This window comes from Tauraco erythrolophus, chromosome 5, assembly GCF_009769465.1.
Source record: "Tauraco erythrolophus isolate bTauEry1 chromosome 5, bTauEry1.pri, whole genome shotgun sequence".
NCBI classification, from domain to species: Eukaryota; Metazoa; Chordata; class Aves; order Musophagiformes; family Musophagidae; genus Tauraco; species Tauraco erythrolophus.
Window position 1 is genome coordinate 18,672,382 of NC_141469.1, and position 121,998 is coordinate 18,794,379.

The 121,998-nt window shown below is 44.8% G+C and overlaps 7 protein-coding genes across 10 annotated transcripts; 5 read left to right on the forward strand and 2 right to left on the reverse strand.

Moving 5' to 3' along the window:
• Nucleotides 1–6,941: 6,941 nt before the first annotated feature.
• Nucleotides 6,942–23,580, reverse strand: LOC104378444 (glycerol-3-phosphate acyltransferase 3). The gene is made up of 12 exons (XM_009985461.2): nucleotides 23,425–23,580; nucleotides 16,653–16,725; nucleotides 14,845–15,115; nucleotides 13,890–13,964; nucleotides 12,903–12,992; nucleotides 11,883–11,976; nucleotides 11,473–11,588; nucleotides 10,062–10,117; nucleotides 9,627–9,712; nucleotides 8,727–8,855; nucleotides 7,499–7,578; nucleotides 6,942–7,056 (listed from the first exon to the last, which is right to left on the reverse strand). The coding sequence occupies exons 1-12, from the start codon at nucleotides 23,578–23,580 to the stop codon at nucleotides 6,942–6,944; spliced, it is 1,341 nt and encodes a 446-aa protein (XP_009983763.2).
• An 8,543-nt stretch (nucleotides 23,581–32,123) lies between these two features.
• On the forward strand, nucleotides 32,124–38,880 carry ABRAXAS1 (abraxas 1, BRCA1 A complex subunit). 3 transcript variants are annotated; one of them, XM_086612082.1, is made up of 9 exons: nucleotides 32,124–32,213; nucleotides 32,907–32,997; nucleotides 34,395–34,431; nucleotides 35,282–35,348; nucleotides 36,047–36,240; nucleotides 36,894–37,013; nucleotides 37,336–37,420; nucleotides 37,917–38,040; nucleotides 38,181–38,880. In XM_086612082.1, the coding sequence occupies exons 1-9, from the start codon at nucleotides 32,127–32,129 to the stop codon at nucleotides 38,606–38,608; spliced, it is 1,233 nt and encodes a 410-aa protein (XP_086468208.1). In that variant the 5' UTR covers nucleotides 32,124–32,126; the 3' UTR covers nucleotides 38,609–38,880. The 3 variants fall into 3 exon arrangements, with proteins under 3 accessions (XP_086468208.1, XP_086468206.1, XP_086468209.1); XM_086612080.1 differs by having other exon boundaries at nucleotides 37,917–38,025; XM_086612083.1 differs by having other exon boundaries at nucleotides 37,917–38,025; nucleotides 38,184–38,880.
• Nucleotides 38,881–39,314: 434 nt separating this feature from the next.
• MRPS18C (mitochondrial ribosomal protein S18C) lies at nucleotides 39,315–41,556 on the reverse strand. The gene is made up of 6 exons (XM_086612084.1): nucleotides 41,505–41,556; nucleotides 41,294–41,355; nucleotides 40,224–40,307; nucleotides 39,724–39,781; nucleotides 39,503–39,562; nucleotides 39,315–39,422 (listed from the first exon to the last, which is right to left on the reverse strand). Exons 1-6 carry the CDS (start codon nucleotides 41,554–41,556, stop codon nucleotides 39,346–39,348), a joined length of 393 nt encoding a protein of 130 aa, XP_086468210.1. The 3' UTR covers nucleotides 39,315–39,345.
• Nucleotides 41,557–41,934: 378 nt separating this feature from the next.
• Nucleotides 41,935–58,950, forward strand: HELQ (helicase, POLQ like). The gene is made up of 18 exons (XM_086612063.1): nucleotides 41,935–42,075; nucleotides 42,317–43,055; nucleotides 43,397–43,575; nucleotides 44,123–44,323; nucleotides 45,396–45,468; nucleotides 45,933–46,030; nucleotides 46,625–46,723; nucleotides 47,442–47,587; nucleotides 48,497–48,736; nucleotides 49,630–49,771; nucleotides 50,057–50,161; nucleotides 50,718–50,937; nucleotides 51,736–51,893; nucleotides 52,803–52,901; nucleotides 53,170–53,343; nucleotides 54,592–54,705; nucleotides 56,924–57,058; nucleotides 58,746–58,950. The coding sequence occupies exons 1-18, from the start codon at nucleotides 41,935–41,937 to the stop codon at nucleotides 58,830–58,832; spliced, it is 3,150 nt and encodes a 1,049-aa protein (XP_086468189.1). The 3' UTR covers nucleotides 58,833–58,950.
• A 6,038-nt stretch (nucleotides 58,951–64,988) lies between these two features.
• On the forward strand, nucleotides 64,989–80,485 carry HPSE (heparanase). Its single transcript, XM_009986818.2, has 12 exons — nucleotides 64,989–65,164; nucleotides 66,867–67,012; nucleotides 68,380–68,505; nucleotides 68,890–69,063; nucleotides 69,545–69,716; nucleotides 70,290–70,337; nucleotides 72,360–72,453; nucleotides 73,066–73,172; nucleotides 75,347–75,461; nucleotides 77,343–77,461; nucleotides 77,616–77,762; nucleotides 78,459–80,485. The coding sequence occupies exons 1-12, from the start codon at nucleotides 64,989–64,991 to the stop codon at nucleotides 78,616–78,618; spliced, it is 1,584 nt and encodes a 527-aa protein (XP_009985120.1). The 3' UTR covers nucleotides 78,619–80,485.
• Nucleotides 80,486–83,459: 2,974 nt separating this feature from the next.
• COQ2 (coenzyme Q2, polyprenyltransferase) lies at nucleotides 83,460–91,158 on the forward strand. The gene is made up of 7 exons (XM_086612009.1): nucleotides 83,460–83,673; nucleotides 84,001–84,167; nucleotides 86,263–86,384; nucleotides 86,597–86,682; nucleotides 87,456–87,589; nucleotides 88,039–88,227; nucleotides 90,641–91,158. Exons 1-7 carry the CDS (start codon nucleotides 83,460–83,462, stop codon nucleotides 90,794–90,796), a joined length of 1,068 nt encoding a protein of 355 aa, XP_086468135.1. The 3' UTR covers nucleotides 90,797–91,158.
• A 12,629-nt stretch (nucleotides 91,159–103,787) lies between these two features.
• Nucleotides 103,788–107,527, forward strand: PLAC8 (placenta associated 8). 2 transcript variants are annotated; one of them, XM_086612090.1, is made up of 5 exons: nucleotides 103,823–103,846; nucleotides 105,571–105,702; nucleotides 106,054–106,178; nucleotides 107,015–107,118; nucleotides 107,377–107,527. In XM_086612090.1, coding segments are annotated over exons 2-5 (348 nt in total). In that variant the 5' UTR covers nucleotides 103,823–103,846; nucleotides 105,571–105,584; the 3' UTR covers nucleotides 107,378–107,527. The 2 variants fall into 2 exon arrangements, with proteins under 2 accessions (XP_009985739.2, XP_086468216.1); XM_009987437.2 differs by lacking the exon at nucleotides 107,377–107,527 and having other exon boundaries at nucleotides 103,788–103,846; nucleotides 107,015–107,122.
• The last annotated feature ends 14,471 nt before the right edge of the window (nucleotides 107,528–121,998 follow it).

Below are 121,998 nucleotides of genomic sequence, written 5' to 3' on the forward strand. Positions count from 1 at the left end.
AGGCAGACACCATCTCCAGAGCAAAAATGCTACAGACAACCCGGCAGACAGGTGAGAATCTGCAGCATCAGCACAAGGAGCATGCCATGAGGATGGCACCTCCTTTTACTGTCCCCCGTGACCTGAGGCCTGGCAGCCTGGCTTTCTACTGCAGTTGGAGAGGAGAAACTCTGAAGAAAAAATATATAGGTATTACTCCAGAACTTCATGCTCTCTTTAATGGCTTAAGCTGCCAATATAACAAAATTACCACTTAAAATTATACTGTAATTTTCTGTTCATGCCAGTATTTTAAGAAAGGACACAACATGCTGATGTCCAGTAAATTAACGTAACTTTTCATCTTTTTTTTTTTTTTTCTTCAGTGATGTTAAGGCTTGTACTTCTCAGAAGAGCATTAATAAAGTTCTGGTGCTCATGGCAGCGTTAGACACCAGAGTGTGCAGCTCTGCCATCTCCTGGTCCCACGGCAAGAGCCACCCGTCCCGGTTTGACACATGAAGCAGACGGTGCGGTGTAACGTACACGCCTGACGTGCCCACCAGCTTCCCGTGTCACAAGTATAACGCAAAGGGTGAGGGTGCAACGTGCAAAGAATAACGTGACAGCCCAAATGTGTAAGGCAGCATCTGGATAGAAATCAGCCTCACCTCGAATCTAACATAAATGTGGTTTTAATATAGATATCTCTCCTTGTAATCCCTTGTAGGTCTATTTTATTAAATGATATTAATAAAACGCAAGACAAATGGAGCAGTTACTTGAAGTATAATATACAGTTTATCTTATTGAATGTGTGTACATACTTACATCGTATGTAAAGTTATAAATTATATGAGTAAAAGGTACTGCCCATAGCCATGTATGGTGAGCATTTTTTAAAAAAATCTTATATTATTGATAAAAACAGTATTTAATGTATGAACAAATTAATGCTTATGACTTAGTTACAAAATAAGCTGTTTAATAGATGCCTGTATAAACTTAAAAGGTATATTTAACAGCTATACCATACAAAAATAAGAAATATACCTTTCTAAATTATCTAATACCCTATTTCTTAAAAGTCCAATATGCAAGGATGTAGTATTTTCCTCAATATTGCTCTATTTAATATCCACCATGTAGATATTAAATGTCTTTTACCACATGCGTCTTTCTTATAGTCAGATACAAATACCAAGGGATATCAGCTGATGTCAATAATCCACAACTGCACACAAATCATGACTACTGATTAGTAAAGCAATTATCATATTAAAAGAGTTCAACGGGGCTCAACATACTGTAAAATTAGAAATCAGTCAATACCACGGCCATTATATAGAACATCATTGATTGGATGTACTGAACACCAGCCTTGATGACAATTGATCACGATGAACCCTGCTCACAAAGGAGTCCGGTACACTAATTGAGAAGCCATTGTTAAATAGAATAATAAATAGAGGAGGAGGAGGAGGAGGAGGGGAAAGGAGAAACAGCTACAAAGCTAGGGTCCTTCCTGTCTGTACAGCAACAACAATAAAAAAGCAAAGTGCCAGGAAGGCTCTACTGTATGTCCACTAATTTCTAAGCCTACTTTTCCAAACCCAAACGAACTTGCGAACCCCTCCCAGGTCACCTCCACAATCTGCGCCACAACTAGGAAACATGCTCCAAAGAGCAACGGGTATTTCTCCTCAGCACGAATGTTTCCAAAAGAAAATCCCACAGAGAGTTTCGAAAACCCAGAGGTCCCTTCCATAGTGCATCCGTGACCTGTCTCCTTCAGCTTGAAATCAGGCCTCAAACTGCACACATAACCAAAATATGTTCCTTAGAGTGCCTTGAGGCTACAAACAGACCCCAGGTGAAGAGTTGCCCAGACTGCTTTCCTCGCTTTCCTGCAGGGCTGCGCAAGGAGGAGTTAAACACCGGCTCCTTGGATTCTGCGGGCTAACTGCTTGCTGTTCTCACTACAGCTCAAAGAACCACGTGCTGGTAGAAAATAAGTTTGGAACATCTCCCTTATTATTCTGAAAACACATTTTCTTCTGGAAGATCTGTGATCTGTGATCTTTCTTTCTTCCTGATCTGGTCCCAGATCAGGAGCAAACAGCATCAAGACGCTGAAGAAACTCATCACAGCAAGCGCAAGTGTTGTACTGCCTTCAGGAACATCTCATGCTTGCCACCTCTGCTGGATTTCAAAATACAAACAAAAGCTCAGGGAATAGACCCGTATCTGATTGTGAAGCGACTGAAGGACAGAAGTGTTTCTGATTTTGGTTTGTCACAGGTGGCCTGAGGAAACCCCGCACAGCACACGCGGCTGAAACTTTGAACAAGCCCAAGCTTTGCTGGTAGCCCACCACGACCAATAAAGATCCAGTGTTTAGGGTATGCAGAGTTATTTCTACGTTTTCATAGTTTCCTGGAAACGTAGAAGTACCAGGCTCATTCCTCGGAATTTAGGGCGACTCTGCATTAAAAGAAACGTGGAGAAGGCGGTGCTAGGGAGAGTTTGCTACCCCTGACCAGACGCCACTAGATGGCCACCTTGGCACAGGTCGGGTGACGCGGTCCTGTTTTCTCCTGGGACAGAGCTCGTTTTTCCTTTAGCAGCTAGAAGAGCTCAGTGTTTGTGATTTAGTCTGGGATTTGTTATGAGAAGACTGTTAATAGCACACTGATGTTGGCACCAAGACATCAAGGATCTTTCGGCTTCCCGTGTTCTTTCCAGTGTGCAGGAGCATAACAGGCTGGGGGGACCATGGCCGGGACAAAGGGCTCACAACTGCCCTTTGAACCTAGATTTGGGACCGAGGGCTGAATTGGCCAATGGAGTATTCCATGTCATGCAACATCATGCCCAGTATATAGATGAGGGTGGACCGGGAAGTTTGGGATTCTCTTCCGAGGGCTCTCTCTTGGACTCTCAGTCTGTCAGTTCTATCTGTTGCTCGTCCAGGATTGCAGTGTTGAGAATTATCCATTTTGGGATTACTTGCCAGGACGGGACAGGTGTTGGTCACCAGGTGGTGAGCAATTACCCTGTGCATCACTTGTTTGTATATATTATTATAATTTTTAATATTCATGTAATATTATTATTATTTTATCACTATTTCTTTTGGGGTTTATTATTATTATTATTAAATTGTTCTTATTTCAACCCACAAGTCTCCTTCCCTTTTCCCCTTTAATTCTCTCTCCGCTTCCCCGGGGGGTGGAGGAGGGTAAGCGAGAGACTGTGTGGCATTTAGTCGCCAGGCGGCCTAAACCACAACAAATACATGGCTGTACAATTACTGAAACACCTCTTAGAACAACAGCAAGTCAGGAAAAAGAGGTGTCTCCCAATAATGTAGAGCAGGTCAGTAGAAGTTGGAAAAAGAAGAGCTTTTCAGACGTTCCCAAAGATAAAACATAGCTGTAGAAAAAGGCATTTGAAGTCAAGAGAACGAAGGGTTCTAGCTACATCGATCCGTCTTAACATTGAGGTACATTACCGTGAATCACAGAATCACAGAATGTCAGGGACTGGAAGGGACCTCAAAGGATCATCTAGTCCAATCCCCCTGCCGGAGCAGGGCCACCTAGATCAGATCAGATCACATGAACGCATCCAGGCAGGTTTTGAATATCTCCAGAGAAGGAGACTCCACGACCTCTCTGGGCAACCTGTTCCAGTGTTCTGTTACCCTTACTGGGAAGAAGTTCTTCCTCATGTTTAAGTGGAACCTCCTATGTTCCAGCTTATATCCATTTCCCCTTGTCCTATCATTGGATGCCACTGAGAAAAGCCTGACTTCATCCTCATGACAGTCACCCTTTGCATATTTATAAATATTAATGAGGTCCCCCCTCAGTCTCCTCTTCTCCAAGCTAAAGAGACCCAGCTCCCTCAGCCTTTCCTCATAAGGGAGATGCCTACCCAGTCAATTAAAAGTGCAAGGCTCATTGGGTAAGGAGCTGAAGGGCAAATACATTAGATGGCAAACAACAGAGGAAGTCTGTGCTCTTGAGGAAGACAGAGCTGCAGGCTTCTCCCAGGTGATGATACATCTTGTCTATGTAGCTTGCACAGCTAGCAAATGAATAAAAAATATTAAAACTAAAACACAGTACTTACACTGACAGATTTTTTTTTTTTTAAGATTGGTTTTTGGGGTTTGAGTGCCTGATCCACTGAAATATTCATTCTCTTCCATCTAAGCCTATCACTTGGCACAAATTAGCACAAGACCATGCTGTATTTCATCCTGCAAAGATACAGAGTAAAAAAGGAGCTCAGACAGTTTAGAAGCCTGGTTCCTGCAAGACCAGTGGAAAATAAGAAAAGAAGAGTAGTAATGAGAGTGTGACTTCTTTGATTGTGAAAAATAAGCTGCAATTTACCAGCTTCCCACTCACGTATTATCATGAGAACATGTTCTTTTTATTGTTACCATGCTTTCCTGCCAGAGGAGGCAGACACCCTTATCTGTGGTGTCTTTTTGGAAAACAATCAATTCCTCCACAACCTCAGCACTCTAAAGGGCAGCATACAATTTCAGTTAAAAGCAATCACCAAGGCCACTGCTGATAAATGCAAATGAGAGAGAAAGGAAAGAGGGAGATGGAAGGTAGGTAAAGAAAACACCACCAAAAAGCAGAAACATGTCTTTAAAGCAGGGCAAGACAAAGTAGTGTCTATTTTAAGTCAGGCTGGCATTTTTACCAGCAGCTAACAAAGCACAATTCGCTTCTCATGGACAAGGTCTTGGATTCATTGTTTCCTTTAAGTTTCCCTACTCTATATGCAAGTACCTACTTCACAGGGTTTTAAGCTGCTTTTGTCAAGACAGCCAAAAAACGGCAGAGAAAATAGAGACAACCCCACCACTCCTCCCACAGCTCAACAGGTGACAGGTAATACTTACACATTCAGAGATCTGAGCTATAATTTTACAAGACCTGGAGTCATAACCATAATGAGGATTGTACATTCAACGGCTCTTCTCCTCTTGGTGGGCTGGGGAAGTGTTGCAGGACGGGGAAAAAAAAGGTAAATTATCTCCTAATGTCTTACAGAAGCAGAGCCCAAATGAGAAAATTTCTTTTCCAACAGTTGTTCTTTATCTCCCCATCTCTTCCTGTCTCTGGCCCCTCTTTTTGCCTGTTCCATCTTCTGTTTTACCTCTGAGCAGGAAGAAGGCACACAAGTAGCATGAGAAGGATGCTCCCAACACTTGTCTTAACCTCCTGCATACAACTGCACTCTCTGTTAGCAACTCTCAGACATCAGTCACACGGAAGGAAAAACTCACTTTTAAGTTCTGGCACACTGAAGAGATTTGTCAGTTACCAGGATACTGCCACATTTCTTCATATTTTTATACTTAGAAACTAAATTAACAGCTTCAACAGACATGGAAGCATAGCTAACTACAGTGAGGAACAAGCAGACCTCTTTCACAATCAGAGATCCTGAAGCAATTTTCTTCTGTAGACATGCTGCTAACGCTCTCCCTACCTAGGTAGCTAATGGATTTTTAAAAGGGCAGTTTCACCTACTGCACCAAAATTTGGACTGACTGAGCCACTGAGAGAATTCACATACCTGTAGCAACTAAACCCAGAGGTGATTCACCCAGCCTGGCCACAGAAGAGGAGAGGAGAGCTCAGTTCTGTACTACTTCTGTGCCACACAGCCTCAGGGCAGTTATCACCTCTCCTAGCCCTTTCCCTGAACATTCGTTTTCTAGACCCTCCAGGGTTGGGCATCGTTGTATGTGTGCACCTGTCTTTCTGCAAGGGTGTATTTGTGGTCATGAGGACCATCTCTGCTGAGTCCTCAGTCAATGGGCTGCTGTCATGTAATCCTTATTAACTGTCCTTACCAACTCACCTGTCTTAAAGCAACGTGGGCAAAAAAATGACACCTATTTGTGTGTGCCTCATAAGTGATGTTCAGATCATTAAAGGAGCCATATTCTTCCACACGGGAGCTACTTAACAGGACAGCAAATCTCTTATACAAAGAAACACTACAGGTGATGGAAATATTTCCATCTGAGATTCCTTAAGTGCACTTGCTCTGTTTATTTCTGGAGAGTGGGCTTGTCAGAGAGTAAATCAGTAGCCTTCACATTAAGTGGTAACACAAGCAGGCAGCAATACAGAAATAATTACGATGGCAGATAATGGAGGTCGTGCCATAAGTTTTTCTTTAATTTCTGTAATGCCTACAAATAGACACAGAAAGGGATATAGCAAAACCAGAAGACACAATATAATTTAAAAATACAATATATTTTTCTACATTGTCCTTGGCTGTGACTCATTTATCGCAGCATCACACACCCAGGCATCAGGGAGACGCTGCCCTGGACAGCATTCTGCTGTTTGTCAGTGGGACTCTGGAAAATCACCCACATTGTCATCCCTGGTCTTGTAACATGGAGGGGAAAGTCAGCAACTGCCTCTTTTCCTCTGACATCCAACACTTCCTCTCCAACTTGCAATTCAGAAAACATATTTTGGTGAACTGCTCAAGGTCAGGAGATCTGTTTTTACAGCACCACAGTGCCTGCGGCTCACAGGAGAACTGCTAGTCCCAGGCATTGATAGAGGCTAGGAGTACAGAGGTGTTTTATTATGAATTAAGAAGTTAGCATTTAAGTCTTCATGGTAACAAAGATTTTTAAAAAATGGTGTTTAAATGAACCTGAGTAATTTTATCGCAGATTCTTCTTGCTCAACATTGGAGAGAATTTTACTAATGTATTGTAAATCTTCCTACTTATAAAATTTTATCCTTATTTAATACAAAATACTATCTCTATGGTTTCCCTGCTGCATCATAGCAAAATATCTTGCAGGGACAGAAGGAAAATACATTGGTTTTAATATAAAAGATAGCCGATTTTCTGGTGGAGACGAGTCATGGAAAAGTGAGATAAAATAAATACCATTTAACAAACATTTCCGTTTTCCACAGATCCATTTTCTATTACTATCTGGCAATATCTTTTCTGTTGCTCCTCCTTGAAAGACTCTTTGACCTTTTTCCTTTTCAGTCCCCCATCCCTGAAAGATACAGAAAAGAAACAGCCTTGAGCTCACTTCAGGGTCAAGGCAGAAAAACGTTACAATATTTAGACTACGTAGTCCAAGCAGTTTTCACCCTAAACGTTGGCTTTTGCAGTACAACACTAAATGATCTGTACCACCAAGACTTACCACACAACACCAATAATGCCTTTTCTTTAATCTGGCGTTTAACAGGCAAATAAATTGGTTTTCACCAAATACCACCTGTTGGCTTTCTATACTATATTAGTCTGTTTATTTTAGTGGAACTGTTCAAGGAATAAAGTGATATTTTCTGACTCAGAGTCAATAAGGGTGATGGACTACAGCCCAAGCAAAGCAAATCTGGAAGAAGTTTTAAAATATTCCAGGTTAATGTTCCAGAATGCAGAACACCTAAATATGCTTTCAACTCAACCTCAAAGGTGTTGCTTCTTACCACGGAAGCACAGACATTCCTCCCTGAGCAGCAATGACAGCCTTGACTCTGTTGGCAAAGTGAACAGCATCTTCTTCTTCCTGAAAAAAATATATTAATGAGTTGCTTTGCAGCTTAAACATTTTCTCCATGCTTCACTGAGATACTTTTTGTCGGACAGCAGGCACTTGGGTTTATGCCAGGCCCATGAGCCATATGTGACCTGCAGCGCAGTTCCAGCTGGTCCTGGGAAACGCTGACTGGTTGGCCACCCTTTGGTGTTGAAAAGAACTAAGTGGGAGGCTCTGTGGTTTCTGAGGCAATCTCAAACAACACACAGCGTGAGGTCACAGGTCTGGCCAGAGCAGGGGATGATGCATCTGCTCCCAGTACTTCGGTATCAGCCTGAAGCTGGGAGCACACTGACAGGATCACCTTTGGACTACATGGGGTGCCTTGAACAAGGCTGGGGCCTCGTGCATTCAGGATCAGTGAATTATTGTGAGTCCACAGGAGTAAGTTTGCCTGAACTGCAGAGGACTGAAGATAACATGCATTACAGCAGCTTCCCTGCAAGACTAGGGCTGAGCAAAGACTGAGGTAGGCAGTACCGAACTGGGGCATTGCTGGAGCAAAGGCCTTGACCGCTTTGTCAGTGTCAGGTTGGTATCCAGGGGCAGTGGGCTGAAAGGCTGTGCCGAGTTGTGGGGTGAAGCTGCTGGGCAAAGGATTAGCTGGATATTCTGCAGGGCTGAGAAACAAGGAGGTGGGAGGAAGCTGTGCAGGTGAGGCAGAGGGAGGACACAGAAGGCAGATGCATCCCAGTGTGCAGTGAAGAGAAGGACTGAATCTATCTATCAGGTCTGGAGTGAAAAAGGAAGGTCTGTGCCAGGCTGAGAGGCGGGACTCCTGCAGCATAAAACCGTATTTTAACATCTCTTCTAGTCTCTGGAAGCAAACAAAAGCAAAGCAGCTCTACCCAAGTAAAGAAGCTTTTTGGGAGCAACAGAGACCACGGTGCAGAAATGTCTGAATATCTGCAACAGTGGTTTTTACGTTGAAGATAACTAACCCACATAAATCTGTGCTCACTTAATTTTAAGACTACGGCATTGCTTTTTGGCCTTTGACCATTAAGTTGTCAATAAAGATTCACAAACATAATGCCAACACACCATGTGTAGTAATGCAGACTTCCTCCCAGACAACATTTTAAGGCCTTTTTCAAAACATGTGAAAGTGCAAGTACCTCTTTGACCATTGGTGGCAAGTACCACACATTACAGACAATAGCCCAGCTGGTCATCAAATTAAAAGCATAGGTCATCATGGAATACTTTGTGCTGTTCCAGAACGCATCTCCAAAGCGGGGGTCATACTGGAAGGCAAGAAGAATAAGTGAAAGGGCATGATCTGCTACCTTAGTTTAAATCACTTAAGGTGCTTTCTTTTTGGCCACAAAGTCGCAGTTCAACTTGTTAAATCGGAGGCAAATCTGATCACACCTGCTAAAAGCAGCAGTAAATTCAGAGTAAAGTTCCACATTTATTACAAGTTTATAACAGTTAACCTTTACAAGCAATGCAGGACCCCAAACTATGACAGACCCATTGAAACGTACCTCAACTATAACAAGATAGACCTACTCAAAATGTAAAGATTTGTCATCTACAGATAGGCTGACCACAAAGGTTTCTTTGAGAACACTCACACCAGTTTTAGCAATTTCCATAAGGTTAGGCAATATTATGGTTCCAGAAAAAGTAACTAACATATCTAGAGCTAGGGTGACTTGGCTAGAGCTACTCAGAAAGCCTTGGAAAAGTGTTTTTATCCCCAGAGCACGCAAGAGCCAGGAGCCCTAGGACAGAAGGAACAAGCAGAACTGAACACACAGCATCGCAATTGCAACTGTGCTTTTCAGGTTGCTCCCAGCCAGCGGTACAGAGAGTTGGTGAAACATTTCCCATACTGCACTGAACTGCAAGATATTGCACACCATGAAAAGATTCCGTTTTCTCAGGGCTTATTCAGTACCTTACTCACACAGAACAACCCCCTTCTTAAGGTTTACACATGAACAGCTTCTCCGGCAAGAGAAGCTTCTGCAAATAATCCTTCCACTTTTGGAAAACTGCAGATACATTACCTTGATTGCTACAGGATGGATGGTCCCTCCTACCTCAAAGCTTCCCTTCTTAAACATCATTACTGATGTGTTGTTTATGCAGGTACCTGGCCAGAATTAAAACAGATGAAGAGTTTAATCCACTCCAAGAAAAATATCAACAAATTAAGTCTCCTTAAGACAATGTAGGATTAATTTGCTAAAGGAGAAAGTAAGCTTTAGTTCTGAAACATAATCCCAGAGCTTGTTCTCGTTTCCATTCTGCTATACACTAAAGCAAATAGACTGTCCTAAAACTATTGTAAAATACTAGAATCTGACTTCTAATATCCCACAAGAGCTAATTAATTCCACAGACTAAACACAAACACCTCACTTGCAAAGACCAGGTATAATAAACTGCACTCAGTGGCAAGAAGTGAGAAGAGTAATAAAATCAATATTGCTGTTTCCTACCTTCCGGGAAAATTAAAATAGGCAATTTGGCCTTATCTGAAATATGTTCTCTAATTCTGTGGAGAGAAAATAAGATTTCAGTGTATACTTCATATTTGTATTCAGCCAAGAATCTAACCATCCGTTACCCTCTTACAGAGGACAAGAAAAGCCCTTGCCCAGTTGCCCTTTGCCAGTCAGTAGCCTCAGCCAGGATGTGTGCTAGTTTCAGGCCTTTATCTCGGAATTTATCTCTTGCTAACTGCAAAAATAAAAGTTTTCTACAAAACTGTATGTAGCTTTATTTCATCATTTTAACCCAATTAACATGAAGCCAGAGAACGGTGGTACTTGAAGCATGTAAAAAACCACTTCCCATTTATCTTTGAGAGGTTCCAGCTCTGAGCACAGTTGAACTTTTCTTTTGACTGCAGTATATTCCATATTTCAAATTTTCATGCCTTCTAGGTTCATAACATCAGTTTTAGATGTATCTAATGATTCTCTGCATCTAGTTAAGAGATAAGCCACTATTTTACTTCATTTGCTGCATCACTTATAAACCAACATATTACCACTAAGCAGATTACTGACACACAAAATCTGCTGGTTTCTGAGACACCTGCCTTTCCTGTGACCCAAGAGCATGCAGTTCCTCACCGCTCTGCAGTAAAGAACAAAACATCAAGTATCAAAAAAGGGAGAGAATGATCCACCAGGAGGGGACCTTCTCAATTTTTCTAAGGACAAACTGTCATAGACACTTTATATTAGCTGCATTGCGTCCTGTTTCATGAAGATTTAGGATTACTAAGAACAGTCTCTGTAAACACCTGAGAATATAAGAACTGCCACACTGAATCAATCCTGTTCATGGCCTTAAAGTCCAGCATGCTGTCTCTGCCAGGAATCAATACTGCAGGCCTGGAGAGCAGTATAGGCATTAAGCAAACATCCTAAGAAACTTCTCCAGGATGCTCTTCTATAAGCATAGATCCCTTGTTTGGTTTGGGTTTTTTTTTGGCTACAGTCAGCCTCCCTTTATCCTGCACTGACAGCAGATAGAATCAGCTTCGATGCTCAGAGCTGATGAAAAATATACCAGGGCAGGTCATGATCTGGGAAGCAGATGTGGTGACAGAACTCTAATTTCTGTGCTGACATCCTGAACCATCAGCCTCCAAACTGAATGAACACACTCCTGCCTGCGGCAGGCAAGGTGACTGTGGTAATGCAGGCATTCCCAGACGTTACAGGGCAAACGATCAAAAGTTCAGTAGGTGATTGATACACCCTGCACCTTCATTGATGAAGCAGTTCCAGACTTTACACTGATGACAACCTACAGCTACCCACCAAAGAGAGATGCAGAGTGAGACTTTGCAATGACTAGACCTGACAGGACAATTAAGCAAACACCTCACTACCTTACTTTTTCCTCACCAGATGACGGTCTTTCATTTCTGAGCGTTCAAACAAAACATGCTGACTGGTTTGCATGCAAGATTTTTGAATAAGTCCCAGAAGTCCTCCGTGTGCCTGGCCAACCTGCAAGCCCAAAAGAAACTGGTTACTATGCAAACACACGCATGCTTAAATGATAAAATTCTGAACACAGATGTATTAGTTTCTAAGCTCATTCACAAGTGACACCTCTTGGTCAGAGGTGTGCACATGCCTGACTGTGTCTATTATTTTGCAGTCTTGAACATGAGTTTGAATGCTATCGGCTCCCTCTTTTTCTATCAGTAAGTTTATCTTCTTATCCAACACTACATCTACATCATCTACATCAACAGGCATCTCAACACTACCAATATTTACTGACTCTCTTGTTCATACCAAGGAATAGCATCCATCACTGGCCAGGATTAGAACATCCAATGGAGACGTGTGGTTGGCTACACAGATGCCTCCTTCCTGCGGTCTGTTTTCCCTGCAATGGCAATGGCAGACGTAATTACTTACTGTTTATTCTCCAGACTACAGGCCTCATCAGGTGACCCATCCACTAAGCATGTATCGACAATCAAGACTTTCAGTGACAAAAGCATTTCAGGCACACAGCTTATCTGCCGATCCACAGGAAGTGGAAGAACACAAAACATTTTAAAATACGAATACTACTATGATACATGTTAAAACTTCTGGCAGTACATTACAGCAGATAAGCATTTTTCCTTATACTTTCAAGAGTCCCTTCACATTTCAATAGTTTTGACATTTCACAAAGACCAGTTTCTTTTTAGATAAGAATATGATACTTCATTGGAGTGGGCGTCTTAGCTGCATACATTACCATTCATAGAGACATATAGCAATTGATATTTGGATACTAAAACTCTAAAAGCAAAGACACTAGAGCATGATTTTGGTTGTTTTCTAAAGCACAAACAAAAAATATTTCAGAAGCCTCCATTACATAAAGCTCCACCACTACGCAAGCAAGATATTACAAAAAAATTACTGAAATACCATCCATAACTTACTTTAGGGGAAGGTGCGAAGGATTAGTTACCAAACAAATTGACTAATAGAACAGGTGAACATTTTATGGCAATGTTCTTGCTTATGATTATAACATGTTCGTAGCAAACACTGAGAAAAATGTGTAAGCGTATATTTTACCAAGAACACAGTACTACTTCACCTTCGCATACCCTGCCAGTACACAACAGAAAACACAGCAGAGCATGCAAACACCTTGGCAGAGTCTAGACGACCCAAACAGCTTCTTGGATCAAACAGCACCATCATAGTATCTGTGCAGTAATGGAATAAGAATCCTGCTCTGAAACTTGAGATGTTGAGTACTGTAAGAAATCAATACCAAACCAACAGGAGCAGGGCAGCACCACTCACCTGTTGTGGAAACGAACAAGGCCCCCCAGACATCGGATACCTAACGTGGCACATATCATCTGAACCTGGTTGCTTAGCCAGCATTTAACTCTAAAAGAAATGAAGCCATACACGTACGTCCAGTTATACCTAGTCACTTACACAACAATGTGATGAAAACTCTCCAAGTTATTCCCCACAGGTGTTATTACAAAGGCCATATTAAGAGGATTCATTGCACTAACAACACCACGCAGGAGGAGCTTATTGGGTATCAGAGATATTCTAGTTCCATTCTTCTACTGTAATCTATTCTAAACCCATCACATTCAAAGCAGAGGAGATAATAGGGTTTTGTTTTATAGATTTTATCTGGAAGCAACTGCTATTGACTCATTCATTAATATTAATTTACTATTAAAATACTTAGCTGGTAAATCACATTTTAATGGCTCTAAACTGAAAGAGGGCAGATTTAGATTAGAGATAAGGAAGAAATTCTTCACTCTGAGGGTGGTGAAGCACTGGAACAGGTTGCCCAGAGAAGTTGTAGATGCCCCATCCCTGGAAGTGTTCAAGGCCAGGCTGGATGAGGCTTTGAGCAACCTGGTGTAATGGAGGGTTTCCCTGCCCATGGCAGGGGTGTTGGAACTAGATGATCTTTGAGGTCGCTTCCAACCCAAACCATTCTATGATTCTATTTGAGTTTTTTTGCACTGACAGGGCATAAAAATCTCACAGTATTAATATGGAATTTCTCAGGACAGATGATTTACATTCCCTGTTCTGACTCAAGTAGAGCATACTCTATTTTCTACTCTAAGACACACTTCTAGTGACGTCTATAGTGTCTCTCATAGTGGTCTATGAGTTTACATTAGAGAAAAAGTCACCTCACAATAGCCTACATTAATCCTCTGGACTCAAGCAGATTTATATTCCAACACACTAATTCAGATCCTTAAAGAAATAAAAAAGAAATGGAAAGAGCCCTCAGCAAACACTCACCTGCCGTTTGGAAACTGTCCTACTACCGTAGTGGCCAAGACCAGCAAGAGGATGCTGAAAACAGCCAAGCAGATGCTACAAAGTAAAATAATCTTAATTAAACACTAAGAAAAACTGGAAAAGCAAGCAAGAAAAATATTTTATTTAACGCTTGGATCCATTTTACAACACTCCCCTCCACCATTAAGAGCATCAAACTAGCAATACTAACCAAGTTAAGGCCAACAGGATAATATAAGCATGTGTTTTCACTCAATTAATCCTGCACTGACTACAAAACCTTGTGCTGCCTGGATCCTACCTTCCAAAAAGCACCACACCCTGATCTGAATCTATCATGTGGTAAAGGAGCCATTGTGTTCAAAGAGGATGGCTGGTGGTGGCAAGTGTTCTTTAATGCAGGTGAGATTTCTCAGTGTCAAAAGGGACTCACCGTTTCATTTTTGAAAGTCTTTCCAGAAATTTCTGTACATATTTTCACCCCAAGCAGTAAGCTGCTATATATATCGTGAAAATTAAATGTCATTGGTCATTAATGGCTGAGCAAAACCAACACTGAAGATGTTTCTACATAAATGTTGTCTTCTTAAGCTGCCTATCTAAATTTACACACAGGCATACGTGCTTTCCTATGTGATTGACTGATATGAAATACCTCTATGCACTGCAGCTATGTTTTAAATATACTGTCTTCCCATCAAAGGCATAAGAAATTTTAAAAGCTCCTGCTCTTTACAAGAATGCAGGAATATTTGTAACTGTTTGGCCAACATGGTAAAGGCTGGTTTTGCTTAAAAGAAAATTTTAAAAGTCTGAAAATTTAATACATTCCAGGCAGGTGTGTCTCTTTTTTTTCATCCAGCTCTGCGCTCCCTTAACATTGGCTTTGCTTCAAATCCCAAATTTTCAGCATACAGTCTCCCTGTCTCTTAGACAAAAATTACATCTGGCTCACCGAAAAGGCATCAGGAGACAATACCGAATTAGGATCCCACTGATCCACACAATGGTCAGTTGCCAGCTGACATGGTGGAAGTTGGCATTGGTTCTGCTGAGGAGATTCCAGGACACGAGCTCCTCAGAGGAGAATCGTTGGGTGACTTCGTCTTCTGCAACTGCCTCACACCCCTTCTTGGAGAAGTACATAACATCAGCAAGGTTGAAGCATCCTTGGCACTGGCCAGCAATCTCGTCTTCCATGGAGGTTTCCTCTCTTTGGATGATCCCTGCATGAGGAAATGAGTCTTCCTTCCACACAGTGGCATGGACAATATGGATTCCAAAAAGAATAAAATACACATGCTTTTAGAAACAGCTCTCCTCCTACTCCAAGCACCATGAGTGCAATGTTGTGCCTCATTTACGTACTAGCATTTAGTTCCACAAATTACTTCTCTAACCCTATGCCGTATAACGCCACTGAATTGTTGAAGAAAGGAGAAAAGCATTCAGAGCAAGCTGCAAGTAAAACCTTCAGCACAACACCTGCTTCATTGTCATTTACCAAACAACATACGTATGCACACCTAGAAATGTCAGCAGTGCCCCGCCAAGACTGCAGACCCCTCCTGGTGCCTTGACTCAAATTCAAGCGGCGTTTGTATAGTAGTTGTTCTTGCCACTGTTGATTAGTTTTACTTTTTCACAGCTGTAACAAACACCTTCCTCTGGTATTTTTTTCTCAGAGCCTTCTCTCTTCCCCCATCCCTTCTCCTTTAAGAGTGACTTCACTAGCAAGAAACCTCAAGGTGTCTAGATTTTTCCCAAGTGTAACACAGAAGCATTGTGCAGGAAGAATGACAACACATTCATGCTCCGTATCTGTGAAATTATGCCTCACAGGACGGCCACACAGCAAGTCTCAGTGATGTTTGCTGAGGTCACTCTGAGACCAGATTCTTATCTGGCTGGTTACAGTGACTAAAACTGTATTGATTCATACCAGCTAACACTTGGCTTTTTTGTTTGCCTTTCCCCCACTCCCCCTTTTGAGGGGGGGCAGATATTAGATGACATTAACTATGCATTATTCAAAATACATTTAATTTATCTTAATCACAAAACTTTCCTCCAGCTGCATGTCAGTCGAACCTTTGACATCCAGGAAATCATCAGACTTTAAATTCATTAGCTGACAAACAAAGCAGACTACGTGACTAATGACCAAACTGGCACTACAAGTAAAAGTATTCTTGTGAGAACTTAACCCAGTCTCCTTTGGTCAAAGAAGAAAGGGAAAAAAATAATAAAAATTACTCTCAGATTCTCCCCATGCCCAGAAAACAGTGCAAACCATGGGATGGTGTAGCTCCTTTACTTGAAAGACCTTGGCTTTTTGCATGCTAGGAGTTACAAGAAGCAAGAGAGAATCCATACAGAGCAACGTCAAAAGCAAAGAATATTCATTCCTCCTAATCTTGTAAAGAGACAGCTGATGGAGAGAAAGTACAAAACAGTCATAAAAACAGGGACAGCTTCCCAAATGCTTGTCTTTCTGTACCCACACTAGTCTCTAACACCTTTTATTCAGAAGACTCAATCGTTCACAGATTATCTTGCTTATAACATGCTAAGGGTCTCTTTTGTAGGTTTGTAACTTCAGCAGTTATTTGTCCCTCAAACTCCATTTTGGTCATTCCAGTTTTCTTACTCAACATCAGATGCAATTTATGTTTGTGTCTACTCTTTCCTAGGTAAGAGATTACAATAGTTGCCTTTTTACAAGACGAGTAGTGCTGTGTCACCTTCATTCAGAGATCTTACCAGTGGAGATTAAATTTTCAAGTGCCAGCGCCTTCTGCTTTTTTACTCCCTCCTCAATCTGCAGGGTGGCCCACTGTTCCCAAAACAAGAAAAGTAGATGTTGATGGTTTTCATTTCATCATTTCCAGGCATTCTGTAATCATCTTAGGTGACTTGTCTGAGCCTCTTTTACTGAAGCCAGGTCTTAAATTTTCGTTTTTCAAATTCAGTCTGAAAGCTGTCCTGCATGCCTCCTGTTTCACTTGTTACATAGATTACCTTTTGCCATTTTCAGGAAAAATTGTTTGGCTCAAACTCCTTTTCAGGACACAGGCAGTTCGTTTTTTTCCTGGGCCCCACAAATTACCAAGCTACCTAAGAGACTCTGAGGTCTACGGGTCCAAAACTCTCTCTTCCCCAGTTAGCTTCAGGCAACAGAATGATGAAAAATACTATCACTGACATTAAAGACATGCTGAAAAAAAAATAGATTTTAAAGAATAAAAGAGATTACCTCAGTTTTAGGGCATTCATGCATTTTCTGTTAACATAAAACAGAGGGAGGACCATTTCATATGCATAATATTTCTGAAGTAGTAGTTTTGGTAATGAGTTTTCACCCTTCCCTGACTTTATGTTTTTGAGCTAAACCAAGTTTCTCCTCCCAGTGCAGAGGAGCAAAAAAACTCCTCCATTAGCAAAATCAAATACACCAATATGCCTAATTTTTGAAGTTTTTGTAGTTTTGAATGTTTTCATCATACATATAGACATATAAATAGTAGCTCTCACGAGTACCAGATCTTCCCATATTTACATCAAGACAATCTGCCCCAACAAAGGACATAAGATGCTTGCATGTAGGCTGTGCTCATTATTAGGAATCAATGACCACTCAACTCATGTCCTCACCTGCTATTAAGGCTTCCCACCTACAACAGATAAGAACACACCCTTCTGCTTCAGGAAAAACTCTTGCTAAACAGTTTATTTCCCTCTTACTGACATATGCAGCCATTTAAGTTATCACCAAGCTAGATCCAAAGTAGTCTTCACCACATTACAATGTAAGTCAACAACATTGACTAGCTTTTTGCCGTCCTCTCTACCAGCTCCTTCGGTAGCTATTGAAGTTTAAGTCAATAACATAAAAGGGACACTTTACCATGGCATAAGTAGGATGGTTTAGTTACCCTTGGTTGACTTTTATCAGTCATCTTAAAAGAAAAGAAAAAAGAGAAAGCAGAATATGCAGGGATGTGATTTTTAAACTCCATGCAAACTATCTGTTATAACACAATAAAAAAAAAAAAACCACCACAAAAAAAATCAAACCAAAACCACAAAAAAACCCTTGGACCTTCACCTTGTCTGTACTTTCCAATTATTCCCTAGGAAAGGTAAACTGGTACATCATCTATCTCAATCTTTTGCAGCACATGGAGAGTCATTCAGAATTGGGGAGCCAGGGAATGTCATGAAAACAGCAGCCAACACATTGAGAATATGGCACAGGAACAAGAACATTGCCAAAGAGAGTGAAGGCAGACATGTGACGAACTTAACCACTTTATAATGTACTAGTGGTCCTTACTCCTTCCCAGTATCCTTTAAGATAGTTGTAGGGCATGAGGGAGGAAAAAAATAAAAATCACCTAGCTTGGAAAATAAAGCCCTTTACCTCACTCTCTGCTTTCCTGTCTCCTGTTTACCACCCTTACCTTGCCCATCATTGTCCTCCTACGTGAACAGGCACCTGCCAGTTGGCAAGCACTGCCAGAAATGAGCTTGCTCATACTGTCCTTAAGGATTTGGAATACCTCAAGGAGGCTGGCTTTTGAATCCCAGGAAGAAAAAGGGCAATAATCACTGACAAAGCTGACTCACAAAAATATGTTAACTAGTTCAAATGAACAAGACAAGTCAAAACCGACAAAAATTTACAAAGTTTCCTAGGAAAGTATAAAGCCCTGCCTCGTATCACAGAGAAACAGTGGGACAAAAGTGGCAGCCTGTAATTAAATAGTCAGTCAAGGCTACAAAGGCAAAGGACAAGGCACATGAGGAAGAGCTTTCAATAGGTGAAAGGTTACACAGGGCTTGTTAGCTTGGAAAAGAGCTGGCTGAGAAGGCATTTGATAGAGGTCTACAAAGTCTGGACAGGCACAGAGCAGTTACCAGTTTTCTAATAAAAGAACTGGGGAGCATCCCATGAGAGCGTTGGGCTGATTGTATGAGCAAGAAAAAAGTAATATATTCCCACAAAACATAGTTAAGTTGTGGAGTGCATTGTCCAGGACATAGCGTCAGAGATCATCTGAAACAGGAGCAGTTACATAAAGACATGGACAAAAATCATCATTGGACACAAAATTCTCCTGAATTGACACAGGAGGCTGAAGTAACAAGCAGCTGGGATGGTATTCCTGGCAACACAGCCAGCTCTTAGGCTTTTCATCAAGCAATTGAGTTGACACCTGTCAAAACCAGGCTGTCTAGGTCAAACTCTGAACTGACTCAAGAGAGTAGTTTCTATGTTGTTCTGCATTCAGCAGCATCTGTACGTTTGTTTTTAAAATATGAAATAAGGCTTTGTGATCGCCTTTGTTTTGCACGGTATTGAGACAGAGCTGTCATGCTGGTCTTTGTTGCAAAACAGTAATGAAAGGATGTTTTAAAGATGTTACAAAAACACAGATGTTGCAACTAACACAGAATTTAAGTGTTAAATGGAGCAACTTCATTCCTAAGTTTGCTGACTGAATGAGAACTCGGGTGCTGTGCTTTCCTCCCTCCCATTTCTGAAGTGATAAGGGCACAAGGAGTCCAAACATCCAGAGGGTGATCCCAGCTGGAATACCGAAGACAGCTTAATTCCAACGGCCCGCTTGTTTAAGACTTCCTATAATTGCATTTTGAACAAAATAAGGGGGCCTAATACTTCATTATATTAATTACTTTCTTCATAGCACATGACATGAAAAGCTATACATATGGAGTGTTCAGTTTTTAAAATCTCATTTATTGTGTTTTTTTCTCTCCTTTTTTCAAGTACAGTTCAGTGTGTTGTCCTGTACTCTGTTTTTCTATGCTGTGTAATAATTAGGTTTCGCCTCTCTTCCTCTACGTTCCCCTATTTTACTACCTCTTCTCCCATAGGCTTTTTCTAATCACTCATTACACTGGCTTTTTTCAATCCTCTTCTTGGCTTTGTTTTCATGTGAGACAAAGGCCTTGGGGCAATTACTCCATGTAAAGTCTTACAATATGATTACAAAGAGAAGGTCAGTAGGTTTTTAGTGCAAGCTAAAAATCACCATCTAAGATCAAGCACTTAATGACCTTTTCATCCAACAGTCCTTTCCACTTCCCTTTCCATGTCCCAAACAAGAACTCAGAGCAAATGATCTGCATATTATATAGCAGGCCTGAGAAGATGTGCCAGCAGTTACTGTCCACAATCGGATGGTGAAAAGTACTCACAGATCCTGTGGCTGCTCTAATGAAAGCAGATGAAATAGGTTGAGAAGGGTCTCAAACATTTGTTTGGGATAAAAGCACAAATATAATTTCTTTGGGGTTTGATGCAGTGGTTACCTTGGATAGCCATGTATTTGAAAGCACAGCAGTGAGCTGCTTCCACTAGCTTTAAGTGTTTGCAACACCTGCCCATAGTCTAGTGGGAGTTTACAGCATATTAGCTACCTCGATGTGCAAGTGAGCTACCAATTCGAACAATATCCGGCGATTACTAGCTGGCTGATGTCTTTCCTACAGGTGAGTACTTCTCAAGAAACAATAATACTCCAATTTCGTACAGAAGCTCAGATCTCAAAATTCCAGAAGATTCTTGGCAAACAGAGCTACAGCTAACACATTTATTTGACTCTCCACAGGACCGTGAGAGCATGGTGTGGATTTCATTCTACCAAATACATTTTCTTTTGCAGCTGCAACACTAAAGAGCTGGAATAATTTACCTAGCACAGCTTTGCTAGTATCATCATTTCCACCAAACTACAGACAAGCAAATACAAAGCTTAGAGAAAACACATTATTTCACAAATAAAAGCTTACAAGCATATGGGAAAGAATAACCACATCGGAAACCAAACCAAATTAATCTCTATAATTTCCAGAAATATTTTAAGGATAAATGAATGATAATGATAGTAATTATGGGCTAACAGTTATACAATTAAGAAATTACTGTCTGGAGATCTTTTACTATTACACTATCCATATGTCTACCCCAAAAAAATCCAAACAAACAAACACCACAAACCAAAAAAAAAAAACACCCACAAACAAAACCAATCACCTCCCAAATTCTCAAACCTGGAATCTTGCTTTTGTAAAAAGGTTTGTTTTGTTTCTGAAAAACAAGTATCTGGATTCCTTGTTGGAGAAGCAGCAAAGGATACAAATTGATTCTATACCTAGATTACATCTTGCCCATTTGTTCCAGTCACTGTTCACACTGCTAACACACTTAAGTGAAGTCAGGAAATCAAAACCACTTATCTCATCATATGCCACAAATACTTACTGCTTAGTAATAGATCTGCAAACTTGGGCTTTATCCTAAACACCTGGAGCTCCCAGCAAATTCAGTAAGGGCTACAGATATACTTTCTTTGAAAAAAAATATTTTTTTTACTTTACAAATCCTGATTTCAGTCACCACTCTCTTATTTTTCTCAAATTGACCACACATGGAGGAAAATAAAATGTTTTCCCTCTGCCTTCCAATTTGCATAGTCATTTACAGCTGTAAGAAGCAATATAAAGCATTCCCAGGTGAGAAGTGTTCTATTAATTTTGCTGGTCTACATAACAGACTAAATCAAACGCACCACAGTGGAGAATGTTCTGGTGAAGGAGCCCCAGGACTCCAAGAACAGGTCCAGTAATTGCATGCACCAGCTTTAACCCAGCATTTCCCAGCCCTACCCTTACTTCCAGAAAGCCAAGTGGGCCACAGCACAGGTAGAGGGCCTAACATTATCTCCATCCTCTCTCCCTCCCATTTCCTGCCAAGACAGCTCGTAGTTACTCTTTTGGCACAACGAGAAGCATTTGAGCAGTATTCCAAAGACAACACCTGCAATTAATCATGAGATGAAAACAGAGGAAACTCCTTTTTTGCCCACAGGACAGCTGAAGAGCAAAACAAGCCAGCCTGAGCTGCAGTACCTGGAGCTGTGCTCTTCCTTTTAGCAGCTGCTGCAGCAGTGGGGAACTAGACACACAGGGCTATGTCTGATCACGTAACAATTAACTTAATTGCCTCTTTTTTGATGAATTAATCTTCCACATGGCTAACACAAAATTCTCATACTCATAACCTGCTACAAACACTGTGGAAAGAAAAACATTTAACATGCTTTTCCAAAGAGAAGTGCTTTCCTATATAAAGCAACCACTGAGCAGGTCAAACACCCTTCAAAGCTGGAAAATGCCTAGGGGAAAAAAAAGTATGGAAACTTTAACATCTGCCAACTGCAGCAGCAAAGCTATCCAAAGACCTCCTCAGGTTTATGTTTGGTATGAGAGAGCCTGATGAAATCAGTTCCAAGTGCCACAAGCCTCTTACTCAGGCTATCAATAAGAATTTAATTAGCATACCATTGGCTAATTAAAAAAAGTATGTAAAAGACTATTACATAGAGCCACTACAGGCAGTCATTTCCCATTGACATCAGTATCTGAAAAAACACTTAACACCTAAAATTTGCAGTCATGTGTGCTATGCTAAATGATGTTCATATAGCTGAACACAGTCCCTGCCCAAGAGCTCTTAATCAGTACTAAAATAAATAAATAAATAAAAGAGACAGGAATTACAAGAGAAATACAACAGAACTGGCAAGATAAACTGGTCATGATATTAACTGTATCACATTGTTACAGACACCTTCTACTGCACAAATAGATGGCTCTAATGGCTTAATAATAGTGGTAGTAACAACACTAGTTTCTGCCACAGGTAGAAAGTACATTTCTGAAAAGCAGGTTTATGCCAGACAGACAAAGTTAATCTATTGGAAAACGGAAATGCTTCACTGTTTGATATGATGCACTCACAACACCTACTTTTGGCCACTGATGGATATGAAAAGTCAGACTTGAAAAATTAAATGCAATTCTGTCTTATTAAAAGCCCCAGAAAACTTTTACTGACATCAGCAGAATCAGGATCTTAGCCACGACCTGTTCATCTTTAGAAAAATTACACTTCTAGGAAGTTGCATGGATTCCTCAAGTCTTCTACAGCAGAACTCATGACTACTGGATCCCCCAGATTTATAACCGGAAGAAGCAAACACACACAGTCAGTATTCTTACCTAGAAACATTCTTATTAATACCACATAATTAAAATAATCCAGATAACACCACTGAAACTTATGTACACCTAAAACACACGTTCTTATTCCTTACCAACTCCCATAAGCTAATACATCTTTTTATTTATAGCTGACTTGTCACAAGTATAGAACAAAGCATTCTAACCACCTTGAACTAGCAGCCATATATCATGGAATCTCTACTTTAACCCAAGAAAACCTCAAACCAGCACCAGATTATAACCCAGCACATAACTAGATATCATTAAAGACGCCATTCAAAAGAACTATCATGTAAGTTAAAGTTGCAAACAACATATCCAAGTCCATGGAATTCTTTCTGCTGACTTTTATGGCATCTATAGCAAACGTACAGATTTTTGGTTTTTTATTAAACCTGTCCTGTAGTAAACACATACCTTTTTATCTCAATTCTCAACTTACCTCTAACAATTTTATTAGAATTTTCACATAGAAATGAGAAATCCCCAATGACACTCTAAACATCGAAGGCAACAAAACAAACACTACAAACAAAATCATCCAGATAGCCAAAATCTTGCCCTCTGCAAGGCCACGGCCCTCTCTATTATCTTCCATGCTTGCTCCTTCGAAATGCCAACCCGCTGCCTTTCTGAGACTATTTGCTCATCTGTAGCAGAGAATCCAACAAGCTTCAAGAGACAGAGGCAAAAAAAATTACACATTCTAAGAGTCAAAGCTCTCTCTAGGAGAAGGCATCTGCCCTCTGATCCTGACACCACAGACACTCTCAATGATAATGTAATTTCTACCCCTTGTCCCGCCCTAACTCCACCCACTTCCTTTTAATTGATAAGCATTTACTCACCAGATATAATACAGAGGAGAAGACAGACAAACATAAGTAACAATATATGCTAGGCAAGAAAATGCCACCATTAAGGAAACCTGTTGATATGTCAACTGGTTTTCACAAGGCATCCCACCAATAAGTGACAATACAGAACCAAGTAGGTGTGGTTTTCAGACTGCCTAAAGTCTTTTCTTCTAAAACTCGTTTAACACACATGAAGCAATTCTCCAACTGACATTTGCTCAAATTAGTGACTTATTTAGTCAGACTTTCTACTTCACAGCGACATGACTGCCTCATTTTGGTATTTGACCAAAGGAACCAAACTGAAGCTTCAGGGGCAAGGCAAGCTTTTTTGTTTTATTTTTCAATAACACCTGTGAAATTGAGATGCAAATGTCGGGAGGCAGGAATTGACACTACCATAAAACCTGCTCCCTCAACTGCTCCACAAGAAATTAGCCAAACTGTATCTCAGGGTTACAAAATGCTCTGTGGTGAAGTAACAAGTCACCTACCTATGCACCTATCTGACTGCAGAATTTAAATAGATAAGCCAGTTTCTCTTCCTATCGTATCAAATGCCAATAATCTAATTCAGTATTTTTTGGGAAAGACCCAGTTCAGCCCTTTACACAGACCCCTCTCCTGCCTTTCTGTATGCATCACAGAAGAAACAAAGGAGAATAACTGTATCTCTAGAGCCTAAGAGCCCACCAGCTGCTCATTTACAACCTTATCACAGAATAAATTAACTAACCTTGGTGGAATGAGCATTTAGGGCAGAACTTCCGAGACAGTGATATGCTGGTCCATGAAAAATCTTTCCTTTGCACATGCTTACGCTAGCATGTTTGTCTAAAGCTTAGGCCTTCCTTTTACAATATCCCCATCCCCATGTACCATTGGTTTGTGTTGTGGAGCAGCCTCGGGACTCACAAACTGCTTTCCTTAGAAATGAAAGCAGACCCAAAGATCCTCTGCAGAAAGTGCACAAAATATCTCCACTCAGTAACAGAAGCACAGAAGCCAGAGCGGGCTGCAACACCACCAAGTCCTCTCGTTTATACCATGCACTCAGGCACCAGCAAGCAGGCTCTTGACATGTTACAAGCTCACATGACACCATGACATGTTTCTTGTGCCATACAATGAGTCAAGCAGCTTTTGTATCTTCAGATTTGCTGCTGAATGACGTCCCTCAGGTCTTTGTAACTACATCGTGTCTTCTTGAGCAATCTAACTTCTCTTTTGCATCTTCTTTTCATTATTTACCTGCTTTACCTTCTCTCTCCTTGCTGACCTCTTTCTGAGTCCTGTGTATCTTCTATAAAACCTCACTGGTTTGTTTTTTCATTGTTTCTGCCTTCCCATTGCTCTTTCTCTCAATGGCAACCTCAAGCACCTCACTCTCCCATTACATTGCTGGTGCCAGGCACACCATTACCCAGTATTTCTCACCTGCCTCACCAAAAGGTTCTAGTTCCAGGCTTCTCTAGGAGCAATGTTTCATTGTGAACCAGCTTTGTTCACCCATTTCTGTTTAGCTACCATTCCTTACGTTCTCATTTCTGGTCTCTTCCTCAAGTGGCTTGCCCTGCTAACATGCATTCCCTAGGGTGACATACAGGAGAGAGCTGGATGAGCAGGCGCTGATCTTCTGGCCCAGCACATCTCTGAACAGTTGCCTTCAGCCTCAGCACAGGGGATCGGTATGCATATTGTCTGGATGCTAAAAGCTTTGTGGGCAGGAGGGTGGAGGTAGTTTCTGGGACCTGATTTCAGGCAGGAAAGGTGGGTGAAAAGAATTATTGATAGCGCACCAGGAAGTCACAAGAAGGTGTGGTGACTCTCTTAATGGAATGCCTCAGCAATAAGCCCAGGCGCACAAAAGAGAGATCATTTCTTAAAAGGAGAGAGGGAAAGACAGACTTCCCTACCCTGGGAGGAGGAAGAAGAGGTCTCCTCTCCAGAATGAGGGAGAATTGTTTTCCATCCTGCTAGACTTTATCATTTGCACTGCCTGTCTAACCCTTACAAAGTCATACTCCCGGCCGCATTGGAAGCACAGTCAGACACGGTAATTCTTCCCTGCCACCTTCTAAAAAAACAGAGAGCAAGCAAACCTCTCCCATGCTCACCCTTCCATCACGCTGAATGGATCGTCAGCTATAATTTTCCCTGGCAAACCACCCAGTCCAAGACATATGAGGTTTTCCGGGGACTGCTGACACAGCTATCGCAGGCATATCCAAAGAAAAGCAGAACAGGTTTGGAGGGGGAACAAATGAAACAGAAAGGCTTTGGCAGTCTATTGGTTTTCACCCAAGATGCTACATTTGCCACATAGCAGAAGACAATTGCTACATCCTTTCCACTCAGGTTGCTCCTGGAGGCACAGCACTGCAACAGCCCACTGCAGTGGGCTTAAATTCATCAGCTTGAATTCATGAGCCAGCCTAGGAGCACCAGCCCCTTGCAGGGTTGTGAAAGAGGAGGCCGTAGGGACAGCATTCCCACATGAGGTGAAAGAAGATGAAGAGTTGCTAGTAGCGGCTGTACTGAGGTGATCAGACTATCTAGCCTAAAGGCCCTACAAGAACCTTATGGCCAGGTCTCTTCCTATCTTTATTCTTTCCTTTATCCACTTTGTGCCTCCTGAAATCATGCAAAACATTTCAGTATAGTTACTGTTCTATTGTAAACCTCTAATGTCACATGGTTTGGAGGATAAAAAAACAACCAAACAAACAAACAAAAAAAAAAAAAACAAAACAAAAAACCCACAAAACCAAAACCACCCATACTGGGAATGACATTATAATCAAGAAAAGCTGCTACCTATTAACAGTATGGAATGAAAATTCTAATGTAATCGAAAATTGTCCCAAAAAGCACTAAAGAATGAGCTTGAGTACTGGAATGGGTCAGATCATGACCAAGGAGTTCAGCCTTGGTTAATTTTCTGCCAAAAGTGGCTGGCAAAGCTTCCAAAGCATCTTCCTTTGACCACCTGAGAGGTGGTGGTCAAAATAGATCTTAATTGCAAAGCACTCAGGATTGCTATAGAAGTAAAACTGCAATTGAATTGCTTCCCTGCCCTGTATGAAGGTGATGCACTTGCTTGTGATGTGAAGAAGAAAGGAAAATCTTTATTTCCAGGCAATTCATATAGCTTTCTATTTTCCAGTCAGAAAGTTCTCATAGCTTATTACACCCCCATCACAATCATTAACTTCTTTTATTATTTCAAAAGAACCACTGAAATGTACATGTTTGTCAAATTCCAGTATGGATAGCCACGCATCCAACACTATGAACTGAATAACTGCAGATTGTGATGGGAATACCCAAAATTCCTCAGCACAATAATTTCTTTAAGAACTCACTCCACTGTCCACTGACTAAACAGAGTTTCTGTATGTCATTCCTCTGCCCTTCTCATGTTTATCCCTCTTACTAATAGCCAGCCTGCTGCAATCATGTCCATTTTGAAGCTGGAAGAGATAATTTATCCAGAAGTGTGAAGGTATTGCAAATAATTCAAATAAACATACAGCAACAGAATGTAGTTTCACTTATTTGTAAGGTCCAGTAAATAACAGCTGATGCATTTATACCAAATAACTACAAGCACTTCTTTATGATAAAGTACGCTATATGTCAGGAAGTCGCAAGACACTTAATGTGCCAAACTCTGTTCATTTGGAAGAATGAAATCCAACTTAGAAAAAAGGAATGCTGGTGACACAGGAGGAATCCAAGAGCAAAGCTCCCTTTAATTTAACGAATCTCAAATTGACACCTGCAAGCATAAGAAATCCACTTGAAACAATGAAGATATTCCCAGTCTCCTAGGGAAATAAGAAGGAGATGGAGTGGGTGTCAGCTGCCTACTCTTGGCTCTTGATCCTTGAGGCCATTCTACTAATTTCTTATTATTGGGCAATGTTTTGCCATTGGGTAAGGGAACCAGCATTATGACGCATTTATTTTTCCACTGCAAGGAGAAGCACACACAGCACTGACCTCTGCCTACCTGTAGTGCCTTAAATGGAAGGATTAAATTGGGTACAAACAGCCTTTTCCTGCACAGGAGTGCCTGTACCACAGTCATCTGTCAAGCAGGTGCCTACACACTGTGAACAGATAAAAACTGCAACAGGACATAACAGCTTTCAAGGAGTTCCACTACGGTTTTGCTTTCCCTGGATATGTTACCTGCTGCAGACACAGACTAGAAGGAACACTCGGTATCGCCTCAGAAGAAAAGACATCACAGAGCCACGGAAATTTTTGGAACTGCTCTTTCCAGATATGCCTTCTTCCTGTTCAATACTAGCTATTCCAGTGACTCTGAAAGATGGCTGGAGGGATGTCTCTCTGCTCTCATGAGACCCCACCTGGAATACTGCGTTCAGCTCTGGAGTCCCCAGCACAAGAAGGACATGGAGCTGCTGGAGCAGGTCCAGAGGAGGGCCACGCTATGCTTCTATGTCTTCTGCTATGAAGACAGGCTGAGAGAGTTGGAGCTGTTCAGCCTGGAGAGGAGAAGGCTCCGGGCTGATCTTATTGCAGCTTTCCAGTACTTAAAGGGGGCCTACAGGAAAGTTGGAGAGGGACTTTTTACAAGGGCATGTAGTGATAGGACAAGGGGCAATGGATTTAAACTGAAAGAGAGGAGATTTAGATTAGATATAAGGAAGAAATTTTTTACATTGAGGGCGGTGAGGCACTAGAACAGGTTGCCCAGAGAAGTTGTAGATGCCCCATCCCTGGAAGTGTTCAAGGCCAGGCTGGACGAGGCCTTGGGCAACCTGGTGTAGTGAAGGGTTTCCCTGCCCATGGCAGGGGGGTTGGAACTAGATGATCTTTGAGGTCCCTTCCAACCCAAACCATTCTATGATTCTATGATTCTATGTCATAGAGGAGAGTTTGCAGCTGATACCAGCCTGCCTTTCTTGCAACGCCTTTCTTATCAGACTACCAGAACATTGTATGTCCCTCGCAGAGACTGTTCCAAAAGAGCACTGACACATCAGCTGCAGCCAGTTGGTGCTTCAGATGTTCAAGTAATACATTACCTGCAGGTTAACAAAGAGATATTTCTAACTGAGGCAAATGTCAGTACACTCCATGACTATCAGTCATGGTCAGCCTTGTAACAGCTGATCTTCTTTTTTACAGTAAATATACAGTGTATATTTACCTGTTTTCAGCTGCAACATGCTCAAAAGCTGCTTACATCTAGAAGCACACCGTAGCGTTGTCACTAGGCACACGAAGGTGTTACTATTGCTAAAATTGTTCCTCTGACTCCAGTTGCAGGGCTCCCTGGTATTTCTATGCAAGTTTTGCCATGCTACAAAGACAGCCAAGAAGACTGATCTACTTAGAAAAGCCCTGTAAGTCAATGACACAAAGTCAAGAAAGCAAACCCAGGCTGATTTCCCAGCTTCTCTTAACATCCAGGAGTACCAAGACAATGTTTTGTGGGATAAGAAAGTCTTTCAAACAGGACTGACCAGAGCATTCTGCATGCCAGTAATGCTGATGTGTGTACTCACATATGAAAACTACTATCTCTAGGATATATCTTTTTCAATTAAACTTTTACCAGTTATAACAAACAAAAAAACAAACAAACAAAAACAAACAAAAAAAAAGGCCCTGTTGGGTTTTGCTTATATCTTAATGTTTCAATCTCACGTTGAGCAAACCCCCCACCTGATTGCTACTGAAAGGTGAAATAATCTCTGGTAGTTTGCTTTCAATTTTTATCAGGAGTGAGGTTCATGCTTCACTTGTGCAAAATTCTCCAAAAGTTCAGAATAACCATAAAGATCACCTATTGCATGGCGAGCAACGTCAGGTGCAATATTTATTTACGGAAACCACACTGTCTTCATGCACTAAAATGAAAGTATCCACTCCTCTGCATTCATACTCTTCACTGATCTATCTGCTCCTCTTTAGGTCTGCACAGATCCCATCTATGCCACTACACAGATCTGTGTCTGTATCTGACCGCAGTAAGATTGTGCAATTTACAGTTTATCTTTGGCCATCAACAGTCGAATTAGGAAAATATGGAAGAAGTATATTTAAGTATTGTATCGTTCATTAGGATGACTGTAACACATTTAGCTCTGACCACACAAGCATTATTGTTTCCACAAATGCAACCATTACAGAACCTTATTTATTATATCCTGTAGCTTACAACAGGCTCGTATCACAAAAGCAGGAAGTCCATTACATGTTCTGACTACGTTTGTTTGCCTCAGCGATGTATAGATACCCACCAGATGTGTAGGCAGTACATGGCTGTCAATACATATCTCATATCTTGTCAATATGAATTTTGCATATGATTTGCATATCATCGATGCTGAATGTAATAGAATAATTTGTCAATGCCCAACATTTATTGTATTGACTAAATGCATAAAATTTGCTCACAGCTCTGGCGTAGGGGTGACTGCAATCACAGCACAGAGTCCTTTGGGGCCATTTCTGAAAGATGTCAGCATTCATGCCTGCCTTCATCATTTTCTCCACAAACAGCTACTAAAGCTGGTCATACCCAGCTGTTCTTGTTGACTCCACCGTGGCAACATGGTCCATAACAGAATCATTTGTTGCAATGTATCACTTCAGACGTGTTGTACTTACTACCCATTCACTTCATACCGCGTGGCCAGCATTGCAAGAAACACGCACTAGCTCTTTCCTATTAATCTTGCCAATCATTCTGTATCATCTGGAGACTTGTCATCCCCTTATTCAGAAATCCAGATCATTTATGAATGCGTTGAGAAACAAAAGTCTTAGCTGATGCCTCTTTCCACTGTGACAACAGGTAAGAATCACAAGAATTTTCCTTTTCTAAATATCGGCACCATTCACATATATTTTAAATAATACTTAAGGAATTTTATTTAAATGTAAATGTGTCAGAACTAACCATTCTCTTTCTAAATCTCACCAACAAATTTAAAGGGTCAGTTTTATATGCAACCTAAAAATACATGCATGAGACCCCAAAATCAGGGAAACATCTCTTGAAAGACCACAGGAGCATGTATCCTATTTCAGGAGACAGGAAATGAATGTCTAAGGCTAAGAATATGCTTACCTCTAGTCCTGGTGAGAGATGAAATCAAACATTTGCTCTCCTGAAGTGAAGGGGAAAAACTCCCACGGCCTTTAGACCAGATCTCTGATCACATTTCAAAGAACGCTGTCACTTTTAATTCTCCCTTCTTGAATTTTTTTTCTAGAGCTTTTTTCTGGCTGATATGGTCAGCAAAGCCGTCTAGGATGTGAAAAAAAAAAAAGGTACTGTAAATATTAAAAAGAAGTAAAATGTGACTACTGAAAAAAGACAAACCATTCACTCTGCAAACCGAGTCTGTATCTTAGGAAGAGGTGGTACGATTTACTGCTGTCAGGTCATTGTTTAGCATTATCATTTTATTATTTCCTTATCACAATGTATTAGGTTATTGACTACGCAGATTCTCACCACGCTCCTCAACAGTACAGCGCACCTCCAGACATACAGTCCTGTTCCAAAAGGTACAATCTTGCAATGGGCAGGAGCTCGGCCAGTGCCATGCCACTTCATACTGCAGGCTGGCACCACGCAGCCCTCCCACTCCGAAGCAGGAATACAGCCTGCTCCACCCAGACTCCCAATGGGATGATGTGGGCCAGGCAGCTCGGTTTAAAAGCTGTTTTGAAGCTTTACTAAAGCCCTTGGTGCAGAGCGATGAGGCTTTCGGCCTGGAGCGATGCCAGGTCCCGGAGCTGGCAGGCAGGTGGCTGGCGGGCACCGCCGAGGCCGGGTCCCCTCACCTTTCCCTCGGGAACAAGCCCTTGCTGCTGCACCTGCGGTCCTTCGCACCAGGAGCCACCCGGGAGACGCAGGGGTCTCAGCGGCCTTCCTAAACTGGATCATTCCTTCACTTTAGGAGTAAAAACAAAACAGGAATTTGGGTTTAAGGATTATAACGCTTCAGGCAAACCGAAAGGGCTGTCTCTGCAGCGAGCCTCGCCGGGCAGGAGGCGGGAAGCGGCGGGGAGAGCGAGGGAGGGCTGAGGCGGGCGCGGAGGAGCTGAGGGCTGAGGGAAGCCCGCGCCCCGCCGCTGCCCGAGCCCCGCACGCCTCCTCCTCTCTCCTCCGCGGCTCCCTCACGGGATGGGATGTGCCCGGCCGGGCGCGGCGCGGCCCGGCCCTGCGCTGCCCTGCCGCCGACAGCCGCTGGGGGCTCCCGCCGCCGCGGCGCGGCCCGCCATTGTCGGGGGCATGGAGGGCGAGAGCACGACAGCGCTGCTCTCGGGCTTCGTCTTCGGCGCCCTCGCGTTCCAGCACCTCAGCACCGACTCGGACACGGTGGGTGCCGCGGGCCGCGCCGCCGGGAGGGGCGGGAGAGGACGGGGCGGGGCGGGGCGGGGGGTGGGGGGACACGGCGGGCCGGGGGAGCGGATGGAAGGAGGGGCCGCCGCCGTCATGGCGGAGCTGCCGCCCGGCCGAGCGCTCCCCGCCGGGGCTGCGCTGCCGGGAGGGCCCCGCCGACATCCAGGGCCTCACTGCGCGCTGCGCTGGAACGCGGTCCTGCTGCGTGTTCCCTCCCCGCTGCACCGCAGGTTGCTTTTCGTGCTGGCTAATGCCGCGAAATTGCCTTTTTTTTTTTTTTTTTTCCCCTTTTAAAACGAGGAGGTGTGGGCCACCGAACGCTCGGTGTGGCAGCGGCAGCACATGGTGTGCCGAGGACTGACCAAAGCGCTGGTCAGCCCTTCTGGCCTGAGCCTTGGAGGTGGGCATCACCTGTACAGCCACGCGCTGTTCACTCGTGGGTGAAAACACGAGGAGCTGAAAACAGCCGAGTACACATGCCAGCTTTTTATTAAATACAGGCAGATGCTGAAAAATGAGTGAGAACCTACTCTGTTTTTTTTTAAAAATAATCATGTTGATAGCTTTTTTCCTCTCAAGAAGACAGCATTTACACGGTCAATACCAGACAGAAAGTCCTGTTCAATGCTACTCTTAATGTGGACCTTTTTTTTCTCTCCCTCTATAAAGGAAGGTTTTCTCCTCGGAGATGTGAAAGGTGAAGCCAAGAACAGTATTACCGACTCACAAATGGATGATGTCGAAGTTGTTTATACGATCGGTTAGTCCGTCCATGTTTTTAATACCATGCTTGGTTTCAGGCAAGATGCAGCTGCTTTCAGTTTTGAATGAGGGCAGCAAGATTTCAGTTTTGAATGAGGGCACCTTACAGCAAGATCAAAGCTGCTAGATCCTGGCAACCACATTGACATAAAAAAAACCCACATGGAAGGGTTATTTTGTAACATTTTAATTGTTACAAAAAAATCTACAATTTTACTGTAGAAAATACAATAATTTAACAGAAATACTACTACTTAGTTCCTTGAATAGCTCCTCTTTGCCAAATATCCTGTCGCATTAAATGTAATTTAGGGCTCAGATGACTCTTGGCCACATCACAAACTCTCCTGGACTACAGTTGCCCTGGAAAAACTTGGCCTATTTTGGCCTATTTCAGTGATGGGAACTGTAATGTGTTAGCATCTATTACCTAATTTGGAGTATCTAAAATACTGTGTCTGAAGGCCGCAAACTATTTATGTATTTCATTGAGCAGATGTGCCAGATGTATTTTTCTTTATAGCCTTCATGGGATTGGAGTGGATGTGCATTTTATACTAGCCCTTAACAAAAGCATATGTATATGCACACATGCACAGACATTTAACTCCATTCCTTTAAAATGCAGTTACACTAAAAGAAAGAGAACAAGGTAATAGAATATGTGCCTCCTTTCCAATCTTCCTGAAAATATGGGAGGGAGAAATTGCATCCCATTTCCTAGTTTTGTTCTAGGATACAGTTAAGGTGTAACACTTTTCCTCCACTGAGTCTCACAGCTGAACCAAAAATGTGAGGAATTTTTTGTGCTGGCATTGATCAGGTTACCTAGAGACTCATCATCACGTTCTCATAGGCAAAGTTATTTGCTCCAAAGTTTGAGGGATTTTTTAGTTAACTTGTGAAAATGAAAGTACTGGAGAACTTAGGAAAAGGATTTAGAATGCTCTTAGATCACCTACTGTTTTTCTAACAGTCAGTCTGCCAGTTCTCAACATCTGCCTTTTGGGTTTCTGTTCTCCAGCCTCTTCTTTCTTACTAACAGCATCCATCCATTGCGACATAGTAACTTATGTGAACTCTTTCATATTACATACTACTCCTGTACTCAACAGAAGAGAGGGAAAAAAATACAGTGCCTAGTTTTATTTTTCACTTGACAAATCAGAAAAATGTATTAAAATAGTTTATACAAGTGGTGGCCTTTACATTTGAATCTTTTTTAAAGATATTTCCTTTCTTGACCTTATTTAATTAGATGTTAATGCATTTGATTTTATACGTTTTATACAATTCTTTCTTGGTTCTTCTACCAGTTAAATTCCAATCATAGCATTCAGAAGAACATACATAATGAACTGATGAACCCAGAGTAATGTTACCTTCTCTTTCCAGATATACAGAAGCATATTCCGTGCTACCAGTTGTTCAGGTAAGAATCTTAAGTAAACAGATATGAAAAAATTAAAATTAACCCTCACTTGAACTCTTCAAGAATTAAACTTATATTACATTACTGAGAAAATCATCTAACTACAGTAGCCATATCAGCCCCTTGGAATTACAGATGCAAAATGCTTTGTTATTCCTATTTTTGTTCTTTATATCCTTTTTTTGGTGTTTGTCTATGCATATAGAAATAGAGATATGGCATACTGCACCTTCTGGTGAGCTACAGTACCATATAAACTACAGAGTAATGTCAACATACTGAAAAAAAAACCAAAACACACATTGCTTTTCTAAAAGCATACATCCCAACCTCTCAGTCTCAAAAAAAAGACAGAAATAAAAAGGTAGGATCAGCCATAGGCTTCTGTGGATCAGAAAAAAACCACTTATTAGCCCTATGGCAGGAGTAGTTTCAAGGACTAGTATTTAGAGCTCCATCATAGATGGGAACACAGCTCTGCAGGGGGAGAATCACAACACAATTTCCTTCTCAAATCTTTCTGAAAATTAATAAACCCAGATGTTATTAGAAAGGCATTTCATACCAAATTGAAGGCATCTTACTATTTTGTAGTTGAGAGAACACAGATGCTACCTTTAACTTGGTAGCATTGATGCCAGAACAGCATCTGGGCTGTACAAGAGCACCTGCATAGCTATTTCAGTTATGAAATTATGAAATTAACTGCACTGTCCTAGCAGAGAAGCTGTGTCAGCCTACCTTTATGCTTGGGGGGGGAGCTATTAAAGTTAGATGACTGCCAGACTGCTAGGGAATAATTATTTCTACAGTAGCATTTTTTCCTCTAATTGTCCTAATTTTCTTCTAGCTTTTATAATTCTGCAGGAGAACTGAATGAACTTGCCCTGAAGAAAATACTATCAGGCTGTAAAAAGGTATTTTATTTTCAAACCTAAACCATACCAAGGAGCTCACTCAGATTTTAGAGGCTGTTCTGGATACCTCTTGTATCGAGCTTTTTTTTTTTCCCTTGTCTCCTCTTTTTTAAAATCTTGTTATCTAGTCACTCACACTGCTGGTCAAGGCAGCTGCATCATCTTTTCCCCCTTGAAAGAACAGTTTAGGTTATTTTTGACTAGGGTTTGCCCATGTACACATCACAACTTTATTTTTTTCTTAATCATTTGTCAAGCAAACAGTTCAAACACCTCAAAAGAATTCTACTGATTTCTAGCTTAAGGTCAGTTGAGATCAGCTCACTCAAGTGGTTAAGCACCACTTGACCAAAAAAGTTTACAGTTTTCTCTGCAGAATAAAGTTTCAGAAGGGGAAAGTAGAAGCTGGAAAGAGACAAACAGCAAAACAGCAGAACCAAGTTTGCAGAGTTTCAGCTTGAGCACAAGCTCACAAAACAGGCCTGTTCAACACGTGGTTTTGAAGGAAAGAGAGGTTGTCTTACTGGAATTAGGCTGAGATGTTTGAAGGGTTTCAAGTTAACCAACTGCTTGAATGTGTACACACCACCAAACAATTGAGACTCATGTCTTTGTACTGAATCCTTTGACTTGCTTCAATATGACACGCAGGGCCAAGCATGATTCAACAGTAATAGTGAATTTTCTTCTGCCTGCAGAGTGTAATAGGATGGTACAAATTCAGACGTAACACAGACCAGACCATGACGTTCCGGGAAAGACTTCTTCATAAGAATTTACAGTCACACCTATCAAATCAGGGCCTTGTATTCCTTTTATTAACCTCTAGTGTGATGACAGAAAGTTGTTCTACTTACAGACTGGAACATGCCTTACATCGGCCACAAGAAGGGTAATTGGTTTGTTCTCTAGTTTTAAAAAAGCAGTAGCACAGCACATGCTATAGCCTGGAACAGTTTGGTTTCTTTGTTGCAACTAAATTGTTAACTGTTTGTTTTACCCTTGAAACTGACACATTAAATAAGGTTATTCCTTTCGTTGCTAGAGCCCAGTTGAAATCTTACCCTGGAGTTTCTGTTCAGGGATTTGCCTTTCTAACTACCTGTAACACCAGTGCCCACAGGCAGACGCTATCACTTCATTTATGCACATAAGCTGTTCTTGATCAATTTGGGTTTGTGTATTGGACTTCGCTATGCAGCATTCGTCTTCACATTATCATTGAAATATTTAAACTGGTGGTAATTTTCAGTTATCTCCAGAGACATGCTGCCCACACGTTAGGCTTAACAAAAAGTATTGCATTGTGTGACTCATAACCAGAAACAGGGGGAAAAAACAGAGGCATTGCTCGGAGTCTTGTCTTGCAGCTCTTGCGGACTGCCTTTAGCCAGTAGAAGTCATCTATGTGTGACGTGATACATTCAGCAAGAACTAGCTATACTGTAAACCTCCATCTGGGATGCTTAATGGTCAAGAACCTTTAACTATCAAAGAGGGGCCTTTGGATGTTATTAAATCACGTTCCCATACTTCTGCTTTAAGTCTTTTCCAGAAAGTTCCTTTGGTGGTTACCAACTTGGGTATGGCAGAACAGCAAGGTTACAGAACAGTGTCTGGTTCCTGTGTATCTTCTGGTTTTGTGAGAGCAGTAAGACAACACAGGTACAACATATGTATCCGTAGTTGCTGACAGCAGTAGCTTTCGCTTAAGATAAGTACAGTTATCTTTCTATAAAAGTATCTTTTCAAGTGCTGTTGCAAATTCTACAGCCATACCCTGCTCACTTGTTGACCTGTTTCCTGCAATTATTTACCTTTCCAAGGTACTTGGAAATTAGTTAAGTCCCATATTTTTGTCATGAGAGCAACTGTCTGTCTCATAAGCACCTAGTGTTGAAGCTCAAAATGCTTTTTTATTTGTTATAGCCCCTACTGAGTTAAGCACTGGCAATCATTAACTTGCAATTATATTCTTTGTCCACAGGTCAGAATTCTTTTATGAAGATGGATCCTTACAAGAGGTTCATAAGATAAATGAGATGTATGCTACCTTGCAGGAGGAACTGAAGGTAAGTCGGGCATACCTGCCAATAGAGTTACCTTTCAGCAGTACTACAAAACCAAGTCAAGCAAAGGGTACTCCATCCTGCACTAAAGGAGAACAAAGCTGTGCCTTAGAAGCACATAGTGAAAGGTCAGGGAGTTCCATTTACTGTTACTAGCTGTGCACCAAGTTTTCTAAGCTGAAGACTTAAGTTTCCATTTGATCAAAAGTAGGCTGATAAATCCTCAAGTCCACTGATAAATTAGCACTAGAGTATTATTTTGAAGGAGCACTATCTGTAGTTTGTCACAGCTCCTTTGCTTGGATGGGAACAATAAAACACCTTGCATCTCATTCAACACAAAGTTTAAGTCATCTCTGAAATCCACCTCATTACTTAAGCTTTCCAATACTTTGTGTCCAGCTTTTAAAATCATGAGCACCTTTCAGGATTTTGCAACAACATTCAAGTCAGCTTCCGTGAATACTGTTAATTCCACCAAATGCTCTTTTCCTTGCAGAAAACATGCTCTACAGTAGAAGCCAGTGAACGATCTGTAGAGAAACTCTTAGCAGAGGTGAGCCAATTAAAAGAAGAAATAAAGAGGAAAAAGCAACAAAGTTGTTCAGGTAAGTTAAATGCCAGTCTTAGTAAGACTTCCAATGTTGATTCCATTGGCAGAAGCAGAAAACGCTTTTGAACTTGAGGCAGCCAAAACAGTAGTGGTAAAAGTTCACAAAAGGGACTGCAACTCTAGCTTTTTTTTTTTTTTTTTTCTTTCCAGGAGAAGACAAAGGCTACCCAGGAGAGCCAAAGGAGAATGTTCTCCTTTGTCAGGCACTGCAAAAATTTTTCCCCAATTCTGGATTTCAGACATGTATTGTTTCCTTCAAAGGCCAACAGATATCCAAGAATGGCTGTAACACTGACCATAATATTGATGTCATGGACAAACTGACTCTTATGGTAGAGGAAAGAGACTTCAGCGAAGCTGAAACGAGACACCTAACCAAGCGTAAAGTTAGAGGGACCACAGCAGGATCAAAGTCATTCAAGAAATCCAGATCGCTGCAGCTTCACCAAAAGTTACTTCGAGACCAAGAGGACAGTGACCAGGAAAGGATGCTTATGCTGAGTAGCACTGAAACAGATGAGGATGTGTCGGAAAAAATCAGGGACACAAACGAATACCCACACTCTCCTACTTTCTGATCTGTTAATGATTTGTACAGATGACTTTGCACCAAAAGCTACTGCCAGCATATTCAAGTGACATATCAATTTACAGCACTGCAGGGATAAAAAAAATGAATTTTTGCAAGACATACAGGCTTGGTTTGTTTTTCTTTTTTCCAACGCATGAATCCTGTTTGGCACAGAGGCAAGTCCAGATGACATTCCCACATTTTACCTTCCAGAGTTATATCTGTATTCAGCCTCTCAGGGTTGAAAGACTGTGCTAACAGGATGTCAGCAGTCATACAACCATGTCACATACTGCCTCAGAGCAACACAGTTTCAAGCTGTTGTTGAAGCAGCAGTACTACCCTTCCTGCAGCAGAAGCCGAGGCAGGGAGCATCAAATGAACACAAGTAACATGCTTAACAGAATTAGCTGTCTACATAAATTGCCACAAAGACTTAAATTTACCCTTAACTATCAGCTACTTGTTTATTTTACCCCCTCTTCCAATCCAGCAAGGGAAGAACAGCCACCTGAGCTTTAGAAAACCTGTGAGCAGAGAAAGTGGTTCATGCAGTTGCCAATTTCTGCTGCTGCTTTCATCCTTGATAGCTCCTGCAGACAATTTGAGAGACTTGACACTTCACAAAAACGCAAGTGAGATCCACCCTTCAGTCAGGGAAGCGTTATGCTAGCCAGCCATGCTTCCAGCAAACAAGTACATAAACACGAGAAGTAGTTTCATTGTTTATTTCTTTATAGTAGATTACTCTGGATACTTGATATTACATATCTTGGGGTCTGTGAGAAATGATGGGTTCTTAAACATAACTGGCATAAATCCTGTAAAAAGATAAGACAGAGGGTTTTTTAATAGGAAAGTAAACTTGACTTACCAAACTCAAAAGCATAATCAGACTTACCAAGCACATGAGCTCTTTTAATGGCTTTTGTAACTTCCTTCTGCTTCTTGTTGCACAAGCCTGAAGAGAGAAATCATTTTCAGTCTCTTAAACCACCAACAACCAAGCCATCAGTTTAAAGGGTGAAAACAATCTTACTGACAAAAGATAGCCAAGATACAGTTACTTGGACTCACAAGAACATTAATATTAACCAGGAAATACTTTAATATTTCACATACCTGTTATATGCCTGCCATAAATGCAGCCAGTATACGGAGAAACAAACTGGGAAAGAAGCTATTTAAAATTAAGAAATCCAAAGTCAGTTTAAGAACTTTTCTTAAAGAGCTTTAGTTTATTTTACTACTTGCATTCTGGTTTTGATTTTTTTTTGATCTGTTTTTACAAAACTCAGTTCTACCTGGAGACAAGAATAAGTATAGCTTGGAGTTAGGTGGTATTTTATATGCCACAACATTGAAGCTATGTGACAGTGGAATCAAAATTGAGGACTCTATTTAGTAAATAACAAAGCTGTAACACCTGTACATAGGACTAGCAGATTGAACAGCTTATCACATCAACATTATTTAACCCTTACCTGCACAGTTTCACTTTTAAGTTTTAAACCCTGACACTTTTCATTTTTTCTTTATCCTTGTGGACTTCCTACACACACACACATTTAAAAATAGTGAGCCAGTTACCTTCATCTAAGGACAGGAGTTTTCAGACTCACCTGCACATTCTTATAGTCCACATTTATTCCACATAAGACACATCTTCTAGGAGGCTCTTTGTAGGGGTTCTCCATTTGTATGGGCTGAAATTAGAGAATTATTGACATCTGTAAGCTCACAAGAAAATAAAGAACGTTTGTTATTTTTATCCTTTGGGCAAAACAGGCCTTGAAACCAAAAGAGGGTTTAGTACATCACTGAAGTTTTAGAATCATATTTTTCAATAACTTTCTTAAGTCTGTTTCTCATACGCACTGCTTGGTACCTAGCAATCTTTAAAAAGACTCACAGCCACACAGCCTTTTGTATCTTAGTAATAATGACAAATAACAAGTCAATTAAAACATTAAGATCTTGCTTACACCCTTTGCTTCAAAGTACAGAAGTATCTACATACAGAACATCTACAGAAGCTAGCAGCAAAGTAGTTCTGTCTAATAAGCCAGAAGATCCTTTTTTTTTTTTTTAAATATTTTCAAAACAAACGGCCTGAGGGAGCTCTTGTCTGCTCACACACTGTAACAAAGATACTGCCAAATATCCCCCAAGCCCTGAAAGGCTCCTTAAGCTTCAGAACACACCCAGCACCAAATCCTTGCAAGACATGGGTGAAAGGTGAAATTTCAGTTTTGCAAACACAGGCAGAATTTGGGCAGAGAAAGAATATTTTGAACAGTTTTCACTGGTACCAGACAACACGTTTTTATGGCATTACAACTGTACCTAGAACATTCTCTTAAGCCTTTTTCCCACCTATACGCAGGAAGTCGGCGCTGCCAAACGCTTTGCTCCACATTGGAGTTACCGGTTAAGACATAAATCAACGGTGCCTTAACTCCCAGCGCCTGGTGACCGCCCTGAGCGCCGGGTTCCTGCTCTCAAGCACATTAAGTGGCCGAATTCCGGTTTTGTTTTGGTTTTTTTTTTTAGGAGCCCGAGCTACACAACGACCCAAGCCAAGCGTTCCCAGACACCTGCGCCGCACGACGGGAGCCCCTGCGAGACGGGAGCTGGGGGTGACGGGCTGAGGGCAGGCGGGCCAGGCGGAGCTGACCGCGGGCCGCCTCACCTGGTCGGAGCGGCCGGGCTGCTGCTCGTGCTGCCGGCGGCGCGGCCGCGCCCACAGCGCCGCTGCAAGGGAAAGAGCAACAGGGTTAGCGGCGGGACGGAGCGGGGCGGGGCGGGACGGGACGGGACGGACCGGCCACGCCGGCGCCCCGCGGCCGCCACCGCCCGAGCACGGCCGAGCGGGGGCACACAAGGAAACAGAAGGAACGCACCGGGCACCAGCCGCCGCCAAGGCCCCCACGCCACCAGCGCCCGCACCGCCATCTTGCGCGGTATAGCGCCCCGCCCACGAACAACGCCACTTCCGCCTTACCTCACTGCAATAGGCTCGCTGCCCCGCCCGCCAGCACGAATGCGGATCGCTGACCAATGGGATCGCGTCCCGCCCAACTTGGGGCAGGCGATTGGCCGCTGCCCGCTCGCGGTCCTGTAGCTGTGCGGTTCGCGGGGGGAAGTGATGTTAGCGGCGCTGCGCTCCCAGCATGGCGGGCCCGCCTCCCGCCGGCGGCTCGGCCGTCCCGCGCTGCGCCCCGCTGCAGCCCTGACGGTCCCTCTGCCGCTTCCTCGCAGCCCCGGTTGTGCGGGCGGAGGCTGACGCACACGCACACCCCTTTATCCCCCGAGCTCCACGGAGCAGCGGTGATGGCCGACCCCGGTCTGGCCGTGCGGAGGAGGAGCCGCCCCCGCTCTGTCCGCAAGCGGAGCCGGGCCCTGGTGCAGCCCAGCGCCGGCTGCTCGCCGGTAGCTCGCAAGAGGCCGAGCGCCAGTGACGAGGGGCCCCCGGTACGGCGATGGCGGGGCGCGGGCGGGGGGTGCTCCGTCCGGTAGGGCGGCTCGGCCCGGACCGAGCCTGCCTGACGGCGATCGGGGGGGCTCTGTGTGAGAGGAGGTGCGTTTTTAGCTTTAACTTAAAAGAATTAGGGAAGACTTAAATGACTTGCACCTGATGCGCGTGTTGTACAAGTTATGGTGCCGCCTTTGGTGTTGCTTTGGAGTATTAATGCTCGTTGTTATGTTTTTACAGTGCAGCAATGACAGCGAAGAAGACATGTTTGGCGACTATGACAGCTTTTATGGAAATGACTCTTTGCTAGCCCAAGTTGAGGACATAGAGCACAAACACCTGCAGGATAAAATTACAGATATTAATGCATCTGGAGAAATCGTGCTTGGGAATCTTCAGTCAGGAATTCACCAGAAGAAACAAGATGATTTTTCTACTTCAGAAAACGTTGTTGTCCTTAAAGCTGACAAAGGGGATGCTTTCCAAATGAATGAAAATGACCCGGCAAATAGCAATCAAGAACCGACTGAATCTATTTTAGATGACTTACCATCATCGCAACTTTTGTATTTTGAGAAAATGGGTGAACTTTCTTCTGGTTCTAGAATATCTCCAGTCTCAGAAACAAGAAATAAGTGTGTGAATTCTTGCTCGGACAAAATCACTAGTCCATTATCTTTTTGTCTGGATGCTGAAGACAGGAACAGACCGGCTGACTTTTCCTCAGACTCAAAGGGTGACTTACTGAAAACTGGGAGTCTTAAAGACCATCTGAAAAGTGCTATGACTGGGAATGCCAAAGCCCAGACTCTGCAGGTCTCTAAGACCAAGCAGCTTAAGGCAGCTGTTTTATCTGAAGAGATTTGTGTTGCTAGGAAAGCTATCGAATCTTCTTCTGTTGATATAGGCCCTTTTTATGGGTTACCTAGTAAAGTCAAAGATCTATTCAGACAATTTCGAGGGATCGAAACTCTTTATGGTAATGTAACTAATGGTTTGTTGAAAAAAAATTATAATCAAGTGTTGCCTGTTTTACCCATTACACTGTAAACTTATTTAAGTTAAGGTAATACTTAATGTAAACAATGTTGGAAAGTAGTTGATTTGTTTTATTAAGTGATTATTTTGGGTTTTTAGATGGATGGGAAAGATTGATGTGTCTCATAGAATCTTTCAGAAGACACAATCACTGAAAGCTTTTAGCAATTTATTGAAAAACTCTCAAACACTAGGTTTAAAATATTGTATATTAAACAGAGGCATTTTGATATTGATTAAGACACCCCTGGGGGTTGCTAATAATTCTTTTTGATTTTGCAGACTGGCAACACGATTGCTTAACGTTAGACTCTCTACAGCAAAGAAAGAATTTAATATACTCCTTGCCGACCAGTGGTGGAAAAACACTTGTAGCTGAAATAATAATTCTCCAAGAATTGCTCTGCAGGCAGAAGGATGTTCTGATGATCCTGCCATATGTTGCCATTGTCCAAGAAAAGGTCTGGATATGGTGGTTCTGATACTACTTATCTTTTCTGATATGCCTTGTTACTTGGCTGTTTTTAACACTAATTTTAGCAAACTCCATGATTTTCATAAATATATGGTGGAAAGTGAGTGACTGCTCTCTTAAATGCTGCTTGAGGGTCAGTAATTTCATAATAAACCAGGCTTAAATTGTGAGATGAAGGTGCTGAGTTATAAAGTGTGCTGAATTTTGAAATAATTGCTTTTTGCAATTTTAGTTATAGTTCTGCAGTCTTAGTCTTATGCTTATTTATAGTACTGCCCAACTTGCTAAAGAAATGGTATTCAAATAAAAACTACTATTTTTTTATATAAAGGAAAAGTTATTTTTAGAGATGTAACCCAAGTTTAATAATGTTTGTAAACACTTCAGATTTGCAATTGGAAAAGGTAATCATAGCTAGTATGTTTTCACTAATTCAAACAGCTGATTGTGGTGTGTGTGAATTCTTAAGGCAGCTCTGAAATCCAAAATGAGCAGCATGAGTTTGTTCTTTAATTGATTTTTTTTTTTAATAGGTTAGAGGCTTATCGAGCTTTGGGATAGAATTGGGTTTCCTGGTTGAAGAATACGCAGGAAGTAAAGGAAGATTTCCACCGATCAAGAGGAGAATAAAAAAGTCTCTTTATATTGCTACTATAGAAAAAGGACATGCCCTAGTGAATTCCTTGATTGAGACAGGAAGAATTGATGATCTTGGTCTGGTTGTAGTAGATGAGGTATGCTACTAGATTTACTCAGACTTATAATACGCATTTCTTGTATTTATAATAGGCAATTATTAGCAAATAATTTGCAGGTTTTTGATTACTTGGTTTTGCTTTGAGTGTTTATCACAAGATTATTACTACTTAACTTTATTTTCTACATTGGTACATGATCCTGTAACATTGAAAGTTATTTTTCTTCAACTGAAACATTTGTTGCTGTATCAGGAAAATAGATTCTATGTTGAGAGATCTTCTGTGTTAGTGGTTGATGGTGAATTACTTAGCAACTACTTGTCAGTCAGACATCTCTAATGGATTAGGAGAGCATAAATCATTTTAATCACATGGAATGTATTTTATGAACCTGAGAAATGAACTCATAAATGTGAAACCATGAGACTTTGTCTGGTATTGATAATGACTAAATGAAATGCTAAAAAAAAAAAAAAAATTCAAGTAACATTTGACTGTGAGACTTGTCCTTATTCTGTTTTTTAGTGGCGTGGCTGAGTTGTGCTACTAAGGGTTGATTGTGGACTTGAATCACATGTGTAACATTTAACAGGGATGTTTGATTCATGGAATGCCTCAGGCTGACCGACCTTAGTTTTACACAGTAGCTTCCAAACAGAAGGCGGCTTAAGAATTAACTTCTACTTTTTCTGGAAGTAGCTGGCTGCTAAAAAATTTTTAATATTAACTTCCACTGTAAGTGTTGTTTAAAACACGGTTTGTTTAAAATCAGTTTAGGCTGATGAATACCAAGATCTCCACACTGAGCATTTACTGACAGGAGTTAACTGTTTGTGCTAATTATGGTCTAGTTAAATGGAAGATAAATCTTGTTACATATGTTTGCTCTTGGGTCTGTCTTACCGTGATTCTTAAATGTTTAAGGGGGACTGTACTTCTGGAAGGATCTTAGCAGTCAAAATTTACCGGAGGGATATCATGAGGAAGTCCAACAAAGACATTCTTGTAGTGTTTGTTTAGGACTACATGATCTGTGCGATGTTTTTTTTGAAGAAATACTCTTAACTCAGTTATTTTCTTGCATTTTCTTTTTGCCTTCTGTGAACAGTTGCATATGCTTGGTGAGGGAAGTCGTGGAGCAACACTGGAAATTACTCTTGCAAAAATTCTTTATACTAGTGGTAAGTCATGGCTGCAGTTATTGTCATTAAAATCTTGTAGTGGTGGCGTCTTTAGAAAGAAGTCGTACTTTTGCTTTCGGGATTTGTGGTGCTTTTGAAAAACATGGCATGACTCCATGCAGTGTTTACTCATTTAAGAATTAGTCAGTTGACCCTGTAATGATGGGCTGAGTGTTTTTGAAGCTTTTTTGATACTTCTTTCTGAGAAATCCTGAGTATTTTCAAATGTCTTCCATTTCTTCGTAGGAGCCCCTTAGCCATTCCAATTAAATGCTTCTATAGAGAAGGATTCCTTTTTTATGTGTATGCCTCAGGTAATATTTCTTAGCTATATACTCCTTCCAACATGCTACTTTGGCATTTAGAAAGACTAACCATGAAGCAGGCTTAAGAATAAAATACTGAGCAGAAGTGTTAAAAATTGTGAAGATGGCAATAAATTCATCTCAACTTCTGTTTTACAGAAAACACGCAAATCATTGGAATGAGTGCAACTTTAAACAATGTTGGAGACCTGCAGAAGTTCCTGCAAGCGGAGTACTATACTAATAATTTTAGACCGGTCTGTATACAAAATACCACAAATGAGTAAAGAAAATATTTGGCTTTAAAATTATAGCAAATCTGTTGAGGATTGTAAAACAGCTTTTTAAAAAAAAAAAAAAAAATCTTGGTATAATGTAATATAATGCCTGCTATTGCTTGCAGTTGTACCAATACAATAAATACTTGCACTTGTAAAGGCACAAATGCAAGTACCTTTATATTGTTAAGCCATTTGTGTCATTTTAACTAAACCAATTTCTAAATTACAGCTACTGTGACAAATCATTACAGTCCATTTGGTAGAACTAGAATCTGTACTACTGGTGCTTGAATGCTGTCGTGACTGACAATGGCTTGAATAGTTCATGGGATACAACATTTATATTCCTCATTAAAAATAGACACTTTCTTAAGGCAGATAATTAAAACAATTAGCTTTTTAAAAAAAATATTGATGAGACGGAGTGTGTGCTTGTGTGTATACAAGTATGTGTATATATTAATTGTGATGCTTGGAAAAAACATTAGCTGTACATCAGTAATAGCTTACTCTTTAGAGAAGAATTAGTGATTTAAGTAAAGTTTCTATTTATGGCTTATATCTCCCTAGGTGGAATTGAAGGAATATGTAAAGATACGAGACACCATTTATGCAGTTGACAGCAAAACAGAAAATGGCTTTACTTTTTCACGTCTCCTTAATTTCAAGGTAAAACTGAAGTGGTTATAGTTTCTTTGAACTATAGTTGTGAAATGTATTCCTTTACACTGATTCGTTTACAGAGCTCTTACCAAAGAAATTACTTAAACATGGTAATTCGTTTGTAAAACCTATGAGAAAGAAAACAATAGGCTTTAGGGAGGAAAAAAGCCTTTAAAACACTGAACGCTTAACTTGTATTTCATTTCTTTACTACTCTTTAAGGTAGAGGTTTCTTCAGTATTTTGACATGTCAAGAGCAATGGGTTTGAGTATTCCAGATACCAAATGCTTTTTGGTTTTGGGTGGATTTTCTCAACAGTTGATCACTCATAAACAATACTGAAAGAAGACATGTTTTTTTGTTGTTGTTTTGTTGGCTTATTACTGTCTTGTAGGGATTTGTTTCAACCTTTAAAAAGAAAAACGCGTGTTACTGTAGACTACCAGTTGCACAAAAAAACATCACTTTGGTGTCATTAAGAGAAATGGAAGTAGTAAGGGGAAAAGGCAAAGCGTTCAATCCTTACATCCATGTATCCCTCAGTTCAAGCTAGGTGTGTTAATAAACTCTTTCAAGTGAGGACTGGGAGAAACGCTTCTCGTGCTATTATGTCACGTTAAAGGAAATGGCAGTATTCTAGCAAACGCTAAGAACAGGTATCGAATACTTCATTTATGACTTAACTTCTAAGTTTAAATGTTTCTCAATCCATGTTTGTGATAGTATTCTAGTAATCTGGAGAAAGCAGATCCTGACCACATCGTTGCACTGGTTACTGAAGTTATTCCTAAATATTCCTGCCTAATCTTTTGTCCCACTAAAAAGAACTGTGAAAATGTGGCTTCAATGGTGTGCAAGTACCTCAAGAAGTAAGTTTCTGTCATGATTTTTTAAATATATATGGAATAATTGATCAGAACTCAGGATTTGTCTTCACTAGCTTGCAAGTGACTTTCCCTGGTGATCAGAAGTAAGTATATGGAATCATGTAAAGTTGCTGACTGTGTAAATGATAACAAACTGCACAAGGCTCATTAAAAAAGTGTTTTGCCAAAAAAAATCTTATTTTTTAAACAAACCAGTGGAAAAAACAGACAAATAAAAAAGGAAGAGCATACTAAATGAATCTGACCTTGAGTCCCTTTCGCACTGGTCTGTGCGAGCTTAGAAAACAAACGTTTTCTCTATAGCCTGGTATTTGTTCATGTATGTTACTAGTCAATTGAGTATCTCTGTTCCATGCCTACTTTGTGAATGTAAGTCGTAAAATCTAAACCAGGCTTTGTTAACAAAGAAAAGGAGGTAAGACTTATGTTTGTTTTCATCTAAATGTGATTTAATCAACTTGTAATGGTCTAGCAAAGTTAAATTGTATGTGGGAAGAAATTATATTAAAATAAACAAAAACCATCCCTTGCTATTAAAATCGAAACCACTTTTGATGTACCTATAATCTTCACTACGAGCTGATGCTGGCCATGTTTTCTTTCTTCAGTGCACTCAATACCCACACGCAGCCAGTATTTGATCCCTTCTATATCTGTGCTTACAAACAAGAAGAGTTCTGTTGCAACTTAATCAGTCTCCTGTGTGTTGCTGTTTTAAAGTTACTGGAAATAACGATTTCTCCAACCTAGATGCTCAAGGAAAGGATAATAGATCTATGTATAATGGATAATAGAACAGATAACTGAAATAGACAGTAAGCACGTCTTGAATTTTTTTTTAAGTAGTTGATGATTGATCAAAATCAAAATAAATGCTTTTCCTCTTCCAAGAGAATTTAGAGCTCACAGGGAGAAAGAGAAACAAGATCTCATCAAAAACTTAAAGGCTATTGGAAATGGAAGCATCTGTCCTGTTCTGAAGCAAACAATCCCTTTTGGCATTGCCTATCACCATAGCGGCCTTACAAATGATGAAAGAAAAAGTATAGAGGAAGCATATTCTACAGGTGTCCTGTGTCTGCTTGCTTGCACAGCTACTTTAGCTGCTGGAGTCAACCTGCCAGCTAGAAGGTTAGTGACTGAAAGAGATTTCATTGTTGCATTGATTTTTGCTGTGTAAAAAAATTGCTCTAAGTTGGAAGTACCAGTACTATTTAAAGTATGTTTCTCCTTTTACTAGCAAATTGGAAGCATAAGGGATTTTGTGTTCAACTTGGGACACAAGGCTGCAAAGTTTTTATGTAGGAAATGTGAATCGGTAGCAAGTCCCTCAGAATGCATAGCTGCAGAGCACCTATCTGTATGGATTAAGGAAATTTTAATAAATTGAGGAAACACTTCAGTATTTTAGTAATGTTGTCCAGAAGAATATGAAATTCATAGTGGTTTCTTCAGATATTGTCCTAAGAACAGTGATTAAATTGTAAAATAAATCTATTCTGAGGAGATACAGAGTGAATGTTTTAGCACAAAAATGTGATATCTCTTCTTGTACAAGTGCTGATGATCTGGCTGCTGTACTCTGTGTGACCAAAGACTGTTTGCTAAGAATCTGGTTTTGTGTGCATGTATGTTGGAATAATGCATCTGAGGGGAGGAAAAAAAAAAAATTGTACTGACAAGTGTTTTTTTCCTAGCATAACTGATGTATGGTTAGCGTTGCTTATGGTTTTTACTTGGGTTTATTTTATATCTTAGAGTTTCACTCTTAAACTCTGGCCTTTGAGTACATGTAAAAAGTAGTTCCAAAGGTTCTGCAGAACATCATAAACATGGCTTATCAATCAATAAACCTTAAGTTGTTGAATGTTTTTCTGGTTGATTTACACATCTGTTCAAACAGATGTATGTGATTTTTATTAGTTATGAAGCAAGGGGCATATATAAAGAACGCATTTGTAAAACTTTATTGCTGCTTCAGTAATTTTAATATAAAGCATAACTTACTAAAGACTTCTTTACAGGGTTATTCTCCGAGCTCCTTATGTTGCTAAGGACTTCCTGAAGAAGAACCAGTATAAACAAATGATTGGCAGAGCTGGTCGAGCTGGTATTGACAGTGCTGGAGAAAGTATTCTCATAGTGCAAGAGAAAGACAAACACTTGGTAATTTTCACAAAGCTGTCAGTAGTTTAAATTGTTGGATTAAGCTGGTGAGATGAGCAGGAGGAGCTAAGCTACCTATCTTAATTTTTGTTTGCTTCTTAACATTGCAAGTATTTGACTTATCTAACAATATCTATAAACTATCTTTATGTGGTTTGTTTGCAAACTTTAGATGTCTACATTTATTGTCTTTATAAGCTGAATCATGCGTATCAGTATTTCTAAAACTGTAAAACTAATGCATAAATATTTTCCCTGAACTAATACATTTCTTGCTCATTTTAGGTTCAGAATTTAGTTAACAGTCCTTTGGAGAATTGTTACAGCAATCTTCTGCTGGAGTTGACCAAGGGAATGCAGAGCCTGTTGTTATCTTTGGTTGGACTGAAGGTATCAGTTAACTCTTCTCTGTGAGTAACTTAAGTGCTTGGGAATGCGAAGAAAATCTTATCTGTCGATTCTACAGGAAAACCAGACTTTTTAGTCAGAACGGCTTACAAGTTCAGAACAGCTTCTAATAAGATAAGAAGGACAAAGATTTGATTAGTCTTTTTATTTAACTCAGTTATTAAGTAATGACATAACATGACAGCTTCCTTATATGTGAAATTCAAAATTATATCTACCCTGTGATACATTACATATTTTATCATATTTTTCAAGTGTTAATCATATTTTAATTTCTGATGCTTGATTCAAAATGCAAATAGCAATGCTGGAAACAAATTAACATTGTGTAGTAGCTAGAATAATAGAACAGATAGAGAGCAGGCCCATCAGATCAGTATAGACTATCATTCTACTCCTCGTCTTGTATTTCTATGGAAACACATTAACAGTATATCAAACTGCTTCTCTGTTCAGTATTTTTTTCTTATAGTTTATGAAATGTGTTATGTGAAATGACACCTTTTAAACATGCTAATCACTTGCAAAACTGATGCAGATAGCAGTTACCCATGAGGAAGTCAACAATTTTATGTGCAGTACATTGCTGGGTGTTCAGCAGCAGCTGCTGTCTAAAGAGAAGAGCCTCTCGGAGATAATTAAAGATGGGCTAGAAAATCTAATAGAAAAAGGACTCCTAAAAGGAAGAATATCTGAGAAGGACCACAATTCCAAATGTACACTAACCACCACACCATTGGGTAAAGCTACATATAAAGGTAAGACTTCTTTTTGTTATGATAATCTTTATTTCAATAAACCCTTTCATCTCAGCCTTGTCTCAGTTCGATAGGTTTTCCCATCTTCAGTCTGAAACTGCAATGAAAAATAAGTTATAGAGAGACAGTTTTGGTTACTAAATGATGTGCTGGACTGAAAATGAGAACGAACAAGTAGTGCATGATTGAACATGATGGGTATGAAGTGTAGTAACACTGCTCACACTAGGAGTAAAACCAAAACCGTACCCCCAAAAAAACGATTTAAAGATTTTTATTTAGAGATTGTAATCAAAATGGCTTATGACCTCGTTTTATAATTTATTGTTATAAACAGGTATTGTGAACAGGGGAATTTCTTGACAGAGAGAAGCTTAGGAGCGGAAGGAAGCATATGACGTGTAGACCAATTGAAATGAGGAGTGTACCAGGAAGTTCTGTTTTTCTGTCATAGTGTAAAGATACAGGGTATGGAATGCAATTGGAATAGGATGAATCTCTGAAAGATTCCTTCAGTCTACAAAATTGGTCCAGGATTTCATTAAAGACAATTCACAAACACTCCAAAACCACACACAGAACGGACATCCATGAAAATAGATGACTGCATTTCCCCAGTTCCATGTCACTGATCATGTTAGGTTAGAGCAATTATTCAGGTTACAGTTTTTTTTCTTCAATTCAGATGGCATAACAAGCTTTTGTGGAAGATAAAGGAAATACTGACTTCATGTTAAAATCTGTTACGCTTAACTGTGTGCCTGTTTAAAATTGCAATACATTGTGTGCTTATTATAGGGTCTATAGACTTGGCATACTGCAATCTTCTTTACAGAGAGCTGAGGAAAGGTTTGGAAGGGCTGATTCTTGAGAGCAATCTTCATCTTCTGTATCTGGCAACTCCGTACGATATGACTTCTAACTGTAGCCCAGATTGGATGATATACTTGAGACAGGTGAGAATTTACTAGCAGATGTGTTGGGTCATACAGTAATCCTGCTTATTGAATTTTAAGTAAGGATAGTGGGATATTGACTTGATGAAAAGCTAAAATATGCTGTTTTATTTTCAGTCACAGGGCAGAAGTGCTTTCCTGCATTGCACAAAAACCTAAGTTCTCATTTCCATCTATAATATTTGACCTTGCTTGGGGGAAACAGTGGCATGAAATACATCTCTTGAGTTGCCAGTACTCAAAATCCTTACTCTAACCTTGGTGCTAGCCTTGCTAGCCCAAGTCTGGTTAATCTTAAACAAGACTTTCCTATAAACTAGTCATATGTAACCACATCATTGTAGTCCTGTAAGAAAACCACTGTTAAATTAATCAATAGCCATATTTACCTTACCTTATTAAATGAGCATTAGCTCGCTCATTTAATCTGTAGTTTAGGGAGCAAAGTCCACTAGAGAATGTTGAGTCTTAATGTTTCGTTGATATCTGAGGCTAATGCTTAACTGCAGCCATGATTGCAACTATTACACTGTGAGCAATACCTTCCTACAGACTACTAGGCTTATGTCAGCCTTAGCAGCACAGTCCTTATCCTAGTCTTGCACACTCTAAAATCCACCTGTAATTCAACTAATCCCTTTTCTGTAAGGTGTAGTATGCTAGGGTTAGCACTAAAATCTATTTAATTTTGTTAAAGTGCGACAGAGATGGACAGTTACAGGTAATTCAGACAAGTGGGCAAAGAAGCTGCAGATCTGACTGTGTCTAGTGACTACAGTTCTAGTCTAGGGACTAAGTAACATATAGAGATATTAAAAAAACATTATTTCACTTCGAGTAACAGACTTGTGTTTCTATAATATTAAGAGAACTAAACATCTGAAAATTCTTTATAAAATATTATTTTAGTTCAACCAGCTAAGTGCAGCAGAGCAAAAAGTAGCAGATATTCTGGGAGTACCTGAAAGCTTTATCACAAAAAAGGCTTCTGGTCAAGCCATCAGAAAGGTAGGCTGGAGATTTCTCATACCTATGATGACGGTTTAGTAATTTTGTTTGATTATTTGCAAATTCTAGATTATTTTTCCACTAGTGTTCTTTATTACTCTTCTACTTATTAAGGTTCTTTTAACATCATTGGTTGATTTTCTTAATGTTGTTTAGTGTCTTTGGGTATAATGTGGACATGCTTTAGAGATGGAAAGAATTTCCTTGTAGCAGTAACAATATCTTGAATGTGATACTGGCTCTGAATTCTAACTTGCTTTATTCCTAGGATGTGGACAGTGCTGTGGTAAACAGGCTCTACTTGTCATTTGTCCTTTATACCCTACTGAAAGAGACCAATATATGGAGTGTTTCAGAGAAATTTAATATGTCCCGAGGATACGTGCAAAATCTCCTTAATTCTGCTGCCTCCTTCGCGTCCTGTGTTCTACATTTCTGTGAGGTAGTGTGTGAAATTAATTCAAATAAATTCTTCGGGATTGATTTTGCAAAATCTGGAGCTTTGTTCTCTTATGTTAGAACTGAACACAGGTGTTGTATTTCACCTTTCCTGTTCAGAAAAACATGCTCATACAGTGTTATTTCGTATATTAAAAGTAAGCTTTATGCACTGAGAATGGGAAAATATACAAACTGTACAGGTCATTGATCAGTGTCAGCACTGTTGTTGGCAATTGATGCAAAATTGATTTTACTTTTCTCCTGGAAATAATGCCATCTGCTTGTGGAATGTTGTTGTGGGTTAGGCTGACCCTCCCACACAGCCGGTCACTCCCCCTCCCCCACCCCCAGGAATGAGGGAGAGAATTAAAGGAGAAACAGGAAACCCGTGGGTTGAGATAAGAATAATTTAATACAGATGATTTAATACACAGAGTAAGATGCTCACCACCCCCTCGTATGCAAAGCCCGTCTCGTCCCGAAGCTGCAATCCTGGATGAATGCGAGGCCCCGAAATAGAGAGGGAGGGAGAGAGAGAGAGAGATAGTACTCTGAGAGTGGGAGTACTGGGAGAGAGAGAAAAAAGAAAGAAAAAACAATAGAGCAAAAGCGGCGAAAGAGCCAAAGCGCAAAAGCCCTTCTTTCCGGCTGTCCCTCACTTTTATACTGGGCATGATGCTGCGTGATATGGAATATTAATTGGCCAGTTTGGCCCTCAGTCTTAAGTTCCACCACAAATCACAAGGGCAATTGTGTCCCCCTTGTCCCAACTATGCTCCCCCCTTATCCCGCCGTGCTTCTGCACTCCGGCACACTGAAAAGTCCTTGGAGTCTCACGTCCAACCGCAAACATCAACTTGCTATCAGCATTCTTCTCAGAGCGAGCCTCTGAGTAAAACCAAAACACGGAGCTCTTCTAGCTGCTAAAAAGAAGAGCTAACCCGGTTCCAGCTAAAACCAGGACAAATGTCATCTCAGGAAAACAGCTAACTTGGCTTGTTCTCTTGTTTTTTTTTCCTCTATTGATATAATACATTGCGTATCCTTCAGAACTGCTTCAGCTTTGGGATGTGCAGATGAAGAGTGCTGAATACCATTTGCAACTAGTTGAAAGGATAACCAGAAATACTAGTGCTTCCCCTGTCTAAAAGCCAAATATATGCCTGTTGCTGTAGCAGAGCTCTTATCAGTCATTACCCCCAAACGGAGAACTTGGGGATCTGATTTTTAGTAATCTTTGTCTTTGCAGGAATTGGAAGAATTCTGGGTTTATAAAGCCTTGCTGACAGAACTTACCAAGCAGTTGACGTACTGTGTTAAGACAGAACTCATCCCTCTGATGGAGATAGCAGGGGTTCTAGAGGTTAGTAAACCTGGCTTTGCGAGATTTTTTCAATGTAAACTTGTATGTTAAATGCTACTGTTCCTTTCAAGTATACCTGGAAGACCAAGCTAGAGTTTTATTGAGAATTTGACATAGTGCAGATACCCCACAACAGTCCTGGAGTTTGGGGGAAAAAGTGGTCTGGTGAGGAAATATGAGCTGGAGCCAATAATGTTTTTCTTCTGGCTGCTACCACAGCCACAGTGAAAACGCTATTTGGACAATAATTTGGCTGTACACTTTGTTGGAAAACAGAGCACAGGTTTCTTTTGTTGTGAGGATTCTTCAGTTCATGGGAGTAGAGGATAAGAATTCATGTATTTAAGTTAGAAGATCCTCACAGAAATATGTGAAGCTCTATTGAGAACCTAGACTTTTACAATCACTTCCAGTGCTGTGTGTATTTTAAATGAGAAACTTATCTGGTCTCTGAATCAAAGATGTCTTTAAAAGTAGAAGATCTTTTGGGGCTTCAGTGCAAGATTATATGTAATCACTGGACCTTGTTGCAAAATGATTTAACTTTCCAGCCTATTGTGGAATCAGTCTGTCAGCAAACCATTGAATTTAGTGGCAGTAAAGTTTTATTCTGAGAAGCTAAACAATGATAAAGACTTAGAGCCTAATGGGTTTTTTTGGTATATATCAAATTTTCCGAATTGGATGCAAAAGGTAAGTAGTCTTTTTTTAATGGCTCACTCCATATGGGAGCATATGTGTAAGGGCAAAACGGCCTGGACAGAATGATTCTGCTGAAGTTTTGTTTTCAAGATGATTCTTGAAAATTATTGCTATAACCAAGGTACTTCTGCACTGGAGTTAAAACTATACTGACAGCTGATATTTGAAGAAGTTAGACTGTCATCTTGAACAGACATGGTTTACTTAGATTTCTGTGGAGGAAGTGATAAAATCAATCTTAAGATTACTGTAGTGAAAGAGGAAAATTATTTTCTGTACATTTACTTGCAGAGTTTTCAAAGAGCAATCTAAAACCTTTTCATGAGATTTAAGTCATTAGTGGGGAAAGATTCTGCATCATCGGTCATACTGTGCGTATAACAGCCAAATAAAGCACAGAAGATATTTGCTGGCAATTAGTGGTTATTTTTGGTGAAATTAATGACACCTGCTTCACATCAATGAACATGCATAGTGCTTAGTTTCCATGGAAGAAGGTAGTATATTGTAAACTGTTATCTGTTAGACGCTAAAAAAAAACCCACACAGGCCATTAAATAAATGTCATTCTGTTTCTTGTTGTCTTTAAGATATGGGGCGGAGGAAACAAGGTGGTTGACTGAATGTTTGGAGATGTAACACTTGTTCATCAAATGGGTATTATTTAATAACTCAGGATACTAAGGCCTTAGGTATACTAAACTACTTCACTACTAGTGTAGAAATGTATTTTAATTTAAAGTTTGAAAAGTTCTAGAAGTATTTGTTTTGCAAAAGAAATGTTTGCCCAGAGACCTTCTGTTAAGCAAATACTGCTTGGCTACCTTACAGAGCAATGGGATCAAACCAAGTTAAGAGAAGCAGGTAATACATGCCCCCTTACACTGGCGATAATCAAATTTCCAAGAATCATTCCTGTGATGTGTATCTCTCCTATATATGTGAGCTCATAGCCATGACTTCACACAAAACTAAAGAAATAAAAAAGATACTCTGATACTAAAGGAAAAAATATTTATGAGCTTGAAACAAGAAAGTATAGTCTTTTCTGGAACTTTGTTGAAAGCTCCATTCTGTGAAAATTCTGTGGGGAAAAAAAAAAAAAAAAAACCAACAAAAAAACCACAAAACCAAACCAACAAACATAAAATCAGCCCTCCTTTCACTTAAACATCTCCAAAGAATGCTAGAGTCATTCCTGTCGGTGACAGTGAATGCAGAAGACATGATAACAGCAGAGGATGGTAGAGTCAGTATCACCTAGGCTCAGAGAAAATAATGACGAGTGGGTTCCTGAGAGCTGGGTAAGGTTGTATGGGGAGGTAAATCTTTGTGATAAAGCTGTGTTTCTGGGGAGTAAAGATTCTCAGTGATCATTCACGTTCTTAGAAAGATAAATCGAAGAGAACTGAATTGATAAGCAAAGATGAAATGTTTGAGGTTGGCGCAAAGGTTGGCATTTAATGGTAATTCTTATTGCCTGTTCTAATAATCTATCACAATTTTGGACTTGCAGGCACGAGCAAAACAGCTTTATAATGCAGGGTACAAAACTTTAGCGCACTTGGCTAATGCAAATCCAGAAACTCTGGTCAAGATGATTGAGCATTTGTCACGACGTCAAGCCAAACAAATTGTGTCATCTGCAAAGGTAAGTTAGAAACAAAGTTATAAACACCTGCTTCAGAGCTTCAACATGTCAAAAGTGGATGTTTGAGTGACATTAAAACCGAAGGATTCAGTTTGCAAGTAAAGACATTAGTGGATATTTGCGATCCAAAATCTGATCTGTATTAAGAATATATAGAAATATTTTCTTGACGATATTTGTCTAAGATGATTGAGAGTAATGAATTACTGACGTTCATGCCCCTGAATGATAGGCAGACTTCAACTTTTCTTAAAACGATTTGCTATATATAGGATAGTGGAAAGTTTGTGCTCTTTCAGTGGGGAAGCGAAGGGCAAAAATGTTTGACTGCGTGTCTGATGAAATGCAGGAGTTAAATGACTGCCTTAATCTCTGTGCTGAGTCATCAGAACTGAAAACACTCGATTCTGCCAATACCTTAGGACATACCTTACAGAAATTCTAGTGGTAGTTGTGATAGAATAACAGGGTTTTCAGGACTGTAGAAATGGACAACACCACGGTATAGTGTTAACCTCACCTTTTGTCGTACCCTGTTATTCTTTCAGTCCTAATTGTGTTCCATTTTGAATATGCATCTTGAGAAGGGCCTTGACTTAATATCTGCCTTTGAGGCACACTTAGTGCCTTAGGCACGCATAAATAATCCAAGGGAAAGGATCTGTAACAGACATTGAGTTGTGCCAAAACAAAAAATACAGGGAGTGTTTTATTTATCAAGTGGTAGTGTTTTCTCTCCTCAATCTCCATTAATCATCTGCTGTTGCAATGGCACTGGTTTCATGCTTGATTCTGTAAAAATAGCAAGCTTTTGGTAAAGGGAATACCTACAACATATTAACGGGTGGTTAGTGTAAAAATGATGCAGCCAATAACAAAGTCTTGGTTTGTATTTTCTCACAGAGTAAAAGTACTAACTTTAGGGTTTATGACCTTAAAAAAACATCATGGCCTTTTAATGTTGTAGGCTTCTTACTGCATTTTTTGCTGCTGTGTGAGCCAAAAGAAAGGGATATATGCAGGTTCCTCATCTACATCAGTGCCCAATCCAGCAATCTAGCTTACTGTCATGCTCACATATTAAACTGATGGAGTTTTCTCTAACTGGAAAGTTAGAAGAGTGCTTGCATGTGCTACACAAATGCTTGCTTATGCTGGGGGACTGTTTTCCTCCTACTGCCAGCAACACACAGTTCAGGGCAGTGGATTAAACAGTTGTGAGTATCAGGTGTCCTATATGTCTGATGTAAAATTTAATTTAAAAGAAGTTTTGTATAAAGCAAGAAATCGGCAACTTGGCAGACACAACTTACAAATGTTTTTTCCAACCCGGAAAATGTTTAAGGTTAAAAATGCTCTTGTTAACAGTTCTAGACAAAACTGTTTATGTTCTGTTAAATTTTGTGTAGTATGTGTTGGCAGAACTGAGAAAACCAGCTGTGTACTCTATGAATTTTTGTGTTAGTGTTTTTCATATGGGTATACACCAAACAGTAAAAAATTTTGTAGTAGTTCTTGTGAAAATGATAGCTCTTAGAGGCAAAGGTACTGCTGCCCTGTGAGAAGCAGCAGCAGATTTTTTTAGACCAGATGTGAGTTTGGAAAGAAAAATTGATGTTTTAACCTGTCTAACAGTTGTAGCTAATGCTTGTAGTTGTTTTCTAATGTTTTTTTTTTATTATTATAGATGCTGCTGAGTGAAAAAGCTGAGGCTTTACAAGAAGAAGTTGAAGAACTCTTAAAGGTGCCTACAGATATCCCAGGGACCTACTGACCAACTGTCATGAAGAAAAATCATGAGTCCAAAAATTGGGATATTTTTAAATTTTTAACATTCCTGTGTAAAGCTGCTGTAATTATAATAAATATTTAATGTCTTTTGTACACCTCAATTTTGTCGGAGTTCAGAATATTTCTGGGAAAGTTGAATTCATTTGAAGGTTTTGATTATGAACCTCTTGAGCAATAGCCTAGAATCAGAAGGTGTTGTCTGAATTCATTCCTGGTTTTTGACATAGCCCTAGGAGTTCTTTGGAGACTGGACTAACTGCCTGGTGAGTACTTCTGCCTAGAGCTTAGGTTCGTGTCTGAGTAAATAGTGTCTTTACATGGGATAATCCCTCCAGGACACATGTCCTTGAAGTGAGCTAATCCAAAATTCCTACTTGTGGGATACTCTAGGTGTAGCTAATGGAAGGAGAGAAATAGAATTGCAATTCATAACAAAAGTTGTCCTAGAAATCGTAAATGACGCCTAGTTTAAGCCTTGTTAAAAGATGGGAATATCAAATTCACATTCAGCCTCTAGCAATTCCCTGGAAAAATTCTTTTCAGGATTTTTCTGTAGCAGTCTTCCAAACAGAAAGTTTACTTTTTTGAATGTTTTTAAACTTCTTGCTCAATTATTAAGACTAATGAAGATGAAGGCTCGAAGAACTGATTTTTGAGAAGCCATATCAAGTTCTGAGGCTCCGTGGGCCTGTGTCTGTCACACTATTTGGGATTTTTAAATGTATCTGAACCAGATTTCCTCTAGCAAAAAGTTAGGCTTCATGAAAGTAGTTTTGAAGATGCCTGAAACTTCTTCAGTTGTGATACAGTAAACTCCTTTTCCAAGCTGATACGTAGTACAAGAAAAAGTTAGAGCACTGCACATTAGGAAAGACTTGAAAGGTGTGACAGACTCCTGGGTTAAATCATGGTATACTGACACACTTCAATATGGCATCTCTCTGTAAAATCAGGTGTCCTGTCTCAGTACAGGAAAAGTAAAGATAAACCTTAGTTAAACTGCCTTTTTTGAGTCGACTTAGGTTACTTGCCTTGGGATCCTAGAGATCAACAGGAATGTTTTTAAATCCAGTGGAGTTGTTAAAGGTTGAATGCTTAACTGAAAGGGGTTATGGTGAAAAACTGATGAAAAGGCTGGTGTTTTACTGCCCATTTTGTTGTCGCATTAGAGAAATCTTAGGTAGCAATTGAATAAATTCTTTATAAGCCTTCATTTAGCAGAAATATGGCTCTAAGACTGTAATTACAATACTTCATAGTGGCTTACAAAGTTTGGATAAGTGAAATATTTGAGTGCATTCAGTATCAAACCAGGTCAAGAATTTAAAACTAGCAATTTTCAGAGGCAGCCTGATTCATTTCATTCCACTACTAGATTCAGTGCCTGCAGGGGAATCCTGTTACTGATACTGAAGTGCCTAAGGCACAAATGGCTTTGCAAAGATGAGAACGTGTGAAATTGGCTCTAACAAGAAGGTATGATTGGCCTTCAAGCGCAGAAGCAATTTTTCCCATGACTTGAGATTATCCAAGTCTGTCTCTTAATGCCTTACCCTTTTGATTGAGATGTATTTTTGAACAAATGATGGATAATATGAGATTATCTATTGGTTTACTTGTCGTATCTTCAAAAGACAGATGATGCTCTCTCCAGCATAAATGTGAGTACATGTATAAGCGATTGATGTAGCGTGCATGCAGGAAAATTTTAGTGATGCCTGTAAGGCATCTCTAAACTGTAAGTTGCTCTGAAGGTTTACTAGTGCTTGATGGTGTTCCTTCAAAGTTTGAAACAGTCTTGCATGCAGTTTGGGGGAAAAAACAGAGCAAATGACTGTAAAATTATTCAGTCTGAGTACTGAGTTATTGCAATAACTGATGTTGTGGAAAATAATCTGTTAATTGTTACATTAACTACAGGAGTAGTTAATGAGCTGTTAACCTCTGTCGTAATACTTTCCATTATATTTGTACTTGTATGCTGATTTTAAAAAGTCTGAAGTTTTTATTTTTATATTGTGGAGGGGAACAGCAGGAAAAATATAGTTCTGGCAGCTGTCTGTTGTTGGGTCACCAACTGCCCATCCTCACACTTGTACATCACCGTAACAACCAGCACTGTTGCAAGGTCAGGTTTTGATGAGATGCGTGTTGAGGAATGAAGTATTCCCTACAAATACTGGAGCCCCTTTGCAAACGGTAGCAAAAGCTGGTTTGAAACAAGCAGGTGGTTTCAGGTCTGCGTGAAGCTGGTCTGGAAAGAAAATGGAGTTGACATTTGTCGTCTCTGCTGCTGTTTATAAAGGCTGTGCTTTGCCAGATGGATGAGTGTAACTCCCCCAAGGCTTTCTCTGTGACCTTTGATAACCTCAGAAGTGAAATTAATGAAACTGCGGTGATTTGCACAGCAACTTTGCTGTATGTAGCTTGTCTTATTTTTCTTAAATCAAATTTATCAAGCAAGGCAGTACGCATCTTTCACACTGCTTTTTCTTTCTACAGTATGTATTAATGTATGATTAAATGCTTTCCACGGAAAGCTTTCTTACCTGGACTTTTCATCTGAGTAGAGATGGAAGAGGGGAAAAAGTGTACAACAGATGGTGGTCACAGTATTTTTGCACTGCTGGATGCTGAAGTGCTCCAGTATGGTACTGGGCTCGTAAAATGCAGTGTAATGTGCAGGTGTCAAAATGGGTATACATTGGTTTGGTGAACATCTGTTTCGGGTGCTTGTGCTGAGGATGGGTTCAGGATGTTTTAGAAGGCAAAGGTTTCTCACTTGCTTCAGTGGGATGTTTATAACCTAAAGCCTGTGTTAAAGGGAAAGAAGTAACAGTGATCAGCTTATCTATGTGAAATAATGCTAGAGGCTTCAAAGATAAGGTAGGCTGTCAAAATATGCTCTATAGGAAGTTCCTGCCAATTTCTTTGTAACCCACAGTACGTTGGGTCAGAGCTATGGTGTGCGTAAGTCTCTTCAGGCTGCAACTAGTGCAGAGTAAGCGTTCTGACCAAAAACCTCAGAGCATATTTCTTAATCTTCATGCCTGTTCACTCCACTTTCCACCTTGCCCGCATAGACCAGCTCTTGTGTTTGTGCAATTCCCATCCCTTTCTTCCCCTGAAGAATAATAATTCCATACTTTCAGGAGTCCCCTACTGAAAACTGTCTCTCTAGAAGGACTGGTAAGAGAGTCAGGCTTAGGTTATCGTTTAGCTGTTAATTTCCATTGTGTGAACAAGACCTATTGTGTTCCTGTGTTCTGGAAAGCTGCTTCCATGGGAGCTAGTCCTGCCTAGGCAGCTCTCGCTTTGTCCTTCCTTTTAAAGCTTCATTTCATCTCATCTCTTTCAGCATGGTGGTCCAGCACTGAGTATTGGTTGTAACAAGAGCCAAATATTATTACTTAAAAGCTTCATTTTGATTAGAAGGGTGGCTGGAGACTCAGTGGAAACAAAGTATTTTAGCAATATCTATAAAGCTGTGTGCACTTTAAAGAGAAATGCTAAAAATTAGACCCCAAGTATCATTTGCAGCTCTGAATAAACAGAGCATGTGCCATCTGAGAATCTCATCACCAGCTGGGTTCAGAAATAAAACCAGCTGGAAGTGCTGAGAGCTGTGTGCTGTGTCAGGACAAGGTCTGGCTGGGAATTTGGGGCAGGGAGGAAGGATAGCTAACAAAAACACCTTGATAGCCATCTCTATGTGTTTTTACAGTTTCCAGGCTTTCTTGGTATCAGCTTAGTCTTAGTTTCAGCTTCCTGAGGCTTCCTACATAGAAACGTAGATTAAGCGCTACTCTGACACAGGTCAGCTCTGTTCATCTGCCCAAACGCTGCTATGTCACGGAATTGTTTGCCTTTTGTATGGACAACTCTTTCCTTCTGAATTCCCTTAATGTGCACAGGTAAAGCACAGAGATAGACATATATAGTTATATATATATATATATATATCTCAGTTCTTGGTTCTTGCCCAGGAACAGCAGTGGGGTTGCTGTTAGCAAAAGCGTGGTGCTGCTGCTGTTGGTTGAAATTCCTGGAAAGTTTTATTTTTTACTTCTTCCTAGTTGTAAAAGCCTAGTCAGCACAGTGTGTCTGCTGACGGCATCACTGGCGTGGGAGAAGCAGAACTTCCTGACAGGAGCTGCGTGACCAAAGCGTTTGAATACGACAAGGCAGAGGCTAGGCTTTCTGTGGAGTGAGGGAGCGGGATGGGGTGCTGGTATGGACATGCAAGTGGTTTTAAGCCTAGTCCTGGTTCTTACTCTCTCCCCTTGTAGCTCCTAGGGAATCACTCGGTTCTGCCCTAATTTCCATGAGAGTCCAAGCACCTCTGCATCCATCTCCTCTACTTTGCAGTATTTAAAAATGGGTATAATACAATGCGAAAAATGCCCAAGCAAAAGCTACCAATTCCTGTTTAATACCTGTAGCTCTTTCAGGTAGTAATGCAGGAAGGCATTTTTTTCCAGATACAAGGTTTTGTGGGCTGCTGAAGGCATAACATGTGCTAGACCTTTTGTACCCCCATCTGCACACAGCGATGGAATCCGAAGGTAGCATTGACCATTTGAAATACATACCTTGTGCCTCTGCTGTCAGAAACACAGCGCGGGGGCAAGTGACACTAAGGGCCTGTCTCCAAAGCAGCACATTGAGGAAATTAAGGGAGAAGTAGTAAATTCCAACAGAAAAAAAGTCATGCACAGTCTGCGTTTCAGACGACAGCTTAACGTTTTCTGTGCCTGTAACCAGGTTTGTGGCGATGATTTGCATTCTTAGATCCTTGGTTTACTTGTGGGACTGGGGAGTTTGGGTGGTGTTCCAGTCATCTGCTGATAGATGGATTATTCCTCTGGCAGATAGTCACCTCAGCCCTTCCTATGGGTGTAGGCATACAATTAGTGGTGTACCCCTAAAATGGGAAGCGTTACACTGACTAAGATACCGGGACAGTCAGGAGTGTCACTGATGTTTCCTTTCTGGCAGAGCCATGGATGTGTTTATCAAAAAACAGAGCTAATTTGGTCCAGTTCTTCTTGTTCTGATGGCAAGTGACTTGATAGTACAAAAATGTAGAGCAAGCAGGAACAGGAAGGGCCAGGCAGGCGAGCACTTGAGCCACACTGATTAATGCCCTGACTTCGGAGAGCGTGGGAAGAGCTGAACTCTGAGTCACAGATAAGGATTGGACAATTTGCAGTGTGTTCCAGCAGGCGACCGTTCCGAAAACAAACATCATAAGAAACATGGATGCTTCAGCATGAACTGATGCAGATGGGAAATGTAGTGGTGATGTTAAGTGTAAAACCCTGCAAAATGTTTTAGTAGTGTGCATATTAAGCAATACTCGCCCCGTGGCTGCAGCTGGCTGTTTTCTGACAAGGTTCCCTGGCAAGGCTAGCTGTTGCCAAAGAAGGAGTTTCAGCACAGGTTGGACTCTGCAGACCCAGAGCTTGCTTGAGTCTTTTTTGTAACAGCAATTCCAAGTTGAGTGTGGGCTGTAATTAAGAAACACCTGTTGCAATGGGTGGAGAAGGTGGGTTTCAGCCTGAAGCAGTGGCCACACCCGGTGGCACTTGTCACAGGCCCGCTGTGTGCTGCCATGACTCAGTTTCCTGCAGCGGAGGCCTGTGGCTGAGGCTTGGCCTGACCTCTCACCCCTGGAGCAGCAGCGGTAGCAGCATGCAGTGATGTTTCAACCCTCCGTTTTTGCATGCAGCTGCCCAGGGTTGCAGGGGCAAGGCTGTGGAAGTTGGCTGTTTGGCTGCAGCGTGCTGAGATGCTGGAAAGGTCCAAGCAGGCGAGGAACCAGCTTGAAACCCAGGTTCACTTTGTAATGGTCAAAGCTGGTGGGAGAGTAACCCTGGGCTTCAGGTGTCTTAGATGATGAGCCAGGTGTCTTGGGTGATGCGAGACACCGCGGGGTGGGGGGCTCGAAGAGCCGGGCTGCGCTTCAAAGATGCTATTGCAGCCCCAAGTGCCTTCTAGAGGGTACGGAAGGTCTCGGCGTTCGCTGCTCACGCCATCCCCGTCCTTCCCGGCTGGGAGCGGAGGGCTGCACCCCCGGCCCGGGCCCGCCCTCCGCGGGGGTGGTGCTGCCGGCTGCGCGGCGGGTCGGGAGCGGAGGATGCTGCTGCTGGTGCTGGTTGTGGTGGTGCCGCTGGTGCTGGCGGAGGGGCGGCGGGCAGCGGTACTGCGGCTGGGGCTGCGGGGCAGCCCCCGCGGGGAGGTGAGCCCGGCTTTCCTCTCCCTCACCCTGGACGCCAGCCTGGCCCGGGACCCGCGCTATGTCGCCTTGCTCAGGTGAGCCGCCTCCCTCCCCTTTTGGGTAAAGGAAAAAAGGCCATGGGGTGGGGGGTGGCAGAGGGGTGTTCCCGCGGAGCGGGCCGGGGGTGATGTCCCCGGCAGGCAGAGCTCCGCAACCGCGGGGACGGCAGCCCGGGGAGCCGGCAAAGGTGCTGCTGCCCGGCGTGCTCCGGAGGGGCAGAGCAGGGCAGCGAGCTGGGGGGGACGGGGAGACCCCAGCCCTGCAGCTGGGGGAGGCTGCCGGGTCCCCTCTGCTTCGGGATTCACGAATTTCATCTTCCCCGGGGCAGCAAGGTGGTACCTGGCGCGGGTGCGAGCTGCGCCGTTCCTTTCGTGCTGGGGGAGCCTTCGGAAGGCGCGGGTCGGGCGGTGCTCGCTGGAAGCAGCACGGGGATAAACTTGGGCGAGGAGCTGCTTTGCGAGCAGGAAAAAAAAAAAAAAAGGAGAAGGAAACTGCCGAGTGGAGGAGTTATGTGGGGAAGGGCTCGGGGCTTCCGACCCTGCCTCTTTGTGAGGCAGGAATCATCTGAGTCCTCAGGTGACTTTGCAGACGTTTGCCGGGGCACTGGCAACACAAAGTCAAATAAATGCCGAGGAAGGTCTGTCGCCATCGAAGCTGAACTGAGAGAGTCTAAAAATAAACCCTTTTTTTCCCCTTGGGTAACACTGAACAGCTCTGGACTGCCAAGCGATGGTGTTCCCTGCCTGCTCGTTTGGCCCTGACCTCTCTCTTGCCTTTTCTTCCCTGTTTTTGCCCTATTGTTTTGTACTCTAGTCCTTTTGATTCTGCCTTTTTTGGAAGCATCTTAATTTTCCTTTTCATCTATCTGATCCTGTTTTTCAGCTCCATGGTATTTCTCCAGTCCTGTTTTCCCTCCATGCCACTTTCATTTTTTCTTCCTCACCAAGGTGAGGAGAAAGGTGACACTGCCTTTATCGGAAAGCGCTCAGGTCTCCAAGCTCCAGCCCCAACCGCGCACCTTGGGGTTCAGCCTGGGGTCAGCCTCACCACCACAAGGAGCTGGAAGTACTTGGTGGCCTCTTATCTTCTGTGTGTCACCACCGAGCAGATAGTGCTTGTGCTCCCGGCGTCCTCCGATGCCTCGCGGTTTCCCTCAGCAAAGGCCAAGTGTTGGTGTTGCACATCCTGCACAGAGAGACAGAGCTTATGTTATTTTATAAACCCGATTTGCTAAAGCTAACGCTTGTCCCAGTATGGACTATTAATCTCTCTTGGGTACAAAAGCGATCGCTTTGGCTGTCGTTGACGGAAATTGGAACCAATGGTGTAATGCCAGTTTTATGTCCACCTGGTATGTTAGTTTTATATAAACAAAACAAAAGAAATCGAGGGGAGAAGGATGCTTAGGACAAAAGGATACCTGTTTTGAAGTACTGCCTTATTTTGCCCCAGGATTTGACTTCCTGTCCGTGAGCACTTTCCCTGGGTCACATCTCCCCATCACTGCCTCACCAGCACACTCCTGGCTCACTCGGCCAGCAGGGTCTCTGTTGCACAGCACGGAGGACTGGGCCACAGCTCCAGCGAGGGGTCAGGAGTGCCCTGAGGATAGTGGGTAGCCCCAGGTCACCTACTGCAGCGTGTCCCTCCGAGCACTTGCCGTGTTTAGCCTCTACACTGAAGCCATAGTCTGCATGAATATAGTGTTTCTTCCATTTCTTGACATCCCTTCCTCAGCAATCCCAAACTGCGTGCCCTGGCAACGGCCCTGTCCCCAGGCTTCCTGAGGTTCGGCGGCACCGAGACAGATTTTCTCATCTTTGATCCTAACAAGGATTCAACTTCAGAAGAAAAAATCCTCTGGGAACTTCAGGCCCAGCAAGGTAAAACAGACATCAATGTGTCAGACTTGAAACCATCCTGGGTTTAGGAGGTGGCTTTGATGCAGGCTGGGGATCCACCAAGGGCAGGGCAGCAGTACTGGGGATCCTCCACAGGGTCAGCATTACTCTCCTCTATGGAGAGGAGATCCATGGACCTTCAGCACGGTCTGTGGGAGGAGCTGTGCCAGCCGTGGGAAAGTGAGGAAAGGCATGGGGGACCTCATGTCCACCCCGGCATCTGCCGGGACTCTCCCGTTGCCACCTCATGCTCCCCACAGCGGCCTTGGGAGCTCCCTTGCTGCCTGGGAGGCAGTCAAGGTCAGCTCAAAAGTTGTAGTTTCATTATGAAAATTAAGTAACGAATGGAAGAAATAATCTGATGAGAACAGAGTGTCCATTTTCTCTATCTTGGCCAAAGCCAGAGCTAGGCTGCGGGTGCAGCCTTTACCTCCTGTCACTTCAACAGGACAAGTGGAAATCCACCATACCACTGCCAACTGCACGAGCTTGGTCCTGGTGTGCGAGGTTTCCCACTGCATTAAAGTCCATTTCTTCTTAAAACTTCTAGAAGTGTTTCCGATGACAACAATTCCCATCTGTTCCTACGGTAGACAGCACAAGAGTGCAGTCCTACATCACTGTACTAACAGCGATGCTCAGTTTCGGAGCTGAGTGGTACTTCTACGCCCTGTACCGCTTTGCTGAGCGGCCACCTCCTCTCTGGGGAACTGTGGCTTCGGCTTGTGCCTTCCTCTCTGCTTATAGTTTGTTCCTGGTTTGAATGCTGAGAAAAAACATGAGCTTTGAAGAAAATGTGTCTTATGACTCCTGTCGGCGTTGCCGTTGGAGCTGCGCAGGGCAGTCAGCACTTTCCCCTGCAGGAGACGGGCAGCGCAGGAAGTGTTGCCCGTATCTGCCCCCAGCAAGGCAGGCCATGACCCCCCCGTACTGCTGCACGCAGAGGTGGCTTATCTGCTCCTCGGGCACCACGGCCCACACTTTATCAGCTCACTGGCACGAGGGTTTCCGGATAATGCTCCAGTTAAAATAAGTATATTAGGGTGTGACCGCCATGATAGCAGCCTCTAGAAGCACAACTCAGTCTTCCCCCCCGCAACTGCTCATCTCCATCACCTTAAATTGAGAAATATACGTTATATATAAAATATTTATGTATCAAGCCAGCTCTCTTTTTCTAAGTGGTTACCATCGTGAAAATAAGAGCGCATTTCACAGAAGCACATGACTGGCTCTCAGCCTGGCACCAAGCAGTTGTGTTTCCTCCTCAGGGACACAGCCCTTTGCATGCTCGACCTTGGCCATGAAGACAAGGACTTAGTTGCTATCATCCTTCTTCTGCCCTACAGGGTCTTGCGGCTCAAGACCTGCGTTTTCTGCTGTTGAGAAGCTACTGCTGGCTCAGTGGCCCAGCCAGGAGAAGCTGATTCTTGCAGAGCATCGCCGGAAAAAGCACAAAAACACCACCATTACAAGTGAGCCTTCGATGGATTTTTCCGCTAGGGTTTATAACCAGGGGGCTGCAAATCTCTGCCCCACGGTAAAAGGGTCGTAGGCTGTTAGGAGCTGAAACCACTGAAAATGATTATTTTTCCAAGTGGCTGAAATGTTTCTAAGAAATCTTTTTCTGCTGTCTGCCACCTTGTATTTAACAGTAGTTAGCTGCTGCAGGAGTTGGGATGGTCTCAACACCTTGCAGGATGGTGTGTAGTAAGGTCTGGGCTTTTTTGTCCGTCTGGGAGAGCACATCTGCAGCACCAGGCTAAATAAATACATGCAGTAAAGATTGTTGCTTGGCTGGAGCTCAACTAGCATGCCGCAACCTTGAGATAAACATCCCTCCTTTCCCCTTCGTGCAGAAAATACGCTGGATATTCTCTACAGCTTTGCAAACTGCTCAGGGTTTCACTTGATCTTTGGCCTCAATGCCTTGCTGCGGAAAGATGGCTTGCAGTGGGACAGCTCGAACGCCCGGGTGCTGCTGGACTACTGCGCTTCGCAGAGGTACAACATCTCCTGGGAGCTCGGGAATGGTAAGTGAGAAGCCTGCTTGTGGGCCAGGCCAGCAGTCTTCTGGAAAGGTGTCACCACAGGGTATGGGCTGGTAATTTTGGATGTTTTGGACGACAGCCCATAAAGGCACAGTGATGTTTTATTGGAAAATGTTAAGGTCTTAATTTGAGAGGAGGGATTTCGCAGAAGACCCAACAAATGAGCAAATTGAGATGATTTTGCTGCTCCTACCAAGGCTCTGAAATGAGGTGAACGATGCCTTGTGAGGTGCAGGATGTCACCTATGGGGGCTGGCTGTGACAAAGCGCTGGAGAGCAGCACGCTGCATCACCCAGGCTTTCGGTTTCATGCTCGTTGTCTTCAAATATCTCACCTGTACTGTGCCAGATCACATGAAGCCATAGGAGTATCAAGCCATTGATACTCCCCATGTGGAATGAGCTGCCCTATTTTGTGCCCCAAAACTAGAGCAAGGTGCTGATGCATGCGTGTCTTCCCCAGAACCCAATAGCTTCAAGAAGAAATCTGGCGTCTACATCGACGGCTTCCAGCTAGGGCAAGATTTTATCCACTTACGCCAACTTCTGAGTAGCTATAACCTCTACCGGCACGCCAAGCTCTATGGTCCCGATGTCGGGCAGCCCCGAAAGCACACACAGAGGCTGCTGAGGAGGTAGGGCTGTGGGGCCCGGCAGTAGCCCCTGGGGTGGGCAGGTGTGGATAGCAGAGGGGCATGAAGAGGCATCTGGGCAGGGTTTTAAGGATTTTCTGCTCCAAATCAATAGTAAGGCTGTACAAATAGATACATCCAGTCTATTAGAGAACTAATTTCCTGCATTTTTCCTTAAATTAGAAACATGGAATTTTTTTTTCCTGTCCGAGTATGACTGAAATCTTACCTGCATGCCCCAGCTCAAGGCTTAAATATTCTGCCAGCTGAAACTAAAACACTGGTAGTACTTCAGTGATCCTCAGACCTTTCAATTCAGCGCTGGCTCTAGTGCTGTGTTAACAAGAGTTTTTTCACTCTAGAAATCTCTGCGTGTTCCACAAGCATTAATTCATCCTCCCAGCAACCCACTGGGCTGCCCAAAGCCCACTTAAAAGCCATTGCAAGCGAGGCTCCAAAGCAGTTCACCATCACTGCTGCCAGCCGGGGGGAGCAGGGAGGGCTGTGTGTGGCAGCACGCTTGTGGGGGCCCCAAACCCATCACCGGTACCTGCTAACCATCTGCTCTGGTTGCAGCTTCCTGAAATCGGGAGGGAAGGTGATCGACTCTGTCACCTGGCACCAGTGAGTACCTCTCGGATGCCATCATCACGCTGCTTATCACCTGTTTTCTTTAGAAAATGGCAATATGAGCATCTTGACAGGAAGCAGGAAGGAGGGGGTGAAATACCCCTTTCAGCAGTTCCTCGGGTGCCTCTCTGCAAACTGCTCTGCTCACAGTAAGAGATGAATTGAGGGAGCGTGTCACAGAAAGGCAGAAGGTCTCCAAACAGTGCAGAGGTCCAAAAGCAGTGGCGAGGGTTCGTAACGTGGACAGAGCAGCGGGGAATGCCACATGTGCAAGACGGTTGTTTTGCTTGCGAAATGTGCACACGGAGAAAAACAGAAGTGGACTATGGAGAGAAGATGGCACGGCAGCTTTACTTCTCAGAATAGCATGGGGGAGTAGGTCACAGCTCTCCCCCGTGTGAGGAGTTTCTGCAGCGGTTGAGACTTTTTTTGCATATGCTGTGCTTCAACGTGTACCAAAAGCTGGTGAGATCTGAGCAGCAGTCCTGGTTGTCTCAAAGCTCCAAGCTGCCAACCCTTGCAGATAAAATGCACTTTCGCATGGGAAGAAGGGGGTGTCGTATGAAAGGAAAAGAAGGTAGCTCGGACTTGCTTGGCAGAGGTGCCTCTGCTGAACTTCTGCAATAGCAGAAGGTTTTTAACGTCAGATTTTATACCAATTGTGAGTGACTGGGCTTTGAAATGGAGTCAGTGCCCTGGACATTGGTGCTCTCCTTGGCAGTAGAAAGGCTGAATCTCTTGAGTGAACTCTTCGCTCCCTAAAAGCAAATCCAAGGAGTCAGTGATGACCCTGCTGCCAAACGCACCCAAATCCTTATAAAAAATGCAGCAGGAGCCTTGTTAGCTGATGTGTTTCATGCTGCTTTTTTTCTCTGTTTATGTCTGTTTGATGTAAATGAAAAGCCCTGCAGGTTTGGCTGACCCTTACCCGCAGAGAAGTGCTAGCAGCTTCTGCTCCACTAGGTTTGCTCTCCAAGTCAGTTAGGTCTGTGGGTGGGTGACTCGCCCTCAGATCCCACCCACAGCACTGACACGGTCCCAGCCCTTTGCTCTTGTGCCAGTTTTAAAGTGCTCAGGTGGGCAGTGGGGTAAGTTGGCCCCAGGGCACCTGCCACGAACTCCATGTGTTTGAAAGTGATTTCCATGTGAAGGTGGTCTTCTTTCTGGAGTTAAACGCAGTGTGGTGACCTGCAGCAGTCAGGTAACAGTGGGAAAATATGCATGTTTATATTTTATATATGTATACATATATGACTTATCTATGTGTTTTGAGCTGCTAGCAAGGCATAAAACAAGACCTTTCCCCTTCCTGGGCTGCTCTTGCCATCTGGCTGCTTTTGCTTTAAATGGGCATGTGTTATTTTCTTTACTAATTTAGGATTATCGGGTTTTAGCTTCCTCTTGTAGCTGGAAGACTTCAGCCACTTCTGGTCAGACTGAGTGATAGCGTGGTGAAATGCAAAACCCACAGGGATCCCGGTTTCCCATTCTTTATTCGGACAAACCAGACTTAAAAGCTCTTCTGCTCATGGTGAAGGGCAACCTTCATCCCATAGGGATGCTTCCATCCTGTTCCCCTCCAGATGACTAAAATACTCCAACAGAGGGACAGAAGCTTGGATCTGATGGTTTTTAATGTATGACTTGACACAGTAAAGCAAGTAATCACATAGGAGCATCAGACTCCTCAGCAAGAGAAGACTTAAAAAGGCTGGCTCTTATTCGGTGTTGCTCTGAACGAGTAGATGCAAAAAAACCTCTGCTACTTCTGTTAATCAAAATTTCTGTGATATCCTGCCTCCATCGAGGTAGTTATAACTGATAGTCCCTTAAATACAAACAACATACCTACACATTTGGAAAACAACAACAAAAAAAAAGAAAAAGAACTGAGCAGAAAAATAGTGCTGTGGATAAAAGTATCAAGCAACTGAGTACTTTCAGTGATGTTTTGTACCAGTGGTGATATTTTTCCTTAATTTTGGCTGCGGGTTTTATTTTTTTCTCCATTTCCAGTTACTATGTGAATGGACGAAGTGCAACGAGGGAGGATTTCTTGAGCCCTGAAGTGCTGGATAGCTTTGCCGCAGCTATACACGAAGTTCTGGAGGTGCCTTGTCCTCTTCAATCATTCTCATGTTCAGTTTCCAGGGGTTTAGCAGATAATCCAGAATAAAGTACCATTTCTAACTAGCAATAAGCAGGGATCCTCAAAGCTTGGGTGCTGCTGTCATTGTAAAAAAAATAAATTAACAATAGTAATAATAAATGAGCTCCAATGGTTTGCCATGCAGCAAGCATGTGCCACATACATCACAAACCTAGAACATTCTCATTTATTGAAGTATTCATTACTCAGGGATGTAATTTATGGTCATACTTCCATTCCTGCCCTGATTTCTTTGTATTTTGAGATCCTGAGAACACTATAACTTAGAGTATACCACTACTGAGCGCGAGAAGACTTACAGGACACGGCTTTTAGTGATGTTTGCCTCGTTCTACATGTGTAGATGTGATTTTTTGGAGTGGGGGAAGTAAACTGTAGTCCTTTTGATCAAAATTTCTGGGTGGCATCCCACCTCAGTTGGTGTTATTCCTTAAATGCAAACACCGTACATAGGAATTTGGGTAAAGCACAAAAACTGATCACTCATTATTTCAGCAGCCAAAAAACTTAACTGTTGTCTCTTTCTCTTCTTCCCTATGCCACACCGCCCAGATTGTTGATGGGACTGTGCCCAACAAGAAGGTCTGGTTAGGAGAGACAAGCTCTGCCTATGGAGGAGGAGCTCCCAGGCTGTCCAACACTTATGTTGCTGGCTTCATGTGAGTACCATGTAGGTGTAGGGAAATGACACGTTTTACCAACTGAAGGGGGATGCATACATGGCCCGTGGGAGGAAGGTCTCCCCCAGGCTTCCCAGGGAGCACAGCCAATGGGTGGGTTGAGGATCGTAACCTTCCCACTGCTCCCTGTGTGCTTCACCCCATGCCTGAGGTTCAATGTAGGTGCAGGTAATAGTAGATTTCTATGGGAAATGGGGGATTAGAAGAGTGAGAAAGTTGTATTTCTGCCCTCGAATCTGCAATGCTAACTCTGTCCTTTTGTGAGGACAGAAAGTCGTTCTCCTTTTCCAGTGTCATCCTTCAACCCTCATGAAATAACTAACCAAAGGGAAATTTAGTCAAGAAAATAGTTTTTTCCAAGTACTCTAGTGTAGCATTTGGTTGAAATAAAAGAATTCAGGCTTTTCTTAGCACTTAGATCAGTTTGTAGATTCAAGGAGATAAAATTGCACGGGAGTGTGTGGTTCACACTTTGAAAATTAATCAAAAACATGGTTGAAATGTATGTTTTTCCTTTCTGTAAGGCATGATGATCTTTTCATCAGGGCCTGGTGGGTCAGCAAGTCAAAGCCTGGTAATGGCAGGCAACCTTGTCATTGGTGTGATGATTTCCCTCAGCCTTCAGGCCCTTGGCCAGTTCAGGAGCATTCACTGCTGCCCCAGGTTTCCACGACCTGCAAACAGGGCAGTGGAGCAACTGTTCCCACGAACTTGGACCTCCATAGGTGGTCTGAAATTAATTTTTAAGGTAATCAATGCAATAGTTGTATGATTTTAAAGAAGTCAGCATCATGCCCTAGTTCTTGCATTCGTACTTCCCAAGCCGGTTGGAGAGAGGCAGCAGCATACAGTTAAGGTCAGCAATTTCATCTGCATGTTTCTCATGGTTTAGCCCAACCAGCAACTAAGCACCACGTAGCCACTTGCTCACTCCTCCCTACCAGTGGGATGGGGAGGAGAAAATAAAAAAAAAAAACGCTCGAGGGTCGAGACAAGGACAGGGAGAGATCACTCACTGATTATGATCATGGGCAAAACATTCCACTTGGTGAAAAATCAATTTAATTTGTTACCAATCACATTAGAGAGGATAATGAGAAAAACGGCCAGATCATCAAAACACCTTCCTCCTACCCCTCCCTTCTTCCCGGCTCTACCTTCTCCTCCCAGCGGCTCAGGGAGACAGGGAATTGGGGTTGCGGTCAGTTCATCACATGCTGTTTCTGCTGCTCCTTCCTTAAGGATGAGGACTCCTCACACTCTTGCCCTGCTTCAGTGTGGGGTTCCTTCCCACAGGAGACAGTTCTTCACAAACTTCTTTGATGTGAGTCCTTCCCACAGGCTGCAGTTCTTCATGAATTGCTGCAGCTTGGGTCTCTCCTGCTGAGTGCTTGTCCTTCACCAATAGACTGCTTCAGCGTGGGCTTTCCCACAGAGTCATGGTCGTCTTCAAGCAGTCACCTGCTCCAGTGTGGGGTCCTTGACAGCCACAGGTTTTCATGGACTGCTCCATCATTTATCTCCAGCTCCAGCATGGGCTTCCCATGGAGTCACGTCCTTCTTCAGGTGCAGCCGCCTGCTCTGGCATGGAGTCTTCCATGGGCTGCAGATGGATCTCTGCTCCACTGTTAATCTCCATGGGCTGTAGGGAGGCCGCCTGCCACCTCACCACAGGCTGCAGGAAAATCTCAGCTCTGGCACACTTCCTCCCATTTCATCTTCACTGATCTTGGTGTCTGCATAGTTCTCTCTTTAAGATCTCAGTCCTCTATCTGTTGCAGCCAGGCCCGACCAGCCCAACAAACTCTGGCAGCCCCAGGGGGATGGGTTCTGCCCAGCAGACGCTCCGGGAGCTTCAGAGTGCTCCAAGCTGCCGTGGTGGCCAGCACAGACAGCCACCTGCTCCCTCTCTCAGCCACCAGCCACCCTCTCTCCTCTGCAGGTCCCACATGGTGCGGGTTTCTTTGTCCCTTCTTAAATATGTTATTCACCGCATCACTGATGGGCTCAGCCCTGGCCAGAAGCGGGTCCCACTTGGAGGCAGGGCAGCTTCTAGCGGCTTCTCACAGGAGCCATCCCTGTAGCCCCTCCCCTGCTACCAAAACCCCACCACACAAACCCAACACGATGTTGTTTGCCTCATTTTTTGGCAGGTGGTTGGACAAACTTGGGCTTTCAGCCAGACAGGGGATTGACGTGGTGATGAGACAGGTTTTCTTCGGGGCGGGGACCTATCATCTGGTGGATGCCAACTTTGAGCCTTTGCCGGTACGTATGCAACCCCTCTAATGCCATCCGAACGCTGCCTGTACTTCTGCACAGGCAACACTGGATGTGGAGATAAAAGTCAGCTATTTTAACAGCGCAAGATAGCAACAGATTTTGTAGGATAGTTGCAGTTATCCTTGCACCTAAAGTTAGCTCATGTTTCATTATGCGTTCATGTATTTTGTATCTATATAGATACAAGATATTTACTGCAGCTGCAGGGATGCAGCTAGTCTTCTGCACAACAGAAGACACATTTCTGGGATGTGATGCTCTGATTTGTATGCAGACACTTCTGGAGTTCACCAGGCTTTTCTGGATGGCCTGTTTTGGTTTAAGTACTCCTCATCTGAGTAATGAGCAGCTTTTAAACAGAAGTGATACAAGGTATTATAATAAATTATATCCCAAGTGAAAACCAAACCAACATGAAGTCAAGACTGAAGCATTTCTTAGGTCATGAGCATATTTAGAATTCATTAGTGGCTGAAGGATAATTAAATAAAAACATGCATTTAGTATAGTTGAATTTATTAGGAAATAATATTCTGCTGTGATGAAACATCCTTATTTGAACTATATGTTGTTCTTGCACGTACAGCATGTTTCTTTGTGCTAGTAGCACATACCTTGGGATGAGAGGATAGCGTCTTTTTTAGCTTTCATCTTTCTGCTTCCAAGTTATGATATTCACAGGCTTGTAAAGACCATTTGAGAGGAAAACCAGCATATGGGGTTTTTCTGTCCTGCCTGTTCAGCTGCTCCCTATGCCAGGGGCTGCGTTGTCAGGCTTATTGCTTTGGGCTTTTTATTCCTTCATTTAAAACAGACTTAATTTGGACTGAAATGATGCGCCTTGCTCCTCACCTACAGGTGGTACAGATGCTAATCAAGCTAATAATGCTTTAGAGGCAGGGAAATCCAAACCCAGGTCCACCAGTTTTTGTTAGCATGGGGATGAAGCAGCACAGCAGTATCGGAAGGCTGCAGCTCCTTGCAGAGGGGCTGAGCATGCAAGCTGATAGGAAAAGTCACTTCTCCATGCTCATGGTGAGTCAGGAGGGAAACACGATGGTTTTCCTAGAAGGAAGGAAGACAAACAAACAGACAGATGAGCTGGGACAAGCTCTCTGAAACCCACCAGCTGGAGCACGTTCTCCCCTGGGGCTGACCTCAAAGAAGCAACGCTGCAAAATGCAGCCTGCCTGTGATCTCCTCGTCCCAAAACACATCTGCACAGACCATGCACTCTCTTTGGTACGGTCATGGACTTCGTAGAGAAAAAGATGAAATAAAAAGCAGACCTGGAAAAAATTAGCATGTGCTGGGCAGCACCTTGCTCTCAAGCATCATCCTGGGGTGTCAGAGGATTTACTCTTGAGCGGCGTTCAGAAATTTATCCTGAGACCTGTTCAAAAGCGCAATGTTTAGTGAAAGGCATAAAAGTTGTCATAGGCGTAAATTACTGTTAGTGAAAGGCACAAAGCCTTGCTCCTGTGGATCGGGCACAGGCTTTCCTGCAGGAAGGGCAGCTCACACCCCATGGCTTCAGCCCGGAGGTGCTCTGCACCCTGCAGAAGGGCGTTTCCAAAATGCAAACAGTCTTTCCTCCACAGAAAGAGCTCTGAGATTTGCATATGAAGGGAAAAACGACTCTCAGGTGCCTTGCAAACACAGCTGCTCCGCAGCTTGGAGGTAGGGTTTTCTCTCGAGCTATGCTGTTTGTGGGAATTCAAATAGATATGGTGAAAAATTTGGTAAAGCAAAACATTATGGGCAAAAAAACCTGTGAAATTACCAGCAAAATGAACGTTACATTAAGCACCCTGTGGAGTACCTGGCATGTACACAAATGCTTACATGTGTTTTTGTGCCACCCAGGACTACTGGCTCTCGCTGCTTTTCAAGAAGCTGGTGGGTACCAAGGTGCTGCAGGTCAGCCTGGCAGGAGCCGATGAGAGGAAGCTCCGCGTCTATCTCCACTGCACCAATACCCTCCAGTAAGCCTCCAGAAAGGGCGAAATATCCCAGAAACAGAGCCCACAGCCACCCCCAGGCCAACAAAAGCAATTTGGGACAGCGTGAGAATGCACGTTATTTCTGTGAAACCTCTCTCTCTCCTGATCCCCACCATCATCTTCTCTTGCCTTGCAGCCCAAAGTACAGAGAGGGGGACGTGACACTGTTCGCCTTAAACCTCTACAACGTTAGCCAGCACTTGCAGCTACCGAGTTACTTATCGAGCAAGCACGTGGATCAGTACCTCTTACTGCCTCACGGCAAGGAGAATATACTGTCCAGGTAAGCGTGCAATCCTCCTCTCTCATTAGAAAGGATTGTGGGTAGAGTTAGATGGCCTCTAAAACCTCACCATGTTAGGATACCATTCAATCATCTGGGTTTTTTTTCAGTAAGGTCTGACTCCTGTTAAATCAGGTGTCTTAAAACCAGGCTGCTGAAAGCTTGCTAAGGTACGCAGACATTTGTTTGATGTTAATTGGAAAGCTGTTTCCTAGCAGGCTTCAGGGCTCCGGACCAGCTGCTAAAGTCCTTTTTCTTTTGCACAAGCACAGGTATATTGCTTTCCAAGTGCTGACTCCTGAGTTGCAGCAACATGTTCAGGCTTTGCACTGTTTCTTTTGTGGTTGCCACTAATGCATTGGCATGGAAAGGATCTGCTCTGTGGGCATAGACGATATCTTCATATTTGCAAGACAAAAACCAATTCAAATTTGTACTTTTCAAAGCCTGTTCTCCTGTTAACCTCACTAGAAGAGTAAGAAAGATGTGTACTTTTCAAATTGTTTATGCTATGACTCTAAAGGAGTCCTTTGAGAGAGGGAGTGCAGCAGATGCTCTGTGCGTCTGCACACAACCTCTCAAGGGAAGTTTAGTTTGGCTTTGGTTGAATTTGTGTTTACACTCAGATCCAGAGCTGTTTGTGCTCAATGGCAAACAGAGCACAGCTGCCCAAACAGTCTCTCTGTCCCTCTCCAGGTCTATCGAGCTGAACGGCCATGTGCTACGGATGGTGGATGACAAAACGCTGCCAGAGCTTATCGAAAAACCCCTTGGTCCCGGCAGCGTACTCGGCCTCCCAGCCTTCTCTTATGGCTTTTATGTTATCAAGAATGCCAAAGCTATTGCTTGCATTTAAATGGTTAATAGATGCACGCAGGATAAATGTAAAGCACTTGGCTAGTAGGGAAGTTTAATTCTAGAAATTCACATTTCTGCCGTGAGATTTAATTCTGGCAACAGATGTAAATGTGGCAGCACTGGTACAAGCTATGGGCTAGGGAAGACATGAGGTCCTGCTGAGTAATTAGTATGTGAAAGATACTCATTAAGGTCCTGGAAGAACTATCCAGGTAGAGCAAGCCCAGCCAGGGGATGGCTTTGTTCTTGGTCCACTCTGGGTCACTGCACTCAAGCACAGGGCCCTTGTCTGTGCAACACTTGGAGCTGCATCAGCTTCTCATGCTGCACCTGGGGCTCTGCCAGCTGGGAGCTGCAACCTCCCCTCTCCCTCTCATTTCTGCAAGCACAGCTCTCGAAAGAGTTCCTTCAAAAGCTTGCCTTCAGAAAGGATGAGCAGGGGTTTTGTTTTAGCTGTACAGCTGGGATTTTGCCTGCGCCATGTGGGGAAACCCAAAGAGGGGTTGTGGTTGCTGAGGGCATCTCAGAGTGGAGAGTGGGGACATGCAAAGCAAACCGAGGTCAGGGTGCCTGCAGGGGAAAACGCCATGCCCATGAACCAGGGCCTCCTTGGGATTTGGGGCAGCACCACGCGTTTTTGCCGAGCTAGGAGAGTTCAGTCACAAGATGGAGCTGTGGCCACGTGCATTCCAAAGGCAAGTTTTTGACACTCGAAATGCAGGCTGTTCCTGCAGGGTGGGCTGCCTGCGTCCTCACACACTTCATCCCCAGGAGGAAAGGAGAGGAGCCCACCAGCACCCCAGCAAACCCTCCATGGTCAGTGGGATGCACGGCGAGGGTTCACGACTCCTCGACCTTCACCACTTCGCAGGCGGTTCAGCTGGAAAGGACTTCCCTGAACCTATCTGCAGGTGAAGCTCTGCTTTACGCTCCCTAACTCGCTCAGGTCTCTTCTGTCCTCGAGGAAACAGAAGAATAAAGAGACTGAGCAAACCACCCACCCCTTGATCATCAGAGGGATGTCTGACCTTAGAGGTGGCCTTAGAGCATCCTGGGGACAAACCTGCTTGGCCAGGCTGACCTCCCTGCCGCTGGAGAAACAGCCATTTTGGCCAGAAATCTGTGTTGACGGTGGCTTTTCTCCCCAGCCATGTCTCCCCATGCGCACCCTGCTGCAGTTTGGTGTGCCACCGGCCACTTTCCTCTGGCACATGGGCTGCTGGTCTGCAGGGTACCAAAACACCCTGGAGAATACCTGTGGTCTCCCACACATGTTTATTTGCATCTGCTTTTGAAGATACATTACCCGTGGCACTGTCAACGCCTTATGATATTTTGAGTACAGCACAGGAAAAACACCACCACACCACTCTATTTCCCTTTTTAAGTTTTAAAAGGAGGCTACCAGCTACATGAGGTTTCAACGCAGGGCAGGGGGGAGGGCACCCTTTTTAATGAGAAGACTTTTAAAATAGATGTACTTTTGAAGCTATGATGAAAAATTGTAGTTATGTTTAAGTTCAGTGTGTCAAAGGAGTGTTTGCATCCACAGCAGAGATGCATCCTGTGAAGGGTTATGTATCAGAGGGTAATATAGATCAGAAATGAGAATAAAGAAGGCTAAGTTTGTTTACATTGTCCAAGTTCAATAAAAGAAGTAAAGAGCATGTAAAATGGAGTGGTAAGTCTTACATACAGTCAATATAAAGTTAAGAATATATTATTACCATAATGTAAGTTCCAATTAAGACATCAAAGTTATGGTTTGCCTGGTAGCTTCTTTTTGGAACTTTTCTAACAGTTCTGTTTATTCCAATGCTTGTGACTTTTTATATTTGAAGATTTTAATTAAAGTGATTTATACCAACTTTTGGCAACCTTCCTTTTCTTTAAGACTGTTTTTTGGCATACTGATACCACAAAACTCCCTACATTTCCTTTGGTCATACATCACCTGCACTTTGTACGATTCCCAACAAGAGTACCCGAGTAAATAAAAATGAAAGAAATCATATCCAGGTTGGTGTGTTTCAGTTGTAGTTGACCACCAGTTCAGAAGCCCTCTGTGCCCCACTGCCTGACACACACAATACATGGGCTGATGATTGGCACGCAGGAACTACTAAGAGGGGTACAGGGATGTCTGGACATGCAAATGACAGTTGCTCTGCCTTCACCTCCCACCCACACCTCCTTGTCTGAGCACACAGCTTGGTTCTTCATATGGTAAGGAGGTGAGAGTTATGATTTACACCTCACGTAACCGCTTAAAAAGCTCTACACGCACCCACATGACTTCTCTTTGCAGAGTGTTGTATGTCAAGCTGATAGCTACTGTTAGCTCTGTACAAATGAAACAGGAGGGTAGCGTAGGACACAAGATGCTGGATCCCAGCACACCAAGATAGGTATGGTCAGAACCAGAGGCGAACATTGCCCTCGCAGGACCCGTCTGCAGCAGCAACACCTGCCCCATTGTTACCGAAAATCCGGAATAAGAAACTTATCAACACCAATGGGATGTAGATAAGCAGACACTTCTTTATTGCGGCGCCGGGTGAACGGGGGATATCTCCTCCTAGCCTGCGCACCTTGCACCAAAATTAAACTTCTTATATAGAGCTTACACATGCATAAACAAATTATTTCCCGAAAATCATTAGCATATTCTTCCCCTATTTCCAATTCTGCGCAATAAAATTTAGAATCATCTGGAAATGAGTCTGGGGTATAATATGGGTAGGTGGTCTATGAGTCGGTGGTCGCAATCTCCCCCTGCCGGAATTACACTTTGCTTAAGTTCACAGTTTCTGGTAATTACCTCATGGTTTCTTGGCAAGTACCCATAACTCGTTAAGGCTGGCCTTCTTCATTCTCATTAACCCAAACCTTGATAGCTACATGCATTCTTCTAGTTCTATGTAAGTATCATAAATCAATGGGTAGGTCAACTTGTACTTGTTATCTAATTTCTACATGATTCTAACTTATCCCTTTGGTCTTGGTACAGGATTCTACAAAGACTTTCATAGCAGCATCTGGTTACTGTACGAGCATACTTTTCATTGAAATATTTCTTATAGCTTTATATTATTAAAATCAATTGCAACCTATATTAATTACAAACTATTGATTAAATTCTAATTACTAAAATTCTAAGTATCAGTAACACCATGGGCACCTTATCTCAAGGGCTTTTTGTCCTCTGTGAATGTTGTAAATTCTGGTGCCTCAACCTTGAATGTTAATGTATATATATAAAATGTATAAACAGACACACTTATCTGAGACCAGGAACAAAGATTATATCTTGCACGTTTCCAATTCACTTTTGCATTTTTCAATCTGGAGCTTGGTTTACTCACCTTGGATTTACTGTAAATGAGTTCTCGGAAAGCGGAGTAAGTTGCATCATGAGACTTTTGTATAGGGGATCATTTAATGTATGCATAAATAAGGAAACAGATAATCTCCTTAGAATCAGGGGCAATTTGACCGTCAACTCAAATCTGAGTCAAACAAGATAGTGGGGCCTTAATAGCTTTTGGTGATTTTTCAAAGTCTGAAATGTGCTATTCCTTATATTTTTTTTCAGAGAGGGGCCAGGGCAACTAAAATGAATATAAATCTGGTGACAGTAAGTTTTCTCTTCTGCTTTACTGTCAAGAGGTTGCCCAGAGAAGTTGTGGATGCCCCATCCCTGGAAGTGTTCAAGGCCAGGTTAGATGAGGCTTTGGGCAACCTGGTGTAGTGAAGGGTTTCCCTGCCCATGGCAGGGGGGTTGGAACTAGATGATCTTTAAGGTCCCTTCCAACCCAAACCATTCTATGATTCTATGATTCTAGGTGCTTAAAAACTGCCTGCAGACGGTCTAGGGTTTGCTCACCACATCACACAGGAAAAATGAACCACACAGTGTCCGCACAGGAGTGCCCATCTGGTGAATATCAGAGAATTGCTGTTCCTACGGACATAGCAGAGGCTGTGGGTGTTCGTTGCCAGGACTGCTCCCTGCCCTCCAGGATGTAGTGTTGGAACACGCCTCGGGCACTTGTCTGTACCTGAATAAAGCCCATGATGAATGCAGGATGATTTGTCAGTGTGAAAGGGAGCTGAGGCCACAAAAAAGTAGCTATGCTTCACCAGAGTTGAACAGCTGCTTCTTTTACGGTCCTGTGCAAATTGTTTTACTGCTGTGGAGTACTCCTCATTAGAACAAGGGATGGAAAAATGTGGAAGTCACTTCTCCATCACATCGTTTTTTTTACTTTCTCCTGGTAGCCAACATTTTGGGAAATTAGATGGTTTCGAAATGGTTTCCCTTGATTTTCACCAGTCATTCAAGCTGAAGGAAGTGTGGAGTAAGACAGAAGTTACACACTACAACGACACTGAATTCTCCAAGAAATATTTCAGCAGCAAACCTAGGGACATTTTATCACTGAAACCGTGGCATGAAAAACAAAGTTTTTACGGTTCCGTCCAAAGCTCCCCTCTGTCCCTAGTTTATGCAATAACCCACATAAATTGGGGGGAGAACTGTGTGATGGAGGACAGAGATCCAAAGGAATCCAAAGGGATATGAAAACAGGAATTTTTATTAACTACCATCTGGAGAGGTTTGGGAGATGAGACATCAACTGATTCGTGAACATACATGTCTTGAGAGCGGTATATACAGTCACCTACGGGATTTCAACAAATAGCACGGAAGCCTTTGAGGAAATCCAACCGTAGTTTCGATTCCCGGCACGGCGGCCGGGAAAAGGAGGGGGGAACGGCGTCACTGCGCATGCGCGGCGCCTCGTGACACCGCCGCGCCGGAAGCGCGGCGGCGCCATGGCGGCGCTCCTGGCGCGGCTCTGTCGGGGCGCCCCCATCCTCCGCGCCGCCCGCCCGCCCCTCGCCGCCGCCGCCGCCCCGCCGCTGCGCCGCCCCTCCGCGCAGCCGGCACCCCCGCGGCCGCTCAGCTTTTCGGCGGCCGAGCTGGTGCGCGCCGCGCCGGGCCCGCTGCGGCCCTACCTGCGCCTCATGCGGCTGCACCAGCCCGCCGGTGAGCGGGGCGGGGCGGGACCGTAGCCATGGCGACGCGGCAGCCGGGGGGGGGAGGCGGCAGTCAGGGCGACGCGGTAACCATGGCGACGCGGCAGCCATGGCGGCGTGGGGGGCTGATGCCGGCCCAGGCGGGCGGCCGGGGAGCGGCGGCGGGGCGGGGAATGGCAGGAGGGGGGTCCTGTGCCGGTGGCCGTGGGACCGCTCCGGAGCCGCAGGCGCCCTCGCTTGGGGCAGAGCTTGCCGTTACCGAGCAGCGAGCTGCCGTAACCGGCCCCCCGCTCCTCGTTCCCCCCTCACCGCAGCCGCGGGTCTCGTCTCGCCTCAGGGACGTGGCTGCTGTACCTGCCGTGCACCTGGAGCATCGGCTTGGCGGCCGAGCCGGGCTGCCTCCCGGACTGGCACATGCTGTCGCTGTTCGGCGTGGGAGCGGTGCTCATGCGCGGAGCCGGCTGCACGATCAACGACATGTGGGATCGCGACTATGACAAAAAGGTAGAGAAGCCCCCCCGTGGGCTTGCAAGGACCTAGGAAAGTGAATTGCTGGTTAATTAACTTTGTACGTGTCCGCTCAGCCCCAGCATCACCCGGGATTCCTTGCTGAGTGCAGGCATAGGGCTCCAGGTTCAGAAACTCCTCTGCGTTCCTGCCTGAGATGCCTGCAATTAGTTTGTCCACGTTTCTTCCTAGAATAGTAGAAATCATTTTCTTTTGTATAACATTTCTCTGTCTACAACTGTAATAAGTCTTCTAGACTACTTACCTTTACATCTTTACACAGATGTGAATAAAATACTACTTACCTCTGTGTAAGGTAAAATACATGTTGCCACTTGTAGGTAGTACTGGAACAAGTTAATTTTTTAACGTAGTTTTGCACAACAGAGCAAAATAAATAACACTTTTTTGCTACACTTGCTAGTTACAATCTACTCCAGAACCACCTTTTTTAATTTTCCTTTTTCCTTTTTTTTTTTTTTTTTTTTTTAAATTCAGCAGTGTTTCCTTGAGTATTGTTAACTTTTTCATGAGAATGGCTGTTAAGAGTATCATGCCCAGCCCTGAGCTAATCGTCTTCTATTATGTTGTGGTTTTCATATCCCTTTTGTTCAGAAGTAGGAAGTAAGCAAAAGGCAGTGCCCAGTGTCAGATGTTGAAATGCACACAGGTGCGGGCTTGTCTGAAGCATCCTGGTGATGTGTCACTGTTCGCTTGTCCTGCTTTCTGTTCCTGTATTGTTCCTCTTGGTTATAGGTTTTGGGTTTCAGCGCTGACAAGAGGCAGGATAATGAGCCAATCTGATATGTGAAGCTCTTCTTACAGCACTGATGTATTTGTGCTGCTGGGAAGGCAATGAATCAGTGGGAAGGCGATGAATTGTGGCAGCTTTGGATGCTTTAGGGTTCGAAGGTTATTAACAACTGCCTATGCTAAAAATATTTAACAAGTTGGGGTGTGTGAATTTTCAATGTAATGAATTCATTTATGCATTAATGTGATGTGGTTAGATGTAAAGTTTTAAAATTCCTGTCACAGCTTTTTTCTTACACACCTTAAAAGGATATCTTCAAAAGAAGTGCAGTAAAGTCCGGGTCAATAGCAGGATGTTGGCTTGTGCTGCTGATGGTGATTTGGGGTTTTTGACTTTATGTAACCAATTATTGGGTAAATGTGTTCTTTTCATTAAATGAAACATCCCCCGTTTGGTTATGATGTGCAGTGGAATTGGTTACAAACATGTTAAGAGCATGTTTAAACTGCCAAAGTGGTATTTGACGTTTAATGTAATCGGATTGAGGGCAGGGAGAACAAAGTGAAGGAGTTTATTTAAGTTCACATTGTTAAAGCAAATGCAGAACACTTAGTGTTTACAGAATACATAGTATTCTGTAAAAAGTTGACTTTTGAACCTCTTTGAATAAACTTTACACCATTTTCGTCCACATGCAGAACTTTAGTCTTTTTTTTCCTTTTGGCAATGGTCACCTTTGGCAAGTAACTCACCATACATTTCAGTTTAACTTTTTCCTGCTATTTGTTTCTTCCTTGGGTTTGCCTTGTATGATTTCTTGTTTCAGATAGAGTTTCTGAACTCTATTGAGTCTCAACTAGATTTAAATTAATTACCCTTTCCCGGTTATGTGTGCTAGAGGAGTCTTGCATCTTTATGATATTTTATCTGGTAATCACTTTAAAGCGCTTAAGCACAGAAGCGCTGCTCGAAATTGGGATGGTTAGCTCACAACTTTTTAAGTCTGAGTTTTATTTTTTTTCCCTAAGGTAATGAAATTCACATACAAGGTATCTACAGTGCTTCTAATCAGCATCATTGCACACAAGTGGCACTTTATTTCTGTTCTAGTTTTTAAAGCCTGCATGCTTCTGTTACAAGTGCTGCTGCTTAGAAATACAGCTCGTGTCCGCGATGATGTGCTAGGTTTGTATCGTGGAAGGAAACCTGTCTATACATTCTGTGACCTGTTTCTGTTTATTTTTCTGCTTAAATGTCAATGGTGTGACTTTTAGTTTTAAGATACATTGAAAAGTGTTGTGTTGGATTTGGTATTAACATTATTCCTTCCATTTTCAGGTTGCGAGGACAGCAAGTAGGCCCTTGGCAGCTGGAGAGATCTCCACTTTTCAGTCCTTCATTTTTCTTGGGGGACAGCTTAGCTTGGCGCTTTGCGTGCTTCTGTGTCTGAATTACTATAGGTGACGTACGAGTTATCTTTTGGTTTTTAGAATTGGATTCCGGGTCCAGAATTAAACAGAGCAGAAAAGGTGTTGGGGGTGGAGGGAGGGGGTTATTAGTTGTGGAATTGTATTTGAAAGTACAAGAATTAGTTCAGACTACGTATAGCTCCTGTAATGCTGCACTGTATCTTTAGGCTGACAAACAATAAACCTCTTGGTACTTTTTACAGTATCATCCTGGGAGCAGCCTCTTTGTCTCTTGTGATCACTTACCCTCTGATGAAGAGAATAACATACTGGCCACAGTTAGTTTTGGGTGAGCTGGAAATATTTTTACTACTTTTTTCTTCAGATGTAATTTTTGGGGTGTTTCACAAATGAGGAGTTGAACGTCAGCAAAATAACTCGCATGCAGAAACTGGTGGCACTTGTATTTCAGGTTGAGCAACTAAAACGTGTCTTTGTATCTTGGCCTTCACATTCCAGCTGCCTTCAGCTTTTTCAACTAAAATGGTCATTTTCAGCCTTGAAGTACCATAGTTGGCTGCTGTGCACTCTTGCAGTCAGTTGTGCTGACATCTTTAGTTATACTGATATCTGAGCATTTTAACTTTAGACCCTTTGTTTGGGTACACTGGAATAGTTCTGCGCATATGTTTCCCTGTGCTGATGAAGTCAAATTTAAATTGGGGAAAAGTGCGTGGCTATATGTATTTATCCTTGTATGTCCAGAGCATTTCATGTCAAATTACTTGTATTTCATAGAATCATAGAACGGTTTGGGTTGGAAGGGACCTCGAAGATCATCCAGTTCCAACTGCCCTGCCGCGGGCAGGGAAACCCTCCACTACACCAGGTTGCCCAAAGCCTCATCCAACCTGGCCTTGAACACTTCCAGGAATGGGGCAGCCACAACTTATTACCTGCCTGAAAATAAGTGGTAAACAAAAAGAGATGCCAGTATTGTACAAAAAGCTGCTGATAGGGTATATGCTCGAACAAATAATATTTAATTCTGTACATGTAACTTACATTGCTTCTGGCAATCTTGTAATTTTTTTCTTTTTTTTACTCTCCTTCTGTTTTTAGGACTTACATTTAATTGGGGAGCCCTTCTTGGCTGGTCTGCTGTCAAAGGGTCGTGCGAGTGGTCCGTGTGTTTGCCCTTATACTTGGCTGGAGTAATGTGGACGCTGGTGTATGATACCATTTACGCGCATCAGGTAGAGTAACAGTGGGAAATCTGAGATATCTGTGTATGTTTGTGTGTTTAGTTTACAACTTTGTTGTTAAACAGCAGTACTAACCTGTTGCAGTTCTTCACCCTCAGCTGAGCTAAAACAACACCAAAGAAACCCCAGCCCTTGCACCTTTTATTGCTGTTTGCCAATGTTTTACGTATTGGGTAGGAAGCTGGAAGCATGATACACTTTGTGTGCTTACACATTTGCATTACATAAATAACTTTGATGTTGGTATTAGCTCTTGGCTACTAAAACAGCTCTAAGGACCCGCTTTCTAATTCAAATTTTAACGTAGGGACTAAGAAACACTCTTGAATGGGTTCCTAATAAGAAGCACTGGAAACTTAAGCAAGGCCTCCCTTCTTATTTTCCTTATGATGTGCCAGTTGGTTTGAGGATTTTTTTGCTAATTCATCCTTTCATTCTAGGATAAGAGGGATGACATCGTTATCGGTGTGAAGTCAACAGCATTACAGTTCAAGGAGGATACGAAGCAGTGGCTCAGTGGCTTCAGCCTTGCAATGCTCCTGAGTTTGTGCGTGTCAGGAATGAATTGTAACCAGACATTCCCGTATTACTCAGCTGTGGCTGCCATAGGGGCTCACCTAGCACACCAGGTTTGATGGATTTATTGTTACTTTTTCCATGTGGAAGTTCTTGATAAAAAAATCAGAGCGCTTTTCAACCACTATCAATTCGCCAGCTACCTGAAAAAAGCAATTCCCGAAAAGAGAACTGAAGTCTTCTGACAATAAGCTTGCTTTTTTTACGTACCTTTTGTTTGAAGAGATCTCCAATGGTCCACAGGCTGTAGAGCACTGGTTTTCAATCTGTTCCTAACCAAAAGAACTGCCTTTTGTTAAGCTGTGATCTCAAGGGAACAGTTTTCTTCCACTTCCAGTAGCAGCTGCAGCTAGATCTACCTCTATCCTGCAAGATTGTGCAGTTTTTACTGTTCTGATACAGCTCTTGCTATGGCTGGCACATATAATCAGAGACTGCAATTGATCTATGTCATGACCATTTACTTACTTTAAAATATTATATGGTCTACAGTGTCAAGGACACATGCAGGCTTTTTTTTTTTAATAACATACTGTACAGTAGGTATATGAAAATGAATGTTATTCTTCTGTCTCTGTGATGGTTAATTTTACATCTAAATAATTGCTCTCTGCTGTGGTCTGGAGCTTCAGTCTGGGATCTAACAGTATAACAAAATTTTCTGTGGCTTCTTCACTACAGCCTGTAGCAGATGTTAATATTATAATTTTATGGTAATTGACAGTTCTAATTCACAGTTCTTTTTATAGCAGAGAAAAATCCAGTTCAGTCTTGTAGTTGCATTAGTTTAGAAGTTTTAATGAATAACAGAAAGAAATAAATTAGCTCTGTCAGTAAAGGGAGCAGATAGGATCTTGTTACGCTGTTCCTTCCGAATCCTAACAACTGTGTTGCCCAGTTTTATAGGTACAAGTCAGTCTATATGAAAATTAATTGCTGATCTTGATAGGTGAGAGAAAGCAAAGGGGTTCATGCATTCCAAGTAGTAAAACCATCAACAGTCTGAGAAGTTAAGTCTGTGGTTAACATGCAACTTTTAAAAGCACAATGGAGGGAGCTCCATTTTAATGGAGGGAGCTCATGCAGGTGGTGGATATTAAACATACCTCTGAGTAAGAGAATTCTTGCAATGATGTAGCCTGGTAGTTGTTAGCCACTGCTTTTCATAGCGATTGTGCTTGGAAATCTATGAGGGAAAGAATACTACGTTCCACTGCACAATCATTTACAGTTTGAGTTGTCAGAGAGGCCTTACATTGTAGTTTTGGCACAAACAGAAATTACTTTCCTGCAGGGAGGGCTTTTTTATAAAAAATGAGAATGCAGACCTATTGAATGTCAGTGGTGAAGAGTGCACAACAATTGTGGAGATTGCCAAAGTCGCAAGAGCAGTAGTGTTCTGTGTACCAAAGAGTAGCTTCTTTTGGAGTGATTATTTTAGTATTAATTCTGCCTAAACATTCTCATGCTTATCGTCTTGTTGAAGATTTCTGAATGCGTGCTTAACGCAGCTTAGAAGGCTGAGTAAGCTGCATGAGGGGTAGGTTTTCCTTAATTCATTGAATTTGTGCCTGAGACGGAGGAATTTGAGTGATGAAAATGTCAAATTTCTGTCCCACTCAAGAAGTCCACCGGTAGAAGAATAACATTTTATTTGCTTTGCATTTCTGGAGGCATATCTTGTGGCTTGGCTGCAGTTGGGTTTTATTTGTCAGTTCAGTGTTTTCAGTTCCCTGAGCTTTAGAGGCTGACAGGTTTTCAGGGGTGTGGATAACATCATGCCTTAGAACCTTGTGGACAACATTTCAGATTATTCAATCAGACCCCAGCCCTGTCACCACTGTACAACTGCAAATGGCAGAGGAACAGATTTTCCAGGGAAGGTTTCACTTCTTTTGGTTGGATACGTTCTGTTTTGACTTCTTCAGAGGCTGAATTGCAAGGTTTGATGTTTTGGGAGGTACTTTTCTATTAATCCTTGCACTTGTTTTTGCTTAACATTTCTTCTTGACATCCTTCTCAAGACTTCTGCACCAAGTTTGGTTTCTGGGGATATTTTTCAGTAACTTTTCTCTTGCTACACTGTATGGTTTTTTTTCACCTTTAGTTGTGACTCCCAGCAAGATAGCTGCCAAGCTGGGCAAGCCTTGCTTCTAGCTGTTGTTGCAGGTGTCCTGATTCTTTTTTGCAAGAGAGTTGAACAGACATGGCTAAGAGCCAAATATGTGATCCTTGCTTTTTCTGCTCTATATTGAATAAATCTGTCAAGTAAACATAGATGCCAGTTATGCAAAAAATAATTTGTAAGCACAGAATGTTCCTGTTTATTGTGGAGGTAAGGGTAGACTTTAGAATTTGAGATTCAGTTTTTGAAGTTACAGACCCTTTTGTGTCTTTTTGTGGTGTGTCAAATATTTATGAGTCTGTAGAATAATAATGCTAGAATGTTATACTGTACTTTTGCAGATTTACACTTTGGACATAGACAAACCTGAAGACTGTTGGAAGAAATTTGCTTCAAATCGTACTGTAGGAGTCCTGCTCTTCACAGGGATTGTACTTGGAAATCTGTGGAAACGAAAAGACTCACAAAATGTAGAAGAGCCTTTAGAAAACAGGTAGTTGAAATTACTACAAATACTGATGTTTTAGTCCAGCTAAAATGTAAGTACTGTAAGAAGGAAAACACTTTTAACGTAACTATAACTGTTTTATAATGTTTATTTATAAAACCTTCTTGTTTCTAAAAACACGCAGATGAGATTACCCTACAATGTAAGTTTTGATTATTTCTAAATGACTTCAGCCTCCATAGAAGCTTCAACAAGTGAAGCTGCTCCAGTGATCCAGTGTAGTACAAGCAAACTTTTGTCAAGCTCTCAAGACTGTGAGTTCAAGATTTTATACGAAACAGATGTCTCTTAGTGACATCATGTGGGAAAACGCAAAGTGATTTCAGGATGTAAATAAAATCTGGCTGTACATGTTTGGTGTTCTGATTCATTACACGAATAATTTTCAGTTTGAGTTGGAGCTTGTTGTGTGAAAGAACTGCAATAACAGTTTTTATCCTGAGTGTCACGTTATGACACAAGGTCAGACCAACAGAGGTCAGGGAGGCCAGTCTATTAGTTTCCCGAGGAAGATGAGACCCTTGTGTCTGACTCCCCCTGCCCCTTCTGGGCAGCCCACGGAATCGGAGAGTATTCGTCTAACCTATCTAGGGACCCAGCACCAATAGAGGTCAGGAGGTAATTTGATGATTATACCAGTTTTCCAAGTAAGATAAGACCCTTGTGTCCAAGTCCCACTGTCCTCCTTCTGGGCAGCCCACGGAATCGAAGGGTGTTTGCCTAATCTATTCAGGGACCCCACCAGCAGTACGATGGGCCAAATTCCTTATATTAATTATGAAGTTTCCAGAAACTTATATATATATATAATTTTGTTGCATATGTTCATGACAGAATACAGATGCGAAGACAGCCGGTGACAGGGACTGACTGTGAAAACAGATTTGATAAGAATAAAAAGATATAAAGATATAAGATATAAAACTGGAACTGATCAGTGATAATACTCAATAGCGAGCAAGGTGTTAGTAACTAAGTGCGCATAACACAGAGCTCTTACCCAACAGGCGTCCCTATGGGGGCGAGAAGAGAGGTTCAGCCCGTCGACTGATCCCAGACGTTCTGATGGGGGTCTTCTCCCTGACATCCCCTTCTCTTTTGCCATTTTATACTGTTTCTTTGCTTTCAGGTGGAGCTTGAGTGACTCTAGTCATACATACCTTTGTTAGGATCGGTGTAAATTTTCCTCGCTTTGGTTGAAAGGCATAGGCTAGAAGAATTTCAGGGTGCCTGCTCAGTGAGGGGTGGTCGCAGCCCAGAGGCGGGTAGCTTTTGAGGCGGAGGTGTGTTTTGGTATTATAATGACATTGTAATGAGCAAAGTTCAATTAAAGGACAAGATTTTACCATTATTGCTGAGGCAGTAGTTGCGATCCATCTTCCTTGACGGCAATTAGACGGTTATCTTCACCAGATGTTCTTTGCCCCTGATAACAGGGATGAGCCATGGTACCTCCGTACCACTCTACTCCCCACTTCAAGGACATTGCTCATTCCATCCGACCAGCAGGCCGTGTCCGTCCTGGGAGCAGCAACTGTGTCTCACCTCAAAGCTGCTCTAATATTGCAGCCTTTGAGCTGAACTTTGCAAAGCCGTATTTCTCCATTTTCCCTAAGTTCGGTTATTTTCCCACACTGAGATAGCTAGAAGCAGTCAGGACTCTGTGAGTGTTTGAGGTCCACAATACGAAGTCAGTAGAGAAATATTTGAAATTACCTTTTGCTCTTGCTGTGATTGCTGGCGGTGGTTTCTTTTCACGTGAAAAGAACAGGCTTCTGCAAAGTTGCCTGCACAGAGTGAGCTGACCTCATTTATCAAGAGTGATTTGAACACAGACTACTGACTTAAAAACAGAACAGCCCAGAGCTATTGCCAAGTGTGTGTCACTGGTGGTTGACCCTGAGCTACGAATTCATCAAGCAAAGTGATCCTTGAGTTTATTTTTATTTTTTAATTCTATTTGTTTTGACTTATGCCTGCTGGTTTTATTTGTAGTCTTACAGGAAGAGTTTGATTATAGCAGGATGCCTATTGTCATGGTTTAGGCTGGCCAGCAACTAAACACCACACAGCCGCTTGTCCGTCCTCCCCCACCCCCAGGGGATGGGGAAGAGAATTAAAGGGGAAAAGGGAAAGAGACCCGTGGGTTGAGATAAGAACAATTTAATACTACTGCTAATAATATATGAATGTATATGTATAATGATAATAATATATACAAACAAGTGATGCACAATGTAATTGCTCACCACCTAGTGACCAACACCTGTGCCATCCTGGACTAGTGATCCTGAAACAGATAAGTCTTGACACTGCAATCCCAGATGAGTGAGAGGACCAAAAAGAGAGAAAGAGAGAGAGAGCACTCTGAGAGTCTGAGAGAGTCTTCAGACGAGCAAAAGCCCTTCTTTCCAGTCAACCCTCATTTTTATACTGGGCATGACGCTGCATGATATGGAATACTCCATTGGTCAATTTGGCCCTCAATCCTAAGTCTAAGTTCAAATCACAGGGGCAGTTGTGGGCCCTTTGTCCCGGCCATGCTCCCCCCAGCCTGTTGTGCTCCTGCACACTGGAAAAACACGGGAAGCTGAAAGGTCCTTGATGCCTCAGTGCCAGCTATAACCACCGGTGCGCTATCGACAGTCTTCTCATAACATATCCCAGAGTAAAGCCAAAACACAGAGCTCTGCTGGCTGCCAAAAAGAAAAACTAACTCTGTCCCAGGCAAAACCAGGACACCTATAAACAATAAAAGTAGCAACTACAGGCTAACAACTGCATTGCTCCAAACCATGTTTTCAACTGGTTTATGCTCTCTCAGTTACATGATTTGCACGGTAGTTAACCTCTTCTTTGCCTCATGGTGTTAAAGAGCTTGTATGGCACGTTCTGGAATTATTTATGGTTATTTAAACCAGTGTGTCTGAGAGACATTGCAGCCCAGAGCCGTGCGTTCAGCGTTTGCTGACTGTAGTTTTGCATTGCTGATGGTGGCAAACAGGCAAAGAAGTTCCTGTTGCAGGGAAACGAGAAAGCATGTGATGAGTCAGTGGCTTTGGTCACAGAAGATGCTTTTTGGGGCTGGAACAGGCTTCTGTGGGTTCTGAACACTTCTTCTTTTTAATGTACATCTTGTAAAGTTGTTTTCTCTTTTACTATTTAAACAAATGACATCGAATATATTTTGAGCAAATTAGGAAAAGTAGATTTTTCAGCCTGACTGCATAGAAATTTGTGAAAATGTTAGGAAGCGTAACTGATTTAGGGCCTCCTTGGTCCTTATACAGAAGTTGTTCTTAAATATGGTTGTAATTTTGAGGTGGAGGAAGTATTACGTTGAAGAAAAGCAGTTTAAAAATGAAGAATAATAAGTTTCTGAACAATTATGTGACGAAGTTGCATTTTCTAGACGGAAAATTTGATGCATGCAACTTCATGCTGAGCTTTGGTTATAAGGCATTTACTAGTAATAAAAAATATCTTGTTATGTAATTAGTATGGATCAGTTTCTTAATACTCATGATATTACCTTAGGTTGTGGCAAAGGTTATTCATCCATTTTTAACATATTAAAGTGTCTTTAAGTAGCTTAGATTTGGGAAGAGCTCACATTTTGTAGTGCCTATGAACCTTGTGGTGTCCTTTGTCCAATGACAACTTGTCACAAGCAAGTGTTTGCCTTGTAATGAGAGGAAGAAGAAGGTGTAGCTAAATAGAGTAAAAAATCAAGTTTCAAAACACTTCTAATGTCCTAAACTTGAAAGTCATTGCTTGATTCTGTGGAAGTTTTCCAAATTCATCTCATAAATGTGTTTTACAAGGATAAGCCATAGCTATATTTTAGGTTCATTGTCTGAAAAATGAAGAAAGGTTTAGCTTCTAGGCGATAATAGAGTGTTATTTGCATGAGCATTTTATGATTAATACACAGAAATAAGAATTAACTTTTTAAGTGCAAAAGAGACAAGACTGAACTACTTCCTTGGCTAAAACCCTGTTTGTATCTGCTGGCAGGTATATGTGCATATCTTCTCTTCTTCCATTCCCAAGCTATTCTATTTCAAATCTCCACGAAGACACTCTCTACTGTATTTAGATACAGTCTGTTAAAAATTTCTCAGATAGACCGATCTCTAAGCAGCACTTCATTACTAGCTAGTGTGCTTTTGCACAAAAAATGTGCAAAAAGGTGTTCCGAGGGCTGGAGCACCTCTGCTATGAAGACAGGCTGAGAGAGTTGGGGCTGTTCAGCCTGGAGAAGAGAAGGCTCCGGGGTGATCTTATAGCAGCCTTCCAGTACTTAAAGGGGGCCTACAGGAAAGCTGGAGAGGGACTTTTTACAAGGGCATGCAGTGACAGTACAAGGGGTAATTTAATTTAATTTAAACAAGATTTAAACTGAAAGAGGGTAGATTTAGATTAGATCTAAGGAAGAAATTTTTCACTCTGAGGGTGGTGAGACACTAGAACAGGTTGCCCAGAGAAGTTGTAGATGCCCCATCCCTGGAAGTGTTCAAGGCCAGGTTGGATGAGGCTTTGGGCAACCTTGTGTACTGGAGGGTTTCCCTGCCAATGGCAGGGGGGTTAGAACTAGATGATCTTTGAGGTCCCTTCCAACTCTAACCGTTCTATGATTCTATGAAAAAAACACTGTCCTCTAGAAGTTCCTTCTCCAATGTCAAATGTTGCCTTTTTCCTCCCCTTCCTTTTCCAAAAGTTCCTCCACAGGACACTGAGATAACAGATGCTTTTGGAGACAGTAGGAAGGTAAAACATCCTTTGCGAAGGCAAACATGAAATGCTGGCAGTTGCTCAGCAACACAGAAAAGTCTGTAACCGACACGAACACTTGCCTTTATATGCTCCCGTCCTACATTGTAGAAAGGTCTATCAAAACAGCACCAGCTCTTTGTCCAGGAGTAGCCATACCTACGCAGGGGTCTAGTTCCTGTGGGAATACGGGGAGAAGTTGCCAAGGCATAGGCAGCCCTTCGTGGCGGGGCTGGATCTTGGACTCAGAAGCCCGCTTCGGACAGTGGCACATGAGAGCTGTCACACTCACCGGCTGCTAGGGGGAGGGACTTGCCGTAGGGTCATCCAAGGCAAATTGTGCCTGGATTTTGCTATTCTTGTATTTCTTGGTAAATATGGTATCATTAACATAAGGGGATCAGATTTTTCCCTCTCTCTAGTTTCAGGAAAGTGCGCTGCAGGCACCTAGCTCAGGAGCTGTGGTGTGCAGAGCGTGGACCGGAGGATGTGGGACAGCCAGAGCTCACTGGGTGAGCAGCCAGGCGTAGCACCAGCTGCTGGTAGCGTAACCTGGGAACGAAAAGGTGGCGCAGCTCTAAGTCAGAAAGGTGTGCCAGGGTGTGGAAAGATCAGAGCATTCTGCAGGCTGAAGTCTCTTTTAAAAAGGCTGGCTGAAAATTAAGGGGACCCATCAGCTGTACCAGCATGGCATCGTGGTTAGCCAGTACTCAAGGGAGACACTGGAAGCACACCCGTTGTGATGAAGGACTGGTGTGGTAAACAGCAGCAGGAGGTTGTATTTTGTGGGCGCTGCTTTGTTGTTTTTTTTTTTCTTTTGGCAAAAGCAGGCAAAGGGCTATTAATTTGTTTCTAAACGCATCACAGTGCAAATACCAGGAGAGAAGATCCATTTAAGCTTCAAAACAAAGCTGACAAGAAAAAACGTGGATGTTAACCAGCCATGGATAATGTGAAATTTCTGTACTAGCTGAATGCTCCTGGCATATTGGAGAGGTGAGTTTCCTGTGTCTCCTTGTAGTTTGTGATGGAGGCAAAGGCCAAAGCAAATTTTAACACTCTGTATGCTAGATACAGTACCAGAATTACAAAGGAAATCACAAAAAACTCACTGTTTTTACAGCACTTTTCCCAGATGGTGGTGGTTAAAAGCCACCACCCTGCTACCCCCGGCCAGGCAGCTGTATACACGTGGTTTTGCCTGAGCTAAGCAGGAAGAGGTCTAATACAATTAAAAAAAGAAAACAAAACCAGTAACAAACCATGTTCAAATGCCAAGTTCTTAAAAATACAACTTAAAAAATACAACTCTTAAAAATACAGCTTTAATTTCTGGAAGAGTGAGCAGGAATCCCTGCCCTAATGAACAAACAAACAAACAAAAAACCCTGCAGAACGAAATTCTTCTGTATTGCAGGGCTTCTTGGCTATGACAGCTGGAGTGACACGGAGAAATATCTCAAATATGTTCCTTCACCTGCATAAAGAACAGAGCCAAGCCTGGGTTGTGGCTTGGCCCTCCCTGCAGCTAAGCCACCCCGAGGTCGTATGGACACTCCCATTCCTCGGTGGGGTGAAGAGCAGAAAAATGTAACAAAAGGCCTGAGGGTCAAGATAAGAACAGGGAGGGAGCATCCTCCAACCGTGGTCCCAGGCAAAATGGACTTGGCTTGCAGCCAAATCCATTTAATTTGTTACCAGTAACTTGAGAGGATAACAAGAAACGAAAACACCTCACCCACACCCTTCCCTGCTTCCTGGCTCTACCTCCTCCCCCGGCAGTGCAGGGAGAAGGGCAATGTTTCTTGTTATCCTCTCTGAATGAACCGCTCACCAATTCAGTTGCTCTGTCCTCAAGCTGAGTCCATTAAAGGCAGAGCAGAGATCTACCTGCAGCCCATGGAGAACCCCATGCTGGAGCAGAGATGCCTGTGCCTGAAGGAGGTCAGAGAGAACTGTCTCCATGGGAAGGACCCCTCATGCTGCTGGAGGCTTGGTGGAGCAGAGAAGTATTTGAAGACCATGGAGGACTCCATGCCGGAGCGGGTGTCTGTGCCCTAAGAACCCATGACTCTGTGGTAAAAACCTGCGCTGGAGCAATCTGATGGGTAAGGATTGCATCCTGCGGGAAGAACTTACATTGGAGAAGTCTGAGGACTGTCCCGTGAGGAGGGGATCCATTGGAGCAGGGGAAATGAGTGGAAGGAGTTTTCTCCCTTTAAGAAAAGAGCAGCAGTGATACCCAAAAAGTCAGTGCAGTTGAACTTTCCAAGACTCATTTTGGAGTTTTAGAAAGCGGCATTCTTTATTGCAGCGCCAGGTGCATGGGGGATATCTCCTCCTGGCATGCACACCTGGCCCTGGCCTGAAACTTAGTTACACACTACAATCATGCATATTCATAACGTGTTTGCATATTGATTGTTATTCTCTTAAACAATTGGTTCATTTTCTCTCACTTTACATGTAAATTACTTCACATGATCAGTCCTCTTCCTCCGCCCCTTTCTTTTGGGTCTGAGATATGTTTAGGGCAGGTGGTCCATGAGTCAGTGGTTGCCATCTCCCCCTGCTGGAATTCCCTTTTCCCCAAGTCACTGCTGTGCATGTTCACAATTCAGAAAAACATGAGAACAAAGTTTATACATTTTCTGGGATGTTCCCTTCAAGGGCAGACGGTTCTGGATAAAGAGTCTCCCTTCTAATCACTTCTGGCAGCTTCAAGGATGGTCATCTTGTTATGTTCTTTAGGTATGTGCAAACCACCTACTAAACCCTTCATGAAATTCTTGCACAAAAAATTTTTACCTAAAAAAGCCTCCAGAGCTGGCTCAAGAACAACTGAACTGCTGAAGTTCTGCTGCCTCCCACTGCCGCATGTGGACGCGGATGAGGACAGGGATGAGAACAGGAGGACCCACACTTGCACTCTCTGGGAGCTCTTGTGCTTGTGCATGGTGGGTACGAGTCCGTGAATTTGTGAGTTAGGGAATGAATGAAGTAGCAGATTACAAAATTAATGAGTTGGACTAGTCTGTTACAAGGAGGTTGTTGATTTCATTGTTGATTTTTGCCTTTGTGGTTTTTTTTTTACTTGGTGGGCTCCTGAGATGGAGTTTGACTCCCAGAGGGTGTTGTCTTGTAAATCTGAGTGGCTCAGAGGAAGAGTGGCACTGCTGGAAGGACGGTGAGAAATAACAAACGACAAGCACAGGAAGCAGAAGCTCAACCGGACTGCACAAAGCATCTTGTGACAAATCTTTGTCCAAGCCAGCAAGCGACCGCAGATGGATGTGAAACCACGCTACTACTTTCCTTTGGGTCTGAGGCGCTGTGGCTGTGTGCTGCTGCAAAGCAGGTGATGCCCTTGGCCCCAGCCATGAGCTCCCCGCTGTGCCCTGGACCTCGTGTTTGGGTGGCTGTGGCACGAGCAGTTCAGACAGGTTGGCCTGGTGGCAGTGCACCCCCCCAGCCATAAACCCAGCCCCATTTTCTGTCCGATCAACCAGCTGAGCAGACCCGCTCCACCATGTGCAGTGTCCCTGGCGTTGGTGGGACAAGGACACGCAGGTGTGGGCAGGGAACAGCTCTCTCCTTGTACCAACTGCAGTCGCTTTGATTTCAGTGAGATGTGAACCTGACTCTTATTTCTAACAACTGAACAACTCGTAGTTCTAAGGGCTGTGAAAATTTCCCCTTTCACTTGCTCAGCTTTTTTCTCCTCCAGCTTTTGTAGTTGCAGGGATTTTCCTTTCGCCTGAGTCGTAGAATCATAGAATCATCACAGAATCATAGAATCACAGAATGGTTTGGGTTGGAAGGGACCTCAAAGATCATCTAGTTCCAACCCCCCTGCCATGGGCAGGGACATCCTCCACTACACCAGGTTGCTCAAAGCCTCATCCAAGCTGGCCTTAAACACTTCCAGGGATGGGGTAGCCACAACTTCTCTGGGCAAAGTCCTACCAAGTTGTGGTAAGCAAGCAATGTTTGGGGAAGAGGTGCTCTTCCATTGAGCCAGCTGAGACACCTGAGCAAACCCAAAATTTCAGATGCACAAGCCCTTCTCCATGTCTGAAACAAAACCCCGAGGTTGTTACTCTGCCTCTTGAAAGGGCGGGTGAGACCAGAGCTTTGGAGAGATCCCCCCAGGCACCCTCCTGCTCCAGGCAGCCCCCGCTGACCTGCTCACCAGTGGGCTTACAGCAGACCCTCTGTAAACAAACCCACTTCTTGCTGCTCGAGACACCAGGCTTTGTGTAACTAGGAGCATTGGTCAGTGTGTTGGAGAAGGTGGCTTGGCTCGTTTGTGGTAGTGTTTTAAGTTGCACGATGGAGTTGTTCCAAATGGTATGGAAGAACAGGTGGGAATGTTTGCATGCGAATGGCACCAGTATGAAAGGGAATAAAATAGTTTCTGGTTGCCACTTCTCTGTGAAATACAATGGCAGACCGTGTAATTTATACTTTGTTCTCTGCAGAGAAAGAAAAATGTCTTCAGGGAGTTTTTTTTTAATCTGTACTCATGAATCTTTATTGAAACTGCATTTACTGTAATACAAATTAAATTGGTGAATATTAATTTCAGCTGAATTTTTCCATTTTCTGCTTATGTGGTACATACATCACACTAAATCCCACTTATCTACTGTATTTGCATAACGCTGGCGTTGCAAAACTGTACTGTGTGTGTGCGGGGGTCTCGGGTGGTGGTTGGTGGCCATTTGGGTAAGTGCCTCCTACTCATTCAGAGGCAAAGCTCACTTCAGGACACAACTATAGTTGTTCTTGCCAAATGAGGTACAAGGATCCTTGATTGCTACGAAGTTCCATCCTTGCTGGGGTTTCCTACAAAGTTCCATCCTCAACCTTGTGAATGTCCTGCGTGATGGTCAGAGCTGCGGATAAATGACTGAAACGTATTTACAAAGCATTCTGTTAAAAATTCTATTGGTAGCAGGCGTGCCCATCTTCCCGTAGTGCCACTTCACGGACCCAGAGAAGCCACACGTGAAAGGGACCATGGCCACCAGCTGTGGGCAGAGCCCCAGTCAGGCCCCATGGTGAGGTCTGGCCAGAAGCTATGGCAGCTGCAACAGGAGGCCACAGGTGCTCTTGGCTGGTGCTGCGCGAGGGTGATGCTCTTGCTGCAAGTTTCAGGAGTTGGTCTTTTGATTTCACTGGTGAGATTTTTTTGCAGGGTTTTTTGACTTAGATGCTGGATGAAGGGAATGAGCTGAGATACATGTTTATGGTGGTTTCTCAGGGTGACAAAGGGTGGTCATGCTTTGATGCATGTCGTGGTTTTTGGACTGAGGGTCGAGACAAGAACCGAGAGGGAGCACTCACCAACCATGGTCCCGGGCAAAACATGACTCAGGCTTTCTTCTTAAAACAAAACAATTTATTAACAGTTACTTAACAGGAGACATAAGGGAACGAAACCGGTTACTTGAGAGGAGAAAAGAGAAAACAAGGCCAGATCTTAAAACAACACCTCCCCACCCCGTTTCCTTTCGTTCCTGGCTCAACCTCCCCCCCGGCGGCGCAGGGGGACAGGGAATGGGGAGTGCAGGTCAGTTCATCCATGTTGTTAACTGCCGCGCCTTTCTTAAAGGAGGAGGAGCCTTTACACCATTTTTCCCTTGCTTCGGTGGGTCCCCTACTCACGAAGAAAAAAGTCCCCAAACTTTTCCAACGTGAGTCCTGCCCGCAGGATTGCAATCCTTCCCCATGGATTGTACCAGTTCGGGCTTTACCAGTCTTGGCCTCTTAGGGAGCTGCTGCCACTCGCGTCGGCGTGGGTCGTCCCACGGATTCCAGATGCCTCCACGACCTCGTCGTGCATTCCATGCCCCATTATTAACAGTACCTGGTCGCACATCCCCTGCTCCACGACCTCTCCTGGGCTCAGGCATCTCTTCCCCGATGTGGGCTTCTCCACGGGCTGCGAGTGGGTCTCTGCTCCGCCGAGTACACCCTGGCTGCAGGGAGGCCGCCTGCCATCTTCACACCGATTGCAAGGGAAGCCTCAGCTCCAGCACACCTCCTCCTGCTCCATCTTGACTGACCCGGTCGTTGTGGTTGTTTTCTCTCAGATCTTAATCCCCTCTAGAGGAGCTCGGCCCGGCGGGCACCCCGGGAGCGGGGCGCTTCCCGAGCCCCCCCCCATGTGGCTCCCCCGGCGCCATCTTGAGCACATGGCGCCGGCCCGGGCCCGGGCAGCCGCCCGGCCGGGAGCCGGGAGCGAGGGCAGCGCCCTCCTCCCCTCTCCTTGCTCCTGAGCAAAAAGCCCTTTCCCGCCCCTTTGTCCCAAGTTAAATAGGGCAATTTGCAGAGGCGCCAATTTGGCTCAACCCCCCCCCGGGGGGGATGGGACTCAGATCTGGTGGCACAGGGAGCAAATCCCCTCCCCTGCCACCAGAACACCCCCCCACACATCAAACTATCACAATGCACCAGGACTGCAGGTAGGAGTGGGCTGCTTTTCTGCAGAAGAAAAGCGCTTGAAGGACCTGGGTGCTCATAGTCAGTGTCACTCCAGCTCTGAATAGAGGACAGACTATTAAAATCCTTAAAATGTTGCTGACGAGATTTTTTTTTAATATGTTATCTCCTATACCCTCCGTCCCCAGCAGACTCCTGGACTAGCTGGCATTTTGCATGAGCCTGGTCCAGCCAGCCAGAGGGATGTCAGGTATCTAGTCATCTAGAAAGTGTCTGCTGAACCACATTTTTTTGCAAACCGCAATTCCCGCGGCCTTTTGCAATATTTTTGAAAAAAAAAATGTGTACGATCCAGGCAGAAGTCAAGCCAGGCAGCCCCGTTATAAAGCAGGATCAGCGACAGTTAGACTTTGGAGCTGTTGGGAAGCCAACGGGAGCATTTCGAGGCACGGTTCACTGTTATCTCAGCAGCACTATTGGTAAAAGGCTCCGCTTAAGGCACCATAACTCCCAGCCTGTTGCCAAAGCTGGTGAGTTACAGTTTAACTCAAACTTCTCCTTTGCCTGTTCATGTCAATGGTGAGAGAGAAGGGGAACATCAGCACTTCGCATGGAATGCTTTGAGCTTGCATTGCTCCTGGGCAAGCAGCCACCGCTCCGATCCGCTCTGTCCTTATGTCACAGCTTCCCTACAAAATGTGGAAGTGTGTCCGAAATGGTCTGTGACTTGTACAGGGCATGAGTGGTTCATTATTTAGGGCATGTTGCTGAAGATATTAATAAATATTGGTATCTCATAAAGCGAAATGGATGCATGTATGGTAAGGACTCAGTTTTAAAATAGCCAGGCTATGTGGCTTGTGGCAAGCACTTGGGAAATCAGCCTAATTTTTAGAGAAAGCCACCACTTGGGGTGTATGCACTAATTGAGAAATGAAACCCCAAATGCATCCCTACAAAGGAGCAGGGAGCACACTTGCTGCAGATGGAGGCGAGGATTAAAAGCAAAGGTACTATCGCGTCCTGCTGCCTCTTTATCTGGGGCTGAATGAAAGTGGAGGAGGACAGTCAGGGCTGGGGCTTCCCCCCATTGCAGTCACACCCTGATGCAGATGGGTTTAGCTGTTGCTGGCTTTGACAGATAGCATCCTGTTTCGCTCCTTGCATCAGCAGGCTGGGGCAGGGGCTGTTCTGGGCACCGCAGGGACATTTTGGCCACCCAGGAGCCCCTGCCGCAGCCCCCTTTTGCAGCCACGCTGCCCACCTGCTGTCACCCAAGCCTGACTGTGAGAGCAAGTAGATCTGTGCAATCCCTTCATCCGAACCCTTCTCCTTGAAGAAAGGGAAAAGCTCACAGTGAAGCACCCTGGGGTGCTCTTCATTTAGTCTGATCTGGGACCCGAGAAGTACGCTTTTTCTTTGGGGAAAAATGTTGGAAAAATGTCTATCCCAATGGAAGCACATCATCCAGAGCTGTTGTCCCCCAAACAACAACCACATGTACACAGAGTCATGGAATGAAACAATATACATGCAACTGTTGTTGTTCTTTGTTTTTTTTTTTTTTTTAAAGAAGAATAGCAGTCTATGATTTAATTCTGCAAAAAGGAAAAAAAAAAAAATGTTGTACTCTGCATATGTGTTAAGCCTCTAGTTTCCCAGCTCCTGACTTCCCCCTCCAGAGACCTCCCACTATTACCTTTTGTCTCTGCTGACTGCCAGTAACAGCCTCCAAGTAAGAAAGTTTAGTTTCCATTTCCCCAGACCCTCTCTGCACAGGGCAAGGAAGCCTGCACCGACAGAAGCTGCTCGCCAGAAGGTTGGTTCTCTTAAAAGCATGGAAATAGTAAAAATTTTCAGCCTGGGAAGAGTAGGATAATAGTGCAAAAGCAGAGACTTATATTTTTTTTCCCTGCTCAGCACATAATTTAAAGCAAAATATATGGCAAATCCTACTTGGGGAAGGGGGAGGCTTTTAAAAAGCTATACACAAAAGTTGGATTATGGAGAGGTTCCTTCTTTGCTGCTTTCTCCTGCTACCAGAACTGTATAACTGCATTAAAGGAATCTGACTGGTACTTTGCTCTCTCTTTCAACTGGGCTCTCTCTTGTCTGCATGGGTGCTCAAGACCAAATTCCTCTTAACAAGGCTGCTTAGCTGTGTGTGTTTTCTGGCTCTGAGGATGGAGCTGCTGTAGAAGCTTGGATGTGGGTTGCTTTTATATGTTGCTGCCTGGTCTCCCTGTGTATTTGCTGTCGTTTTCAATGGGCTGTGCTATGGGTGACGAGAGCATCTTAATGTTGAATCTCTTCATTAATGTTTGCAGCTAAGAGAGAAGAAAGTAGGTGATTAATACTCGTATACTGAATACCGTGCTTTTTTTTTGGTAAAAGTGTGGAAAAGAGAGATATTTACCGTGTGTCGGTAGCGTGGCTATGCACTCGGAGGCAGTGCACGTTCATAGTTTCCCTCTGGATGCGTACCTGATACTGCCTCTGGCGGCATTCGCAGCAGGCTGGCAGGCTGGCGCGGAGCCAGGAGTGGGATTTCTGGAGGATCGTGCATTGCCTCAACATGTGGAGAGAAAGGGGACCCTTCCCTGCTTCGTTTCAGTTTCTGTTCAGCTTTGTGAGCTCAGAGCTGCAGGGGAAGGAGCCTGACGACCCAGCAGCATGGTTCTGTCTTTGCCAAGCTGCTATTTCTAAGAAGAAAAAAAAACCCAAACAACCCCAATTTGTAGCAAAAAGTCTCAATAAGCTTGAGCAGACAGTTTATATTTTTTTTTTCCCCTTCTTCTTTCTTCTATTTGTGCATAACTAGAAGAACTTGGCCTCAGGACAAAGCTTGCTTGTAATTGTTCTCAGAATGTTTTGAGCTGTCCTTTGCTCAGCTGGGAGAGTAGGAGCACAGAGATTTTGGGGATTTTTTTTAATCTGAAGCTTACTGGGTTTCAAGGGTTAATTGCTTGTTTAACTGCAGGAAGGCAAGAACTGGGGTTCAGACTTGGGACATAGTGTTGAGTTTCTGCTTTTCTGACTCTCTACAACAAGAAACCAGAGATACTAGTTTTCTACAGTATCTCTCTTGCCTGGAGTCTGTCTTCGTCACAAGGAAATGCGAGACCATGGCTGCTTCCCGCATGCTTTGCACCCATACCAAAGCAATCTTGCGTGAAATATGCCAAGTTCAACAACCAAAATGCCTGAGCCCTAGCTTTAGCCTAGATTCACCCCCCACACCTGCTTGGCACAAAGGTGGCTGGTGAACTGTGTCTAAGCACTAGTGAAGCCTTTCTGGGGTGGAGTGAGGAACATCAACGGCCTGATGCTATTTTGAAGGCTGGATAAAACGGCAGAAAATGCAAAAACCTTGAAAAGACACAAACGCAGGTAAGATACAGTTATGCTTCGTCACCTCCAGCAGCAGCAAGGATGCTGGGCAAAGGCCGCCTGCTGAAGAGGAATGGCGACCAGCTCGGTTGGGAGATCAAACCAACCACGTTTTTTTCACTAACTGTCCCGTTCCCCTCCCGTCTCTTCCAGAAGAGCAACTAGGAATGGCCGCCCCATCCGTCGTGACGATCCAGCCGCAGTACACCATGGCCGTTCCCGTTGTTGCCTCAAGGAACATTTGGCAGACAGGGCTGATGGACTGTTGCACCGACTGCAGCGTCTGTGAGTGCCTCGGGTGGTCCCATCCCTCAGCCGTCGGCAGTGACGCGCTGCGGTCGGTCCCACGCCCTCTCGGGACACTTTTCTTGCCCATGCCGCTTGGGTCGGTGCTGTGATAGCTACAGCCATAGAATCATAGAATGGTTTGGGTTGGAAGGGACCTTAAAGATCAGCTAGTTCCAACCCCCCTGCCATGGGCAGGGACACCTTCCACTACACCAGGTTGCCCAAAGCTTCACCCAACCTGGCCTTGAACACCTGTAGCTTGGTCTTCTCGGTTCCCCCACCCTGATGCCAGCGGTGCCAGACAGGCAGGCAGAGCTTCACTCCTTGCTGTGTTTCTCCTCCTGCCAGGCTGCTGCGGGCTGTTCTGCTTCCCCTGCCTTGCCTGCCAAGTGGCTGGGGACATGAATGAGTGCTGCCTGTGCGGAACCAGCGTGGCCATGAGGACCCTCTACCGCACCAGATACAACATCCCGGTCAGTGGTTAACCCGCCCTCTCGCCGTGCTGCCAGGCTGAAAGACGAGGTGCCCCCGAGGCCCTCGTCTCTCTGCACATCAGGGATGAGCACAGGGCAGCAGCGCTCTCCGCTCGCCCTTTGTTTCACTTTTGTATCCTGCATGATGCTGGGAGCACAGGACAGGGGTTGGGACACCCTCGGCTGCACTGATCCCTGGGCGGGTGTCCAACAACGCACATCAATCAGACACTACTCCTTCCCAGCACCCTTCACTGGGGGTACATGTCCTGCCTGCAGCTGCAGCCGACCACAGCGGCTCACAGAACCTCGGCTGCTGCTTCCCCACGCCATCCCCAGTCTTGGAAAGATGCGAAAAGTTTGAGATAATTGTGGGCAGACTAAAGAATAGATTAAATCAGTTGTGCAGGTAAACATCCATAATCAGATGCAGGAGAACGGTAGACATTCACATACAGTACGTACATGAAATGGTTTCTTCCCACGGGAGGGTTGGTGCCGTCCCAGTGCAAACCATGGGAGCCTGAGTCCAGTTTGCCCAAATTCCGTCTTTCTGTGTGCGTTTTTCCTCCCAGTGTTATCCTTGGAAGCCGAAAGATAAGTAGATACCTGCAACTTGCAGAAGGGATCCCTTCTTCCTTTCCATAGTGTTGGGGATTCACCAGCCCCCACAGCACCCACCAATACTGAAACCTCTGGTTTTTAGTGTCTGCTACTGAGCATGCTGCAGCCAGCCAGGAAGCAAAGGGCACGCACCGTGGAATGTGATTAACATTTTCTTGGCTGAAGCATGGCTTTTGGGAAGCCTCTGTCCCTAACCAATTTCTTCCTAACAGGGATCCATTTGCTCTGACTACTGTATCACTCTGTGGTGCCCCGTGTGCTCTGTTTGCCAAATTAAGAGAGACATCAACCAGAGGAGGCAGCAGGGCATATTCTGGTAAGCTGAATCTGCTGGTGCTGGTTTATAAAGCCACTGTTGCACGCAGCCAAGTGGCCTCCCGGCGTCTCTCCTGGCAACACAGGGTTGCTGCAGTGGGGAAACAGCCATGGACAGGTGAAAAGAAAGACCTGTCCTGCAGCGAAATGTTGCTGGGAACCTCATGCAAGATGGGGACGGGGAAGGACTGAGGGGGACACATACGGTGTGGCGAGGCACAGCAACACTCCCTGACTCTCCTCTCCCATCCCGTTGCAGATGCCGCCATCCTCACTGCACCCTGTGGTGCTGCTGCGGGCAGGAGTTGCTGCTGCCCCAGCTGTTGGGAGGAGCACCATGGGCAATTTGCCTTGATTGTGGTTGATTCCCCCTTCCCTGAGTAATATCATGAATAAACAGTAGAATTTGCCTTCCTGCCTGTGTGTGTGTGTCACTCCTGCGCTGCCCGAGAGCACCCATCCTTCGCCTGATCCATCTGTCTCAGCAGCCCCTGGTGCAGCGGAGATTTCCCTGCACCCGCTGCACAGAAAGATTTTCACCAGTATTTTGTTATTCGCGCAGCTCTTAGAAAGTATGTTTAATACAGAGGAGAAGTCAGTGTTGCTCATCCAAGTTGGAAAATTTGGAAAAGTGACTTCTACTCCAGAGCAGAGCTGGGGCTTTCCACAGGCAGATGATGGCTGCAGGCCACCAAGTGCTGAGTTGCCCCTGCTGAGGTGGTCCAGGTGGCCGTCCGGGACTGCTGGCCAGTCCCACCTTTCTAAACGTAAAGCCACAGGGATTTTTGGCTGCCTGGCACGAGCTCACCTCTTGCATTACAGAGACACACTCCCCTACGGACCCTGTGCAAGAATTCCCACCCATCTGTGATTTAAAACCTGCTTGGGTTGTGGGTCGTCAGCAATACACTCTGTCCAAAAGGCAGAGGTTACCTCCACCCTCTCTCCATCACTCTCAGAGAGATGCTAAAGGATTTTTGGTCCCTACCAACCTCCCCCAGCTTCACACTCTCAGGAAAATATGATTTTTCCCCCCTCCTCTGCCTTCATCTTCACCACAAACCTTGTAAAGGGCAGGTAGAGGCTCTGCCAGTGCTTCGGGGAGGGTCTGCGCAGTGGCACTCCCACCTGCCTAGATCTCAGAGGACCCAGACAGTCCTGTGGGTGATCCCTTGGAAATACAGAAAACTGCATTTTTAGCCTGAGAGAGGTAAAGGCCAGGAAAGTGGAGAGGGAGAGAGAAGAAATACCACGCTGCCGCCTCATCCCAGCACAGCCTGGTAGGATTTCCCAGATGTACCCAGCGGAGTTACACTCAGTTGTTGCTGCTGCTCAGGCTTAACAAAGGAAAGATGCTGCACGTCCAGCAGCAGATTGCTTAAGGCAGCACAGGAGCCCGAATGCACACTGTCCTTCGAAACGCTCTGCTGAAAATGGTGTGTCCCATCGAGGCTCTGCGGGATGCTGGGGTGGGGAAAGGTGGGGTGGGGGGCATCAGGAGCCCAGCAGAAGCAGCAGCAGCAGGATTGCAGCCGTGTGCCTGCAGCAGGGAAGATGCAATTGCACAAAGCAGCACCTAAGCCAGCGTCTGGTCTGTGGATCAGAGGTCGTTCGTCAGGGAGCACCCAGGGCACATAAAGGATGAGAACCAGGAGAAGGACATCCGTGTCCTGGGACAAGCGTGGCTCAGCAGATACATCTGTTCTGGCTTTGCTTTGGCAAGAGCTGCTGTACCAAACTATGGAAACTGCTCATGGCTGGGAAAGGAGTGGAAACAGAGGTGAGGTTTTCTGCCTGGAAAACTACTTCAGAGCTAAACTGGAGTGTGCCAGGTGCTGCTGACAGGCATCTCAACAGAAGTGGGCAGCAGAGGTAAAGAACAGCAACTTCTGCACCGTATTGTTCATTTGTGCACATCTACATGTGCCTATGCATAACAAAATGCTGCTTTTTGACCTTGGTTATCAGTGAACTGTGGCTGCATGCACCTCAGGATCCACTTTTTTCTCATCAGCAGTTCCAACACTGCTGGTAGTGTCATGGAGGTGTGGATTTGGGGCACTTGGGGCGATGTGCTGGGTGTGCTGGGCCCAGGGCACCTCTCAGGAGATGAGCATGCGGTGGAGGCTTCTCCAGGCTGCTGCCTGCTCTGCACCGCAGCCTCTATCCACGCAGGGATGTGGTGTGCTCATACTTGGGGAGAGGAAGGGAAAGTCCGTGGTCAGCCCTGCCTGCTGCACAGGGCACAGCATATGTGTGGCAGTGAGCATTTTCACCATATGCAGTAATTATTATCTGGTGGTAGGGGAGCGGTGGGGGAGCTCCTCCTTTGGCATGGGAGGCTGGTGAGGTCCTGCCCCTAAGCCTTCTTCTGAGCACACTTCTCCCTGTGGTCCCTGCAGTCCTGCCTGCTGCTGGACATCCCTGCCTGGCATCCCCACGGCACGGCCTGTCCATGGTCTGTCCCCTTCCCTGCCCCTCCTGGCTCCTGCTTCTTCTTAAATCATCTTGTGCCACGGCTTCCCACGTTTTGGCGTGCCATGGGGTGTGACGTTAGCTGCAGAGACGGCAGGAATTTCCTGGGGCCTTGGGCGTGAACAAGCAGGGAGAGCTGGCCAGGGCAGGGGCAGGAGGTGTCTGGCGAGGGCCGATGGGCACCATGGCCCCCGCTGCACCCACCGGCAATGGGGTTGCCTGCACTTGCTCCGAAGGTCTCTGCCAACAGCGAGTGACTTGCCTGGAGAGGGCACAGCAGCATTTTTACTGCTCAACAGCCCTGTTCAGCAGCAACAGGAAAACACCCTTGTCTTGTAAGCCTTGGCAGGGGCTGGTGACTGAGGCGATTCCACCAGCTGGTGGTTCTCCCCTCAAGGCCACTCGTCACCTAATGAGAGCAGATACCGGTGCCTCAGACAGGTTCAGCCCAGCCACGCTTCCGCTGCGTGCAGAAAGCTGCAAAAAGTCATGAGCAAATGACACTTTTACCAGCGTTCTTCCCTCTTACAGCATAATTCAACATCCCTTTTCCTCTCCGTGTGCTACCAGGGGACAAGGGTTGGCCACACAGCAATGGTCTATGTCTGACAGCAGAGATGTGTCTGGGCCAGCCCGTAAATGATGGGGAGCCGCAGGAGCTGCCAGCAGAGCCACCGACCCCTTTGCTGCCTGTTGACAATAGTCAATATAAAAGCAAGGGCACAGCCTGTACCTCTCCGGTGTCAGATGGGAGCGATGTGCTCGATGGCATCATCTGAGTGTTGGGCATATTAATATATTTATTCAACCATGTTTTTTGTGTTTAATACTTCAGTTCCATGTAAATGTGTAATTCTGACATGAAAACCATCCCATTCACTTTATAGCATTTTAACAGAATTGACAGAGATTAATGCCATCATCCCTTTCTTCAAAACGTAAATGCTTCCCCTTTTTCTTTTGGCACCTCCCAGTATCACAAAACTCGGGCGCTCCCTTGACACAAGGGAGGGAGTCCCAGGGCAGGGAGGGGAGGGCTGCTCAGCGGGCACCCGGGCTTCCCCGGCACTCACTCAGACAGGCAGCAGGACAAACAGGTCAAAGCTGAGCAGGGGCAGGCAGGACACAAAGTGTCTGAAGGCACCATTAAACATCTGTAATGCCCACTGTGGAAATGCCTGTGGGCTGGGCAGGGACGTGGTGACCGGAGAGGACCTCCCCGGGGAGGTGCCCTGGGATCCCTCCTGGGCGAAGGAGCCCGTGGTTACAAGGTCCAAAGCTCAGGCTGCTTTCCCACTGATGATTTCTTAGCAGAGGCTGCGCGTTGGATGTGGGAGAGAGCCCTTGCAGCTGTAAGAGCATGGGAGTCTTTGCATCCCATGGTGCTCTGTAGCAGTGCCGAGCTTGGGCAGAGGACAGGGAGCATGTCTGTATGGGATTTCCTATAGGAGCATCCTCTATTTTATTTGTTTTTTAAAATTCAATCTCCAAAGCTGAAGGGAGAATGGCACCACGCTGTGCCTTGCAGGGCACAGTGGGGAGGAAAGGGGCCATAGGCAGAGGTGGAGATGGAGGTGCAGGTGGCATCATTACATGAGTCAGGTGGGTTTGGGGATGGTGTTGCAGAGCAAAAACTTTGCTGCTGTCAGAGGATGCAGCCCCTTGCTAGGGAAGGACAAGCAGGAGTGGGATCCAGGGGCCATGGTGGCCCCAGGGAACCAAGGAAGAGAAGGGTGAGGATGAGGCACTGATACAGACGCACAAGTGGAGGAGGGCTGGGAACCACTGACTGGGCTTAGGGTAATGGAAAAAGACAAACAAAACCCACTGCCATGAGGATTTTCATGGTTTTAATCCAAACACCACACAGCTGCTCGCTCATCCTTTCCCACCCCGGGGGGCTGGGGAAAGAATTGGAGGAGTAAAGGCAAGGAGACTCCTGGGCTGAGATAAGAACAATTGAATAATTGAAATAGAATAAAATTTTAAAAAAATTATGATAATAATGTTGATAATAGAATATACAAATAAGCGATGCACAGTGCAATTGCTCACCACCTGCTGACCAATGCCCAGCCTGTACCAAGCTAGCAATCTTGGAGGAGAGAAATCCTGAAACCACAATCCCAGAAGAGAGAGAGAACTTCCTGGTTAATCCTCATTCATACATTGAGCAGGATGTCGCATGATGTGGAATATCCCATTGGCCTAGCGCACCTGCACGCTAGCAAAGCATGGGAAGTTGAAAAGTCCTTGATTTCTTAGCAACAACTAAAACCATCGGTGTATTATCAACATTCTTCTCATACCAAATCCCATACTAAAGCCAAAACACAGCACTATTCTAGCTACTAAGAAGAAAACTAACTCTTATTTCAGACGAAAACAGCACAGGACGCTCTGCCACACCAGATACAATGTCCCGGTCCACGATTGAGCGTGAGGTCTGCTCCGCTGGCAGCGATGGCTGCGAGCTAGGTGCTGCTGGGGTGCAGGCTCAGGAAGGAGAAGGGGCTGCCCAAGGGGAAGGGCAGTGGTGGGGAGGTGCATGCGTAGCCCTGCAAGCAGGGAGCTGGGGACACGTCTGCATCCCTGCTGCGAGCTGGGGTTAATTCCATTGCACTCTGCCTCATCCCGGCTCCTTGCTGGGCATGAGCAGCAGTGTGCTGCGGGCAGAGGGGAGAGCTGCCCAGGGGTGTTGATGATGAAAAGTAGGAAGACTTAAAAGCTGATGTGGCTAGGGGTTACTCGTACGATGTCCCTTGCTCTGCAGAGTCTCCATTCTGGGTGATGGGCCCCCACCATGTGCTGCCCCGTGGGTTCACTCTGCCAGCTGAAGCGAGATATCAACCAGAGGAACGAGCTGGGCATATTCTGGTAAGCTGGGCGTGCTGGTGCTGGTTCATAAAGTCACTGCTGCACAGAGCTGAGTGGGTTCCCAGAGTCTGCCGACGCCTGACTCAAGACACAAGGGTGCCACAGTGCTGAAACAGCAAAGGCTGAGTGAAAGGGGGATGGGTCTCGCAGCAAAACATCATACCCCCCTGGCCCATCCTGGCAGGGGCTGCTGGGACCATGGCTGTGGCTTTGCCCATCCCTGAACATGAGGTGTCCTCTCTCTCCTCTCCAGGCCTGTTTCTCCCCCAACGCACGCAGGGGTGGGGGCCATTGGGACCAGGGACCAGAGCTATGACCCCTGCAGGGACCTGGGTCATTATGGGGCTCTTGTCCTTACAGCTAGTGCCATGAGGAGCCAGGAGCAGCCAGCCCTGACCCTGGGTGAGGGGCCTCAGTGCCCACCTCATCTGAGGAGCGTCGAGGGCCACAGGAGCTGCAAGCCATGCCCGGTAAGTGCCCAAAGCGGCAGCTGAACAGCTCCACATCCACGCATGCCGTCAGGTGGCATCACCAGCAAGGGCGCAGGGGTCCTGGGGTCATGCTGCGGGAGAGATGCTGTGCCCACAGAAGAGTTCAGTGGGGTCGAGCATGCCAGGGCTGCATCCAGCTGTCACTCAGTAAAACCCTGCTGTGGGTGGTGATGCCAGTTGTTGCTGCTCACTCAGCCAGGGAGCAGCCCAAGTGCTGCGGGCGGCAGCGGTGCCCATCCCTGGGGCTGTGCGGAGCGGCAGGGATGTTGCTGCGATGCTCCACAGGTGCCACCAGTGCCCAGCACCACAGGGAGCTGCCATGGGCAGGTTTGGCTCTTCTATGGGGGTGGTTTCTGCGTGCAGGACTGGCCCTGTCGGGGACCCCCTCTTCTGTGCAGGGAGCATGGGGTGGGCACGGCTGCACCAGTCAAAGCTGGGTGACGCCAGCCTGGGGCATGTGTCCCCGTCCCTGTGGGAGCCCGAGGCCAGGCTGATGTGGCTGCGCAGGTGTCACTGCCACATCCCGTGAGGGTGACGCGCCACACGGAGGCGTGACGGTTGCAATAGTGGGTTTGCACAAAAACACGGAGGCTTTGCTTCCGTGTGAATTTATTACAAGTTACTACAAGCTACGACTAGTAAAGAAAGTATGTACTGATGATCACTCACCTATATACACACCTATACGTATTATTCGAGATGTTATCAACATGACGCTTGCCAAACCGCTGCCAGGAACGGGGCTGATGGAGAAGCCTCATCGTAGATGATCCAAGTCACAGAGTCAGCCAGGCATCCCTGGCGATTCATCTGTCCAGGAGATCTCTGCAGAGAAGCTTGTCTTGACCAGGTACCGCATTACTTGTACACCTTTTTGGTGTAGATGTGTTAAGCGGTTGTACTATGTCACTTGACAGAGCAGGTTGCTGGAAGGTCAGCTCGCCATTGTCACAGTTTCTGTGCTCAGTGTCACTATGGTTTGTGTGTCCTGGCTCACAAGGAGGTCTCGGCTCTGCTGGCTCATCAGGGATGCCTGGGGCTCCTGGCTCAGCACTCGTCGTTCCTGGCCAGTCCAGTACTGGGTCATCCCTGTGGCTGCTCCTGCAGCCAGGGTGAGGGACTGCTGGAGCAGGGCTGGCTGGGCCAAGGGCTGCCCTCACTGCTCCTCAGCACACTGTACAAACACAGGTACAGGGCAGGCAATGCCCAAGGGGGGTTCAGGGCTGAGTGTGCAGCTCCCACAGCCGCCCCCCAACCCAAGCTCCTCCCCAGTGGTTTTTGCCTTGTGTTCGGGAGCTGGAAGCTGCAAAGGGAGCTCAGGGAAGGTGAAGCTGCACCCTGTTGGTAGCCCCAGGGATGCTACCTGGTGTTTTCTGCTGTGCTGAAATGCACCCCGCTTAGTGGAGAGGTTTGAGCAAGATGCTCTTTCTCCTCTGCCCTTCTGGGGAGAAAAGTGACTCTTCTGGCTGAGAACGGAACAGGCATTTTTTTATGGGGTCACCTCAGCAACACGTGGGGCACCCTCAGTCACACACTGGGAACCCACAGCCCCCCTTAAGTGACAAATAGGGCACGCTCAGCCCCTCTCGGTGACAAACAGGGCAAACAGCCCTCTCGATGAAATGTGGGGCAACCTCAGACCCCCTTAAGTGACACAGGAGACACCCCTAAACCACGCTAGTGACACGTGGGGAACCCTCAGCGTCCCTCTCAGTGGCACGCACGGCATTCAGAGCTCCCCCAAAGGACACGCAGGGTACCTACAACCCCTCTCAGGAACAAATGGTGCACCTAAAAATCTCCTCAGTGACACCAAGGATACCCAAAACGCTTTGGTAAAGCATGAAGCACACAGAAACTGCCTCGGTGACGCGTGAGGCACTCCCAAGCCCCCCAGGGCTCTCCCACCCACAGCTGCCAGGCACATACCACAGCTTCCCTCCTGATGCCTGCCCTGCTCACGCCTGCCAACTGCCTGCCAGCTCCTGCCCCTCCATCCCAGCACAGCCCCTGCCCATCCCATCACCCTGATGCCCACATGGCCTCAGCACCCAACAGTGCTGGGCACCTTTGTCACACCAGCAGCCTACGCACAGCTTAATGCCAGAGGCCCTCTCACTTCCTTTAACTGTCATATTCTTTTTTTCTTTTAAAATCAACACAAGTGCTTTGTGCTCTGATGTGATTTCCCCAGGGTTTCAACCACATGCACCCACTTCAGGTGATTTTATATAAAACCATCCTATTTAATCTTTCCCACATTTACCTTGCCAGTTCACAGGCCAGGCGCTCCAGCAGCATCACTACTGTGCCCTGTCCCACGCACGAACAAGTGGCCAGGAAGAGCTCTGGAAAAGGAAATAAGGTTCTTCCCCACATCTTTACTTAAGCATTTATTTCACAGATCTCACAGGCCTTTCCAGCAGGAAAATGCACTTTCCCGTAAATCCAGGCCAGATGACACCCCTAGCTGTTTTCCCTGTGCATGGGGCGGGAGCCCCCATTGGCAGCACGGGAGGGGCCATTAACAGCGCACAGGTGCAGCCCAGCCTGGTTTCTCGAGCAAATCCGGTGGCCCCTGCATGTGTGGCATCCTGGCACGGAAGTCTAAGCAAAGCGGTTTAGATCCTTTACATGCAAAAGTATCGTCTCTGTATTATGCACGATCAGGATGTTATCACTGTTCGGCGCTGGTCTCCTGGCTTTTTTGAGAAACCCAAGCTATGCAGAAGTCCCTCTCTGCCAAAAAAAAACCGTGGAAAGAAAGCCCGGTGCTCTCTCTTTCCAGCCCTGCCTCTGACGCCTGCGTCCTGCCCCTCGCTGCGGCTGCGGCTGCCCCGGGTGCAGAGCCCGGCCAGCCCGAGGGCCCCGCGCTCCCCGGGACGGCCCCGGCCGAGCCCCCCGCGGGGAAACGGGCACCGCGCCGGCGGAGCAGTTCCAGTCCGCGCCCGCCAGGCGGCGCCAGAGGATCCCGAAAAGCCCCGCCCGTAATCGCCCCGACCCCTCACCCGCCCATTTTACCCCGCCCCTCCCCGCCCCCCCGTTCGCCCGCGATCCGCCGGCCTCGGGCTGGACCGTTCGTCAGTCGCTTCGGCCCTGTCCTGCCCGCAGACCGGGAAACTCGGGCAGTGGAACCCCAGTGGCGCTGCTGTTATCCCTCCCCACCCTCTTCCTCCCGGGATGCACGGCTCGGGGGCTGGGGGAATGCGAACTGAAGGGGTACGAGATGGGGGTAGGAAGTTGGGGCAGATGTCCGAGGGGTGACTGGCCCGGGTGTCCCTGGGGAAGGGGTGCTGGGTCCCTGCTGCTGCCACCACCCCTGCCCTGCTGTCACTGGTGGCAGCGCCACTGCAGTCCCCAGCACTGTCCTGCTGCTGCGGCGCCACTAGAGAGGCTGCCCAGCGCTGCGGGCATGGAGGTGACAGTGACACTGCCCAGGCTCCAGGCGACAAGAGCGTCCTGGGAAGCCTCAGGGGTGAGTGATGCTGGCATACACGTGGCTGCTGGCCTGGACACTGCCAGCTGCGACACGAGATGAGCAACCCTGGGCTGCTGCTTCTGTGGGTGGAGGGATGAGGACACATGCAGCCATCCCACGCCCATCCTGCTGCAGCCTGTCCCTGCTGGACACCCTTTGCGTGGGAGGTCACTGGTGTGTGGCTCAGGGAACTGCTCCAGCTGTTTCACTCTCTTCACATCAAGAGACATTTTTCCACAGGGATCTCTTTTCTCCTGTGGAATTACTGCAGATGGGCAGGAGATGACACCATCTGTTGTACCCAGTGCTGTGTGTCAGGACTCAGCACCACCGCAGCTGTCCTGCCCTGGGATCACCACAGCCCTCAGCCTGAGCACCATTGGGACAGACTGACCATGGAAGCAGTATGTCCTAGGGACATCAAGGGATACGGGCATGCCCCACAGCACACCAGGTGAGGCACCTCAGTGGCAGGAAGCCCCTGTCAGTGCCAGCCCTGCCACAGCAGCAGTCCTCATGTACCACAAGCGATGGCCAGGGATATTTTTCTGGTCCTGACACATTTCTAGTAGCAATGTTAAACCTTGTCTGTGTGACCAGATGAACGCCCAACTCAAAGAATCCTGCTTCACCACCATCCCTTGGGCCACTGCCAGCCAGGATCATTACGGTTCTCAGGTGGGGCTTCCCTTCAGCCCAAACCAGCAGTGGGTGATGCAGCATGCTCCCAGCACACCATGACACAGCCGTGGTCACTCCGTTACTGGTGTAACAGCTACAGCCACACAACCAGCAGAAATAGGTACAGACGTTCGTCACTCTCACCATCATAGTAAAGACCAGGGTGCACAGCTGTCCCCCCTGAAGGAATATGGTTTCTCCTCTCTGAGGGAAAACCGATCTTGTTAACATGCATCGGTCAGTCTTGATTATCTTAATTTGTCCAGAGTTTTCTCCTGTATTGAGCTTGAGTCCTCAGTCACGGCCACCCACAGCGGGTTTGTAGGATGCTGTAGCACACAAAGACATGGAGACTTTGTTTCTGCAAATTTACTACAAGTTACTACAAATGACCACTAGTAAAGCAAGTATGTACCTATGACCGCTTACCTATAGGCACACCAATATGTATTATTTGAGGTGCTACCGGCACAAAACTCAGCAAACCACTGCCAGGAGCGGGGACAACAGAAAGCCTTGTCACAGGTGGTCTGCATCAGAGTTGGGAATCAGCAAGGCATTCCTGGAAATCATCTTCCTGTCTGGGAGATGTCTGCAGAGCGGCTCATCTTGGCTAGGTACCGCGTTACTTTTGTACCTTTTTGGTGTAGACACATAACCGGGTGTAGGACACGCTTCCCAGAGCAGCTGTTGCTGGAAGGTCAGCTCACTGTCATGGTTTCTGTGCTGGCCATTGCATTTTGTGTCCCAGCTCACGAGGTCTTGGCTCCCTAATGAGCTCATCAGTGATGCCTGGGGCTCCCCGCTCAGCACTTGTCCCTCTTGGCCAGTCTGTTACCGGGCTGTTTCTGTGACTGCTCCCACAGCTGGGCTGTGAGTCCCTCTCCCTTGTGGCCAGGGGCTTGAGGTGTAGTGAGAGCTGTTGGGATCTGACCCAGCTCCTGCTGAAAGACACTCCTCCCCTTGTTACAGCTTGGGCTGTGGACACTTGGCTTGAGTTTCAGGTGATTCCAGCTCTTGGACATGAGATGCTCGTTACAGGCAATGGATATTCCACCTCAGGTTATCTGAAGCCCTGAGTTATTTCAGTTCCAGCATACTCTGGAGAAGAGATGCTCCTACTGCTTCCAGAAGCTTCTTCTTGTTACAAGCTCATTGAAGCTCCAGCTAAATGCAGCAGTCTGGGCTTTCAGTAAGGTCACAAATCAACCACTGTCATAACTGTACATTCTCTAAATATTGACTAATTATTTAATAACTATTCCAGTCATCATCCAAACCTTGAATAAAGAGCTGGAGAAAAGCACCTTACCCCCCAGTCTCAGACACTGAGTTTGGCCTGGTGCATGCCAGCCTCCCTAACTTTGAGGACCAATGCGAGCTGACCTCCACCTCTAGTAGGGGTCCATACACCCTGCCCTCCCAAAGGCCCCTTGAGCCTTTGTTTCCAAGTCTCAAAAACGCCTCACGTGTTGTTTTTTTTTTTTTTCCTGAGTCTCAGAAACGCAGGACTTGGTCTTTCTCTGAGCTTCAGAAACACAGGACTCTGCTTTTGAGACCCAAAACCACAGGACCTAGTCCTTTTCTGAGCCCCAAACCCAGCACTGAATTTCTGTTTTCTGCCTCTGCATGTAATGTGATGTTGGGTGTCAGGGGAATCTAGCCTTTGCACAGCCCAAGACCTCACATACAGTTTTAGGGAATGCTTGGGAACTGGGGTGGGAGCAGCCCTCCAGCCCTCTGCATTATCTGTTTGTGAAGGCAAGCAGTCACCAGGCTCTAGTCTTTCAGGCTTTATTTGCTCTCTGCCAACAGTGACCACCCCATACAGCAAATTCAAGGGCAGCAGCAGCTTTTCCCCACCCTGCAGGGAGCCCTAGTTGGGTCACTCACACCACAGGGGGTGCTTCAGCAGGAGAGGAGCATCTAGGAACATCTGCTGCTCCTGGGGTACAGGAGGGACCCGAGTTGCTCTGTTTCCTCAGCTAAGCAGCCAAGTAGGGATCAGGGTGTAAGGCAGGGAGTTCCACTCAGTGCCCCCAGCCCAGACACAAATCCCAGCTGTACCAGGATCACGGCCTTGCTCAGAAACCCATTCCCACATTCTCTAAAGCAGCTCGTAGCAGCCCGGCACACTGCTCCCCACAGGGCAAGCCACATCAGGCTTTCCCCACCCTGGTTTCTCTACGCCCCCCCCAGGCCGGGGCTGCAGCCAGACCAAGCTGCTGCCCCCGCACCTGCACGTCCTCTGGGGTCGTGCTGTGCCAGGGCTGTCGCTGGCAGCCCTCTGGACGCGGGAGGACACACAATTCCAGTCCCAGCTCCTTGCGCTGAGCTGCTTGTACCCCCTACACACACCTGCACTTATCCACACCTTAATTTCCCCGGGGTGGGGGGCCAACCCTCCACAACCGTGCGGGCTCCTGCCCCACCTGGGAAGCGGTGTCGCACACAGAGCCCGGCTCTCCACTCCACCGGCACGTCCCCGCGGGGACAGGGAGGGAGGTGCGGGCACATTCCCTGCTGGTACAGGCACCCCGCCTGACCTCCGCTACAGCCCGGGGGGGGCACCCGCTGCCCCGGCCCGCAGTCCCCGCACTGGGCGCCTCCTGCCCCGCCGCGCACAGCCCGAGGAATAGGCGGCCACCGACGGCCGCTGCCCGCGGGAGGCAGCCGGAGCCCGGACACACCGGGACTGCCGCACGGCAAGCCGCAGGGGCAGCTCCTGGTCCGCAGCTCCCGCCGGGCGGGTAGGAAAACAAGGAGAAGTCTCCGCGGTCGACACTCACCTCCCGGCCCGCAGAAGCCGCCCGGCCCGCGGGAGCGGCCGCACTCCTCGTACCGCTCCCTCCGCAGCGCCCGCCCGACTGAGCGCACCCCCCCGCGCAGCGCCCGCGCTCTGAGCGCACCCCCCCGCGCAGTGCCCGCGCTCTGAGGCCGGCCCGCCCGACTGAGCGCATCTCCCCGCGCAGCGTCTGCGCTCTGAGGCCGGCCCGCCCGCCGCAGGTGCCCGGCGCTGCGGGTCAGGGGCGCGGAGCCGCGCAGCCTGAGAGTGGAACAATTAACCACCAAGAGACAAGGCAATTAGCACCGGCTGAGCAGCGGGAGCTTGGCACTGGTCCTCACCACGTCCCGCCCAGGGACCGGGAGTGGCCACCAGCCCAGCCCGCCGTGCGGCTGGCATCCCGCGAACAGCGGCCCTGTAGCCTCGCCGCCCTGCCCCGCTTCTGCTGCCGACCAAAGCCAGGGACACATATTTGCTTCCCTTCCAGTAATAACACCCTCCCCACCCCCCGCCTCCATATTCTCAGGCAGGTTGGAACACACACAGGTCTGACTGACAGCGACCCGTCCACGACACCAGAAGTTAAGTCTGGGGGGTGTTTGCAAACAGCCTGAGGGGCTCCCAGAAACGGGAGGCAGCCCAGCCGGTGTGTGCTCCAGCCGCTCACAAAGCACACGGTCAGGGGGTGGCTAGCTGGTCCTGCAAGCTGCGGCGGCGTTAAGAGCCCGGCTGTGCACGCAGGGCTTGCTGTGCAGCCGAGGGGGAACCTGGAAGCGTCTCCCCATACGTTGTGCCCTTTCATGCACAGCCTGTACCGTGCTGCTGGCACTGTCCTGTGCCCTGAAGCTGGCAAAGCATCGGTAAGAGCACGCAGAGATGCTGCGCATGTCTGGAGAGGCTCTGTTTCAGACAGGGGCGTCCCGTTCAGCCTCCACAAGCTCTCCCAGGAGCTCTGGAGAGCAGCTGCACACCCACAAACACACAGAGCCACTGTGCAGGAGAGGGTTTTCTAGGTAGTGCCAGAGAAAGAACCTTCTTGGGCACCCGAGGCAGGAGTGCTGCAGCTCATGGAGCAGCTGCTTAGCCAGGGCGCAGGCAAGAGTGGTCGGCAGAAGGAGGGCAACCATTCCTGGGGCATGCCGCCTTTCCCACGGGGACACGGGAAGGCATGGCCCCGAGCAGCAGCTCAGGCTCAGTTCCGTTGGGGTGGTCTCTTATTTAAAGGCTAATGCACTGTCTTAATATGCTGGATGGTGGGCACCTAATGCAAGCCCCTCCTGAAACAGTCCTCCTGCTTTTCCAGAGCAGTTCCCTAGACTTTGAAGAAGCACTTTTGCCATTCCTTCATTTTTGTTTCACCTAGGGCAAAGCAGCGGTGCTGTGCCTGCATGAAGTACAGGAAACTAAACCAGACTGCCCAGTTTCACATACCACGCTGTTACTAATGGACGAACTCGATACTACTTATTTCCTTCCCCTGGGCTTGGCCTCTAAGCAGCTCTGTATTTTAGACATCCTCTATGCAGAATGAGCCGGGTGAGCAGAGTGTCAGTCACTGGAGGGCATCAGGGAAGAAGGATGCTAAAGAGGCCCACTTGCTTCTCTGCCTAATAGTCCAGCAATCGGAGGAGAAAGAGTTCTCCAGAAATGCCCTGCTGCTGCTGTTTGCCCACAGGCAATTCCCCCGTGACAGGACATTTCTGCACAGGCACAAGGTCCCAGCAATTTAACAATGGGAAGGAAACACGTCAGTCCCTGGTACATATTGGAATATTAGCAATGAAAGGATGCGAAAACTCTGAGCGTATCTAGCAAATTGCCTCTCTACACGTTTGTGCTCATGCCATTTTACAATCAGTGCAGTGCTTGCCACCTATGGTGCTTCAGCGCCCTCCCTTGGACTTGCTGTCTCAAACAAATTAGCTGGGAGGCAAAGTACCACAGCAGACACGGAGCAGGGTTGTTAGAAGGAGCTTGTAGCAGAGACCACTCTGATAAAGAAGCAGCATTTTTACAGAGAACAACAAATGGAGTAACTTGAGTACCTCATATTGTCCGCTTCACCATTTCCAGTGTGGCTAGCAAATGGGATTA

Coding starts and splice junctions, on each gene's coding strand:
- PLAC8 (XM_009987437.2), top strand. CDS start 105,585: ATGGCCGCCCCATCCGTCGTGACGATCCAGCCGCAGTACACCATGGCC. Junction 105,703..106,053: donor TTGCACCGACTGCAGCGTCT/GTGAGTGCCTCG, acceptor TCCTCCTGCCAG/GCTGCTGCGGGCTGTTCTGC. Junction 106,179..107,014: donor GCACCAGATACAACATCCCG/GTCAGTGGTTAA, acceptor TCTTCCTAACAG/GGATCCATTTGCTCTGACTA.
- ABRAXAS1 (XM_086612082.1), top strand. CDS start 32,127: ATGGAGGGCGAGAGCACGACAGCGCTGCTCTCGGGCTTCGTCTTCGGC. Junction 37,014..37,335: donor AGAGCAGTAAGACAACACAG/GTACAACATATG, acceptor CTTTGTCCACAG/GTCAGAATTCTTTTATGAAG. Junction 37,421..37,916: donor CCTTGCAGGAGGAACTGAAG/GTAAGTCGGGCA, acceptor TTTTCCTTGCAG/AAAACATGCTCTACAGTAGA.
- MRPS18C (XM_086612084.1), bottom strand. CDS start 41,556: ATGGCGGTGCGGGCGCTGGTGGCGTGGGGGCCTTGGCGGCGGCTGGTG. Junction 40,308..41,293: donor AGCCCGGCCGCTCCGACCAG/GTGAGGCGGCCC, acceptor CTCTAATTTCAG/CCCATACAAATGGAGAACCC. Junction 39,782..40,223: donor TGGACTATAAGAATGTGCAG/GTGAGTCTGAAA, acceptor AATTTTAAATAG/CTTCTTTCCCAGTTTGTTTC.
- LOC104378444 (XM_009985461.2), bottom strand. CDS start 23,580: ATGGAAGATAATAGAGAGGGCCGTGGCCTTGCAGAGGGCAAGATTTTG. Junction 11,977..12,902: donor CTTGTTCGTTTCCACAACAG/GTGAGTGGTGCT, acceptor TTGCCATTGCAG/GGAAAACAGACCGCAGGAAG. Junction 9,713..10,061: donor TATTTTAATTTTCCCGGAAG/GTAGGAAACAGC, acceptor AATTCTGGCCAG/GTACCTGCATAAACAACACA.
- HELQ (XM_086612063.1), top strand. CDS start 41,935: ATGGCCGACCCCGGTCTGGCCGTGCGGAGGAGGAGCCGCCCCCGCTCT. Junction 42,076..42,316: donor CCAGTGACGAGGGGCCCCCG/GTACGGCGATGG, acceptor ATGTTTTTACAG/TGCAGCAATGACAGCGAAGA. Junction 46,724..47,441: donor CACGTCTCCTTAATTTCAAG/GTAAAACTGAAG, acceptor TGTTTGTGATAG/TATTCTAGTAATCTGGAGAA.
- COQ2 (XM_086612009.1), top strand. CDS start 83,460: ATGGCGGCGCTCCTGGCGCGGCTCTGTCGGGGCGCCCCCATCCTCCGC. Junction 83,674..84,000: donor GCGGCTGCACCAGCCCGCCG/GTGAGCGGGGCG, acceptor GTCTCGCCTCAG/GGACGTGGCTGCTGTACCTG. Junction 86,385..86,596: donor CTGTGTCTGAATTACTATAG/GTGACGTACGAG, acceptor TACTTTTTACAG/TATCATCCTGGGAGCAGCCT.
- HPSE (XM_009986818.2), top strand. CDS start 64,989: ATGCTGCTGCTGGTGCTGGTTGTGGTGGTGCCGCTGGTGCTGGCGGAG. Junction 68,506..68,889: donor CAAAAACACCACCATTACAA/GTGAGCCTTCGA, acceptor CCCTTCGTGCAG/AAAATACGCTGGATATTCTC. Junction 75,462..77,342: donor CCAACTTTGAGCCTTTGCCG/GTACGTATGCAA, acceptor TGTGCCACCCAG/GACTACTGGCTCTCGCTGCT.